Source organism: Symphalangus syndactylus, chromosome 7, assembly GCF_028878055.3.
Source record: "Symphalangus syndactylus isolate Jambi chromosome 7, NHGRI_mSymSyn1-v2.1_pri, whole genome shotgun sequence".
Classification (NCBI taxonomy): domain Eukaryota; kingdom Metazoa; phylum Chordata; class Mammalia; order Primates; family Hylobatidae; genus Symphalangus; species Symphalangus syndactylus.
In genome coordinates this window covers 32828163-32972341 of record NC_072429.2, presented here as the reverse complement: position 1 = coordinate 32972341, position 144179 = coordinate 32828163, and the positions used below count along the sequence as shown (strand labels likewise).

The following is a 144179-nucleotide window of genomic DNA, read 5'->3' as shown; positions in this document are numbered from 1 at the left end:
ATATCTAGTACAGTGAAATTTGAATGCAATCTTAAAATAAATATGCACACATTTAACATGTGTGCTCCACAATATTTTACTGAGACAAAAGCTGGTACAGAAAACTTGGCAGTCTCTGGTCTAAAGGCTCATAGCTAGGGGATTTGGAAACCCAGGGCCTAGAAGCACTCTTGGCCATGGTCATATTTGCCAGAGTCAGAACAGCTCGGCATCAGATGCCAAGTCCCTGCCATGGCAGCCAGCAGATAAGAACAACTAAGCCATGTGAGTACTCTGAATGCAAGGAAAACCCCAAGGGTCACTTTCCGGTCCTATCTCAATTCTAACAGGCTTCAAGCTTTTTGAAAAGCTTCACAAAGTTTAAAACTTTGTGTGGAGCTAGTGTCCAGCCATGTTAATCCTCTCCTTGAAAATCTCAAAATATTTCCCTTGCCCAAAGTTTACAATCCATGGATCCTTCCCATTTTCCACTGAATTTCTCTTACCAAAGAAGGAATAAATTTTACAATAAACTCACATTGACCTTACATTAAAGATTTTAGGGTACATCAATCCAATGGTAGAGTAAGTAGCTACTAAAATAATAAAATGGATATTTATTGATTGACATGATGTAGAATGATGTTTATGATAAATTGTAAAGCAAAAAGCATATGTACAGAATATGTACAAAATATATGTACAGAATAACTCTGCAACAAACATACACACACACACACACACATAAATATTTCTAACTGTAGTTATATCTGAGTGATGGGATTGGGGTGAATTTTTTTATTGCTCATGTGTATTTTTTTCCATTACAAACTTGTATCACTCTTATCAGGAGGAAAAAGGCTGTTTTTTTTGTTGTTTTGTTTTGTTTTGTTTTGTTTTTGGAGATGAAATCTTGCTCTGTCTCCTGGGTGGAGTGCAGTGGCACAATTTCAGCTCACTGCAACCTCCGCCTCCTGAGTTCAAGCGATTCTCCTGCCTCAGCCTCCAGAGTAGCTGGGACTACACGTGCACGCCACCATGCCCAGCTAATTTTTTGTATTTTTAGTAGAGATGGGGTTTCACCATATTGGCCAGGATGGTCTCGATCTCCTGACCCCATGATCTGCCCGCCTCAGCCTCCCAAAGTGCTGGGATTACAGGCATGAGCCACCATGCTCGGCCAAGGCTGTTTTTTAATTGAACTGATCCAAATAGGTATTCCCACTGAACAGCCCCTAAGAGGGGTTTTACTTGAAACAATGAGAATAACAATCACCCTTACTATAGAATGATAGTTTTGTTTTAAAAAGCCTTTTTAGTCCATTACCTCCTTCAACTCTGGCAACACAATATTCTTAAAGCATCAACAACCCGAAATTGTTTCTCCCCTGCTCAAACCCCCTTCTAAAGCAGTCTACTATTCCAGAATATAATCCAAGATCATTTGTATGGCATGTGGACCTCTTATAATCTAGCCTTATCCTACCACTTCAGCTTGATTTCCTTCTGCTTCCCACCTCCCCATATATTCTAGCTACCCTGTTCCTGAATCCATCATACACTCCCCTGCCTCTTTTTTATCTTTTCTCTCTAGAATGTCTTTTTTATATGTTCTACTTTATAAACTCCTATCAGTTCTTTAAAACTCAGATCAAATGTTTCTCTATTGAGAAATTATTACTCACACATTATATTCTTTCTATCCTCACAGCCCTTTCATTTTCCTTTGATAGCACACTTCCCTAGGGGACAGCAAATCCCTCAAGAGCAAGGGCTCTGTTTATTAAATTCTGAATTAACACTAAGAACAATTCCTGGCATACAGGTGACAGTCAATAACTAGTAGGTTCCTTAAAGAAAAGAAAGGTACCTTTGCACAAGACATAGAGAAGAAAAAGTTAGATTAAGATAGGGTTCTCAAAAGACATGGCTAGACTTAGTAAGGGAAATCTCAGTGTGGTTCAATGATAAGTGATAAGACAAGCCCAAGCAGGAAAATGATATAGCAGCTGCTATATTTGAATCATGCCACCCAACCAGCACACCCCAAGGTCTCACCTTCTCTTGACAAGACAGGAATTTGATACTTTTCATGTAAGTTTGGGATGCTAAAGACAAAACAAAACAAAACTTGGTGGGAGCTTCCCATGGTCCTGAAGCTGTTGAACTCTAGCCACCCATTTCCCTTCATTCATGAAGAAATTACTGATGCCCTTATGTGGTAATGGAACTGTTTTAGGCTCTAGATTAGAAATATAGTGGTCAAAAAGACAGATAACAGGCTGGGCGCAGTGGCTCACGCCTGTAATCCCAGCACTTTGGGAGGCCGAGGTGGGTAGATCACAAGGTCAAGAGATCGAGACCATCTTGGCCAACATGGTGAAACCCCATCTCTACTAAAAATACAAAAATTAGCTGGGTGTGGTGGCATGCACCTATAGTCCCAGCTACTCGGGAGGCTGAGGCAGGAGAATCACTTAAACCCGGGAGGCAGAGGTTGCAGTGAGCTAAGATCGTGCCACTACACTCCAACCTGGTGACAAAGCAAGACTCCATCTAAAAATAAAAATAAAAATAAAAAATAACAGCTCTGCTGTGTTTTTGGAACTTACATTCTAGTTGTGGACAAAGACACTAGACAATGAAAGAAAAACTATACCAGATTCTGATAAATTGCCAAGAATTAGAATAAGGTGACATGAAGATAAAAAGTGGTTACTTTATTGGATGGTCAGGAAAGGTCTCTCTGAGAAGGCAATATATAAGATGGAGTCTAGAAACAAGAATCTACCAGCCAAACCAAGAGCATTCCAGACAGATAAAACATTGTCCTTCTCCCTAAGGGGAGAATGAGCTTGGTATGTTCGGGAAAGAGACAAAGTCAAAGTTGTTGCAGCATGGCAAACAAAGGAAAAAAGATGATGGGGGTGCGGGGAGAGCAAGTGTATAATCAAATAAGGTTTTTTATGCCAGGGTAAGGAATTTCAATCCTTTCCAACTGTGATGAGAAAACTTGCTAACAAGGAATTTTCAGGCAGGACCAACGGATGGGTAGAGGGCTTTGACCCTCCTCTGGACTAATCCTGAACCTTAATCTTTAGGACTAGCTAACCATGTGATTTCTCTGATTATGGTCTTGATCCCTAAGACCAAACTATGTAAAATTAAGTGTGGAGAATATGGGGTAAGGAGTATACACAAACCAGAAAGTAGATCATTTATAATTCTATGAGAGACAAACATAAAACCCAGGGGAGTCAATTTGGAATGTTGCTAATCAGACCACTAGAATGTAAGCTTCGGGAACGCAGGTCCTTTTTCTGTCTTATTTATAACTAGATCTCCAGTGCTCATAATAGTGCCTGACACACATTAGGTGCTCAATATATACCAAATGAACAAACAAGTGAAAAAAATGAACAAAAGATGTGGTAGCCAAGCCAGTGCATCTTGCACATCTCCAACTACTGGGAACTTTGTTTACCAAAGGCCACTGATGAAATTCACCAAGTTTCCCTTGGACTTCCGCCAACCGCTGCCCGAATGTGACACAGATACTGTGGCAGGCCCATTATGGAGACACAAGACTCCCTGATAGCCTTGGTGAGCTTTCCTTCAACTGCTCATTGGTCTATGATGTTTCCACCAGGCCTTCTTTCCTTCTTCCTTTAGTAGAAGCCTGACTTGCCTGTTAGTCTGATAGATCTCCCAGCCTCTCCTGCTTCCCTCTCCAGTATTTCTCCCAGCACTTCTCCTAATTAAATCCCATCTTGGCTTTTGCTTCTTGGAGCACCCAGACTAATGCAAAAGATTTAGAATACTTTCAACTGAGATGCAAACTAACAGATTCTCTTGCTCATCCGGTATTACCTATTTATGTACTTCCTTCCGAGGCAGGAATTAAGCAACCCTGAAGCCAAAGAGAAGAACAGGTCTATAATTGCTCCTAAACAGTAAAAGAGAGATGTTGAAGAGATACTGAAAAAGCGTTCTTTTATTTCTTCCTATGTCCTGATGTATAGAAGCTACTTTATATCCTATTAAATTCTTACTTTAATGTCCTTAAAACTTAGGCTCTTTATAGCTGTAATTTCCATAACTCAAAGTCTTTGATCAGAAAGCAATTTTTTTATCTAGTCTCCTGAATTCGTTGATAAAAGAACCAGTGATTTCTGTGCTGTACTCAAAGATATACAAATCTCTCGCACATCCTTGATCAAAATTTATTCTCCCAACATCCATGTAAATTAAGTGGAGCACAGAATACTATCCCCATTCCACAAGTGAAGACACTGACATTAAAGAATACACAGTAGCTTCTTAGTAATTTACAGAATACAGAGAACCCACACATAGGTCTTGTGACTTGGAACACAGGGCTCTTTCTCCACATCATGCTACCTGTCATAGCTAGGGCCATGGAGTGAACATGTTATTTTTTTTCCATTCCCAGAATCTATTCTGCTTTTTTCTGATAACAACATCCCACCTCTATTCTAGATTATGTGTTAATTATGGGCTAATTCTACCAGAGCTCAGAAGGTGAATATATGATCCAAGATATGCAAATCATACATTAAATGCTCTATAGACAGACAAAATAACCCAAGCAGGGCCACTGAAAGGCACCTGGAATCTTGCTACACTGCCTGGGAATAAACCAATGCAGCAAAATGTATAAGGAGCTCAAACAATTCTATTAAAATATAAGAAAAATCTAATAGTCTAACTTAAAAATGGGCAAAACGTCTGCATAGACATTTCTCAAAAGAAGACATACAAATGGCAAACAGGCATATGAAAAGGTGCTCAACATAAGTGATCATCAGAGATATGCAAATCAAAACTACAATGAGATATCATCTCAAGCCAGTTAAAATGCCTTTTACCTTAAAGACAAGCAGTAACAAATGCTGGCAAGGATGTAGAGAAAAGGGAACACTTGTACACTGTTGGTGAGAATGTAAATTCATACAACCACTATGAAGAACAGTTTGGAGGTTTCCCCCAAAATATTAAAAGTAGAGCTGCCATACAACCCAGCAATCTCACTCCTACTATGCACCCAAAAGAAAAGAAATCAAAATATCGAAAAGATATCTGTACTCCCATGTTTATTGCAGTACTATTTACAATAGCCAAGATTTGGAAGCAACCTAAGTGTCCATCAACAGATTAATGGATAAAGAAAATATGATACATATATAGAATTAAGTACTATTCAGCCATAAAAAAAAGAATGAGATCATGTCATTTGCAACAACATGGATAGAACTGGAGGTCATTACATTAAGTGAAATAAGCCAGGCACAGAAAGACAAACACCACATGTTCTCACTTATTTGTGGGGGCTAAAAATAAAACAATTGAGATCTTGGAGACAGAGATTTATCAGAGGATAGAGAGTTAACTATGGTAACTCTCTATCTAGGATAGAATGCTTACCAGAGGTGGGGAAGGCTGATGGTGAGGTTAGGGGAAGCGGGGATGGTTAATGAGTACAAAAAGAAAATAGTTGGAAAAATGAATAAGACCTAGTATTTGCTAGCACAACAAGGTGACTGTAGTCACCTTTGACTATAGTAAAAAAAATTAACTGAATCACACATTTTAAAATAATTTACAAAGTATGATTGGATTGTTCGTAACACAAAGGATAAATGTTTGAAGGCATAGATATCCCATTAACCCTCATGTGATTATTACATGCCTGAATCAAAATATCTCATGTAACCCATAAATATATATACCTACTATGTACCACAACATTTTTAAATTAAAAATTAATTTTAAAATATGTTAAAAAGCTATATGGTGAAAATCAGGTCCTAGAGATGGAGAAACATGAATGCTCAGGCCAGGTGCAGTGTCTCACGCCTGTAATCCCAGCACTTTGGGAAGCCGAGGCAGATGGATCACCTGAGGTCAGGAATTCGAGACCAGCCTAGCCAACATGGTGAAACCCTGTATCTACTAAAAATATAACAATTAGCTGGGTGTGGTGGCATGCCCCTGTAATCCCAGATACTTGGGAGGCTGAGGCATGAGAATCTCTTGAACCTGGGAGGCAGAGTTTGCAGTGAGCCAAGATCACACCACTGCACTCCATCCTGGGAGACATCCTGGGAGACTTCATCTAAAAAAAAAAAAAAAAGGAAAGAAAAGAAAAGAAGAAACATGAATGCCCAGTGGATCCAGCTATGCCTAAAGCTGTGAATTCTAGATTTTACAATTGTGAGAGCTAATAAATGCCTTTTTAAAAAATTTAGATACCTTGAGTTGCATTTCAGTCAATTGTCAAAAGCATGAAAGAAAGGAATCAATATTATATAGATAGTGATAGTACCTCAGAAAGGAAAAAATAATCACAATAAGTAATTCTTATTATTTAGAGCTGGAATGTGGCTAGCATGTGGCTTTATGTAAACTAATTTTTTTCCTTTGTTTGTTTTTTTAAGTTATGGAGGACAGTTCCCAAAATCCAGTTTTATTTCCATTTCTACCAATGAGCAGAGGCAAGAACTGAAATCAAGAAACTTCAAAAGGATTTTTCCTTGAACTTCAAAAATTCAGTTGGATAATTTTCCCTAGACATGTTAATATCTGCACCAGAAAGAATAAAATACAGTTTCTGTAATTCCACAAGTTTTAGACTTTCAGAGGAAAGGTAGTTTGTCACTGAAGTAAAGAGATGACAAGTGGGGGTAAAGGTGTCTCAGAGGAAAGAGGAAAAACTTTAGATCAATACTGGAAAATATTAGAATATACAAGTAAAGTCTCACGCCAGCATCCTCTGTTCCCCTCATTTTATCTTTCTTCATTGCACTTAACACCTGACATGCAATATGTTTATTTGTTTACTTATTGTCTACCTCCCCACCAAGAACATGAGCACCATGTGACCAGTAGCTATGTCTGTTTTGTTCATTGCCCTATCCCCAGCTTCTAGAAAGGCAACGGCACATAGTGGCTACTAATAAATAATCATTGAATGTTTGTTGAGAAGATATTTGCATTTCTACAACCCTTTTTCTGAATTATGTTTTATGTAAGAACATTTAAGTATTATAGCAATATCAACTGATGACTATCTTCAACTACTTCAATGAAATTCGATATGCATGCAAAAAGAAGAAATCTATGCTATCAGCAACATCTCCACTTACCATGCAAACTGGTACCATGGTTAATTGAATCATAAATCATGGCAGCATCACTTTTGCAGCTAAAACACCTCAGAAGGAGCAAATAGGCTACAGAGCTGTGCTCTCTAATACATTAATCACTAGCCACAAATGCCCACTGAGCACTTGAAATATGGTGAGTCTGAATTGAAATATGTTGTAAGTATTAAAAAAAAAAGTAAGTGGGGAGCTGGTTGGCTTAACAGAAGGCTCCAACAATTGTCCCCTTCAAAGGAACATCAAATTTAACAACTATGTACATATAAACAACACCTTCATAAGAACCAAAAATCAGGTGAGCACTCACCTTACCTAGTTTTAACTTCCTATCACTGAAAGATGCACTGAAGAGGGAGGAAAGGCCGTCAAATTGCTGACACCATACCTCCCCAGTCCTCCCACAGTAGCTGTGTGGTGTAGAGAGAGAATCCATGCACTTGGGAGTGGGAAAGTGCAGTGACTGGGAGACTTTGCTTTGAATTCAGTGATGCCCCATCAGAGGAGAAAGCAAAACACGGCTGAACCCAGTCAACACTCACCCATGTAGGGAGCATTTAGACCAGCCCTAGCCAAAGAGGGATCACCCATTCCAGTGGTTGGAACTTAAGTTCCAGTAAGCCTCACCATTGAAGGCTAAAGGGCCCTATGGCCCTAAATAAACTCCAAAGGCAGTATAGGCCACAAAGACTGCAACTCCTAGGCAAGTCCTAGTTGTTGAGCTGAGCCCAGAGCTAGTGGACTTTGGGGGCACATGACCTACTGAGACACTGGCCAGGATAGCTAAAGGAGTACTTGTCCCACTCCTCTCCCAAGCCCAGGCAGCACAGCTTGCAGCTCCAAAAGAGACCCCTTCCTTCTGCTTGAAGAAAGGAGGGGGAAGAATAAGAGAACATTTTCTTGCATCTTTGATACCAGCTCAGCCACAGCAGAACAGGGCACCAGTCAGAGTTGAGAGGTCCACATTCCAAGCCCTAGGTCCCAGACAACATTTCTAGATGTACCCTGGAACAGAAGGAAACCTGCTGCCTTGAAGGGAAGGACCCATCACCTGCTGACTAAAGAGCCCTTGGCCCCTGAATAACCAGGAGCAATACCCAGGTAGTATACCATGGGCCTTGGGTGAGACTCTGAGTGGTGCTGGCTTTAGGTGAGACCCAGCACATTCCCAGCTGTGGCGGCTACAGAGAGAGACTTCTGCTTGAAAAAAGCAGAGGGAAAAGTAAAGGGGACTTTGCCTAGACACAAGCAACTTACTAAGCTTGAACCATGAAGAAATCCCAAACCTAAACAGACCAGTAATAACTAATGAGATTGAAGCAGTAATAGAAAGTCTCCCAGCAAAGCAAAGCCTGGGACCCAGTAGCTTCAATGCTGAATTCTATCAAACATATTCTTTAAAGAAGAATTAATACCAATCTTACTCAAAATATTCCAAAAATAGAGGAGGAGAGAATACACCCAAACTCATTTTCTGAGGTCAACATTATCCTGATACCAAAACCAGTCAAAGACACCTCAAAAAGGAGCTAGGCACAGTGGCTCATGCCTGTAATCCCAGCACTTTGGGAGGCCAAGGCGGGTGGATTGCTTGAGGTCAGGAGTTCAAGACAAGCCTGGCCAATATGGTGAAACCCCATCTCTACAAAAAATACAAAAAATTAGCCGGGCATGGTGGCCAGCACTTGTAATCCCAGCTACTCAGGAAGCTGAGGCATGAGAATTGTTTGAGCCATGGAGGTAGAGGTTGCAGTGAGCTGAGATCACACCACTGCACTCCAGCCTGGGTGACGGAGCAAGACTCTGTCTCAAAAACAAAAAAAATCTAGAAAAAAAAACTACAGGGCAATATCACTGATGAACATTAATAAAAAAATCTTCAACAAAATACTAGCAAACCAAATTCAACAACACATTAAAAAGATCATTCATTATAACCAAGCAGGACTTACCCCAGGGATGAAAGGATGGTTCAACATATGCAAGTCAATCAATGTGATACATCATATCAACAGAATGAAGAACAAAAACCATACAATCATTTCAATTGATCAATTGATTCTAAAAAAGTATTTGATAAAATTCAGCATCACTTGATGATAAAAACCCTTAACTGGTTATAGAAGGAACATACCTTGACATAGTAAAAGCCACATATGACAGACCCATAGTTAGTATCATACTTAATGGCAAAAAACCAAAAGCCTTTCCACTATGACTGGAAACACGACAAAGATGCCCGCTTTCACCACTGTTATTCAACATAGTACTGGAGGTCCTAGCTAGAGCAATCAGACAAGAGAAAGAAATAAAAGGTATTCAAGCTGAAAAGGAGTAAGTCAAATAATCCATGTTTCCAGATGATATGATCTTATATTTGGAAAAACCTAAAGACTCCACCAAAATACTATTTGAACTGATAAACAAATTCAGTAAATTTGCAGGATACAAAATCAACATACAAAAATCAGTAGCATGTCTACATGCCAACAGTGAATAATCTGAAAAAGAAATTAAGAAAGTAATCTCATTTACAATAGCTACAAATAAAATTAAATACCTAGGAAATAACTTAACCAAGAAGTGAAAGATCTCCAAAAAAAGGTATAAAGCACTGATGCAAGAAATTAAAAAGGACACAAAAAATGGAAAGATATTCTGTGTTTGTGGATTGGAAGAATCAATACTGTGAAAATATTCATTCTACCCAGAGCAATCTATAGATTTAATGCAATCCCTATCAAAATACCAGTGCCATTCTTCACAGGAATAAAAAAAAATCCTAAAATTAAGAAAAAAATTCTAAAAGTTATATGGAACCACAAAAGACCCATAATAGCAAAAGCTAAGTGAAAAGAACAAAACTGGAGGAATCACATTACCTGACTTCAAATTATACTACAGAGCTGTAGTACAGTATTGGCTGGCACAAAAACAAACATATAGGCCAGTGGAGCAGAATAAAGAACCCAGAATTAAATCCATACATGTACAGTGAACTCATTTTTGACAAAGATGCCAAGAGCATACATTGGAGAAAGGACAATCTCTTCAATAAATTGTGCTGAGTAACCTGGATATCCATACGCAGAAGAAAGAAACCAGATCCCTATCTCTCACCATATGCAAGAATCAAGTAAAAATGCATTAAAGGCTTAAATCTAAGACCTCAAACTGAAACTGCTCCAGGAAAACATTTTAGAAACTCTCCTCGAAATTGGATTGGGCAAAGATTTCTTGAGTAACACTCTATAAGCACAGGCAATCAAAGCAAAAATGGACAAATGGGACTACATCGAGTTGAAAAGCTTCTGCACAGCAAAGGAAACAATTAACAAAGTCAAGAGACAGCCCACAGGATGGGATAAAATATTTACAAACTACCCATCTGACAAGGGATTAATAATCAGAATATATAAGGAGCTCAAACAACTCTACAGGAAAAAAAAACTAAGAATCTGATTTTGAAATGGACAAATGATCTGAACAGGCATTTATCAAAAGAAGACATATAAATTGTAAACAGACATATGAAAAAATGCTCAACATCAGTGATCATCAGAGAAATACAAATCAAAACTACAACGAGATATCATCTTACCCCAGTTAAAATGGATTTTATCCAAATACAGGCAATAATGAATGCTGGCAAGGATGTGGAGAAAAGGGAACCCTTGAACACTGTCAGTGGGAATGCAAATTAGTACAACCACTATGGAAAACAGTTTGGAGGTTCCCCAAAATACTAAAAGTAAAACTACCATATCATCCAGCAATCTCACTTTTAGGTATAAACCCAAAAGAAGAGAAATTAGGATATCAAAGAGATATCTGCACTCCCATGTTTACTGCAGTTACTATTCACAATACCCAAGATTTGAAAGCAACCTAAGTGTCCATCAATAGATTAAAGGATAAAGAAAATGTGGTATTTATACACAATGGAGTACTATTCAGCCATAAAAAAGAATGAGATCATGTCATTTGCAACAACATGGATAGAACTGGAGGTCATTACGTTAAGCGAAACAAGCTAGCCACAGAAAGACAAACACCAAGAGGTTCCAAACATCTCTTATGTAAATCACACTTCAATAAAGAAAAATAAGCAAAAGGAGTGAAATGAGAGCAATGCTTCTGCCATAAGACCTGCAGTAAGACCTTGCATCTTGACAACTGTCAGGACATCCTCAATGCATGGACAGATGCCCAGCTGGAGAGTCAGAAGCCTCCAGCTGAGGAAGCAGTATGTTTGAAGTAACAGAGGTCTCCAAGACCATCCCAGGTTTGGTCAGAAGATTTAGTACTCAAAGCCATGATATATTATGCTGAAAAGATACAAATCAAAATCAGCAAAGGAAAAAGGCACATGGGCAAAGTCCAGAAGAAACCAGGAACATGCTTCCAAGAGTCCTCTCCCAGTGGAGCCACATCTCCTCTATGCTTAATTCCTCCAGTATCAGATTGTGACAATATATGTCAAAGGCTGTCTACTAGGGAAGCTCACTAGAGACTCATCACCCAGGGTTCTTATTAGGGGCTGCTCATGTAGGTACCCTCTACTTGGCACAGACCAAAATTCTAGGCTCCCAGAGGGAAAGCAAGTGTGCAGCATAAACCACATTGTTTGCACAAACAATTTAGGCACAGGGAAGGAATCAGTAAATGATGAGAACTACACTTATGCCTCTTCCTTTGCATTTTAGCTAAAGGGACATTCCCTTTAAACAAGTTCCCAGACACCAGAGGAGAGTCAACCTTGCAAGCAAGCTATTCTAAGAATAGCAGTCTCAAGCCTACTATATATTTTTTTTTAACACAAGCAGGAAAGAACACGTGCACACAGACACAGGATTTGGGATGAGTGTGAGAATGGAGGAAAGGTAACTGTTACAGAGAGGGAGGTGGGAAAAGTGAAATTCAGTAACAAAAAGTTGTGAAATGTAGAGTTCCCTGACCCCCTCATGGGACTTGCAAACAGGGGTGCTGCTCATTTGCTCAACGGTTGTAGGTTCAAACCACTTATGGGAGGAGGAACAGGGAGACGGGCAGGTGCAGGAGCCAGGGTGAGCACTTTTGGGCTCCAGCCACATGGTAGCATCCAGGGGTGTGTTACAATTAATGCTCTTTTAGAAATTGTCATCCTTAGATGGCTAAGTGTTACACCAGCTCAGTGGAGAGTCAGGGTAACAGCCTTTTACACGCTGCCCTATTGGTACCAAGGTCCTTGCCCAGCACCCAGGAAAAATCAGGTCGCACAAATGAAGGATGTAGGTATTTTATTGAGTGATGGGGTATCTTTCAGTGGGATGGATGGGGAGCTGGAAAGGGGATGGAGTGGGAAGATGATCTTCCCCTGGAGTTAGTCATCCCATGGCCAGTCTCCTCTCCAACTATCCCCAGCCAAACTCCTCTTGATGTTCAGACACTCCTTCTCTTCTCTTCTCTGCTGTGCTGCTCTGCAGTGGAGTTTGGGGTTTATATAGGCACAGGATAGGGTCATGTCGGGCCAGAGTGGTCTTGGAAAGGACAACATTTGGGCACATAAATAGGAATGCCTGTTCCCATTTACGGGTGGGGGTTTCCAGTCTTGAGTGGGGCCTTTGCCAGGGAACTCCTCTCTTCTACCCAGCATTTCCTTGCCTCCCATCTATATCAATTGGGCCAAGAACTGGACTTTTTTTCTGCCACTTTCTCCTGCAGGTCTCACTGCAGGAACTTGGAGATGTATTGTCCCTAGTTCAGAAGTCTGTGGAGGGTGAGAGTGGAAGCATTTACTTCAATGGTCACACAAGGAAGGCAACAGAATTTACCAACTCTCTAAGAATTTGGGTACTCAGCCAGAACACATGGACAGAGATCATAAGGCCGTCATTGAGTACCCCAATATATCCAGAAGTCCTATTTACAACAGAGATCAGCAGAAATGTGAAATTCTGAATGCTCACATGAACTGTCTGCAGTTGGTGGAGGAGAACTGAACCTCCTATACAAGTAAAAGAGGTAGACAAATGTTGCAGGGCTGTAGCAAGGAAACGAACACAACTAATGAACACTTGCAATTGAATGAACGTATCTTCAAGATGTTGCTATTTAATTATTCATTGCACACAAGTTCTAAAGATGCTAAATAAAGTAGAATTTGCTGTTACTAGAGTTTCTTCAGTCGCAATAGAATATTCTCTTTTTGTTACTCAGAAAATAAAAATTAACAACTCATCTTTGATTCAAGAAACATTTGCAGAAATATTTTTGCTTTTTTTGGTCATGAGGTTAGAGCCACAAATACGTATCATATGTTAAAAGAAAGCTGATCTTAAATCAACAAGATACAATGGCACTGTAAAGCAGAGATCTTATGGGAGAAAAGATCCCTGGTGGCAAACAATTGCTCTTGCCTTAGGATTAGAGTTGTGTGTATTTAAAAGGCGATTGTTTTTATTTTTAAAGTGTTTGCCTAAAAATTCTTGGCATCATCTGAGAAAACCTCAAGGACAAAGGCAGAATCTAAATGCAAAAATGCTTTGGATGGTCTTACCAACTCTTCCTCACAGACTGAGAGCTTTGCTACACTTATGCCCCTTCCATTGCATTTTAGCTAAAGGGACATTCCCTTTAAACATGTAACTATCTGTTATAACCATAAAAATTCTTCAGATACCAAACCCAGGGGAAGGCTGAAAAGCAAGATGAGCCCATCTGTTAGCTTAATAGGAAAGGCTCAGAGCCTGGGGAGGACATAAACAATGTCTCCCAAGGAGCATCTTTCTCCCTCTCTCTGATTCTATTATACTGATAGTGATCTACATAATAGTAACTTACTTTTTAACAGACTGAAAAGTTCAATGTCTGAAGTCAAGGAGACCCACCATCTTTGTTGGATTAGACAGGATCTAGGAAATTGCAAAGAAAAGGTGAAATTTCTGCCCCAGTCTATGGATGATAAAGGAGTCTGTCCACAGATGTAATCATCTAATACATAGTGCTATGTCCCACATTCATGGGAAAGATACTCTAAAAGCTTTCATCACTGCGAGCATCTTGAGTCTTCCTCCATCTTCCTTATCACTAACAAGTGATAGAAATACTTGTATTTGATTTGTACCTTTGGGGGAAAATCTTTTTATGTTAAAATGCACTTGATGATTCTATCTTTCATAAATCTAAGTGCAAAAACACAAAACACAAAACACGGAGGAAGAAAACTAGACTGTGCTCCTGCTGAAAAGCAGTGGGTGGGTGCAGAGACACTGATCGAGCTCTCTCCATCCTGCAGCTAGGCTGGGGGATGACAGTTTTTCCCATCACCCTCTTGGTTCCCAAACTGTATTAGACACCTTCCTGTCTGTAGTTTCTCCCCCGCACCAGATTTCTGAGTTGCTTTAGAGACAAAATGGAACAAGCCTGGTATACTCTCACATATTAGAATGATGATGGCCAGAAATCTATTAGATTTCTTGTGAAAAAAGTTACAGAGTCAGATTTAAGATACAATATGGGGTGATGAAGTTGTTATCTAATTGGGCCATACCCCATGATTCTGTGGAGAATTCCAAAGTGGGTGAAAGGAAAACCAAGGGTAGAGCTGGCCACTACCCCTACTTTGGTCAGAGCTGCTCCTTCCTTATTTATCTGCATATGTGTGCTCACATGTGTATACCCATGTGTCTATGCATAGGAATGTGCATATATGTATTGCTCATATGATTGATCTGAAAAGAAGGATTGTGTTACCCAGAAAAACAATTTAACAGTTTATGAACTATTGCTGGAGATGACAGTGTAGTGAACTAAGAATCAAATAATTAATTTCCTATGTGGCCTCAGGCAAGTAACTTCACTCCTCTAAACCCTTTTAACCTGATCAGCTAAATAAAAGGGGTAGCCTTTCTGTTGTCCAAAGTTCTCTCCAGCTCTGGAAGTTCTGATGCTTTGATGGAGAAGGGAGTATCTTGAGGGAAGGAGTCAAACTATCACAAGCGTGCAGAACTCTCCTTGGAAATCAGAGAGGCCATCAACACCTTCTGAAAGGGTGAAATGCCTTTTCCTGTGTTAAAGCAAATGCAATACTTGGCAAAATGCCACTCCAAGCCATGTCTCAGTCCCCAGATACTTTCTGAGATAGATAGCTTCTGGGCCATAGAAAACAGAAGTCCAAATCGTGCATTGAAAGTAATCGCCTTTTTCCCCCTAGAAACTCTTCACTTTGCTTCTATTGTAAACCAAAAATAAACCTCTAAGGCCCCACAACCATCTGAATGGACTCCTCTTTGGCCAGGGCACTCTTAAAATTTAACCTGAGAGACTGGTTCAGGTCATGACAGGAAGTAGGGGTCAGACAGGCTTCATCATACCTCTCCTACATTAAAATCAACACAGACCTTAAGTCTGGTAAGAAGAATTTACCATCTATTCTCTCTAAAGCCTGCTACCTGGAGGTTTCATGCGTGATAAAACTTTGCTCTCTACAATCTCTTATCACAACCCAGACAATTCCTTTCTACTGACACCAGGTCTTTAAATTCAACCAATTGTCAACCAGAAAATCTCAAATCTACCTATAACCTGAAAGTCCCCCTACCCCCGAGTTGTCCTGCCTTTCTGGACTGAACCAATGTACATCTTAAGTGTATTTGATTGAAGTCTCCTGTCTCCCTAAAATGCAACCAAGTTGTACCCCAACCACTTTGGTCACAGGACCTCCTGAGGGTGGTGTCATGAGCCATGCTCACTCGTATTTGGCTCAGAATAAATCTCTTCAAAGATTTTACAGAGTTTTACACTTTTCATTGACAGTGTACACCTCCCCCCACCCACATGCACATGCACACACACTTTATTGTCCCCAGCACTAGTACACTATAAGCAAGGAAATTCAGCATCTCCCTGAACACATAGAGGAACTTTGGGCTCAGATTTGGGATTGATTGGCAGCCAACTCCTGGAAAAGGTCAACCTGTCCGGAATTCATGAAGGGGACTCTCAGATATGGTAAGTTTCTCTTCAAAGGTTTAATTTCTGACTTCCTTGTTCTTTGTTTTGAGATTAACTTCGTTGTCCCTTCTCCTAAGCTACCTGCTTTGTAAACAACTTCTCCCACCAGTCCCAGTCTGTAACTCACATCTCTTCCTTATTTAGAAAGAGTCCTCTTTTACTCCTGGCTACCCATTCTGTAAACTGCCCCTCCTGCCAAAAGAGCTTTTCCCACCGAAACTACCCTTCTTGTCTTTGCCACACCCTGACATGCCCAAACATGCCTTGTACCATAAAGGACAGCCTCTCCCTTCCTGCCTAGTCAGCCATACTCAATTTTAAACAGTAGCCAATCAGGTCAGTTTAGATTGTGCAGTCCAACTCCAGCCAATGGGGACAGGACACAGAAGCAGGGACTAACTGCATTAGGCATAAAAACCCCTTCCCTCCTTTGTTTGGTGTGCCCTCGCAGTGACCAGAAGTGCGAGGAGCACCCTTCTGCAAAAGTAAATTTGCCTTGCTGAGAAATCCTTTGTGTGAGTGCTCCTTTTTCTTGTGACTCTGAGCTTTTGTTTCTAACAGGGCAAAAAAAAAAAAGGTATCTTCAGGCCATCCAGTTACACTTTCTGGAAACTCTGTTAAACTCTTCAAGCACCAGGTATCAATTTGGCAGTTGTATGAGATGCTATGCTAGAAGCCAAGGGTACAGAGGTGAGCAAAGCAGAGTCTCCAGTTTGAGAAGGCCTTGGCCTGTGGGCAGGCAAAAAATACCCACTATAATGTATAATACTGAGGACTCTGATACCTGAGGGCAGGAATGTCTTGGGCATTATTCTTTACTTAGTGCCTAGCAAAACTTCAGTAACATAGCACATGCTCAATATAGATTTGTAAAATGAATAAACTTATGGAAATGTAGGAGGGAAAGCAGTTAGTTTTGACTGGTTTGTGGGTGGGGGAGAAAGCAATTGAAACTGTGCCATTTGTTCATAGGAAGACTCTGATAAGCTGTGAAATGCCTGATGACACTTGTTACTCTTCTTTCTAGGAATTTGTTCATCTTACCAGGATACAGAAAACTTTCAATCAAGGGAATAAATCTCTGATGTTAAAATACTAGACATAACCAAGTGAGGTTTCTGAGGGTTGGTTTGTTTAGGTTTTAGGTAGAAATGGGTACACTGAAATGTTCAGTCTCAGTTCTGATTATTACTGCCTTTTTGGCATTACCATCACTCCTGCCTTCCAGCAATATGCACCAAGGCAATAAGTGATTTATAATTTAATGCCCCAAGCACACTAGTTTAATTGAGGGGTGCCAAAACACTAGAACCTCAAAAAGTATGATTAACACATTTCAATTTATTCAAACCTTCCTCTCCACTTGTAATTAATGGGGCTGGGGATAGAGTTACTAGATAAAATACTGGATACTAGTTAAATTGAAATTCCAGACAAACAATAAATAATTTTTTAGTGTAAGTGTGTCCTCAACATTGCGTGGAACATACATAACCCTAGACACATGTAAAATGTGGCAGCCCTAGCTGGAGGGAGAATAATTAAGGTAAACAGAGCAAAGAGGTATGTCCTTAATAAAAATTGCCACTACAAAAGCCAAAATAGACAAATGAGATCTAACTAAACTAAAGAGCTTCTGCACAGCAAAAGAAACTACCTTCAGAATGAACAGGCAACCTACAGAATGGGAGAACATTTTTGCAATCTACCCATCTGACAAAGGGCTAATATCCAGAATCTACAAAGAACCTAAACAAATTTACAAGAAAAAAAACAAACAACCCCATCAAAAAGTGGGCAAAGACACTTCTCAAAAGAAGACATTTATGCAGCCAACAGACATATGAAAAAATGCTCCTCATCACTGGTCATCAGAGAAACACAAATCAAAACCACAGTGAGATACCATCTCACACCAGTTAGAATGGTGATCATTAAAAAGTCAGGAAACAACAGATGCTGGAGAGAATGTGGAGAAATAGGAATGCTTTTACACTGTTGGTGGGAGTGTAAACTAGTTCAACCATTGTGGAAGACAGTGTGGCGATTCCTCAAGGATCTAGAACTAGAAATACCATTTGACCCAGTGATCCCATTACTGGGTATATACCCAAAGGATTATAAATCATGCTACTGTAAAGACACATGAATACATATGTTTATTGTGGCACTATTCACAGTAGCAAAAACTTGGAACCAACCCAAAAGTCCATAAATGATAGACTGGATTAAGAAAATGTGGCACATATACACCATGGAATACTATGCAGCCATAAAAAAGGATGAGTTCATGTCCTTTGCAGGGACATGGATGAAGCTGGAAACCATCATTCTGAGAAAACTATCACAAGGACAGAAAATCAAACACCACATGTCCTCACCCATAGGTGGGAATTGAATAATGAGAATACTTGTTCACAGGGCAGGGAACATCACACACAGGAGACGGTCATAGGGTGGGGCGCAGGGGGAGGGATAGCATTAGGAGAAATACCTAATGTAAATGACAAGTTAATGGGTGCAGCAAACCAACATGGCACATGTATACCTATGTAACAAACCTGCACGTTGTGCACACGTACCCTAGAACTTAAAGCATAATTAAAAAATAAAGAAAATAAGAAAAAATAAAAATAAAATAAAAATTGCCACTAAATCCAAAGTTCAGGTGTTAGAGTCAGTTTCAAACTTTCTCATATAGTCTATTTCCTTGGAATTCCATTAGTCCTGCAAACATTTGCTGTCTTCTAGGTATTCTTATAAAATCCTTGACCAAAATGAATTGAACCCAGATAGGATATTCTAAGGAAGAAAGTGCAATAGAGCTTACCTGATAAAGAGAGCCTGTTCCACCCACCCCAAGGTCAAGCTAATGATAATAACTGCAGATTCCTTCATGTGTCTGCAAAGCTACCCAAGGTCCTCTGAATTCCTCAGCCCACTAGTTCCACAAGCCACACTTATACAACATGACCCTGTCTGCCCCTAAGTCACAGTTGTCTGGACCTTTCTTTGGAGAATGTGGAAGTGAGGCTGAGAGATTCTTGTTCAGTCTAGGCTAATCTCTTCAATGGGGTAGATACAAATTCAAGAGCTGTAACATGGCTGTATTCTGGCATCCCTGTGATCTAAGAAGAGAAAAGTGGTGTTTAAGGTTAATAAAAAATAATAGACAAGAACAGTGTATTAGTCCATTTTCATGCTGCTGATGAAGACATACCCAAGACTGGGAAGAAAAAGCGGTTTATTTGGACTTACAGTTCCACGTGGCTAGGGAGGCCTCAGAATCATGGCAGGAGGTGAAAGGCACTTCTTACATCATGGCAACAAAAGAAAATGAGGAAGAGGCAAAAGCAGAAACCCCTGATAAACCCATCAGATCTCATGAGACTTACTCACTATCACGAGAATAGCATGGGAAAGACAAGCCCCAGTGATTCCATTACCTCCCCCAGGTCCCTCCCACAACACATGGGAATTCTGGGAGACATAATTCAAGTTGAGATTTGAATGGGGACACAGCAAAACTATATCATTCTGCCCCTGGCCCCTCTAAATTTCATGTCCTTATATTTCAAAACCAATCATGCCTTCCCAACAGTCCCCCAAAGTCTTAACTCATTTCAGCATTAACCCCAAAGTCCACGGTCCAAAGTCTCATCTGAGACAAGGCAAGTCCTTTCTGCCTATGGGCCTGTAAAATCAAAAGCAGCTAATTACTTCCTAAATACCATGAGGGTACAGGCATTGGGTAAATACAGCCATTACAAATGGGAGAAATTAGCCAAAACAAAGGGGCTACAGGACCCACCCAAGTCTGAAATCCAGCAGGGTAGTCAAATTTTAAAGCTCCAAAATGATCTTCTTTGACTCACATCCTGGGCAGCTCCGCCCCTGTGGCTGTGCAGAGTACCTCCCTCCCAGCTGTTTTCATGGGCTAGCATTGAGTGTCTGTGGCTTTTCCAGGTGTACAGTGCAAGCTGTTAGTGGATCTGCCATTCTGGGGCTTGAAGATGGTGGCCCTCTTCTCACAGCTCCACTTAGGCAGTGCCCTAGTAGGGACTCTGTGTGGAGGCTCCAACCCCACGTTTTCTTTCCACACTGCCCTAGCATAGGTTCTCCATGAGGGCTCCACCCCTGCAGCAAACTTTTGTCTGGGCATCCAGGCATTTCCATACACCTTCTGAAATCTAGGCAGAGGTTCCCACACCTCATTTCTTGACTTCTGTGCACTTGCAGGCTCAACACCACTGCTGCCAAGGTTTGGGGCTCACCCTCTGAAGCCACAGCCTAAGCTGTTTGTTGGCCCCTTTCTGCCATGGCTGGAGCGGCTGAGACACAGGGCACCAAATCCCTAGGCTGCACACAGCACAGGGACCCTGGGCCTGGCCCACGAAACCACTTTTTCCTCCTGGGCCTCTGTGCCTGTAATGGTAGGGACTTCTGCAAAGGTCTCTGACATGGCCTGGAGACATTTTCCCTGTGGCCTTGGGGATTAACATTAGGCTCCTTGCTACTTATGCAAATTTCTGCAGTGGCTTGAATTTCTCCTCAAAAAATGGGTTTTTCTTTTCTACTGCATCATCAGGCTGCAAATTTTCCAAACTTTATGCTCTGTTTTCCTTTTAAACTGAATGCCTTTAACAGTACCTAAGTCACCTCTTGAATGCTTTTCTGGTTAGAAATTTCTTTCACAAGATACCCTAAATAATCTCCCTCAAGTTCAAAGTTCCACAGATGTCTAGGGCAGGGGCAAAATGCCACCAGTCTCTTTGCTAAACCACAACAAAAGAGTTACCTTTGGTGCAATTCCCAACAAGTTCCTCATGTCCCTCTGAGACCACCTCATCCTGGACTTTATTGTTCATATCACTATCGGCATTTTTGTCAAAGCCATTCAACAAATCTCTAAGAGATTCCAAACTTTCCCACATTTTCCTTTCTTCTTCTGAGCCCTCCAAACTGTTCCAACCACTGCCTGTTACCCAGTTCCAAAGTTGCTTCCACAATTTTGGGTATCTTTTCAGCAACGCCCCACTCTACTGGTACCAATTTACTGTATTAGTCTGTTTTCTTGCTGCAAATAAAGACATATCCAAGACTGGGAAGAAAAAGAGGTTTAACTGGACTTACAATTCCACATGGCTGGGGAGGCCTCAGAATCATGGCAGGAGGTGAAAGGCACTTCTTACATCTCAGCAGAAAGAGAAAATGAGGAAGAAGCAAAAGCAGAAACCCCTGATAAACCCATCAGATCTCATGAGACTTATTCACTCTCACGAGAATAGCATGGGAAAGATCAGCCCCCATGATTCCATTACCTAGGTCCATCCCACAACAAGTGGGAATTCTGGGAGATACAATTCAAGTTGAGTTTTGAATGGGGACACAGCCAAACCACATCAAACAGATATTCAGAAAGGGAAAAAAGTAAGGAGAATGAAAAATCTCATCATCTTCATTTTAGCCCCTTCTGAGAGTCCAGCTGCATTTCTGCCTGGAGTCTCCATGAAAACAAGCTATATCCTTAATAAGTTCCCCCCTTTTACTTGATCCAATTCAAGTCAGTTTCTATAATATCAGCTATTACTACAAATAATTTATTTTTTTAAACTGCCTCTTTTCACAAGGGATTTCAGACACCCATGAATAAAAGATGGATAGCCAGATGGATAGAACACAGACAGATTGACTTCTTCCTGAGAGTGCAGTCACTGGCGGGCAAAGCAGCCAAATCACCCATCCTGTTCTACTAATCCATCAATTTATTCTGCAAGATGTCCACTGAGCACTTGCTCTGTTTCAGGATCTTTTTGGGGTGCTGGGATGCAGTAGTCAGTAAGGTGACCAAAGGTCTGCTTTCCCAGAACTATATGTACACACACACACACACACACACACATGCACACACAATGTGGCAGCAATCCAGAACCACATGATATTGGAAAAAATAGGAAAGAAAATTCAAATCCAAGATATGTTTCAACAGAAGACATTGAAGGAATTGTTGTCCCATTAAACATAAGCAATGTAGAAAATATTATATTTATATCTATTGCCCAGGAGAATGAAGGTGCCACTTAACAAAAAGAAAAACTAAAAGTCAGGAAAAACTTAAACTAATCTTCTGCTGGGCTCTGTTTACAGTATGATTGTTTTACCATTTTTTCCAAATTATCGGCCTTCCTCATTCTTTCAACTAATCTATGTTCTCCCTATATTTCAAAAAGGTAATTCAAAAATTATCACCACAGACCTGCTAATCATAAAATCAGAGTAAATATTAATAGAGATAAAAACTGATAGAATTGACTATTTAAAAAGAAAAATAGGCCAGGTGAGGTGGCTCATGCCTGTAATCCCGGCACTTTCGGGTCACTTGAGGTCAGGAGTTCGAGATCCGCCTGGCCAACATGGTGAAACCCCATCTCTACTAAAAATACAAAAATTGGCTGGCCATGTGGCAGGTGCCTGTAATTCCAGCTACTCAGGAGGCTGAGGCAGAAGAATCACATGAACTGGGGAGGTAGAGGTTGCCCTGAGCTGAGATCATGCCACTGCACTCCAGCCTAGGTGATAGAGCAACACTCTGTCTCAAAAAAAAAAAAAAAAAAGGAGAGAAAAGAAAAATATATGGAGGTCATATAAAAAGATAAATACCACTCTTTACAAAGCTGCTGTATAGGGGGAGGAGCCAAGACGGCCGAATAGGAACAGCTCCAGTCTACAGCTCCCAGTGTGAGTGACACAGAAGACAGGTGATTTCTGCATTTCCAACTGAGGTACCAGGCTCATCTCATGGGGGAGTGCTGGACAGTAGATGCAGGACAGTGGGTGCAGCACACTGTGCATGAGCCGAAGCAGCGCAAGGCATCGCCTCACCCAGGAAATGCAAGGGGTCAGGGAATTCCCTTTCCTAGTCAAAGAAGGGTGACTGATGGCATCTGGAAAATCGGGTCACTCCGACCCTAATACTGTGCTTTTCCAACAGGCTTATCAAACGGCACACCAGGAGATTATATCCCGCACCTGGCTCAGATGGTCCTACGCCCATGGAGCCTTGCTCATTGCTAGCACAGCAGTCTGAGATCAAACTGCAAGGCAGCAAGGCTGGGGGAGGGGCACCCGCCATTGCTCAGGCTTGAGTAGGTAAACAAAGCAGCCAGGAAGCTCCAACTGGGTGGAGCCCACCACAGCTCAAGGAGGCCTGCCTGCCTCTGTAGGCTACACCTCTGGGGACAGGGAACAAACAAACAAAAGACAGCAATAACCTCTGCAGACTTAAATGTCCCTGTATGACAGCTTTGAAGAGAGTAGTGGTTCTCCCAGCACGCAGCTTGAGATCTGAGAACGGGCACACTGCCTCTTCAAGTGGGTCCCAGACCCACAAGTAGCCTAACTGGGAGGAACGCCCCAGTAGGGATGGACTGACAACTCACACGGCCAGGTACTCCTCTGAGACAAAACTTCCAGAAGAATGATCAGGCAGCAGCATTTGTGGTTCACCAATATCTGCTGTTCCGCAGCCACCACTGCTAATACCCAGGCAAACAGGGTGTGGAGTGGACCTCTAGCAAACTCCAACAGACCTGCAACTGAGGGTCCTGACTGTTAGAAGGAAAACTAACAAACAGAAAGGACATCCACACCAAAAACCCATCTGTACATCACCATCATCGAATACCAAAGGTAGATAAAACCACAAAGATGGGGAAAAAACAGAGCAGAAAAACTGGAAACTCTAAAAATCAGAGCACCTCTCCTCCTCCAAAGGAACACAGCTCCTCACCAGCAATGGAACAAAGCTGGACGGAGAATGACTTTGACGAGTTGAGAGAGGAAGGCTTCAGAAGATCAAACTACCCCGAGCTAAAGGAGGAAGTTCAAACCAATGGCAAAGAAGTTAAAAACTTTGAAAAAAAAATGGACAAATGGATAACTAGAATAACAAATGCAGAGAAGTCCTTAAAGGACCTGATGGAGCTGAAAACCACAGCACGAGAACTACATGACGAATGCGCAAGCCTCAGTAACCGATGCGATCAACTGGAAGAAAGGGTATCAGCGATGGAAGAAGAAATGAATGAAATGAAGTGAGAAGAGAAGTTTAGAGAAAAAGGAACAAAAAGAAATGAACAAAGCCTCCAAGAAATATGGGACCATGTGAAAAGACCAAATCTACGTCTGATTGGTGTACCTGAAAGTGACGGGGAGAATGGAACCAAGTTGGAAAACACTCTGCAGGATATTATCCAAGAGAACTTCCCCAATCTAATAAGGCAGGCCAACATTCAAATTCAGGAAATACAGAGAACACCACAAAGATACTCCTCAAGAAGAGCAACTCCAAGACACATAATTGTCAGATGCACCAAAGTTGAAATGAAGGAAAAAATGTTAAGGGTGTCCAGAGAGAAAGGTCGGGTTACCCACAAAGGGAAGCCCATCAGACTAACTGCTGATCTCTTGGCAGAAACTCTACAAGCCAGAAGAGAGTGGGGGCCAATATTCAACATTCTTAAAGAAAAGAATTTTCAACCCAGAATTTCATATCCAGCCAAACTACGTTTCGTAAGTGAAGGAGAAATAAAATACTTCACAGACAAGCAAATGCTGAGAGATTTTGTCACCACCAGGCCTGCCCTAAAAGAGATCCTGAAGGAAGTACTAAAAATGGAAAGGAACAACCGGTACCAGCCACTGCAAAAACATGCCAAATTGTAAAGACCATCGAGGCTAGGAAGAAACTGCATCAACTAACGAGCAAAATAACCAGCTAACATCATAATGACAGGATCAAATTCACACATAACAATACTAACCTTAAATGTAAATGGGCTAAATGCTCCAATTAAAAGGCACAGACTGGCAAATTGGATAAAGAGTCAAGACCTATCAGTGTGCTGTATTCAGGAAACCCATCTCACATGCAGAGACACATATAGACTCAAAATAAAGGGATGGAGGAAGATCTGCCAAGCAAATGGAAAACACAAAAAAGCACAGGTTGCAATCCTACTCTTGGATAAAACAGACTTTAAACCAACAAAGATCAAAAGAGACAAAGAAGGCCATTACATAATGGTAAAGGGATCAATTCAACAAGAAGAGCTAACTATCCTAAATATATATGCACCCAATACAGGAGCACCCAGATTCATAAAGCAAGTCCTTAGTGACCTACAAAGTGACTTAGACTCCCACACAATAATAAGGGGGGACTTTAACACCCCACTGTCAACATTAGACAGATCAATGAGACAGAAAGTTAACAAGGATATCCAGGAATTGAAATCGGCTCTGCACAAAGTGGACCTACTAGACATCTACAGAACTCTCTACCCCAAATCAACAGAATATACATTCTTTTCAGAACCACACCACATCTATTCCAAAATTGACCACATAGTTGGAACTAAAGCACTCCTCAGCAAATGTAAAAGAACAGAAATTATAACAAACTGTCTCTCAGACCACAGTGCAATCAAACTAGAACTCAGGATTAAGAAACTCACTCAAAACCACTCAACTACATGGAAACTGAACAACCTGCTCCTGAATGACTACTGGGTACATAATGAAATGAAGGCAGAAATAAAGATATTCTTTGAAACAAGCAAGAACAAAGACACAACATACCAGAATCTCTGGGACACATTCAAAGCAGTGTGTAGAGGGAAATTTATATCACTAAATGCCCACAAGAGAAAGCAGGAAAGATCTAAAATTGACACCCTAATATCACAATTAAAAGAACTAGAGAAGCAAGGCAAACACACTCAAAAGCTAGCAGAAGGCAATAAATAACTAAGATCAGAGCAGAACTGAAGGAAATAGAGACACAAAAGACCCTTCAAAAAATCAATGAATCCAGGAGCTGGTTTTTTGAAAAGATCTATAAAATTGATAGACTGCTAGCAAGACTAATGAAGAAGAAAAGAGAGAAGAATCAAATAGATGCAATAAAAAATGAAAAAGGGGATATCACCACAGATCCCAAAGAAATACAAACTACCATCAGAGAATACTATAAACACCTCTATGCAAATAAACTAGAAAATCTAGAAGAAATGGATACATTCCTCAACACATACACTCTACCAAGACTAAACTAGGAAGAAGTTGAATCTCTGAATAGACCAATCACAGGCTCTGAAATTGAGGCAATAATCAATAGATTACCAACCAGAAAAAGTCCAGGACCAGATGGATTCACAGCCGAATTCTACCAGAGGTACAAGGAGGAGCTGGTACCATTCCTTCTGAAACTATTCCAATTGATAGAAAAAGAGGGAATCCTCCCTAACTCATTTTATGAGGCCAGCATCATCCTGATACCAAAGCCTGGCAGAGACACAACAAAAAAAGAGAATTTTAGACAAATATCCTTGATGAACATTGATGCAATAAAATACTGGCAAACCAAATCCAGCAATAAATCAAAAAGCTTATCCACCATGATCAAGCGGGCTTCATCCCTGGGATGCAAGGCTGGTTCAACATATGAAAACCAATAAACATAGTCCAGCATATAAACAGAACCAAAGACAAAAACCACATGATTATCTCAATAGATGCAGAAAAGGCCTTTGACAAAATTCAACAACCCTTCATGCTAAAAACTCTCAATAAATTAGGTATCGATGGGACGTATCTCAAAATAATAAGAGCTATCTATGACAAACCCACAGCCAATATCTTACTGAATGGGCAAAAACTGGAAGCATTCCCTTTGAAAACTGGCACAAGACAGGGATGCCCTCTCTCACCACTCCTATTCAACATAGTGTTGGAAGTTCTGGCCAGGGCAATCACGCAGGAGAAGGAAATAAAGGGTATTCAATTAGGAAAAGAGGAAGTCAAATTGTCCCTGTTTGCAGATGACATGATTGTATATCTAGAAAAGCCCATCATCTCAGCCCAAAATCTCCTTAAGCTGATAAGCAACTTCAGCAAAGTCTCAGGATACAAAATCAACGTGCAAAAATAATCACAAGTATTCTTATACACAAATAACAGACAAACAAAGAGCCAAATCATGAGTGAACTCCCATTCACAATTGCTTCAAAGAGAATAAAATACCTAGGAATCCAACTTACAGGGGATGTGAAGGACCTCTTCAAGGAGAACTACAAACCACTGCTCAACGAAATAAAAGAGGATACAAACAAATGGAAGAACATTCCATGCTCATGGGTAGGAAGAATCAATATCATGAAAATGGCTATACTGCCCAAGATAATTTATAGATTCAATGCCATCCCCATCAAGCTACCAATGGCTTTCTTCACAGAATTGGAAAAAACTACTTTAAAGTTCATATGGAACCAAAAAAGAGCCTGCATTGCCAAGTCAATCCTAAGCCAAAAGAACAAAGCTAGAGGCATCATGCGACCTGACTTCAAACTATACTACAAGGCCACAGTAACATAAACAGCATGGTATTGGTACCAAAACAGAGATATAGACCAATGGAACAGAACAGAGCCCTCAGAAATAATGCCACATATCTACAACTATCTGATCTTCAATAAACCTGACAAAAAAAAGCAATGGGGAAAGGATTCCCTATTTAATAAATGGTGCTGGGAAAACTGGCTAGCCATATGGAGAAAGCTGAAACCGGATCCCTTCCTTACACCTTATACAAAAATTAATTCAAGATGGATTAAAGACTTAAATGTTAGACCTAAAACCATAAAAACCCTGGAAGAAAACCTAGGCATTACCATTCAGGACATAGGCATGGGCAAGGACTTCATGTCTAAAACTCCAAAAGCAATGGCAACAAAAGCCAAAATTGACAAATGGGATCTAGTTAAACTAAAGAGCTTCTGCACAGCAAAAGAAACCACCATCAGAGTGAACAGGCAACCTACAGAATGGGATAAAATTTGTGCAACCTACTCATCTGACAAAGGGCTAATATCCAGAATCTACAATGAACTCAAACAAATTTACAAGAAAAAAACAACTCCATCAAAAAGTAGGCGAAGGATATGAACAGACACTTCTCAAAAGAAGACATTTATGCAGCCAAAAAACACATGAAAAAATGCTCATCATCACTGGTCATCAGAGAAATGCAAATCAAAACCACAGTGAGATACCACCTCACACCAGTTAGAATGGCGATCATTAAAAAGTCAGGAAACAACAGGTAATGGAGAGGATGTGGAGAAATAGGAACACTTTTACACTGTTGGTGGGACTGTAAACTAGTTCAACCATTGTGGAAGTCAGTGTGGCGATTCCTCAGGGATCTAGAACTAGAAATACCATTTGACCCAGCCATCCCATTACTCGGTATATACCCAAAGGATTATAAATCATGTTGCTATAAAGACACATGCACACGTATGTTTATTGCGGCACTATTCACAATAGCAAAGACTTGGAACCAACCCAAATGTCCAGCAATAATAGACTGGATTAAGAAAATGTGGCACATATACACCATGGAATACTATGCAGCCATAAAAAATGATGAGTTCATGTCCTTTGTAGGGACATGGATGAAGCTGGAAACCATCATTCTCAGCAAACTATCGCAAGGACCAAAAACCAAGCACCGCATGTTCTCACTCATAGGTGGGAACTGAACAATGAGAACACATGGACACAGGAAGGGGAACATCACACACTGGGGACTGTTGTGGGTTGGGGGGAGGGGGAAGGGATAGCATTAGGAGATATATCTAATGCTAAATGACGAGTTAATGGGTGCAGCACACCAACATGGCACATGTATACATATGTAACAAACCTGCACGTTGTGCACATGTACCCTAAAACTTAAAGTATAATAATAATAAAAAAGCTGCTGTATAATTAAGATGATATATAGAAAATCCATCTGTAACTTGAACTCTGCTATACAAAGTTCAGTCATTACTGCTATATTTGAAAATAAAAACATACAAACAAACAAAAAAGATAAATATCTCAGTATAAACATCCCCGAGGGAAAATTGGATCATACAGGGACAAGGAAATACAAAATAAGTACAGGTAATTGGTAAGTTAAAAGCCTATCAATCTCTCCAATAATGAAATAAATGTAAATCAAAATATAAAACTTATTTTTCACTTATCACATTGACAAACTTGCAAAAAAAAAAGCATATATAACGCAGGCAAAAAAAATGTGGTGGACAGAAGTGAGGATTCTTCACACTTCACAGAGAACAGTTTGGTGATACATGCCAAAACATTAAATGTGTTCACTCCAAGGCCCAGCATTTCTACTTCTCAGAAGTTTTCTTTAGGAAATAGAAAGACAATGGAATGTAGTTACAACAACAATATATTCACTGTAGATATGCTTACAATGGAAAAAATGGAAACATTTCAACACATCAGTTAATATGTGAATTGATAAATAAACTAGGTATATCTACCTATACAATGAAATACTAGCCACATAGTAAAGATGATAATATAGGTTTATATAACATTCATTGGTATGGAAAAGATGTTCACAATCTACTACATGAAACAAAGCAGTTACAAAATAGTTTGAAAATAGGGTCCCCATTTTTCTCATTTTTGACGTATGTCCCTATTTACATGCATGTATTTGAAGAAAATTCACCACCTGGCCAGGCATGGTGGCTCACACCTGTAATTCCAACACTTTGGGAGGCCACAGCAGGAGGATAGCTTGCACTCAGGAGTTTGAGACCAGCCTGGGAAACATAGTGAGACCCCAGCTCTTGACAAGAAAAAAGAATATTCACCACCATATTAACAAGGGTTGTGGGTGATTGGATAATGGCTGATACTGACTTTCTCTTTTAAAATGCATCTTCATTTTCTGATTTTTTCCAAAGAGAAATTTTACAATCAGAAAAATATAGCTATTAAAAATACTATTATAAAAAGATTTCATTCAATAATAAGAAAATTTCATAATTATAATATAAATAATTGGCCAAAATATATTAGCAATTCATTAAAGAAGTTTAAATCACATACAAACATGGAAAAATGTTCAACTTTACAAGAGATGAAAACTAAACTATGCCTTTAATTTTAGTGAATAGTTTTTAAAATTTAAAATACACAGTGCAGGTAAGGAGTAGTTAAACAAGCATGATCAAACATTATTAATAGACATATAAAACAGTACCACCCTTTTGGGAAGCAATTTTTCAATATTTTTAGAAATCTTTAATTCCTTAATTTATTCATACGCTTTGATGCAATATTTCTACTTTATAGTATTTCAAAACAAATAAAATTAAATGCAGATACACACACATGCAATGTTTAGCAAATCATGTTTATTATAAACAGAAATTTTTAAACAAAATAAAATCTATCAACCAGGGAATGATTTAGTGTATCTTACAATAGAATATCATGGCCCGGCACAGTGGCTTATGCCTGTAATCCCAGCACTTTCGTAGACCAAGGCAGGTGGATACTTGAGGCCAGGAATTTGAGACCAGCCTGGCCAACATGGTGAAACCCCATCTCTACTAAAAATACAAAAATTAGCTGGGCATGGTGGCGCATACTTGTAATCCCAGCTACTTGGGAGGCTGAAGCAAGAGAATCTCTTGAACCAGGGAAGCGGAGGTTGCAGTGAGCCAGGATGGTACCACTACACTCCAGCCTGGGCGACACAGCGAGACTCTGTCTCGAAAAGAAAAATAATATATATATATGTAATATATCATGTGACATTGGATATTATATTTATAAAGAGTTCATGATAATGCAAAAGCACTTATATTTTTTAAATATATAAAGTTAAATATAATTTACATAGGCATATTACATATGTATATGTAAAAACTAAGTAAAAGAAAATAAATAAGAAAAAGAAAAACTATACCAAGTTCTTAAAAATATCTATGAGTAGTAGGACTAAGGGTAATTTTTTTCTTCTTATACTTTCCTGTATTTTCTAAATGTTAAATCATGAATATAGATTATTTTTATAATTGAATTTTTCTCCCAATTTTCTTCTCTAGGCTTGGTAGATTTTCTACTCCATGAAGCTACAGCACTTAAATATTCAGTTTGCCATATATAGTCTTGCCCAATAGCTCATTTTTATCATATCATGCCCTTCTCAAAACTCCTGTAGTTCCCCATTGCCTAAGATACCAAGTTCAAATGCCATGTTGACATGACTTTCAAAAACTCAATAAGCTTCCCTCAACTTAGCCTTATTTCTCACTCCTCTCCTAAATGGCACCTGCATGCTCATTTCTGACCATTTTCTTTCATTCCTAGTTTTGAACCTTGATCCAGGCTGTCTCCCCACCCGAATGGCCCTTCGCCATCACCTCTGCCTCTCCAAGCGCTCTCTCTCCTTATGAGACTCAGACCAACCCCACTCCTTTGGGAAGCTTCCCATGATTACTCTGGCTGTCCTGATCTCATCTCACCCTTCTCTGAGTCTCTACCACTTAACAGCTCACTTTAAGCTTCGCCTTACACTACCCTCTGTAGCTAATTGGAACAGTATTTTTCAGGTGGATTGTGTATTGGCAGGAAGAGACACTACACACGAGCACCTACTAACATTTTCTATCTACTTGCTAAAATAAATCAGAAACATAAGGCAGAGCAAAGTGGCCTTTGCAGAGCAAAAACCAAGGCAGCACCTTTCAAATGTTCCCCATGTCTCCTAGTAGGGAACCAGTAGCTGCCCATGACTTCCTTCACCACAGGTATGATCTCCCCTATCTCCAAGGTTCAGTGTTAGCTGTGCAGTGGTCCTCCCTTACCTGCAACGTATATATTTTTATCACTTGCCATAACCATCAGGATCACCATCATAATATCATATTAAGCACCATCAGTTTTGAGCTGCTCGTGTGGGCCAGGAATGTGACATGAATTATCCAATCCATGTGACAATGCTGTGAGGTGAGTATATCATCTCCACTTTTTCAGATAGAGACACAGGGTCTCAAGGTCAGTATCTCGCTCAAGGTTGCATACCTTCAAAGTAGCAGGGCCAGATGTAGAGCCTCTGCCTGCAAAGCACCACCCCATGGGCCTTTCTGTAAATCCTTCACAGTGACCATCTCAGTCAAGAACTCTGTCCTGACATCTAACCTAATTCCTGCATGTTGCAGCTTCACACTCTTTCTTCCTGTTCTCTTCTTGGAGGAACTGGTCCCCAGGCTTGGAAGCAATCACTCTTTTGCCAGAATTGTTAAATCACTCTTTGGCCATCTTTCAGGATGAATCATTCTAGATCTTCCTAGGCCTCATATTTTGAGCCATTAATCGCTTCCATTCTCCTCTCCTGAACACTCTTCTCATTCTCTGCAGCCCTCTGACATGCACTCTCCATTTTGAAAGGTCCTTAAGAATTTCCAGAGTTGTTCTGGGCTTTTTATTTTTTTTTCCAAGGGACTTGGGAGAGGCATGGTGGTCAGGGAGAGGAAACCTTTCCATCTATCCAAATAAAATGGCTTGTTTCTGAGGGAAGAGAGATTAGAGGAAAGCTCAGAGGGCTGGGGCCAGGAAAATAACTTTGAGACTTAAAATAGATGAATTCAAATAAAGATGAATCAGAAACACAGGATTAAATTTTTCTGAGGCCTCCAATTTAGCAGGAAATGTGCTGGATAAAATAGATTTGGATTTGATTTATCAAATGCAAAACATTTTTTTCTTTTTAAAAAAGTGGGTAAGATTCTGAGTATACTCCAAGCCCTCTCACTATCAAAATCAAGCACCACCAGGGAGCCATTGCCCGTGAGTCAGAGTCAGGTTAAAGCTGGATGCCTGGCTGAGTCCCTCCAGAGCTAGCATTTTCCAGTGGATTGCCATGTTAATCAGCATAAGAAACAGTAGGGGTGTAGAAGCAAGAATTCCAGGCTGGAAATCAAGAGACCTGGGTTCTAGCCCCAGTTCAACCAGATGACCTTGGCAAGTCCTGGGCCCTGGACCTTCCTGGCCCTCCATTTCCCTGAGTTTAAACCTAAGGGCTTGAGACTACACGATCTCAATGGTCCTTTCTAGGTCTTATATTTCATAGTTCTCCAGTGAATATCAGCAGTTTCTAAAATGGCTTCCACCAAGCACTGATCCTACAAGACGCTCAGTGGAAAAGCAGTTCAGTGGTCCCACATGTTGGTAAAGGCTGCATATGTGAGCTTCCCCTTGAGATTTAAAAAGCTTAACTTAATTCAACCGATGAGTTCCCAAATCTTATACCACGACACTCTTTTTTTTAATGTACTATTACTCTGTGAAATGTATTTTGGGAAACACTGACAGTAAAAGTCCATCCTTCCTTCCTTCTCACCTCTGGGGTTTTGTCATCAATGGTGTCTCTTCTCCCCACTCACATCAGAACTTGGAGAGCTCCATCTGGCACGGGAGACCCTGAGGACTCTGCCCTTAAAGGAGCATAAAGGAGCAAGTTAGACAGTGGGCAGGCAGAGGCAGATGTGGGCTATCTGTGTTTGCAAACAGAACCAGGGCTAAGATGGCAGAATGATGAACTCACTGTGTATTGATGTTTTGCCCTTCATGCTATGGAGAGGCTGCAGGTGCATCCCTCTCCCTGAACATCACCATAGAGGCCCTTGCAGCATGCTCCCCTTCCTCAGGGGCTCAGGTGTTTCTGGACAAATCGAAAGAGCAGCAAGACCATCAGAAGAGCAACTCCCCACTGGGCTGCTGTTTTGGAAAAACCTAACCTCACTGAGGGGCTGTCGTAGTCTTCTCAGGCTGCCATGATAAAATACCACAGACTGGGTGCCTTAAACAACAGAAATTCATTTTCTCAGTTTTGGAGGCTAGAAGTTCAAGATCAAGGTGCCACCAGGGCTTGTTTTTGGTGAGGCCTCTCTTCCTGGCTTGTAGAGAGGCTTCTTCTCACATGAACTTTCCTCTGTGCATGGGTGAGAGAGAGAAACCTTTGCTTTTCCTATTCTACAAGGGCACTAATCCTATTAGATTAGGGTCTCACCATAACCTCATTTACCCTTAATGATCTCCTTAAACGCCCTGTCTTCAAATATAGTCACCTTGGGGGATGAGGGCTTCAATGTAGAAATGTGGAGGAGACACAATTCAGTCCATAACAGGGAGATTCCTCTGGATTGCTACAGAGAGGCAAGGAGAGATGTGAGTTTGGGAGTTTAAGAAGCAGAAAGAGTCAGAGGAAGAAGCAACAGAAATGTCTTCAAGGGCTAAGTGGATGAATGACTGTAGTCTGTGGGTATATCCTGCTCCTTGCAGAGCCCTGCGAAGTGCTAGGACATCAAAGGGGAGGTTGTGGCACATCTGGAGAGGCTGTGCCCTGATACCATGCATGACTCCATGGGCCAGCTTGGCACAGAAGGTGCAAAGCCACATGCAACGAGGTCACGTAGATTTAGGCAAGGAATGACTTGTGTGGACACAAAGTCCAGGCTGCCCACCAAATGCACAAGACCTCGGGACATTTTCCCATGCTATGGAATAAGAAAGAGCCCAGGAATGACAGAAATTTATTTTCCCACCATCCATAACGATGAAATCTTGCAGCAGATTAAGTTTGTTTTAGAGCAATAAAATAAACATGGCCCACACTTTGCATTTCGGAGGAAATTTTACAGCTGACATTCTGATGTCACTAGTTGTAAGCAGGATGGGTGGGAGGCCAAGCCACTAAGATCCAGTCCAGATATTGGTGAAAAAGATTTAGCAGATTCCAAGCAAGGGAGGGCCAGCTAAAAGTTATTAGACAGGATTTGTATTGATAAGCAATGCAGTCCAACCTGATCCCTTCAAGACAACCAGGCCCCAATAATTCACCCTGTTTTGCCCCTCTTGTTGACTTGACGAGAGGTATGTTAGTTTCTTGTGGTGGCTATAACAAAATATAACAAAATTGATGGCTGAAAACAACAGAAATTTATTTTCTCACAGTTTTGGAGGCCAGAAGTCCAAGATCAAGGTATTAGCAGGCATGTACTCCTGCCAAAGACTCTTGTAGGGGGCTCTGTTCTTTGCCTCTTCCAGATTCTGGTGGCTGCCAGCATTCCTTGGCTTAGGGCTGCATCCCTGTCTCTGTTTTCATAGTCTCTGTTTTCACAACACCTTCTCCTCTTCCGTGTGTCTGTCTCAAAATTTCCTCTGCTGCTCTCTTATAAGGACACCTGTGATTGCATTTAGAGTCCATCCAGACAATCCAAGATAAGTTGCTTCTCTTGGGATCCTTAACTTAATCACACCTTTTGCAAAATAAGGTAACATTCACAGGTTCCAGGGAGTTGGCACGCATATCTTGGTGAGGGGCTGGTATTTTCAGCAGACCACAAAAAAGTCAAGGCCATGAGTAGCTTAGCCAAGTGGGGCTCATTCCACCACCAGACAAGCCCACCACCACAGCCCCTAGTATGAGGCCTGCCACACAGTGGGCTCTTAATGTTTGTGAAATGAAGACTTTGTTGGATAAGGGCCAATATGATGAGAACTAGAGCTATCAGCTGGGCTTACCCTTGAAATGACTTCACCCAGTAGAACCCAAATTTTTAGATTCTCTTTGACTAGATGAACTTACACAAAAACACAACGCAGAGAGTGGGGGTGGGATATGCATATTCAGTATCCACATAAAACTTCCAGCTTTTTCAATTGCCAAGTGAGGAGAGTAAAAGAAAATGCCATTTATTTTAATAATCATTTCATAAAAGAAAGAGCATTTTAGCACCAAAAGGAAGGGCGTTCCTTTAGAATAAAGGACAGTGTTTAAAATTAAATAAATCAAGTCTCATTAAAAATTCACTTTGTAGTCCTTTTTTTTCTGTTTGCCACAAATGAAATTCCATCACAGACCTACACCAGTTTGCAAATGGGCATGTGAAAGCAGCTGCAGGGAAAAAATGTTGGAAGGGAAAAAGCCACTTGATTCTAGGAATGAGGAAGAGAGCATCTGTCGTTGGGAGAGTCTCCCCCTCCCCCAAATGCCCCAAAGGCCATCAGAACTCCAAGGCTTTATCCTATGACCCTTTCTCTGCCCATAACACAGCCACTGCAGCCTTCTGCCAGGACCCACTGAGAGTGAACACAAGGGAGCCTCTTGAGAGATGTCCGCTGTGGCATGAGACTTGCTGATAATAAACAACCTGAACCCCTCCCTCTTGTCTCTGCCTTCCGGACTTCTTCTCTCCCTCTGACCAACTCAATCTCTGCCCACTTCTGCCTCTTGCAAGACCTTTCCTCCTGTGGCACTGATACAAAGTCCGAGAAGCCTTTGCCATTTCAGTGCCTGTCACTCCCCACCTGCCAGCCTCACCAGATGGCCTGTGGTGTGTGTGGTCCTGTGCATATGCCCACATTCTTCAAGACCCTCTCGCCCAACAAGAGAGCTACCCCAGGGCTGTGCAAGCAGCATCACTTCCTAAGACCTAAAGTGTCTCTGTGCCTCATCTGTAGGGCCAGGTAAGGTGATCTCCACGTTTACTCCCCTATTGCTGGGGAAGCCAGCCAAGGAAGGATGCATGTTCTGCCTGGTGCAAAGTAACCATGGGAGCTTCCCCACTGGATTCCACAAAGTTATCAGAACATGTTGCAAATAGAAGGCCACTCGTGCCACAAAGCCAAGTCTGACAAAGTCCCTCATGCCTGATAAGAAGTTCTCTCCTATTCATGAGAAGAACTTAGGACCTTGTAGATTGCTGATTGACTCGGTGTTTGCACAGCAGTCTGGAGGACAAAAAAGACCAAACGCCTTAAACGCAAGCCAGAGCCTGACTCAGTGAGGTCAATTCTAAAAATTCTAAGAAAACATCACGGATCCATCCACAATTTAGGTATCAGGATGTTCATTACAGTTATATATATAGTTTTGGGAAAATGGGAAATATTGACACACTGGAATCTCTTGCAGCTAATAAAGGTTGCCCAGTAAAAGATTTCTTAATGGCATTTAAATATAGTCACTGTGTAATGTCACTATATAATAATAAGTTGAGATATTAGTTGGTGTTTATTTTTACTATATAGAAGAATCGGGGAAAATGGGAGCTGTTGTATTTTGTTCTCCCTGAGTTTTCTTCTCTCCTATATGAGACTGTGCTCACTGGTCTCAGGGGAGATACGTGTTGCAGGGAAACCTGCCCTCTGGGTTTTTGTTCCAAATTCTAAATTCACTGGGGCAATTTGCAGAGGATAGGGAGAAGCTGTTGATGGGAAGAGACTGAGGTGAGAGAAGAGAGGACAGGAGAAAGACTTGCGGGACTGTGCCTTTGCCTCTCTTACCACCCAATCCCCTCTGCGCCACAGCCAGATAATGATCCTCAGGGGAATGGTGGCAGTGTGTCACAGGGCATTCCACCCTAAGTCCCAGCCCCCTCTCCCCATCTTGGCAAAGATTCTCTTGGCAAGCCTGGCACAGAACCTGCAGCATGCCCAACTTCAAAGGACTTTGCACATATGGCAATGACTCCACATCATGACACACACCAAGGGGCCAAGACAAGACTTGCACTATTTCCAGGCCAGTTCTAGGGAAACTCAAAGGGTGAACATGGAGAGCCCACCAGTGAGACAGAGTAGGTACACACAGTCAGAAAATATTTGGTATAAAGAACTAACCTGAAAGAAAATGTGGTAGATCGGTGGAGCCAAGATGGCCAAATAGGAACAGCTCTGGTCTACAGCTCCCAGCCTGAGTGACACAAAAGATGGGTGATTTCTGCATTTCTGTTTGAGGTACCGGGTTCATCTCACTAGGGAGTGCCAAATAGTGGGTGCAAGACAGTCGGTGCAGCGCATTGTGCACAAGCCGAAGCAGGGCGAGGCATTGCCTCACTCGGGAAGCGCAAGGGGTCGGGGAGTTCCCTTTCCTAGTCAAAGAAAGGGGTAACAGACGGCACCTGGAAAATCGGGTCAGTCCCACCCTAATACTGCTCTTTTCCAACGGGCCTGGAAAACGGCACACCAGGAGATTGTGTCCCACACCTGGCTCGGAGGGTCCTATGCCCACAGAGTCTCGCTGATTGCTAGCACGGCAGTCTGAGATCAAACTGCAAGGCAGCAGCGAGGCTGGGGGAGGGGCGCCCGCCATTGCCCAGGCTTGCTTAGGTAAATAAAGCAGCCAGGAAGATCGAACTGGTGGAGCCCACCACAGCTCAAGGAGGCCTGCCTGCCTCTGTAGGCTCCACCTCTGGGGGCAGGGCACAGACAAACAAAAATTCAGCAGGAACCTCCACAGACTTAAATGTCCCTGTCTGACTGACACCTTTGAAGAGAGGAGTGGTTCTCCCAGCATGCAGCTGGACATCTGAGAATGGACAGACTGCCTCCTAAAGTGGGTCCCTGACCCCCGAGCAGCCTAACTGGGAGGCACCCACCAGTAGGGACAGACTGACACCTCACTTGGCCGGGTACTCCTCTGAGACAAAACTTCCAGAGGAATTATCAGACAGCTGAATTTGTGGTCTCACGAAAATCCGCTGTTCTGCAGCCACCGCTGCTGACACCCAGCCAAACAGGGTCTGGAGTGGACCTCTAGCAAACTCCAACAGACCTGCAGCTAAGGGTCCTGTCTGGTAGAAGGAAAACTAACAAACAGAAAGGACATCAACACAAAAACCCATCTATACATCACCATCATCAAAGACCAAAAGTAGATAAAACCACAAAGATGGGGAAAAAACAGAGCAGAAAAACTGGAAACTCTAAAAAGCAGAGTACCTCTCCTCCTCCAAAGGAACGCAGTTCCTCACCAGCAACGGAACAAAGCTGGACGGAGAATGACTTTGATGAGTTGAGAGAAGAAGGCTTCAGACGATCAAACTACTCCAAGCTACGGGAGAAAATTCAAAACAATAGCAAAGAAGTTAAAAACTTTGAAAAAAAATTAGATGAATGGATAACTAGAATAACCAATGGAGAGAAGGGCTTAAAGGAGCTGATGGAGCTGAAAGCCAAGTATTGAGAACTACGCGAAGATTGCAGAAGCCTTGGTAGCCGATGAGATCAACTGGAAGAAAGGGTATCGCTGATGGAAGATGAAATGAATGAAATGAAGCAAGAAGGGAAGTTTAGAGAAAAAAGAATAAAAAGAAATGAACAAAGCCTCCAAGAATTTTGGGACTATGTGAAAAGACCAAACCTGCGCCTGATTGGTGTGCCTGAAAATGATGGGGAGAATGGAACCAAGTTGGAAAACACTCTGCAATATATAATCCAGGAGAACTTCCCCAATCTAGCAAGGCAGGCCAACATTCAGATTCAGGAAATACAGAGAATGCCACAAAGATACTCCTCGAGAAGAGCTACTCCAAGACACATAATTGTCAGATTCACCAAAGTTGAAATGAAGGAAAAAATGTTAAGGGCAGCCAGAGAGAAAGATCGGGTTGCCCACAAAAGGAAGCCCATCAGACTAACAGCTGTCTCTCGGCAGAAATTCTACAAGCCAGAAGAGAGTGGGGGCCAATATTCAACATTCTTAAAGAAAAGAATTTTCAACCCAGAATTTCATATCCAGCCAAACTAAGCTTCATAAGTGAAGGAGAAATAAAATACTTTACAGACAAGCAAATGCTGAGTGATTTTGTCACCACCAGGCCTGCTCTAAAAGAGCTCCTGAAGGAAGCACTAAACATGGAAAGGAACAACCGGTACCAGCCACTGCAAAAACATGCCAAATTGTAAAGACCATCGAGGCTAGGAAGATACTGCATCAACTAACGAGCAAAACAACCAACTAACATCATAATGACAGGATCAAATTCACACATAACAATATTAACTTTAAATGTAAATGGGCTAAAGGCTCCAATTAAAAGACACAGACTGGCAAACTGGATAAGGAGTCAGGACCTATCAGTGTGCTGTATTCAGGAAACCCATCTCACGTGCAGAGACACACATAGACTCAAAATAAAGGGATGGAGGAAGATCTGCCAAGCAAATGGAAAACAAAAAAAGGCAGGGGTTGCAATCCTAGTCTCTGATAAAATAGACTTTAAACCAACAAAGATCAAAAGAGACAAAGAAGGCCATTACATAACAGTAAAGGGATCAATTCAACAAGAAGAGCTAACTATCCTAAATATATATGCACCCAACACAGCAGCACCCAGATTCATAAAGCAAGTCCTCAGTGACCTACAAAGGGACTTAAACTCCCACACAATAATAATGGGAGATTTTAACACCCCACTGTCAACATTAGACAGATCAATGAGACAGAAAGTTAACAAGGATATCCAGGAATTGAACTTGATTCTGCACAAAGTGGACCTAATAGACATCTACAGAACTCTCCACCCCAAATCAACAGAATATACATTTTTTCAGCACCACAGCATGCCTATTCCAAAATTGACCACATAATTGGAAGTAAAGCTCTCCTCAGCAAATGTAAAAGAATAGAAATTATAACAAACTGTCTCTCAGACCATAGTGCAATCAAACTAGAACTCAGGATTAAGAAACTCACTCAAAACCACTCAACTACATGGAAACTGAACAACCTGTTCCTGAATGACTACTGGGTACATAATGAAATGAAGGCAGAAATAAAGATGTTCTTTGAAACCAATGAGAACAAAGACACAACATACCAGAATCTCTGGGACACATTCAAAGCAGTGTGTAGAGGGAAATTTATAGCACTAAATGCCCACAAGAGAAAGCAGGAAGGATCCAAAATTGACACCCTAACATCACAATTAAAAGAACTAGAAAAGCAAGAGCAAACACATTCAAAAGCTAGCAGAAGGCTAGAAATAACTAAAATCAGAACAGAACTGAAGGAAATAGAGACACAAAAAACCCTTCAAAAAATTAATGAATCCAGGAGCTGGTTTTTTGAAAAGACCAACAAAATTGATAGAACACTAGCAAAACTAATAAAGAAGAAAAGAGAGAAGAATCAAATAGATGCAATAAAAAATGAAAAAGGGGATATCACCACAGATCCCACAGAAATACAATCTACCATCAGAGAATACTATAAACACCTCTATGCAAATAAACTAGAAAATCTAGAAGAAATGGATAAATTCCTCGACAAATACACCCTCCCAAGACTAAACCAGGAAGTTGAATCTCTGAATAGACCAATAACAGACTCTGAAATTGTGGCAATAATCAATAGCTTACCAACCAAAAAGAGTCCAGGACCTGATGGATTCACAGCCAAATTCTACCAGAGGTACAAGGAGGAACTGATACCATTCCTTCTGAAACTATTCCAAGTGATAGAAAAAGAGGGAATCCTCCCTAACACATTTTATGAGGCCAGCATTGTCCTGATACCAAAGCCTGGCAGAGACATAACCAAAAAAGAGAATTTCAGACCAATATCCTTGATGAACATTGATGCAAAAATCCTCAATAAAATACTGGCAAACTGAATCCAGCAGCACATCAAAAAGCTTATACACCATGATCAAGTGGGCTTCATCCCTGGGATGCAAGGCTGGTTCAACATACGCAAATCAATAAATGTAATCCAGCATATAAACAGAACCAAAGACAAAAACCACATGACTATCTCAATAGATGCAGAAAAGGCCTTTGACAAAATTCAACAACCCTTCAGGCTAAAAACTCTCAATAAAGTAGGTACTGATGGGACATATCTCAAAATAATAAGAGCTATCTATGACAAACCCACAGCCAATATCATACTGAATGGGCAAAAACTGGAAGCATTCCCTTTGAAAACTGGCACAAGACAGGGATGCCCTCTCTCACCACTCCTATTCAACATAGTGCTGGAAGTTCTGGCCAGGGCAGTCAGGCAGGAGAAGGAAATAAAGGGTATTCAATTAGGAAAAGAGGAAGTCAAATTGTCCCTGTTTGCAGATAACATGATTGTATGTCTAGAAAACCCCATTGTCTCAGCCCAAAATCTCCTTAAGCTGATTAGCAACTTCAGCAATTTCTCAGGATACAAAATCAATGTACAAAAATCACAAGAATTCTTGTACACCAATCACAGACAAGCAGAGAGCCAAATCATGAGTGAACTCCCATTCACAATTGCTTCAAAGAGAATAAAATACCTAGGAATCCAACTTACAAGAGATGTGAAGGACCTCTTCAAGGAGAACTACAAACCACTGCTCAGTGAAATAAATGAGGATACAAACAAATGGAAGAACATTCCATGCTCATGGATAGGTGGAATCAATATCATGAAAATGGCCATACTGCCCAAGGTAATTTTTAGATTCAATGCCATCCCCATCAAGCTACCAATGACTTTCTTCACAGAATTGGAAAAAACTACTTTAAAGTTCATATGGAACCAAAAAAGAGCCTGCATTGCCAAGTCAATCCTAAGCCAAAAGAACAAAGCTGGAGGCATCACGCTACCTGACTTCAAACTATACTACAAGGCTACAGTAACCAAAACAGCATGGTACTGGTACCAAAACAGAGACATAGATCAATGGAACAGAACAGAGCCCTCAGAAATAATGCTGCATATCTACAACTATCTGATCTTTGACAAATCTGACAAAAACAAGAAATGGGGAAAGGATTCCCTATTTAATAAATGGTGCTGGGAAAACTGGCTAGCCATATGTAGAAAGCTGAAACTGGATCCCTTCCTTACACCTTATACCAAAATTAATTCAAGATGGATTAAAGACTTACATGTTAGACCTAAAACCATAAAAACCCTAGAAGAAAACCTAGGCAATACCATTCAGGACATAGGCGTGGGCAAGGACTTCATGTCTAAAACACCAAAAGCAATGGCAACAAAAGCCAAAATTGACAAATGGGATCTCATTAAACTAAAGAGCTTCTGCACAGCAAAAGAAACCACCATCAGAGTGAACAGGCAACCTACAGAACTGGAGAAAATTTTTGCAACCTACTCATCTGACAAAGGGCTTATATCCAGAGTCTACAATGAACTCAAACAAATTTACAAGAAAAAAACAAACAACCCCATCAAAAAGTGGGCGAAGGACATGAACAGACACTTCTCAAAAGAAGACATTTATGCAGCCAAAAAACACATGAAGAAATGCTCATCATCACTGGCCATCAGAGAAATGCAAATCAAAACCACAGTGAGATACCATCTCACACCAGTTAGAATGGCCATCATTCAAAAGTCAGGAAATAACAGGTGCGGGAGAGGATGTGGAGAAATAGGAACACTTTTACACTGTTGGTGGGACTGTAAACTAGTTCAACCATTGTGGAAGTCAGTGTGGTGATTCCTCAGGGATCTAGAACTAGCAATACCATTTGACCCAGCCATCCCATTACTGGGTATATACCCAAAGGACTATAAATCATGCTGCTATAAAGACACATGCACATGTATGTTTATTGCGGCACTATTCACAATAGCAAAGAGTTGGAACCAACCCAAATGTCCAACAACGATAGACTGGATTAAGAAAATGTGGCACATATACACCATGGAATACTATGCAGCCATAAAAAAGGATGAGTTCATGTCCTTTGTAGGGACATGGATGAAACTGGAAACCATCATTCTCAGTAAACTATAGCAAGGACAAAAAACCAAACACCGCATGTTCTCACTCATAGGTGGGAATTGAACAATGAGATCTCATGGACACAGGAAGGGGAACATCACACTCTGGGGACTGTTGTGGGGTGGGGGGAGGGGGGAGGGACAGCATTAGGAGATATTCCTAATGCTAAATGACGAGTTAATGGGTGCAGCAAAACATGGCACATGGATACATATGTAACAAACCTGCACATTGTGCACATGTACCCTAAAACCTAAAGTATAATAATAAAAAAAAGAAAAAAAAAGAACTAACCTGCCTCTTCTTACATGTGGCATAAAATTCATACCAAGGATAAAAGCTAAGTGCGAAAACAAGTGTAGTCAGTATCTTCCTCATCTTGTATTTTTTAAATGGATGTATATGTATGGATGTATATTTGTATAGACATCCACATACTGGCTAAGATGTATTGACTGTTTACGAGGTGCTGAGCAGAATCCACTCGCTGCCCTAACTCTCTAGACAGCCCTGTGAGGGACAATGCCATTATCCTCATTTTGCAGATCAGGAAACTGAGACACAAGGAAAGCAAGTCATTCACTTAAGGCTGTGAAACCAACGAGTATCAGAAAGAGGTTTTGAACTCAGGTCTTCTGACTCTAGGGTACCCCTCACCTCCTATAGCCCCCACTGTCAGTGTCACCCCGGTGTGAGTGCCCCTCTGCAGATTCAACTCCCAGAAATATAGACAGTAAAAGGTTCCTAGTATAACCTTGGTGGTGAAATTACAGAAAGTATTAATTTCTCTCTGTGTTCTTGTCTACATTTTCTATTAAATAAATATGCATTATTTTGACAATTAGAGAAAAATCCATTGTATTTAAAACAGAACAGAAAGGCCTTTGTGTTCTCTGAGACCTCAAGATGCTCCCAAAGCTCAGTATGGCCCCACGTGGGGAGTTAGTCCTCCTGCAGCTCAGCCCCAGCCCGCTCAGGATTCTGCTCCCTTGCTGGGCTCCTGCCCCTTGAGTCCAGTTGCCTCTTTGGGGCCTGAGAGAGGGAGCCACACAGAGAGCTTAACTGAGTAGCCTTCTCTCTCTCTTTGGAGAGCCTAAAAGAGAATTCAAAAAGCAGCTCCTCACAGGCATTTGGTCTCCTCCATCACCACTCACAACCCTAAATCTGCTCTCTCATGGTGTGGGCAGGCTCCTGGGGGCTGTCAGGCTGCAGAACAGTCAGCTGTGCAGGAACATCCCTCTGAGACCCAAGGCTGAGGGTCAGCGGGCCCTGACCCTAATATCAGGTCCCAGCCAAGGAGACAGACCCCTGCCTGGACTAGAACTGGGAAAAGAGCCTCAGACTCTGCTGAGTGAGGACAGTCTACTGAAATCTCCCTCAGAAGGGGAGCACATAAATTTCCTGATGATCAGAAACATGTGTGGACATTCCCGAGAATCCAGATCAGCCTCTGTAGATTGTAGATTCTCTGGGCAGAAAAGCCTTGGGAAGCTTAGCCCCCCACCATCCCATTTACCCTGGAGAGCCCTCCCCTCTGTTGCACTGTCCAGAAGCCTCTTCCCTCTCCTGGCTGGGATATCTTTCTAACTTGTAATGAAAGTTGCTCTCTCCACTTCTCAATGTGTAGTCTGTCTTGAGTGCTCCATTCCAGGAATTCCAAGAGCCCAGGGGGCTCCATTCCAGGAATTCCTGCCTCGGGAGCTTTGCACTTGCTATACCCTCTGCCTGACACACTCTTCATAGGATGAGCTGGGCATCCCTGTGTCAGCTTGAAGTCACTCCTCCAGAGCCTCCTGACCACCCTGAGTAGACAGCCAGGTCCTGAGCACAGCATATCCCTGCCAAAGGTCACAAACTCAAAAGAAGGAAACTGGCCCAGTATAGGTGGACAAGTAGTCACTGGCACTGGTCATGGGCTGGATGATGAAGGGGAATAGTGGAGACTGTAACAAAACGGAAAGCAGGTGCCCCATCCAAAGAGGGAAGCCACTGCACAGCCCAGCTTGGATGCTGCCTTGTAGAAATATAAACTGCATGGCTGAACCTTCAGTTCAGACAGGGAAGAGAAGTCAGAAACCTGGATCTCTATGAGAACTCTTTAGGTTGTTTTTATCTGTTGAATACTTCCATGCATGCATGCATACCATAGGCACCTACAAAGATTGCTTCCCTGGGGTGAGCTCCGGCACCCCAGCCTGAGCTTCCCCTCACCATGGCAGCTCCTGGTCCCTCACCACACACCCACGGCCAGGTCTTACTCCTCTCATGCCTATCCTCAGCCCTGCACAGCCAGGCCTTGCCCCTCTCACCCCTGTCCTCAGCCCTGCACAGCCAGGCCTTTCTCCTCTCACTCCTGCCGTCAGCCCTGCACAGCCAGGCCTTGCCCCTCTCACCCCTGTCCTCAGCCCTGCACAGCCAGGCCTTTCTCCTCTCACTCCTGCCTTCAGCCCTGCACAGCCAGACCTTGCCCCTCTCACCCCTGTCCTCAGCCCTGCACAGCCAGACCTTGCCCCTCTCACCCCTGTCCTCAGCCCTGCACAGCCAGGCCTTTCTCCTCTCACTCCTGCCTTCAGCCCTGCACAGCCAGACCTTGCCCCTCTCACCCCTGTCCTCAGCCCTGCACAGCCAGGCCTTTCTCCTCTCACACCTGTCCTTAGCCCTGTGCCCCATGCCCAGCATGCAACTGATTGTCCTGGCTCTGGCCTTACCAACATAAAGGCCTAATGTCCCCACCTGTAACCCGAAAGAAGGAAAGAGCCCAAAGCCCCAAGAGGGTTGCAAAGGCTGCCAACCCCATGTGAGTGCCCGGCAGCCTCTATTGCCAAATCACCAGGGAACAGACAAATGCCACCCCCGCCCCTTGAGTTGGTGAGAGCTATTTCCCACCACATCCTGTCCTCCCACCCACAATCTGCAAACCAGCATGTGTGCCTCCATTTCACTAATTGCAGGCTGACTGATGGGGCTGTAACAGCATTCTGGCTTCTGGGTATGGGCAATCAGAAGCCAGGCTGGAGCCTCGGCAAGGTACTGCCTGGACCCGAATGGGAGCTGACACCTCCCCAGTTCCAAGAGCCCTGGGGCCCTTTACCACATAAACTAGAACTGATCCTAACATCTTCCCCAGCTTTGGAGCTCAGCTCCTAAATTCCCCAGGAAGGGACTTCTGTTAGAACAAGGCTATCAATCTTCCGACCTCACCAGGCCTCCTCTGACAATCCAGAGACAGCTGAGATTCCAGCTGTGGGGGAGGTGGAAGGGAGATCCTATGACCTTCTTCATTGATTAGTCAGATAAAGTGGTGCCCCCGCCTCCATGCCTGCTTCCAGGCAGAAATTGATGTGCAAATTCTGGGGTTTGTTCATGAGTTCAACAGTTGCAACAAACACTGCTGACATGGGTTGAGTGGTTCTGGGGCACTAGGTGCTCTCTATATATTAGTTCATTTAATTATCATAGCAGCCTTATGAGATTGGCATTATATCTGCTTTTTATAGATAAGGAAACTGAGGCACAGATCAGTTAAGTAACTGTCTTAAAGTCACATGGTCTCCTAGTCCATTTGGGCTGCTATAACAAAACACTGAGTTGCTTATCAAAAACAGAGATTTCTTTTTTATTTTTTTATTATACTTTTAGGGTACATGTGCACAACGTGCAGGTTTGTTATATATATATACATGTGCCATGTTGGTGTGCTGCACTCATTAACTCGTCATTTAACATTAGGTATATCTCCTAATGCTATCCCTCCCCCCTCCCCCCACCCCACAACAGGCACCAGTGTGTGATGTTCCCCTTCCTGTGTCCATGTGTTCTCATTGTTCAATTCCCACCTGTGAGTGAGAACAATGTGGCATTTGGTTTTTTGTCCTTGCGATAGTTTGCTGAGAGAATAATGGTTTCCAGCTTCATCCATGTCCCTACAAAGGACATGAACTCATCATTTTTTATGGCTGCATAGTATTTCGTGGTGTATATGTGCCACATTTTCTTAATCCAGTCTATCATTATTGGACATTTGGGTTGGTTCCAAGTCTTTGCTATTGTGAATAGTGCCGCAATAAACATACTTGTGCATGTGTCTTTATAGCAGCAGGATTTATAATTTTACTTTTGAGTTCTGGGATACATGTGCTGAACATGCAGATTTGTTACATAGGTATACATGTGCCATGGTGGTTTGCTGCACCTATCAACCCATCATCTAGGTTTTAAGCCCCACATGCATTAGGTATTTGTCCTGGTGCTCTCCCTCCCCTTTCCCCCAACCCCCTAACAGGCCTGGTGTGTGATGTTCCCCTCCCTGTGTCCATGTGTTCTCATTGTTCAACTCCCACTTATGAATGAGAACATGCGGTGTTTGGTTTTCTGTTCCTGTGTTGGTTTGCTGAGAATGATGGCTTCCAGCTTCATCCATGTCCCTGCAAAGGACATGAACTCATTTTTTTTATGGCTTCATAGCATTCCATGGTGTATATATGCCACATTTTCTTTACCCAGTCTGTCATTGATGGGCATTTGGGTTGGTTCCAAGTCTTTGCTATTGTAAATAGTGCTGCAATAAACATACATGTGTCTTTATAGCAGAATGATTTATAATCCTTTGAGTATATACCCAGTAATGGGATTGCTGTGTCAAATGATATTTCTGGTTCTAGATCCTGGATGAATTGCCACACTGTCTTCCACAATGGTTGAACTAATATACACTCCCACCAACAATGTAAAAGCATTCCTATTTCTCCATATCCTCACCAGCATCAACAACAGAGATTTCTTTCTCACAGTTCTAATGGCTGAGAAGTCCAAGACCAAGACATCAGTAAATTCAGTGTGTGGTGAAGGCCAGCTTCCTGATTCATAGACACTGACTTCTTGCTGTGTCTTCACATGAGGAAGAGAAGACAAGAGGGATCTCTCTGGAGCCTCTTTTATAAGAGTTTTCATCCCATCCGTGAGGGCTCAGCTCTCGTAAACCAATTACATACCCAAAACCCCACAAGTACTCTCACATTGGGGATTAAGTATTAATATGTGGATTTTGGGGGGACACAACATTCTATCTACAGCATATGGCTGATAAGTGACAGAATTCGTATCTAAATCCAGTCAGTCTGGTTCCAAAGCCTATACCCTTAACTGCCACCTTGTACTTATTGAAAATCTACTCTAGGTATTGCAGGCATATATTAATTCACATGGAGACATCCTACTCATTGTTATTATTATTGATCTATTATTGAATGAAAAAGAAGTGGCAAAAGAATGTATAAATTTGATCCCTTTGGGAGAAAAATATATATATGAATATATCATTGCAACAGCTAGAACATAAACAGTAATGTAATGTGACAAAGTGGTGGAGGAGGGTGGCTACAAGTGTACACTTGAGAGTCAGACAGACCTCAGCTGAATCCAGGAAGCCCCACTCTCTCCCTGTGTAACTATGTCCAGCAATCACTTGCCCTCACTAAGCCTCAGTTTCCTCATCTGTAAATGACAGGCTGAACCTAAAATCATCAGCGTACAGATCAAACACAAAAGACCATCTAGTATGTTATTCCATTTATATGAAATGTCCAGAAAAGGAAAACTGCAGAGACAGAAAGTAGATTAGTGGCCACCTGGGGCTGAGGGTAGGAACTAGGATTAACTGTAAATGAGCCTAAGGGGTTTTACTGGGATGATAGAAATATTCTAAAACCGGACTATGCTGATGGTTGCACAACTTTTTAAACTCCACTAAAAAAAACTCTGAATTGAAATGATTAAGGGACTAAAATGGATGGACTTTATATATGGAAATTACACCTCAATAAACTTCTAAAAAAACTATGTAAAACTGCTATTACATAGTAGGCCCTCAACAAATAGAGATGGTTATTACCATTACAATTGTTAATGGAATTATTAACAGGTTTAGAAAGTGGTATTCCCAATAAATTAAAAAATTTTTGCTTATGCTTATCTGTAATTTTTACACTTGTACAAGAAATGTATTTCTCATACAATAAAAAGAGAAAGGGAAAAAATCAATTCCATTAAAATATCATGGAAGGAAAGTATCCTATTATCATGGGAATGATTTTAATTTTCCTCCCTTGGCTTATTTTCCATTTTGCAACAATGAATGTGTACTGCTTGGATAAAATAGTGGATTATAGTTTTTCATAAATAGCTTATTTTATATTCCATATTTTCTAGACACCAGGCAGCATATAAGGTGATCTGAGAGGTTGTCCCCTAGGCTCTTGCCGTCTAGAGTGGAGGCAGGACAGATAAATGGCCAATCTGGAAAGTTGGAGAATAAGTAGTTCATGCTAAGGAACCAAATGAGTTGCCCCCAGAACGGCTAGAGGACCCCAAAGAGGAGGAATGCGCTGGCTCAGGGCCAGCGATGCTCTCCCGCGGCAAGCCTGGAGCAGGGCCTGGGGAGAAAGCCAAAGAGAAGGAATGTCTACATACTCATAAATATGAATTGAGCACTACCTCCATGCCAGATCCTGCGAGGAGCTGGCGATGCATGGTGACAGGATCGACAAGGTCCCTGCTCTGCGATGCCACACCCCCCGGGGTCATGGAAAGGTGTCGAGATCCTGCCGCCTTCAGCTTGGCTCTGAGCACACAGCATGCACCAATTATCCTTTGTCTGGTCGATGTGCTGGTGCCTGGGGAGGGTGGGGAGGTGGGGAGCCTCCCCGGGGATTCCCTGCTGCTCAAGCCCTCATCCACAGCTGGGCAAGGGCAAGAATTAGAGAAGGCCCAGAATTACAACAAGGCCTGGGTTCTCATCCTGGCACTTGGTTCCACAGGAGTAAGTCCCTTCCTTGCCCAGACGTCAGTTTCCTCATCTGCATAAACAAGAGTGTAATGGTCATGCTCCTCCGCAGATCTGTAGCCAGAGCTTCTAGGTTCAAGCCTGGCTCTGCCACATACCCAGCAACTTGACCTCAGCCAACTTTCTTAGCCTCTGAGAGCTCCAGTTTCCTCTTCTGAGAAAATGGGTGAATTGCTAGCACCTAACCCAGGGAGGTTTGTGGGGATGGGGAGGACTGAACAAGGTAAAGCATAGAAAGCTCGGAACAGGGTGCCAAGCATATACTTGGCAAATGTAAACTACAGCTGCAGCTTACTTCCAAATCTACCACTGGATGGCTCTAAGGGATTCGGAATTCCTGGGGCATCCCAACCTGGAACATTGTGAGGTAACGGCACCAGCTCAGCAAAAGCATATCTAACAGGATAGCTAGAATTTGGGAGGGAGGGAGGGGCTATAAAACCGGGAGAGGAGGCCGGGCGCGGTGGCTCACGCTTGTAATCCCAGCACTTTGGGAGGCCGAGGCGGGCGGATCACGAGGTCAGGAGATCGAGACCACGGTGAAACCCCGTTTCTACTAAAAAAAATACAAAACAAGTCAGCCGAGCGTGGTGGCGGGCGCCTGTAGTCCCAGCTACTCAGAGAGGCTGAGGCAGGAGAATGGCGTGAACCCGGGGGGCGGAGCTTGCAGTGAGCCGAGATTGCGCCACTGCACTCCAGCCTGGGCGACAGAGCGAGACTCCGTCTCAAAAAACAAAAAAAAACCGGGAGAGGAAAACAAAAGATTACATTCCTCCTATTCGCTTTTCACGCCCCTTACCCACATACTCAGTCCAGGGCTGACACCTGCTGGCTGAAGAGGAGCATTGCAAAGAAAAGAGACCTTTCCCACTGGCTGGGGGATCTGAAAGCAATGTTTAACCCCAGAGAGAAAAGACAGGTAGGAGTCTTAGATATGAGGATGAAGGGGCCTGGGATGTTTTGCATTGGAAAGGCTTAGGTAGAAGGAATTTAGGCTGCCCTGGAGCTATGAGACCAAAGTTCAAATCCCAGCTTTTCTACTTACCAGCTGTGAGACTGGATAAACCACTTAACCTCCCCAGGCCTCAGTTTGCTTATATATGAAACGGGAATAGTAGTGTCTCATTCTACAGTGAAAAGGCACGTAAAGTGCCTGACAGAGTTGGTGACTCCGTAAAAGTTACTTTTCCCTCTGGATGTCTCCACCTCACTCCTGGGATCTCAAAGGTGAAGTACCTTGCAGGGGTCCTCAAACTTATTTATGTCACCATCCCCAAGTGCCTATCAAAAACACAAATGCTCAGGCTCCCCTGATGTTGCTGTGGATCAGCTCTCTAGGGATGACAGCCTAGGTGTCTGCGTTGTAGTAAACTCCCAATCCTTATGCCCTTCCAAGTTTAAGAGCCTCCAGAATCGTGTGAAAGCACCAGGCTAGGAGTCTAGCTTTGGCTCTCCCAGGGGCATTCCCTTGGCTTCTCTGTCTCCATTTTCCCACCCACTAAATGTGGCCAGGAGTCCTGCCTGGCATGCTTCTCAACAGGGAGGGTGCTTTGGAAACTGTGATGCTAATGCTGACATGAAAAAGCAGGAGTGTCCAGAATAGTAAGGTACTTGCCCTCATGGGCTCTCTCCTTGAGAATGAGCTTAGGAGAGATGAAGCCACTAGAGTCAGGGTGGAGATGGAGGGAGATGATGGAGAGAAGAGGGGAAGCTGGCATAGCTCCTTCAGGGCATCCAGGGGCTGGCTGTGCAGGGATGGATGATCAGGAGCTGGTCACCCATGAGCTGTGTGACCCATCCCAGCAAGAAGAAGAGGCAGGCAGCAAGGAGAGAATTCCAGCTGTGGACCCACAGGAGCCCCCACAGTAGAAGCCAGTGGGGAGAGTGGGAAAGAATCCTGGCTGTGCCTAGAGCGACAGCCCCTCCACTCCCCTAGGCCCCTCCCAGGTTGCCTTCCTCTCCCCTACTGGGTGCCTATAACCTGGCTAGACTCACAACCTCTACACCCTGGGGGCAGATGGTGTCTTTGTTTTGTGTGTGTGTGTGTGTGTGTGTGTGTGTGTGTGTGTGTGTGTGTGTGTGTACAGTAAAATCAAGGCTCGGAGAAGAGAAAGGAGTCCCTTGCCCAACTTCTTAATGAATCCTCAGCCCAAACCTCCCTAAATTTTCATGACAATAACAGATGAGGCTGGTCAAGGATTATTATTTCTGTCACACAGAGGAGAAATCCAGATCAGAGATGACATGTAATTTATCCAAGAACACACAGCAGAGTTGAGCCTCAGACTAGGCTATCATTACCATCATGCCGCACATGTTCATTCCTGCTGCAGATAAAGATTGGGCCAGTGACCCCCTGGGTCACTTCCAAGTCTATATTTTCTAATTCCAGAACTGCAATCTATTCTTTCAAATTTATGTCTTTCTGGTTCCCCCACTGAACCAACAGTTCGAACCAAAATGGCCTCTTCTTGATTCCCTAAACAAACCTGAAACTTCTTACTTATTTTTCTATTCCAAACCTCCCCTCACCATACCCATTCACACCCCCATTCTTCCATATTTGTGAACATTCTCCAGTCCTTCAAAGCCCCGCTCAATTCTCATCTGCTCCAGGAAACCTTCTCTAATCCCCCCAGTGAAAAATAATATCGACTTGTATGAACAGGGAAATGGAATCAGAAATACAAGCTATTTAATGAGCATCCCTACCTGGCGCTGTGCTATGAAACACATATATGTGTATTATATGCCTTCTATACATGTACATTATTTGCAGTACAGTTAACCCTTGAACAACGTGGGGGTTAGGGAGCCAACCCCAGGAACAGTCAAAAATCTCTAACTTTTGACTTTCCCCAAAACTTAACTACTAATACCCTACTGTTCACTAGAAGCCGTACGGATAACATAAACAGTCAATTAATACATTTTTTTTTTAGATGGAGTCTCTCTCTGTCACCCAAGCTAGAGTGCATTGGCATGATCTCGGCTCTCTGCAACCTCTGTCTGCCAGGTTCAAGCGATTCCCCTGCCTCAACCTCCTGAGTAGCTGGAACTACAGGCGTGTGCCACCATGCCCAGCTAATTTTTGTATTTTTAGCAGAGACAAGGTTTCACCATGTTGGTCAGGCTGGTCTCGAACTCCTGACCTCATGATCCAACTGTCTCAGCCTCCCAAAGTGCTGAGATTACAGGCATGAGCCACCATGCCTGGCCAATTAATACACATTATTATGTGTTACATGTATTATATACTGTACACTTACCCTAAAGTGAGCTAAGAAAAAATATATTTACTATTTCTTATGTGGAAGTGGATCATCATAAAAGTCTTCATCCTCATCTTCACATTGGGTAGGAGGAGAAGGAGGAGGAGGAGGAAGAGGGAATGGTCTTGCTGTCTAAGAGGTGGCGGAAGTGAAAGAACATCTGAGTGTAAGTGGACCTGCACAGTTCCAACCCGGGGTAGTGAAGGGTCACCAGTGCATGATGTACATGTGTATATATTATCTCATTTCATCTGCAAAATCTCACCAAATAGTTGAGAACAAAGAGTAAGCCTGTCTTACAGATGTGGAAACCAGATCTCAGAGAGCTTATGTGGCTCACTTAAGGTTATCTGGAAGTCTATGATATCAGAGAGAAAGGCTCAGGAGGAAAATATTAAAACACAGTGTAGGAGAGGGTTGGGGTGTGACAAGGAGGCAGGTTTCAGAGCAACATGAGAAAGAATGTGGAGCAAGCAAGAAACTAAAAATCTTTGAGAACCTGTGGTCAGAAGGCTCCAGGTCTAAAACACCAGGTGGGAGAGCCGTTTCCCTCACGCAACAGCAGCGTGTTAATTCACACAGCACCTTCATCTGCTTTATCTCATTTAAAACAATCATCTTTTTAGATAGACAACATCATCATCTACAGAGAAAGAATCAAAGGCTTGAGAAAATCCTAACCAAGCTCACACAGTCCATAAGTGAGACTGGAACATGAAGCAAGCTGGATTTCAGAATCTGTGTTCTTTCTGATACACAATTGTATTATTTACAATATCGCCTAGAAATGTTTGCATAGAAGGCTGCCTCTGCTCCTGGTTCACCCTCTGTTTGTCACGGGGCCTCAGGAGCCACCATTCTGCATGTCAGTGCACCCTCTTAATGCTCATTCAACTCTGACATTCCAGGACTCTTTCGATTTTGTTAAAAGTGGCTTGTGGATCTTCAAAATTTTTGATCTTCAAGAGCTTCATGTGAAAATAAAATGATGTCTAGAGTATCTCACCTTTCAGTATATCCATGGATAGGTGCCAAAACCAGGCGCTGGATAAAAAGAAAGCAGAGCAGGGAGAAAAGGGCTCAGAGCCGGAGTGAACACCCATTCATTCAGCAGAGGGCTGTGAGTCCCTCCGCAGATTGAGGGTACTGTGAGGACGGACTGATCCACCCTGCCCTCCCAGATTCCCAGACGCAAATGCCTCCTCCTCCCTCACCAATTTGCAGAGTGTTGGCCATGGAGGAGGAGAGCACAGAAGGGCACTTCCTCCCTTGGGTCCTGATGGTCAAATGAGTGGGCACGTCCAAGCTCTGACAATCTCAGAAGCTGCTGTGGGCTCTACCACTCGCAACCACTGGAGAGGGGCCAAGGGGGTCAAGGTACCTGCCAAGGGCTCACCTGCTGCCACTGCCCTGGAGAGTCCTGCCCACTCTTAACCACAAGCTCTACCTGTTACTACTTGTCACCCTCCGAAACCCAGCTGTGAGTGGACCTTTCCCGGGTGACCACCCCTGCCAGCATCCAACCTTTCCCCCCCATCCCCACAGCTGGAAATGAGCTTTCCCTTCGCCGTGGTTGCATCCTCCCTTTGTCCTCTCCCCCTTCGCTGTGTCTTCATCTGATCCACCCAAACAGATCCCAGTCCAAGAGTAGGTTCTGATTTCCTTGGGGATCCCTCTGGGGTCTAGCACCTTGTAGGTGCTAATAACAGTTTCTAAAACAATGAGTGAGTCATTGAGTGAGTGAGGGAAGTCAAGCAAGGACAAGCTCCATGGTCCTGATGCTGTAAAAGCAGCTGGTTGGTGACAGGCCATCCAAGCCACAGCATGTGGGTAGTTTGGGTCAGTCAGACTTGTCTACCTGAGACCCACCAGCAGGCAAGCCCACCAAATGCCAGTGAAGGGGAGCCAGGTATCCATCCTCAGGGAGCCCTAAAAACGCTGAGCAATTGTGGGCAATGGTGACTTGGTTATCTAATGGGTTCAGACAGTGCTTTCTCAAAGAAACTTTCATGAAAAAGGAACTAATTTTGAGAGGTGATCTGCAAGAACAGGGCCTGTGGTGAAATTTGTGTGGTGAATACAATTCTCTCCTTCTTATAGGCCCAGTGCCCCCAGCATCTTAAGGCTCTGTGAGGTCATGCTGCAAGGCAACTGTTTAATTTCGAGTTTCTCACACTTACTTGACAGCTTCATTTTTCTTTAATAAAACCTATTTAACATCTCGAGAAACTAGTGTTCCAGTGGTCACAATTAGAAAATGGGAGGGAACTGGCTTTTCAGACATTTTAGCTCTAAAGGAGGTAATTTACGATGATCTGGGAAGCCTTCCCTTCCTTCTTTTCCTCAGCTATTCTTCTGCCAGAAAAAATAAATAAATAAATAAATAAAAATAAACCTATACTTTATAGGAATTACAGCCTTAAAGTAAAAGGACAAAATTACAATGGCAGATTCTGAGGCTCTGGCCAGCGACATGGGAAGGCGGGAGAACAGGGCCATGAAATCTTTGTCATCTGTCATTTACTGAAGATCTAACCTTCAGCAAGTTTCTTAACTTTTCTGGGCCCTAGGTCCCTGTTCTGTGAACGGATCAAATGAGTTACTACGTAACAAGTGCTTAGACCAGCACCTGAAAGATTTGCAGCATCCAAATAACCTTCCATATTGTTAATGGCCTTTATTATCTGAAAAGATATGAATTTAGTGATTTTCCCATGCACATCGTAACTTGAGGATCTCACGACTTAGTAATACAGTCCTTTATGTGCATAATTGTGGAGAAAAATGGACAAAGGACAGAAGAGAGACAGTAGGCACTAGGAAAGTTTGCAAAGGGAAGGACTCATGTGTGCCTCAGGGTCACTGGGAGTGGGAAGGTTAGCTGGGCCAAGCATGAGCAGAGAGGAAAGTGAGTGCAGTCCTGGGGCAGGAAAAGCATCAGTCAGCAAAGGCCTGCAGGTGCCAATGAGCACAGCCCAAGCCTAATTAACTCTGCTCCATGTGAGCAGAGAGTTTGTTCCAAGAAGATTGCTGTTGACAAGACACCAAACCAACCACTGGGAGTTGGCGGCTTTGTTGATGTTTGGCCGAGGAATAGAGTCATCTCCAGGTCCTGGAGATAATGAGAAGTGACAGACGATCTGTTGAGCAGAATGGAGCGTTTGCTTCCCCACCTTGCAACGTTTGCTTCCCTGGTGTATCTGTGAGGGCCCCTCCTCAAAGTCCCTCCAAGGCTGGGTTGGTTGAGAACCATGTCTTTGCAAGAAAAAGAAGCCTGCTGAGGCCCGCTCAAGAGTCAAAGAGTTTCTTGGGAAGATTTGGGGGTATCTTGGAGAAGGCAAAAGCAGGAAGGTCAGCTGGGCCTTGGGAAAAACTGGAAAAACACCTAGTGCCAGGGCAGGCGCTCTGTCTCTGTCTCTCTGACTTTTTCTCTTTCATTATCTCTTTCTCTCTGAATCAATCTGGATTCTCTATTCCAGTCTGTCTCTCCCTGTGTGTCTGTGTTTATATTTCTTTGTCTCTCTCCATCTCTTTGTGAATGTGTTTTCCCTTTTTGCCTCCTTCCCCCATCTTTACTCAGTCTCTTGCTTCCTCTGTGTCTCTCTCTTCCACCTCTCTTGTGTGTGTGTGTCTGTGTTTCTCTGTGTCTCTCTCTGTGTCTTTCTGTTTCCCTGTCTGTGTGTGTGTATGTCTGTCTTTCTCCCTGTTGAATGTGTGTGATGTTCTCCCTGTCTCTCCCCATCTCCTCTCTCCATCTTCACCCTTTCTGTCACCACCTCAACCCTCGAGGTGGTGAGAGAAAGAAAATTACCACCTCAACCCTGGAGTCTTCTTGACCTCTTAGTTCCAACGCCCAGTGATCACTCCCTTTCAAGATGACCATTCCTGGTCTAACAGTTTCAGCCAAGGAGAGTCATGTGACACCAAGATAGCTTCAGAGGTTTATTCCTTCATCTAAGAAGGGGTCTGGGATGGACACTCACCCTAACATGTGGCTCCTACAGCACAACAGAACTGCATGGTGAAAAGAGTACTCAATTCGAAGTCAGGTATTAGGTCTCCTATTAGCACTGTTTGGTCTGAGGCCAGGGACTACCCTGCTGTGTCTAAAATATTCCAGCTAGAAAATGAGGAATTGGATAAGGTGCCCTGTTACAAACACTTCTAGCCCCACAAATTCTATGATATTCTACTTACAAAACAGGTATAGAAGCCAGCGCAGTGGCTCACGCCTGTAATCCCAGCACTTTGGGAGGCCAAGGAAGGAGGGCGAATCACCTGAGGTCAAGAGTTCAAGACCAGCCTGGCCAACATGGCAAAACCCTATCTCTACTAAAAATACAAAAATTAGCCAGGCGTGGTGGCAGGCGCCTGTAATCCCAGCTACTTGGGAGGCTGAGGCAAGAGAATTGCTTGAACGCGGGAGTTGGAGGTTGCAGTGAACCGAGATTGCACCATTGCACTCCAGCCTGGGTGACAGAGCTAGACTCTGTCTCAAAAAAAAAAAAAAGGCATAGAGACTAGGCAAAACAGAACGTGGAAAATGGCAAGGGAGTAGAACGTTTAAAAAAGGAGAAAATCATGTCCTGTAAGCAAGAATTGGTAAGAACTGTCTCTAGAGCAGGGGGCTGTTATTCCTGGGATGCCAGAGAAGGGGATCTGTGGTTCCTGAAGTTCAATGTGCCTCATCTGCAGAGGCTGTTTTAGGTGCAGATTCCCAGGTCCATCCCAGATGGTCTGATTCAGTAAGTCACCCCCAGTGACTCTGGTGCAAGGGGTCTCAGAACCACCCTTGAGAAATGCTGAGTAGGACTTTTCAAAGGATTAGAGCTGCCTTACTAGGAACTGGGCTTTCTGTGGAGGGCAGTCTTCTCCCTGCCTTTGAGGGCACACAAGAAAGGCAGGGCTACCCTTCTCGTTCTCTATTTCTCCAGCACTCTGAAGTTCTAACAGAAACAAGACTGCACTGGGAGCTCAAGATCCAAGTGGGGAAAGGCTTCAATGTCTACCTCTTTCTCTGGGCCTCACTTTTTAAACTAGAGGCCATACACATCAGAGAAATGCAAATCAAAACCACAATGAGATACCATCTCACACCAGTTAGAATGGCGATCATTAAAAAGTCAGGAAATAACAGGTGCGGGAGAGGATGTGGAGAAATAGGAACACTTTTACACTCTTGGTGGGACTGTAATACTAGTTCAACCATTGTGGAAGTCAGTGTGGTGATTCCTCAGGGATCTAGAACTAGAAATACCATTTGACCCAGACATCCCATTACTGGGTATATACCCAAAGGATTATAAATCATGCTGCTATAAAGACACATGCACACGTATGTTTATTGCGGCACTATTCACAATAGCAAAGACTTGGAACCAACCCAAATGTCTAACAATGATAGACTGGATTAAGAAAATGTGGCACATATACACCACGGAATACTAGGCAGCCATAAAAAATGATGAGTTCATGTCCTTTGTAGGGACATGGATGGAGCTGGAAACCATCATTCTCGGCAAACTATCACAAGAACAAAAAACCAAACACCGCATGTTCTCACTCATAGGTGGGATCTGAACGATGAGAACACATGGACACAGGAAGGGGAACATCACACACTGGGGCCTGTTGTGGGGTGGAGGGAGGGGGAAGGGATAGCATTAGGAGATATACCTAATGTTAAATGACGAGTTAATGGGTGCAGCACACCAACATGGCACATGTATATATGTAACAAACCTGCAAGTTGTGCACATGTACCCTAAAACTTAAAGTATAATAAAATATATATATATATATATTTAAAAATAAATAAATAAACTAGAGGCCATACATCTTATCTCCAGAGAAGAGAATGGAGGATACAAGAGTCAATTAATCCTCCTCTGCCTCTTCCATTACAGCTGAGCTTTTAAAGACTGGGCTCTGGGTCAATGGGAATGCCTCCGAGATACTTTCTGGGCTGAAAGATAAAGTACTACCCTCTCGTTGAAGCCTTCAAATTCCTCCGTGCATCTCCCTCCTCTGAGTATCCATAGCACCTGGGCTAAGTTGGTACCAATCAGCACCTGGGGTTTTATGTGGCTGGAGAAGAACCCAGACATATCTGAATTTCTATTTTAACAGGGGGCTCAAGAATTCACAAAGCACCTTCACACCAGCCATCAATTTAATCTCAGTAATCTTATGCAGCTGATTGTGTATCTGATGGAAAGACTGAGGATCCAAGAGGCTGGGCTGGAAAAAGGGCAGAGCTGGAGGAGAATGCAGGCCTCTGCCTCCCTCTCCCTTCCATGTCCTCATTCCCCCCAGAAAGCTTTGGCTTGGAGAGATGGGCAGGTGGGAGGGGAGCACTCCACCTCATCAGGGCTGGAGCTGGGACCAGGAGGCAGTGGGTTGTTGTGGTAGCAAGTGGACGGAGCAGTGTGCTTGTTAGGCACCTGTCTCAGAAGCAAGGGGAAGAGGTAATCAGCTGGGATAGAAAGCTGGGAGAAAGAGGAGGCAGCAAGACAGAGTGGGGGACAGTATGGATTTGGGTGTCAGGAAACCTGGAACCTACATGTGTGACCTGGAGCAAGACTCCACTTCTCCACAGGTCAAGATTGCCTCAGTTTCCCCATCTGTACATTGGGAAGGTTACATTCACTGTTCTCCAATGTACCTTCCTCCTCTAACACTTGGGCTTGTCCATCACTGGCTGCCTCCCTGACTCTCTACCGAGCCACTGTCAGCAGAAGGCTGAATAACATGCACCAATATGACCCAAAGACCACAGAAATTCCCTAGACTTTTAGGATAACTCTGTTGCTGTCCTATTCCACTTCCCACCCACCAGAGCCAGAAAGTTTCCTAGAAGCCTCAAAATTCTCAGGTCACAGTGGATGGCAGGCAATGCTGCAAAAAGCTACAGTGACAAAAACTGACCAGAAGATGGAGCCAAATGCCCTGGAATCCGAAACAGTTTTATTTGTAGAATTTTTAATTCTAGTGCAGAAACTAAAGCCACAAAGGCAGTAAGAGATGTACTCAAGGTACCCCATCTGCTCAGGGGCAGGGCTGGGAACCAGAACTCATCTCCCACCCCTTGGACCAGACAGTATCTTTCTACCCCTACTCTACTCTGCTTATGCTACAGGATTGTGGTCAAGCTGAGTACATTCCAAAATGCTTGGATCTAGTTTTAACTCATTTATATTAGGTTGGTGGGGACTGGGGAAGGGAGCCACCAGTCAGAAGAGCCAGGTTAGTCAATCAGAACACCTGGGTTCCTGTAAATGGCTTCACACACCCCAAGTCCTTCCCCGGCTTTTCAGAAAACAGCAGCTCTGAGATAATGGCTCAAAATCACCTGCCTTTGTAGAGGACCCTGGGCAAGACACACTGGGCCTGGAAGTGAACCAGGTGGGAGTGTGGATGTGCAACATGGTCAAACAGCCAGATCTGAAGCTCTCCTCTCCCCTCACCCACCCCACAGCTGTGTTGACTTCAGGTAAGTCTCTTAAGCTCTCCAAACCTATTGGCTCATCTGTAATGTAGAATGATGATACTACAGACTTGTTGTTTTCAGGGTGACATTAAATAATTGAGATTAAAGCTCTGAGCATCATGACTGTTATATAGTAGTTTCTCAATAAACATTGGTGTTTTGTTGTTACTGTGATATGTGTCAAAATGACCTAAATGAAGTGATAAAGCAAAAATGAACACGAAAGGCATGGCTAGTATAAGTGGACAGTTTTGTTGTGTAACCATTCCTCTTTCACTCCCTCTCCCCTTCACTGCCCCTTCTCCAATCCCTCCTGAGTTCCAACCACCCTGTCAACTGGTTCCAGCAGTGAATTGAAGCATTCCTTCTTTTTCTTGGTGATCACTTTCTATTTTTGTGTGACAAGCAGAAAAAAAAATCAACTTTACCAAGATGAGGCAGGAGGGAACTGGTGGAGGTTACATGGCCAAGGCATATGGGGGTTCCCAGGGAGGTCATGGGAGTCCCAGGCCCTGGCCTTCAATTCTACTTCTTCACACCCTGAATGGCTCCAGAATTTAGTTTCCATTCCCATGCCATTTCCGTTCCCCTTGTCCCCTTAATGCCTCTGGCCCTCTCCTGCAGACTTCTCAGGACCCAGCTTCAGTTCCCGGCCAGGGAGTTTTCCACCTCCCTGTAGACCACGCCAATCCCTGCAGTCCCACACGTAATTCTACAGTGTCTGTTTTAAAGGTATAGGTGGTTCTCTAGAGAGACCCAAAGCTTCCTTCTAGACAGAGGTTCCAGACTCAAGGTCAGAAAACTCAGGCTGCTTAGGGCAGTGGAAGGAGCACTGTGCTGGGAGTCAAGGGACCCTGGTCTGAGTCTGACCCTGCTCTGATTCCCTGTGTGACACCGAGCACTCTCTCCACCCACCCTGGGGTGACATTAGCCCTTTGGCCAGAGCTTGTCCTATGCCTCACCACTCAGTTCACTTCTGCCCTGGGATTTAGCAGCTCTGGGGCCCAACCCAGCTCTCCTATGACCCTGACATGACCTCTGGCAAGTTCCTTCACCCTTCAGGACTCAGTTTCCCTGTGTGCTCTCAGAGTACTGGGTCCAAGACCACAGTCTGATGCCTTTTACCAGCACTCTTACCAGCTCCTTGTCACTGCTGCTGCTGTCCCTCTCACTGCCTTTGTCCTCCTGCCAGGGAGACACCATGTCCACATGAGGGTCCTGGGGCTAGGCTAGGTCCTCCCACCATATCTGGAGCCCCCACTGCATTCAAAGGACCTCCCCCTTCTCCAGAACCAGCTAGGTATGGAACATGCACAGGGCACTAAACAGGAAAACAAGTCATTATGGGGAGCTACACTGAGAAGCAATGACAGAGAAGTGTGACCTGGGGCAGTGAAGGAAACATGGCACTGGGGAAATAGATACTTTAGTCCAAATTCCGACAGTAGCTTTTAGAAGCCTATGGCCTTAACCTAATCCACCCTAAAATATAAACAGCTGCTATCAGATACTTTCCAGAGAGCGTGATAAAGGTAGAAGGAGGGAGAGGGCCCCAGGCACTGAGGAGCTGAAAGGAGAGGATAGAGGAGAAAGAAGCAACCAGAGAAAATCTGGGGGTGGAGGGGGCAAACTAACTTTTCCTACCTTAGGACAGCTCCAAAGCTGCTCCAACCAGAAGGCAATGACACAAGTTAAAGAGATGTTTCCTTGGAAGATACGTGTCCAGAGGAAAAGCAGAATGTTTTCTGGGAATACCACTTCTTAGACACCGGACTTAGACAAACGACTCTTTGATGGAGCGGGGACTCTTTCCCCCAACTCTGCTCGGAATCAGCAGCCGAGTCCCATAGCTCTGGAGAAAGGAACAGTGGCCATAAAGTCACCACTGCCCTGTGAAGCCACAGTCCCTTTTCCCAGGCCTGTCAGCCCAACTTGTTAATTTCTATAGGTGGGTTTTGAATCCATCCATATAGCTATTTAATGTTGATTGGTTTATTCATGAAGCACCAAAGTCACTTCGCAGATGGCCAACAGCACCGTTCCTGGGTCCTCTTATCCCTGAGCAAAGCCAGCTTCTCCTCTTCCTAGGACACCTACTTACTAGGATCAGCCCAACCTGGGCAGTGCAGTCACTCCAGCAAGACATACATATGGGCTGGTGGCTAGGACCAATAAGCCTCACCTCCTGACTGTTCTGACCCAGTGGGGGTCCAGGAGACTCACCACGTTCTCCACCTCTGCTGCTCCTCACGGAGGTTACTCTTCAGCTTCCCCTTCTCTTTCTGCGGCGCCTTCTTGTAATCATCTTTGCCAAACCCTGGAGGGGATCGTGGAGAGAAAATAGGCTCAGGTGAGATCCTGGCTTAACAACACCACCTGCAGTGATCAGGATCTGCTTCCTCTTTATCCACCTCCCATCCTCTCTCTCCTCACTCTTACACGTGCGTAGGGTTTTTTCAGCTTTCTCAAAGCACTTTCACGTCTATTTTATTATTCAATTAGAGCCTCACTGCCACTTTCCAAGGTGGGCAGGGAAGGGATTAGGAACCCATTTTACAGAAGAAGAAACTGAGGTCCACAGAAGGAGGGAGACATTTCTAAAATGATACAAGAAAATTGTTGCCATGGGACTAGAACCTCAGACTCCTTCCACCCAGTCCTGCCAAGTAGGGCAGGACTATGAATGGGGGAAACATCCCAGCTCACACATCAACACTGACTGGTGGTGCTATAGTTAAGAACGCCCCAAGAAAAACCTGGAGCCCCTGCTAAGCACTGCACAGCCTGGGGTCAGCCTTTGGGGCTCCTGTGGGCTATTGGAATGGAAGTGTGGCCACCTGATATAATGTAATGACACAAGCGTAACCAGATGATGCATGTACCTATGACATGCGTGAGCTAGTGCATCTGAAATTCAACAATTTACAGATGTAAGTTCCCCAGTGACCATTTACTTCTGCTCATAGCTCGCAAGGCCTCTGACCCCAGTATTGTTTATCTGTAGTTCCAGACTACCTGACAGACAACATCTTCTGTAGATCCTAATCCAGATTTCTGGCAACTATGGAGATAGTTTCCTGCTGATAAGCCCCCTTCTCCCACTGCACCCCAAGTCACACAGCCCCCTGAAGGACATGCCTAGGATACAGAGAAAAAAATCTCATGTAAGCAGGAACAGAGGAACTCACACCTTAGGACAGAATCCGTCTCAACTGAGATGTATTGCTTCTGTGTACATCAACCTGAGAACAAAGAGTAACAGCAGCTGACATCTTCCTGGGACATTCTTATATAGAGAGCTGGTTTATGAACATTATCTTACCTGAGGAGCACATCAGCCCTACGAGATAAACATTGTTAGCCCATTTGATAAATGAAGAAACGGAGGCTCATAGGGGTTAGAGGAATTTCCCAAGTACTCACAGGGAGTCAGCGGCCACACAGAGTTCTTCAGCTATCTCCCGACAAAAGACAGAGTTGGGTCAGGCCCAGAATGGGGTACAGAATCAGGAACCTTTGAAGCTGCATATACCTCCTCATTCTCCTATCCTATGTCTCCCTCATCAAGGCCTTGGCCTCAAAGAGCCCACAAGCCTGAAGGGCTCCCCTCCATAGGGAAGGCTTCACCATGGTGCTCTGCAGACAGACCCCCCCACAGGGAGGGTCTCTCCAGCCTGGGGAGCACAGGCTCCTGGGACCCACAGCCCTGATACCTTGTTACCTTGTTTCAGAGGAGGGATGACAGCCATCTAGAGTCTACACCTCTATTCTTCATAAATCCACCCAGCCCTGAACTCCACAAGCACAGCTCTGCTGGATGGGCAAGTGGGTTCCTTCTCAGCCTGGATTGTTTTATTCTTTCCTAAGAATGCCGACACCTCCCCCCTGCCACCTTCAACAGAAAACTTGCCCAGAGCAGAGAGCACAGGGCATTAAAAATGGGACTGCAGATGGTGAGGACTGGAAGAACAGTTATATAAGGGAAAACTGAGGCCCAAGGAGGCAGGGAGGTGCTCAAAATCTGTTAGGGAGTTGGAGAACTCAGGGAAGAACCCAGGTCCCACACTTGGCTATGCATCTGCTCAGCCCCCCGACATCCCTGGATCACAGGAATCAGTTCACAGCCCCCTTGACTTTCCCAATTACTCCTTTTCTCCTCCACAGGGAGTCTGCCCTCTGATTTGAAGACCACTCAGCCTGAGTTTGGAAGGAGACATCCATGCCTAGTGAGAAGGTGACATAAGGCCCTGTGCAGTGGCTCACGCCTGTAATCCCAAAACTGGGAGGCCAACATGGGTGGATTACTTGAATCCAGGAGTTTGAGACCAGCCTGGGTGACATGGTAAAACCCGTCTCTCCAAAAAATACAAAAATTAGCCAGGCTCAGTAGTACATGCCTATAGTCCCAGCTTCTCAGGAGGCTGAGGTGGGAGGACGGCTTGAGCCCAGGAAGTTCAGGCTGCAGTGAGCCAAGATGGTGCCAAAGCACTCCAGCCTGGGCGGCAGAGTGAGACCTCATCTCAAAAAAAAAGAAAAGGGAGATGAGTTTCTCACAGCACAGCCAACTCAGAGGTATAGGTGCTCTCTTCCAACTTGCCTTTGACTCACAAACTCTCATGGTGTATAAATATCAAGTCTCACTGCCCATCCAAGGGTAGAGGAATTGGACCTTCTCCATGTGACCCTAGTAAGTAGAATTAGGACCAGTGGGTGGAATTTATATAGAGGCAGATTCTAGCTCCATATAAAGTATAACTTTATTATAGTCAGACCTATTCTAAAATGGGATAGGCTGTCTCCCAAAGTAGTGAGCCCCCCAACACCAGAAGTAACCAACTGCTGGAGATGTTATAAAACAAAGTTCCTCAAAGTGTAACCCACTTGCATTAGTATGTCCTGGGTGGATTCTTAAAGAGGCAGATTCCTGGGACCCTAAATCAGACTAAGTGTGGGCCTAAGAACCTACGTTTTTAAGCCCTTAGGTGATTGTCATGTAGGGTTCTGACCCACAAAGGAATGTTTGAGAATGTCTGCTGTAAAAGAATTATTGGATGGAATTTGTTCCCTTCCATCTCTCAAATTCTACAACTCTCTCATTCTGTGAAATATATATCTTCCCTGGGTATTTGAATTGTACAAAGGACATCATAAAAACAAATTGCTTTTTAAGCCATAAATCCATCATGGATGGCTGTTGACAAAGGAGATATTAGGGGGCAGGCAAACCACAAAAGCAGCCATTAATCCTCCCTGTTCCTATACCCAAAGTGGCAGCCCTATCACAGATCCCTGGCTGCCTATGACTCAATGGTCCCATCCAATATCATCTCAACTCCCATGGTTCCAAGGCCCAAATTCTTTAGTCATGGCAGGAACCAAGGAAGAGAACAGAGACAAATACCCACTTAACTATTCTGAAGCTGGAGAGCAAACTGCTTTCTCTGCTGGCCTACTAGATGCTTTCTGGGGGGCTCTGGAAGGATTTTATACTCTCTATCCTTCCTGTTTTCAGCCCTGAAGTGGAAAAACTGGATGTAAAAATGTCCCCATGCATCACACTCACATCATGACAAATGTTTCCAGCCAAAGCTTGGGGCTTAATCTTAAACCCCACCCCAACCTCAGCCCCTTTGATCTCCCTGTCAGCTTCAGGGAGCTTCCATAAATTGTGGAGATATTTTATGCCAACCTTTAGAACACTCATTCCTCAGATCCCGTAATGCAACTTCTGGGAAATAATCACTTATATGTTCAAAGATGTATGTAAATGGTATCAACTAGAGCATTATCAAAGTAATAGAGATAACAGAATAATATTAGCTAACACATGCATGACACTCATTTCATTTCCTAAATGCTATTTATATGTTAATTTATTTAATCCTCACTAATATTCTGAGTGTATAGGCAAAGACATTGAGGCTCCAAGAGGTGAACTACTTGCTGAAGTTCACACATCTAACCTAGATTTACACCCAGTTTGCCTCTAGAGCACATGCTCTTAAGAACTTGGTACATTTCCCTTTAGTAACTGAAAAATAATTAGAAACCACCTGAGTGTCCTACAAAAGGATTGGTCAAATAAATTAGAGCTTCTCTAATATGAAATATAAAGCTATTAAAAATAAAGTTAAAAATATTATTGTCAGGCCGGGCGCGGTGGCTCACGCTTGTAATCCCAGCACTTTGGGAGGCCGAGGCGGGCGGATCACAAGGTCAGGAGATCGAGACCACGGTGAAACCCCGTCTCTACTTAAAAATACAAAAAATTAGCCGGGCGTGGTGGCGGGCGCCTGTAGTCCCAGCTACTCGGAGAGGCTGAGGCAGGAGAATGGCGTGAACCCGGGACGCGGAGCTTGCAGTGAGCCGAGATTGCGCCACTGCACTCCAGCCTGGGCGAAAGAGCAAGACTCCGTCTCAAAAAAAAAATAAATAAATAAATAAAATAAAAAATAAAAAATAAAAAAAATAAAAAAAAATATTATTGTCTTATTAGGCAAATATGCTCATAATGTTTGATAATGTAAGAAACAGGGAATAAAACTACATTCCATATGAATAAATTTTGGATAAATGTACATATGAAGGAAAAAATACTCTGGGGAGGTTCTTGGCAGGGAAGGCTTTCTGACAGAGGCTGGTATTGAGCCAGGGTTTGGAAAGCTATGTTAGGGGCTTGGGCAGGGGCTGCAGTCCCTGACAGATACTGTGGAGACTCAGAATTACCCAGTATTGAAGTCCAGAATAGGTCCTCAGGTTGAGATGCTTAGCACCAACTGAGAGTCTAGAAATCACCATTGAGTTCTGGCTCTGTTACTAACTACAGATTGAATGTAGCCAAAGGCCCATTCCCTCTCTGGGTCTCAGTTTTCCCATTTGTACAAAGGCAACAATGATATCTTCCCTGCCTCTTCCTTGAGCCAGGCTGGAGGTGCAAAGCTCAAGTGAAGGCTTGAGCTATGAGATTCCTAAGGTGACCAGTGAGTGAGCAAAATTGACTCTTTCTACCGACCACTTACTGAGTCCTTACTATGGGACAGAAACTGCGAAAGGTTTTGCAGGAATATTCAGGTCTGCCTTCATGGATATGCAACCAGTACAGGCACTCAAGACCACACTTAGAAAGGCCAACATTTGGGGGTTTAATCTCTTTGGTCCCATCTTGAAGTGTTTAATAATTTCATCTTTGAATTCCGACTTATTAAGGGAAGTCCAATGGGACAATGAAACATGTGCTGAGACATGGAGCCTCAGTTCCCCCGTGGCCCAGTGCACTTAGGTAGCGCCCAGGTACCTATAAGAGCCTGCACTTACCTGGCAACTATCCCCATGCCTGAGGGAGCAAAACATTAAATAGCAAATAAAAACAGCATGGCAGGCCAATGACACTGTGGACAAAAGGAAAAAGCTGCTTCTTTTTTTTTTTAGACAAGGTCTCATTCTGTCGCCCAGAATGGAGTGCAGTGGTGCCATCGTGGCTTACTGCAGCCTAGACCTCCCTGGGCTCAAAGGATCCTTCCACCTCAGCATCCCCACCACCCGACCCAGTAGCTGGGACTATAGGCATGCACCACCACACCCAGGTAATTTCTGTATTTTTTGTAGACACAGGGTTTCACCATGTTGCCCAGGCTGATCTAGAACTCCTGAGCTCAAGTAATCTGCCTGTCTCAGCTTCCCAAAGTGCTGGGATTATAGGCATGAGTCACCAGACCCTGCCTTCTTCTGAGTTAAAAACTCCATATTTTCGGTTTGCCCTGGAGCCTACAAATTGAGTAGCCAGCCATAACATTCCTGTAAGATATGGGTTCATTTTATTCCATTTTATAAGCGAAGAAGTACAGCTTTGAGAATATATTGCCCAAGTTAACACGGCTGGCAGTAGCTTACCCAGAATCTGAACCCAGGTCAATTCGATCCCAGAGTTCATGATGTTAACACTGCACTATATATAGAAAGTCAGGCAACTGCATGTGTGAGGAGCCCCTCCAGAGCCCTGTAACCACAATCAAGGTCATCGCTATTCACACTAGGGTCAGCTTCTCATCTGGGTGAGGAAGGAAAAGCCCTCACACCAGGAAATATCTTTTCTGCCTGCTGAGAAGTTATTGCCTGTCCACTAAAACGAGGGTTTCATCCACTGTGTGAGATTCCACTCTCTGAAGGAAGCTGGGTGGGCCTCATAAAAAAAAAAAAAAAAAAAAAAAACCCAGAAGGTGCACATTTCAGCACCGTCGCCTACTTGCTGAGTGACTTTGGTCCCTATCTTGACTCCTGGGACCTCAGTTGCCTCATGTTAAAATAGGAGTGGAAATCCTTATGTGAAAGTTCTTTACAAATCTGGTACAAATCAAAGGTGGTACCATGGCTATTAGACACCATCTGACCTTGCCTGCATCAGCAGGAACTGGCCAGAAGCTGGCTGTTTTCACTGTATTCGTCATTTGTCTATGCATGAGTGAATGCACTGGGTACTGGAAATATGAGCGACTGCATCTTCCTAGAGGAGGTGGCAAGAAAGAGACTTGAGAGAAGCCTAGTGATCACAGGAATATCATTTGGCCTCCAAATGCTTTATTCAGGATCCGATTCCTTCCTGCCATTCTCTAAATCAAATATGTAAGCAAAACTCACTATTCACAAAGTGTGGGAGGTGGGGGACAAAGGAGGATAGGATCCAACCAGTAGCTCTGACTCTAGGATGAAGGAAATAACCATAATACTGCAGGTTCAAACTGGCTGAGGTGGCTAGAATGAGGCTTTGTCATGGGCTTACTTCACCCGACAACCACACTCCCCTCTCACACTGCCAACCCAGAAATCCAAACGAGGATTCCTCAACTAGGAAACATGATGACAGGTAGGGGACCGCAAAGGCTGGGAGAAGCAGATTCTGTACTGGTACCATGTTCCAAGGGCTTTATCATCTTAATCCTCATTCTTGGAAGTAGGTATTATTATTTACATTTTAAAGTGGAGAACACAGCCTCAGAGTGGTCATCATTTACTCAAGAATCTCTCTTAAAATTTTAGTCCTCACCACCAGGCCTTATTCTCCATAAAGTATTTCCATATACAATATGTTAAGAGATGCCCAAGATGTCACAAGGCAAACAGAGGTGGATGTTATTATTCTTATTTATGGATTAGGAAACTGAGGCTCAGAAAGAAAAGCTAAAAAACTAAGGCAAGAAGCCCAATTTCTCCTCTCATCCTTCAGGAGGCCCCAGAGCCATATAATTAAGACAGACGCTAATTTGCCTGGCAAAATATGAGGAAGTCTTTGGGGTCTCCGAATATCCTCTGCCATCTTATAGTCATAATCAATTATAGCTAACATTGTTGGGGTGGAGTGCATCTCCTTACCCAACCCCGTGAAGTGGGTACCATCCCATTTTACAGATTGTCAAACTGAAGTGCAAAGAGGTTGGAAGAGCAGGGCACATAGGCAATAAAAGGTGGAACTGGGACTTGAACTGAGGCTCTCTGGCTCCGGAGCTCACTCTTGCTCTTAAACATATTGCTGTTCTGCTTCCTAAGGGAAAATGAGCAGGAAAAAGCTTACAAGCCGATGTGGATTTTAAATGATCACTGACAGCTGATGGAGCTGCCTATGCTAGGTGGCAATGGTCCCTTACCCAATTCCATTTGAGTGGCCACGCAACCCTGAAGATATAGACGCAGCAAGAACCACCCAGTCTCCTCCTTAAATCCCAAGGAACTACAAAATGCAGGAAAACAGAAAACCTTTGGCAATATTTGTTTTTATTTGTTGTTGTGTTTGTTGATTCTCTATCATTTTAATTTGGGTCTTGGCATCTCTTTTCCACCTTCCACCTTTGGTGCATCCTGTCCTGGTTTCCTTCCTGTGACTTCTTAACAGGACTAGCTGCCTTTCCAGGTGGGCTGTTTGTGAACTTGACTGAGCAAGTTCACAGATAAAATTGTCTTCCCATTTCCTGTATTTTAGGTAATGAAGAGACAGGCACGCATTCAACCAATGGGACTCTTTAGAGACCCTGAACTCTACAGGAGAGAGCGGGCTTATTTTTCACATCTAATCAGGATATAACAGGATATCCTCAGTAAGTCACATCTCTTCAAAGGTGACAATCATTCCATTACCCTGTCTGTGCTAGCTGCCTCTATCCTTCAACCTGCCCAGGTTTGTCTTCTTCCCCATAGGGCAAGATTGGGAGTTCTTAAAGTATTTCTTTACTATCTCCTGTTAAGTTCAGGTCAGAATTAGCTAACTGGCTCAACATCACTCTAACCATGAAGAATCCAAACCCTTTAGCTCAGTCTCTTCCTTTTATGGCTGAGAACTGAGAAGCAGTTAGTGCAGTGGTTATGTGCACAGGCAGAACAGGGGTTGAATCCACTCGAACACCCTCACACCACATTACCTCAGGCTGATGTCTTAACTTCTGCAGGCCACAGTGTCTTCATCTGTTGACAGAGATAAGAACAGTTCCATCTTTGTGGGACTATTGTGAAGATAAATAGGATAATTTATTTAAAACCTTCAGCACAGTGGCCTGGCATGTAGTAACTACTCAGTTGATATTAGCTGTTATCATGATTAATAGATAGAAAATATCTCAGTATAAATCCTGTGAGGTAGGGGTGGAGCCAGAATTAGTATCCAACTGCCTTGGGGCAGCTTTCATTTAATTTGTAGAGCTTCATTCATCTGTTTAATGCAGCATATGGCATTAATGATGCTGGAAACAGAATTCCATAGCCATCTTTTCTACTAAATTGGTGCATTCCAATGAAGAATGATAGAATCCCTCAGGAAAACTTCTCAAACTCCTGCACTCTTCTCATCCCACTTTGGCTACCAATGTACGTGCTTTTTGAGAGAAGCCAGTCTGAGCCACACTTGCTACAATTCCTGCTTCCGGGTGCTCATGATAGGGACACTCACAAGGGCCAGAAGACCCACTAGGTCTTTGTTTCCACTCCTAGGGAGTAGGCCACATTGCTTGACTTTTTGGCTCCCTGGCACAAAAGCCCTCCTCTTCCTTTAAAAATAATTGAAATATTTATTGAGATAATTGCAGATTCATGTGCAGTTATTAGAAACAAAGAAATCCTGTGTACCTTTTATCCAGTTTCCCCCAGCGATAACAGCTTGCAAATAAGTGTCCTTTCACAATCAGGATATTGACATTGATACAATCCATCTATCTTACTCCGATTCCTCAGGAAGTAGGAGCCAGCAATTGGCAGTCAGTTGGATAGTAGGACGGCAAAATGGAGAAATGGTCATCAACACTACAGTGTCATTAAATGAATATAAATAGTACTTATTTATATGGTGTGTGTGTACGTGCGTGTGCATGCATATAAGACATTATTTATATAAATAGTACTTATTTATATGGTGTGTATGTGTGCATGGCACACACGCATTTAGTTCTATACATTTATCACATGCGTAGGCTCACGTGTCCACTTACCAACCACCACCAGTCAAGATACTGCATCACAAGGATCCCTCCTGTTGCCCTTTTAAAAACACACCTACCCAACCTCCTCTCCCATCCCTAACACCCGGCAATTATTCATCTGTTCTCCATTTCTAAGCTTTTGTCATTTTAATGCCATATAAATAGAATTATACTGCATGTAATCTTTTAGAATTAGATCTTTTCACTCGGCATAATTCCCTTGAGATTCACCCAAGTTTTTGCATGTATTGATGGTTTATTCCTTTTCGTTGCTGAGAGCAATCTACGGTATGGATGTACTACAGTTTGTTTAATTCACCAGCTGAAAGATATCTGTGTTGGTTGGGGCTCTTACAAATAAAGCATCTTTTACTAAAGTATCTTCTATTACAAATAAAGCTGCTAAGAACATTCGTGTACTCTTTTGTTTCTGATCACGAATTGATATAGACGCTCCTACCTGACTGAAGCCCTTGTTCCTGCTGTGGCAAGTATGACTTGTCACCACACTGTCCTTTCTATGCCAACTCCTAGTGGCTGTAGATACTCTGTCCAGATGCTCCCCCATGGACATTTATCTCTAAGTAGGCACCTCCCAAGAAATACAACAGAACAAGCATGAGTTAGGGAACCAGACAACCTAAACTCACACTGCAAGGGCTCTGCCATGTATAGTTGTGAAATCTTGAGCAAGTCACTTAACCCTCTAAATCTCTATCATACTCATCATAATAAAATAACTAATAGTTGTTGAGGTTTCTTTACCAACAGCTTATAGTGACAGTGCAATGAAATGGTGAAAAGCAGGAACTCTGGTACCAAGCTGCCTGACTTCAAATCCTGGTTCTACCACTTGTTAGCTCTGTGACCCCAGGTAAGTTACTTAACCTCTCTATGCCTCAGTTTTTCCATCTATAAATAGGCATGTCAACAGTACCTGTCTCATGGGGTTGTTGTGAGGATTGAATTAATACATATAACTAATACATGTAATGCATGTTCAGAACAATGCCTGGCATAGTGCTTATGAGTTCATGAGCATAAGCTCATCTTGTTACGTGGCAGGCACTGTTCTAAGCACTTTATGTAGATTATTTTGTTTAATCCTATCAATAACTATAAAACAAGTGTTGTTATGAGATTGATTTTACAGATAACAAAATTGAATTAAGGGAGTAAGTCACTTGCTCATAGTCACAGGCCTGGAAGATGAGGGAGCTGAGATTCCTTTTTGAGCCTGTCTTTGCTCTTAACTTCTACATCCTCCTGGCAGCTCATAAACTGGGAGTGCCATTGCCTGGCCTCACAGAACAGTTGTGAGGATTACAAAGAAAAATGTACCCCATGATGCTTGGTATTCAAACTGCTCTATACATGTTAGTTTCCTCTTTTAACAACCGGTGGCTGATGTACAGTAGATGATTCTGTAGTTCCATACACAGCAGAAATTGGCCCCTTAAGACATAAATCACCAAAACAAAGGTAGCAATTTGAAAGTATTGACAGATGCATCTACAAACATTTGCAATGCTTACCTGACTCAACAATCACAACCAGATTTGGGACACGTCCATCCAACTCAACAATTCATTACAACAAAGCAGCTGTCTCACTTCTTTTTGTTGCAGGACAAGCAAGCCCCAAAATTGCCCAGGAGCATTTTTGGCTTTTCCCAGGAAAGACGGCTCTTAAAAGAGCCCTTGGCTCTGCAGCTTTGATCACCATAGTGCTGATGACCATTTCTCCATTTTGCCGTCCTACTATCCAACTGACCGCTGATTGCTGGCTCCCACTTCCCTGTCAGTCACCATCTCTCACCATCTCTCGTCATCTTGCCTCTCCACCAATCTCTATTGCCACTGTCTCTACCGTCTTATTGCTGAATTGGTCACTGCCTCCTGATTGCTGTATTCATCCCTTTGTGGTTGCTACATGTTGCAGGACAGGCAAGCCCCATAATTGGGGCTTAGCCCAGGAGGGTTTTTTGCTTCACCCAGGAAAGAACTCAAGGGTGAGCCAGTGGTGTTAGACAGTGATCATTTATTGAATGGTACTGCTCCTTGCAGGGCAGAGTTCATGGGCAATGTGCCCAGAGTTGGTACTTGTGGGCTGCTGGCTAGCTGTATTTATATCCATTTTTAATTACCTGCAAATTAAGGGGCAGGTTATTCAGAAATTTCTAGAAAGGGGGTGGTAATTTCTGAGTTGTTACCATGGCATTTGTAAACTGTCATGGCATTGGTGGGAGTGTCTTATGCCAATGAGCAATGAGGACAACTAGGGATCACCTTTGTCACCATCTGCTGGTTTCTGCTGGTTTTTTAAACTTTACCCTATCTGGACCAGTTCCTGTCCAGAATAGGACAGCAGGGTGGTGACCAGAAAACAAGTCCTGCTGGTCTCTTACCTCACTTTCTCAGAGGGCTTTGCAGCTACAATGCAGAGACTGCTCAGCCATTGGCACGAGTGTGAGCTCCTCTGGGACAGGAATCACATATTCTGCATTTTGTTCTCCCAGCCCTTAACCCAGTTGTCTGGGAAGGAGTAACCTCTCAGTATATGTGCAGAACCCCAGTAAGATTCTGGTATAACATAGAGAACCCCACACCAGGGATCAGAAGACCTGGGTTCAGGTCCAACTGAGCCTCCTACCAACAGTGTGACTTTGGGAGAGTCACTTCCTCCTACGAGGCATCAACATCCCTAGCTGTGAAATGAGAAGTTTCAACTATGTACACTCTAGAGTGCCTTCCTGCTCTATATTCTCTGCTGGTAGCAAAACAGTAGGCCACTCTTTGTTTTTTGCTTTTTGCTTTAGTTCCTTTTCCCCTGCCTCCTCCTTCCTTTTCTTCCTTTATTTTTTCCTTTTCTTTCAGTCAACAAACATTTCCTACTACATGCCAGACCCTATGTCAGAAGCTGGGAACTCAATGGTAAGCAATATAAATGCAGAAAAAAAAGTACTTATGTGTTTGTTGATTTACTGAACACTATAACTGCATACTATTCAATTCTTATTTTGAATGTTTGCTTGAACATACAAGCTAATTTTGCAGTTTCTATTGCTCTCAATGATACGCCAGTGAGAAGTAAAGGAAGACCCAATTGTACTGAACACTTAAGAGAAGTCCTACAATTCCGACATAAGCAGCTACAGAAATTATGTAGACACTTCAGGTTTAAACAGGTTTGGCTGAAACTGCCAAGGTCACTGCAACAGTTACCCAGGTGAGGATGGCTGGTAGAAACTCTGTAGCAAACTACCTCCATTCCAACTTACAAATGCGCTTTAAAAAATTAAACATATTGGTACATTCACAGTCAAGTTGGAAAAATGATTTCTTTTGTAATATAGCTTTTTACACCATTTGATGCTTTGGAGTGAAATCCCCCCTCCCTTCAAGAGTATGATGCTTTATCAGATTCCATATGTGAGAACTTGGTGTGAGCCCCTCTCCCCTTGGGACTGTTACATTAAACCTTATCAGACTCCCCATATGCGAATTACCAAGTTACCGACCTCAACTACTGGACTTCAAAAATACATACACACTCAAGAGTTTAATAGGCACCAGGAGAGCTTAGGCAGGGCTACACTCTTGTCAGCCACTTCTCCAAACACAGAGAGCTCAGACTCTGTGCTCTGTCATCCTGTGACAGGATGACACCCTGTAGCCTTTGTGCTAATCTCTGAAAACTGGCCCTAGAGGGACCTCACCTGTCACATGTGTCTCCACTGTGGTCAAGCCAGCTTCCCCCTAAAACCACTTGTAGAAAGGTGTATCTCAAACATTAACTAGACTTACTCTCCACAGAGGTCTGCTCCTATCCTAATTGAGCAACTGGACTTTTAATAATTTTGGAACTCACTATATGGTTAACATACCTCTTTTATACAGTATATTCCGTGAGATTTGTTCTCATTATTCTTCCCCTTTAAGCATTGTGAAGCTACAACATTCTCTATAGAAATAACCTATGTGATCTGTGAAATCATACTTTGATCACCTATTTCCACTATACAGAACAGCTTTATAACTAGCTTGAGAGCACAGAATGGCTAATGTACACAGAAAGAGACAAATGTGGGACTGACACAAGTAGAAATAGATGATGGTTTCACTCAATTTGCAGTTTCTGTATCTGTTCTTATAAGGGTAGGCCAGACACTTAAATGTCTGGTAAGTTCAACATTGACTTGTGAGGGTGAAGTGACAGCTATAATGAATCTTTGCTTTTAGCTCAAAGGACAAATGAGTTGAGAGAATATTAGATTTTTTAAAAAACTGTCTTTAGAACTTGACTGGGGAAATGATAATTAAACATGAAGGGCCTTTGGGATTTGGCTGGATGATACAGTAACAGGGAAGAATGGGCTTCAAGTTAAGTAGGGAGGACCGAATGAACTAGTGTTTGAGGAACATCAAGGATATAGTCAGAAAGTCAGACCAGTGGGCAAGTTTTCAAAATTCTCTTCATACAGTTGCCAGAGGCCTTTATGACATGTTAACTAAGAGGCTTATTATTTTTATAACTTCCTCATTTCTCAAACGCTTTTTAAGTCTTTTATGAAAAGAGATACCATGTTGTGTTGTTAAGAAATAATAAAAGGGCCAGGCACAGTGGCTCACGCCTGTAATCACGCCTCAGCACTTTTGGGAGGCTGAGGCAGGTGGATCATCTGAGGTTGGGAGTTCGAGACCAGCCTGACCAACGTGGAAAAACCCTGTCTCTACTAAAAATACAAAATTAGCCAGGCGTGGTGGCACACACCTGTAATCCCAGCTACTCGGGAGGCTGAGGCAGGACAATCACTTGAACCCGGGAGGCAGAGGTTGCGGTGAGCCGAGATCATGCCACTGCACTCCAGCCTGGGCAACAAGAGTGAAACTCCGTCACACACACACACATACACACAAAGAGATAATATAACATCTCAGTCTCTGACATTTGTGAAATATCACACTTGTTGAGTGCCCACTGTGGGTATAATTTTATTCTGGGTTTTCTCAACTGAAGAATTCAGGTTTAAAATTCAGAACACCTCTAGAAATACAGAAAAATGTCTATTTCTCAAATGGAGATATCAATAGCAACTACCTATAAAATAGCTCTCCCTCAAAAAGGTCGTTCATTAAAAACAAGTACAAAAGACAGCATCCTTTTTCAGCAGTAGGAACCCAAAAGATCTTGTTCTTTGATTACAGGATTGAAAAATTCACATTTGTACACCTAGCACTGATTTCAGATTCGTAGTAATGCCATCTATAAAAATTACAATTTCACATTTCAGAGGCCTGCCAACCTGGATATCTATGCTTTAAAAAAAAAACTATCAAAAGCAAGTAAGGAAAATATAGCTTGTCTTTAACACATTTCTAAGGTATTATGTAAAGGAAAATAAAAATTGTTTCATAGAGGTTTCTACTTCTTCCAGATCAAATTAATAAAGTCTCTCTTAATCTCAGCCTTTTAAAATCTCAATAGTAGGAAAAGACGCATTTACCCTAGCAATACCTGAACATTTCACTTATTAAGGTTTTAAGTGAATTGGAAAGGCATATATTAGTAATTAGTGGTAAATCTTAGACACCAAAAATTTAAAGGGAAAATAGTACCAAAAGTGTAGCTGTTACCAAAAAACTACAACACTGTAACTACCCCAAATAAAATAATGAAGCACATACTACCCAAAAACCATCACCATAATCCAGCAAGTTCCAAAGTGATCCCTGAATTTACCTACTCATCTGTCATGAATGTTTATGTTTCTCTATGTCTACTGGATCAAGGAACCTTAATTCTTTTTCAGTATATTTTATGTGAAGAGTAGACAATTATTACTCAGAATTGGGCCTTTCATCATTTCACTAGTGGTCCCTAACTCCATTAAAATAAATAAATATATATGGGGGGGTGGGGAAGCTAATGGGAAAGACGATGAGAAAAAAAGAGTTAGTTGAGTCATATTTACCTTATGTGAGACCTAAAGTTTGCCAAATTCAATGCTGAAATCTGAATAGGTGTATAAAAAGAGTTGTTACTCTCTCCTTCATATGTACACCCCATTTCTTGAAAGAAAAACCTTAAATACATTTCTAGGTTAAGGATTTAAAGCTGCCAAACTACCACTGTACAAGAGGCTGAACAGACAGTAGGCAGAGTGACCAGTTTCTAAACTTTGCCCTCAAGGGATACAGGTTCAGACACATCAACCAAGCTTGAGGCAACAATTCAGAACTGGTGATACCAGCCTTTGTAACCAGAAGGCAACTGTTTTTCTGAAACTTCAGAAATATTCAAGCTGGGAAGGGTGAAATTTGTCTTTAAAAAGGAATATTCAAAAACTTCTGATCATATTAAGACGGAATACAGGCAGAGTAACATTGTAGTGTTGTTGGTATACCTTTTTAAACCAAATTTATTTCTCTTCCTTGCTTACTAACTGACTCCTGCCCCACAGAAGGAGATTACATAGAAACAGTCTTTATACTAATCTATGTTATGGTTTTGCCGTGCTATTTTTTTTTTTTCTTGGTCTAAGTAAGGTAGTAGGGCTCGTGTTTACAAAAGTAAATGAAAGGATCAAATAACATGATTAATACATTTTATTACAAAGGTTTTAGAAGATGAAGGGCAGAGCTAACAAATTATCTTAATTGTTAAAAACCACAAAGTTGGAGAATGGATACCAAAATAGCTTTTAGGAAGAAGACAGCTTAATAGTCTCTTAAATTGCTGAAGAGAGAAAAAGAAAGCTTAAGATCTGGAGGATAAAAGTTATATCAAAAACATGCTAAAGAATACATTAAAACAAACAAAAAGGAATGAGGAAAAAATAAACTTTGCCTTAGAAGTTAAATCCTATCACAAATGAACATCATTTCTAAAGGACTATGGCCCACTTCAACACTCAAACAAAAAAAACCTCATTGCTAAAACAGCTTCAACATTCCTTTGGAGTTTGCTGTTAAAGAATTTATCCTGCAAATACGGTAGACACGAAACACATCCTGAAGAGACTCAGAATATCTGCAAACATAAAACTGCTTCTCTAAATTGCATTTACTGGCCTTCAATCCAGTAGAGTAGGGTTCAGCTATGACATGAAGTGTGTCATCCTGGGGAGGGGGAGCAATTTGAAGAAAAAGGGCACTTTGCTATAGTTAATTCATGTGGCTATAATAGTCTACAAGTTTCTCCTCAATGCCAAATATCTACTAAGAATTTTAAAAAGCATATGAAACTTTCTATTTCCAAGAATTCATGTGATAAAGGGTAATCATCACAGAGTTTACATATGCTCAGTTTTCTTAAAGCCATAGATTTTATTCCAGAAAGGAGAAAGTACATGGCATTAATAAACCACACATGCCATGAATTTTAGAACACTAAATTATTTTTCTCTGGCTTATCGACCAGTTATATCCATGGGCTGCAAATTATATCCATGACAAAATTGATAACATTTTGCAACATGTCAAAGAAAGACCAACATTTTTGCCTGAGTGTCCCACTAATCTTTATCTAGAGTTATTATTCTTGGACTTTCTACAAAAGTTTCTTTTCAAATAATTTATGAATTACAACAACTGGAAAGAATACTGTGAGGACCTGAATACTTCAATCAAACACTGAAGGCAACAATCTTCCTCTTTAAACCATCTCTTCTGCCTGAATTTTTATATACTAAAATAACCCCACTCCTTCATTTCTGCAGGAGTAGCCAGAATAAGGTGGCATTCCTTGGCCGTCACAAGTCCCAGGTCAAAACGTCTCCATTCTTCAATGTTCTAACAAAGGCTTCTGGCCCTGCAGCTCATGCCTGTGTGATTCAATCTTGTTCTCAATGAGAGAGATCTCTAGTACAGGTAAGAGTAGCTGAAAGGCGTCCTGGATGTAGGAGGCACTGTTTGATGCCTGCCAGGATTGAAAAAACAAGAAAAAGAAAATATTAGTTATTTAAAAGAGAAGACATACTGTAAGACAACAAGGGAACAGATTAATTTTTGTAATCTAACTGTATTCATAGCCTGGCAAATAAGAGCAGTGACTTGGCCATTTTGGTAAACTCTATTATAGGGAGAAGAATCTAGCTCTTAAGATGATATGAGCACCAAAAGAGAACGTCAGCATTTTGTCCAACTTGCCCATCAGAAATGGTAGCTGTTTTTTGGCAACCTGCTCAGACTTGGCATTCAAAGCTTATGTATTCCTTTATTCAGTGGGGTAGATTCTGTCATGATGTTGTGGTCAATTACTGAAAGAGGCTTTCAGAAGGCTATAAATCCTACACCTATAGAATTTCTGCCCCATTATGATAGCTCTTTTTCCATGGACTCAATGCGATCAGTGAGCACAATAACTGCTCACACACATAAACAAAGAATACTGCTTTCAAAGATGACAGTATAGACATATTTCTATCTTGAACAACATTTTTCAGAAGTGCTAGAGAATCATTACCCTCAGTTTGCTGGACTTCATTTATACTGAAAAGCCCTCACCTTTCAAAACAATATCAACAGAGAGCTCATTACATTAAGATAAAAATGTATAATTTCAAAGACAAGAGTGTTTCAAATCTGTATGCAAAAAAAAATCCACTAAAAATAATCTCCTATCAAGTGAGATTACCTTTTTAAAATTTATCAATGGCAAGTACTCCTATTTAAAATTCAGTGTGACATTTAATACTCAATTTCCCACACAAAAGGGACCTCGGATATCGTCCAGTTAAATCGCGTATGTTGCATATGAAAATAACGAAGTTTGTCAGAGTCACACAACAAATCAAGGAAGATCCAGGGCAACATGGGGCTCCTGGTTTACAAAGTCCTTTCTACTGCACCACTCTGCCATTTACTAAATCACAAACTTATATTTTTAAAAATTATTAAAATGATCAAAATAGTTTCCCTGACTACTCGATTAAAACTGTGTAATTAAAGAATTAAAATCATTTCCTTGATGGTAATGTGAAAAGAATTTAAAACTAGAGAAGAGTTTGGCAGTTAAAACATTTCTTCAATTAACATCTAAAACTTAACTATCAAATACATTTTCTCCCCCCAGACTTACATAAACATGTTTTAAACAAATCATCAAAAAGTCTATGTTGTTTGCACAGTTAGTTTACAAGGTAGAGTTCTTAAAACATGGAATCCAGAAAACATCACATAAGGAGGTAATGTAATCAGTCACAGGATCCTCTTTTCCATTGACTTAAACCATCTACCTTCTCAAATCTAATGGAATGATGAGGATAATGTAAACACTACCTTTCTGATAAAACAAAGCATGATTTCCTGGCAAGGAAATGACAAAATGTTTTGTTTTGTAACAAACCTCTGCATAAACTTTAGTCCTTTAGGAAGCAGTGCTTACCTGTTTCTAATTTTCAGCCCTTCATGTTTACCAACTGGTATTCAGAAGGTGTTTCATTACTGTGAACCGTCCATTAAGCTGTCAAGGATTAGTACTAAGGAATGACAGTCTATTGCTTCTTCCAGTACCCTGCAGTTTCAACTGTATGCTTTGTAATTAATAAGGAAGGAATACACATCAAATATACACTATTTTGGTCATGTCTACATCAATATGGCTAAACTACCAATATGGTAAAAAAAATAAAAAAGCCAAAAACAAAAGGCTTCAGAAGAGTTAATTAGTACATAATACCTTTGGAGTCAGAGACTTAAAAACAATTACTACTAACCTCTAAAAATACTGCAGTGATTAATGGGTTAATGACGTCTGCCATTTCTTCGACCTGTAATAAAGAATACATTTTTAAGTGAGCAGAGTAGGTTAAATAACAGTAAGTGGAGTACGATCACACTTTAAAACACACACACACACCCGTACATAAATAGTAAATATAAGCATAGAAGTCTGGACTGAGAGCAAAATGTCATCTTTAGAAAGTGAAATTGTAAGTGTTTTAAACTTCCTTCTTAATATCTTTCTGTGCTATCCATATTGACAGTGTATTGCTTTATACCTTTTTATTGACTTTAAAAAGTATCTTCATTTGACCACAAAACCTTAGAACCATTTTAAAACAAAATATGTAGATATGGAACATGTGCTCAAAAAATTCAAGGGTCTTTAACACAGGCCGTTTAGAAAAGTCTTATAAATAAATAATGTAAATTTAATACTTGTATGTGTCAGCATCTTATAGTTGATATGCTGGCTTAAAGTATCTTTATGGAACACACAGAAAGATTTGGCCTTATAAGATTAACTTCAGGAAACCCAGATCCTCTTGTCAAGAAAATATTACAGGGAAAAGTGAAGCTGTACCCAAAGATTATCCTTTACAGGAATAATCTAAACTCAAATTTTAAAAAATTAACTTAGGTCATGGTCTTAATTAAAACAAATGTAATGTTCATGACTAGGGCTTTAAAATAAACAAATACATAAAATTTAAGAACCCACAGTAATTTTGCTGCTACACTGAGACTGATATACTTACTATAAAGTAATTTTCATTTGCTTGTTTAAAATGTCCTTGATTTTATCCTAACTCATTATTACTGGTTTTTCAATCATCTTCCATAGCTCATACATCTTCATAAATTTTTACAATTCCAATTTTTAAAATCCCCAAAAGACTTTAGCTTTAACTACATCTCTCCAACCAGCTGGCAACTGCATACTGTGAGCACTGCCATAGTCTAAGTACAGAGTTGCTCTTTAAAACCAGAGTCAAAATCTGAAGTTTGAATTTTATCAAGGTCTATATTTCCATTATAGGTCTCAGAAGATAGCATAAAAAATACTGAAAACTTCATAAACAGAAGAGAACAAAAATTAATTAGAATTAGACATAGACAAGCTGATCCTAAAAGTCATATGAAAATGCACAAGGCCCAAAGCAGTCAAAAAATCTTGAAAATAAGAACAAAGTTGGAGGACTTACACTTCTTGATTCCAAACCTACTACAAAACTACAATATCACAACGATATGATACTGGCATTCGGATAAACATACAAATTAATGGACTAAAAATCAGAGTCCAGAAATAAACCCATATATCTATGGCCAACTGATTCTCAACAAAGGAGCCAAGACAATTTAATGGAGGAAAGAACAGTCTTTTCAACACATAGAACTGGAACAAATGGATATCCATATGCAAAAGCATGAAGTAGGGCCCCCTACCTTACTTACACCATACACAAAAATTAACTCAAAATGGATCACAGACATAAATGTAAGGGCTACAACCAAACTTTTAGAAGAAAACAGAGGAGTAAAACTTCACTGCAAAGGACACGATCAAAAAAGCGAAATGACAACTCATGGACTTGGAGAAATACGTTCCCATCAAAAATCTGATAAGAAACTTGTACTAGGAAAATTAAAAAAAAAAAAAAACCTCCTACAATAACAAAAACACAAACAACCCAAGTTTTAAAACAAGCAAACTGCTGAAATAGATATTTCTCCAGAGAAGCCAAACAAATAGCCAACCAGCACCTTAAAAGATGTTCAACATTGGCTGGGCACAGTGGCTCACACCTGTAATCCCATCACTTTAGGAGGCCAACGCAGGTGGATCACCTGAGGTCGGGAGTTCGAGACCAGCTTGGCCAACATGGTGAAACCCTGTCTCTACTAAAAATATAAAAATTGGCTGGGCATGGTGGCAGGTGCCTGTAATCCCAGCTACTTGGGAGGCAGAGGCAGAAGAATCACTTGGACCCAGGAGGCGGAGGTTGCAGTGAGCTGAGATCGTGCCACTGCACTCCAGTGTGAGTGACAAGAGCAAAACTCTGCCTCAAAAAAAAAAAAAGAAAGAAAGAAAGAAAGAAAGAAAAAAGATGTACATTAGGGAAATGTAAATCAAAACCACAATGAGATACTATTTCATACCCACTAGGATGGCTAAAATAAAAACAAACAATAATAAGTATTAGCAAGGATATGGAGAAACTGGAACCCTTACACACTGCTGGTGAGAATGTAAAACTGTGCAGCCAATTTGGAAAACAGTTTGGTAATTTCTTAATGACCCATATCACCCATATGACCCAGCAATTCCACTCCTAGCTATCTACCCAAGAGAAATGGAAACATATTCACATAAAAACATACATGCATGTTCACAGCAACATTATTCATTATAGCCAAAAAGCAGACATAATCCAAATGTCTATTAACTGATGAACAAATAAAATGTGATATATATCCATAAGACAGATTTTTTGGTAATAAAAAGTATTAATACATGCTGCAATGTGGATAAGCCTCAAAAACACTATGCTAAGTGAGTGAAACCAAACACAAAATACCACATATTGTTTAATCCCATTTATGTGAAAGATGCAAAGCAGCCAAATCTATAGAGAGAGAAAGCAGATTCATGGTGCTTAGGGCTGGGGAAATGTGGAGTGAAAGGGAATGGGGATTGTACGAGTTTTGGGGAAGGCTCATGAAAATGTTTTAAAATTAGACTATGGAAATGGCTGCGCAACTCTGTAAATATACTAAAAACTAAAAACTATTGAATTGTACACTTAAAGTGAGCAAATTTTATGATATTTAAACTGCTAAAGAAACCAGACAAACATTATTGCAATAAGAGGCATGAATTCTTACCCCAGCAGTTGTTAGGCAGGTGGTGAACTCTTTAGACAGAGAGGACAACTCTTTACACAACACAATTGCCATCCTAGGAAAGAAAGGAAAAGTCAGAAACCTTTTTTCTCTTCTTTTTCCTTTTTTTTTAAAAAATAAGTTATACTTAACAATTATCAGAAGAGAACAAATCACTCCTGGTACTAAGTGTGAAAGAAGAAAGCTTTTCAAGGGAGTAAATACAGTATCCCCCCTTATCTGTGGTTTCGCTTTCTGCAGTTTCAGTTACTCATGGTCAATAATGATCTGAAAATAATAAATAAAAAATTCCAGAAATAAATAAGTTTTTAATTGCACATCATCTTGAGTAGTGTGATGAAATCTCTCATTGTTTTCTCCATCCCACCCAGGACATGAATCATCCCTTTGTCCAGCATATCCACAGAACCCACTCATTAGTCAGCTATTAATATTAGCCATCTCAGTTATCAGACTGACTGTTGTGTTATCACAGTGCTTATGTTCAAGTAACCCTTATTTTACCTAATAATGGACCCTGCTATGGTTTTGATATGTCCCCTCCAAAATTCATGTTGAAATTTGATTCCCGATATGGCAGTATTAGGAGGTGGGACCAAGTGGTAGGTGCCCTCATGAACAGATTAATGCAATATCGCAGTAGTCAGTGAGTTCTCACTCTGGGGGAAATAAATTAGGTCCCAGAGAACACGTAGTTATAAAGCAAGTCCAGTCTTTCACGCAGGTCTCTTTGCACACACCCATTTGTCTTTCTGCTTCTTTACCATGTTGTGGAGCAGTACATGGCCCTCACCAGAAGTCAAGCAGATGCCACTGCTACGCTCTTGGACTTTCTAGCCACCAGAATCATGAGCCAAATAAGCCTATTTTCTTTGTAAATTACCCAGCCTCAGATATTCTGTTACAGTAACATTAAATGGGCTAAGGAAGCCCCCTAAGCCCAAGAGTTGTGATGCTGGCAATTCAGATATACCAAAGAGAAGCCATAAAGTGCTTCCTCGAAGTGAAAAGGTGAAAGATCTTCACTTAGTAAGAAAAACAAAAATATATGCTGAGGGAGCTAAATCTACAACAAGAACGAATTTTCTATCCATAAAACTGTGAGGAGAAAGAAATCATGCTAGTTTTGCTGTTGCACCACTAACTGCAAAAGTTATAGTTACAGTGTGTGATATGTACTGAGTAAGATGAAAAAAGCAAACTACTCATCTGACAGGAGACTAATATCCAAAATATACAAGGAACTCAACAATAAAAGAAAATCTCATTAAAAAATGAGCAAAGGACATGAATAGACATTTCTCAAAAGAAGACATACAAATGACTAACAGATACACGAAAAAATGCTCAACATTACTGATGTATCAATCATCAGGAAAATGCAAATCAAGACCACAGTGAGCTATCATCTCACCCCAGTTAGAATGGCTATCATTATTAAAAAGACAAAAAACGGTTGGGCATGGTGGCTCATGCCTATAATCCCAGCACTTTGGGAGGTCAAGGCAGGTGGATCACTTGAGGTCAGGAGTTTGAGACCAGCCTGGCCAACATGGTGAAACCCTGTCTCTACTAAAATACAGAAATTAGCTGGGCGCAGTGTGCATGCTTGTAATTCCAGCTACTCAGGAGGCTGAGGCAGAAGAATCACTTGAACATAGGAGGCAGAGTTTGCAGTGAACGAGATTGCGCCACTGCACTCCAGCCTGAGTGACACAGCAAGGCTCCATCTCAAAAAAAAAAAAAAAATATTGATGCTAGCAACAATTCCAAGAAAAGAGAATTCTTATACATTGTTAGAATGTAAATTAGAACAACCATTACGAAAAACAGTATGAAGATTTTTCAAAAAATAAAACGGAACCACCAAACTACTGGGTATTTAGCCAAAGGAAAATAAATAAATAAATTATATCAAAGGGATACCTGCACCTGCATGTTTATTGCAGCACTATTCACAATAGCAAAGATACGGAATTAACCTAAGTCAGTTGACAAATGGATAAAGAAAATGTGGTGTGTGTGCATGTGTGTCTATATATGTATATGTGTATATATATGGGTGTGTGTATATATGTATATGTGTATATACACACACACACACACAATATAATGGAATATTATTCAGCTATTTAAAAAAAGATGTCATTTGCAGCAGCACGGATAGAACTGCAGGTCATGAGGTTAAGTGAAACAAGCCAAGCACAGAAAGACAAACACCTCATGTTCTCACTCATATGTGGGAGCTAAAAAAACATGATCTTACGGAAATAGAAAACAGAACAATTGTGATACCAGAAATGGGGAAAGGTGGGTGGGTGAGTGGGCGGGGATGAAGAGAAGTTGGTTAATGAGTACAAACATACAGTTAGATAGAAAAAAATAAATTCTAATGTTTGATAGCAGAATAGGGTGACTATATTTAGCAATAATATTTTGTATATTTCAAAGTAATGTAGAACACTTGAAATGATACCAACATATAGACATAATAAATACTCAAGGTGATGAATACCCCAAATACTCTGACTTCATCATTATACATTCTATGCATGTAACACTCACATGTATCCCATATATATATTATGTATCAGTAAAATATTTTTTAAAAAGACGGAAAAGGCATTAAATTTGTGGGTGGAAGACATGAATGGAAATGTGTTCCAAATAACGGCAATCAAGTTTGGTACTATCCACAGTTTCAGGAATCCACTAGTGGTTTAAAACATAACCCATATAGATAAGGGGGTACTACTGTATGCCTAAATCAGCCACCTGATGTATAAGAAGACCCATCTGAGCAGGCACTCATGCTACATAAAAAGGAAGTTCAGTCCTTAGAAAAACATTTCTCTACAAAATCCTCTAGAAAGCAGTATATGTTCAAGTTAAATCAAATAGAAAATAATTAAAATACGTTTTAAGGAGACAACGTCATACTCAAAAGACCCTACACTCCATTTAGAAAAGTTAAAATATGTATTAATTCTAAGAATCTCAGTTCTTAATAATAGTTACTAGTTACTGGGTGCTAATTATATGCCAGGCACCATGCTAAGGGATTTACATGTATCATTTCTAATTTTTACAACAACTCCAAAAGTAAGTGATTAGTCCAGCTTTAATAATAGTTACCTAAAGTCTTGTGTTGCCAGATTTTATTTACTTAAAGTCTTTCAGGCAATGGGAACATATCAGTGAACTAGAAAAGTCCCAGTTTTCATGGATTTCAACTTACTTGCTAAATTAAGGGTGAGACTATATACATATACATATATACACACACACGTATACATATACACACATATATATTCATATACATAAAAGTACTTCGTGGTGATATAAGCTAAGAAAATAAAGCAGAGTAAAAGGACAGAGAATGGTGGAAGTTGCTATTTTAGACTTTGTGGTGAGGGAAGGCTTTTCTAAAAAGGTGGCATTTGAGTAGACTTGAATTCAGAGAGGGAGTGAACCCCATTTCAAAGAACATTCCAAGTAGCAGAAATAGCCTCTTTTGTACAGAACAGGCTCCTTTTAGGGTTGTGAGTTTCTCATCCTTAAGGATGTTCAAAAAGACAAATGAGCCCCCTATTATGGGATGCTGTAGTGGGATGGTGATGGTGCAAGTAAAGAGGAAGTCTGCAGAAGACTGACAGCCCCTCCTAGTTCTAACAATGGGCACTCTCATACATTTGTTTCCAATGAAAACTCTCATTATTTTAATGAGGACATTTGCTTAGAAACTACTGGGCCTTTTCTTCCCTACCTATGATTATCTATACTATTTTTGAAAATTTTTTGTACAAATCAGCAATATAATGAGAAAAAAAGAATGGGTTCAGGACACTCGGTCAGAACTGAGTCTAAATCCCAGGACATACAACACAGACAGATTACTTAACTCCTCTAGTTTGCATTTCCTCATGATTAAAACTGGACTAATCACTTACTTTCGGAGTTATAAAAATTAGAAATTATACATGCAAATCCCTTAGCACGGCACTTGGCATGGTATAAAATTAGCACTCAATAATAACTATTATTAAGAACTGAGGTTCTTAGAACTCTTCTCTGTTTTCACTTATACCAAATTCCGTTCCTATTAAAACTAATCTGTAAAGAAATAGTTTTCAGAGCATGAGTTGGTTAATAAAAAGGGCAGATTTATAATGTTGATTTATCATGGTTCAATGAAAAGAAAAAAACAACTAAAATGAACAAACCATCTAATATGTGGATGGGTGTGACGTGAATGGTTTCTTGAGAGAGACGTTTATAAAACTTCGGAAACAGGCCAAGAAAACTCCTGCAATTTGCGTCATTTAGAGGAATTCTCATTACACTTACTGGGAAAGAGTCTGGCTCCTTTCTATGGCTGTCACTTCCTGCTTCCTGCCATGCAGAACCAATGCAGCTGTTTTGTGGAATAGTTCAATTGAGTAGGCAGTCAGTTCAGCTAGGCTCCGGATTGCAAACGAATGGATATCCTGGATGGAAAAACAAAACAAAGCATAGCAAAACAAAACATCTGGTGGAAAGATACCACCTTACTTCTCTCATACTACAGGATTTGTAGCAGAGACTAATAGTTGCCTTCCAATAAAGAATGTCTTCTTCTTCCACAGTAGTGATGTAATTTTACAGCTGGGCTCCCCTGAAGTCAGGTGTGACCAAGTAACTAAGTTTTGGCCAAATGATTTAGATAACAAGTGTCAGGTGGCAGTTTCTGGGAACCTTCCTCATGACAAAACACATGTGCATCCTTTCTCTTTTTTTTTCTTCACTCCTCCTTTAATCTTGTAGTCTGGATCTAAGCTGCTACAATCCTAGATCACAAGGTTGAAATTATGGATAGCAGTGTAAAAATAGGAGCCTGGGTCCCTGATTGTGATACGTTTCAAATCTACTAAAACAAACAAAAAAGCCTTAGTTGCTTTGGCTACCTCTATTGAATTTTTGTTGACTTGCTCAGTATTTTCTGCTTCTGACTGTTTTTCTCCTTCTTCATTCTCTGCTAATGGCTTGGTCAGAGACTTCCTGATCCATTCGTGGGCGGTATTTCTTGCCTAAATAAGAAAAATATTGGCCATCAACAATTCAATTCAGTTTACCAAAATTACTGTGCACCTACCAGGAACACAATAGCATCCTAGAAGTAAGGGCTCCTGTTCTTACCTGAACATACCATCTAGCTTTTCAGTCCTTATCCTACTAGTCTCAGCAATACTTGTCACTGTGGTCCATAATTCCTTTTTGAAATTCTCTAATTGGTAGTTTTTTTTGTTTTTTGTTTTTTTTTTTTTGAGATGGAGTTTCGCTCGTCACCCAGGCTGGAGTGCAATGGCACAATCTTGGCTCACTGCAACCTCTGCCTCCTGGGTCCAAGTGATTCTCCTGCCTCAGCCTCCCGAGTAGCTGGGATTACAGGCGCTCACCACCACGCCCGGCTAATTTTTGTATTTTTAGTAGAGACGGGATTTCACTAGGTTGACCAAGCTGGTCTCGAACTCCTGACCTCAGGTGATCCCCTGCCTCAGCCTCCCAAAGTGCTCGGATTACAGGCATGAGCCACTGCACCCGGCCTTTAATCAGCTTTTTAAAAAACCAAGGTATAATTTACATACAGTAAAGTGCACAAATCTTCAGAGTATGGCTTAAGAAATGTTTATATGTGTATATGCCTGTGAAACTGTGATCAAGATATAGAATATTTCCTCATCCCTAGAAGGTCCCTTCATGTCCCTCCCTTCCTAGCCAATACTATTCAAACCATGTCCCCCTCCTCCCGCCCAAAGACAACCCCTCTTCTGCTCACTATAAATAATTTTTCCTAATCTTAAAATGCATAAAAACAGAAATATAAGTTCATTCTAATTTGTGTCTGGCTTAAGCACAACATAATGTCTGATTTATCCGTGTTGTTGCATGTATTAGTTCATTCATATTAACTGCTGTGTAGTATTTCATTTTATATACGGTCATGCACCACATAATGATGTTTGGGTCAACAACAGACCACATATATAATGGTGGTCCTGTAAGACTGTAATACCATATTTTTACTGTACCTTTTCTATACCATTGTGTTGCAACTGCCTACAGTATTCAGTACTGTAACATGCTGTACAGTTTTGTACAAGAGCAATAGGTTAAACAATATAGCCTAGGTGCGTAACAGGCTACATCAGCTAGGTTTGTGTAAGTACACTCTTTGACTCTGATATTCGCCCAATGACAAAACGGCCTAATGATGCAGTTCTCATAACATATCCTCATCATTAAGCAATGCATGATTGTATATATCACAATTTATCCATTCTCCTGATAATGAATCTAGTTTTCTTTGGTTTTTGTAACCTCAACTTTCTTCTGTTCTCCTCTGACCTTTATGATCATTTCTCCTCAGTATCTTTTATATATTGATCCTAATTGGCCAGTCTCTTAAACGCCAATATTATTCGGAGGTCTAGACTTCACTCTTTGTCTCACCCTATTCCCTCTCCATCCATCCTATGCCAGTGGTTTTAACTATCCTCAGCCTGCTGTTGACTCTTAGATCCTTGTTTCTAGCCCTGACCTCTCCTGAAAACTTATTCCAAATGCCTGCTAGACAAAATACTCGGCAGGCATCACACATACAACAAGTTAAAAACTTTGAACTCATTGTCTTTCTCTTCTTACCCCCACATTTTTCAATCTCTTTTATTTCCCAAAGTTTTAGAGGTGCCACCAGGTACCAGTCACCTGAGCCAAAATATAGGGGCCATCTTAGATTTTTTTCCGCTCCAACCCACCACCAAGATGGTCTGATTTTATCCAAGCCCCTCATCATCCTCTTCCCGTCTTCCTCCTCCCTATTATCACTAGAGTTTAGATACAGTTCATGACTGGTCTCTCTGCTTCTGATCTGTTTATCTTAAATCTATCTTCCATAATGCTACTAGTGATCTGTCTTAAGCCCAGGGCTGACCATTCCTCTTTCCTTCAATGGCTCCTCATCAACTAGATCATGTTCTTTATATGATGTAACAGGTCTCCATGACCTAGACCCTACCTACTTTTCCAGCCTCATCTCTTATCATTTTCCACTTTATCTTCTGGTAAGAATGACCTCTACTGTACTTGTTCTTTCAATCCTCTACCCAGACATGATCTCTTTCAGGTAACTTAAATTCAGAACTTAACCAAATATAGTAGAATTATCTGTTTCCTAACTAAACTTTGTATTATAGGATAGCTAGAGAGTGTTTTATTTGGCTTTGCATACCCAGTGTCCAGCACACTGTGAAAAACACCTACTGTTTTGGATATGGATATGACCAGTATCCACATCTCCTTTCTTTTGGTGGCAGGTTCTAGATTCTCCTTAGTTCATGTGACCTGGGTGCAGCTGCTTCCATCTTTTGGCTCCAAAAGTTGGCAAATCATTCAGATTTAGCTACTGAGAATACTAATACCCCTGTCCACACAGTAAGCGGTTCATAGATTAAAACGTAACCCAGTCAGATCAATGGACATCAGTAAAATTATCAGCAAAAAGAAGTGTTCTTTCAGTAGGAGTTACTGAAATGGAAAAAAGTCACCCACCCTGAAGCTGCCAATGGTCATTTTACCACCATATGGAAAAGCTTCCCTAAGAATGCAGCCAGAACAAAAGGAAGCAAGCCGAAAGACACAGATAGGGATAGAGATAGGTTCCTGAATAGAGCCATGCCTGAAACCAGTTCTGCTCCTTGATTTTCTATTTTCTTGAGCTACTGAATTCCCCTCTTTTAAATTAGTTTCTGTTATTTTTTAAGTTTCTTAACTTGAGTTTCTGTCATTTGCAAGTGAAAGAGTCCTGGTTTCTCAGAAACTGTTTATTACCATCTACTTTATTAACTTTACATACATAGAATGTGTTCACAGCTGTCATGAGGTAATAGGAATCCAGAAAAGACTTTGAGAGTCATTCTAACTGAGAAACACAGGTTTTATTACATATACAGTACTGGAGTTAGGCCTTGAAGGATCAGTAAGTGGGGCTACACCCAAGGCTACCTGAATGAGCTAAAGCAGACCTGTGTTCCCAGAATTTCACTGTAGGGTTCTTTCCCTATATCCTCCCACAAAAACATTCAGCAACAATCTAGCTCTGATCTACACCTTCCCATTACTTAAGCATTAACCTCTCAAATTCAAAACACCAAACAGCATGAACTATATAAAGGTTTGGAAACAGAAAAACGCAAAGTGTGTAGGCAAACAGTGAGATATCTAGCAAGACCAAAATATAGGATACAGGCATTTTACTCATTCACTCATTTATTGCAAATATGTACTAACACTGTGCCAGTGCTGGGGATTCAATGGTGAATAATACAAACTAGGAGCCTGCTCTTCTCTCTCCTAATGAGGCAATTAGCAAGCAAACAAACAAAAACATACATAAAGAAAATAAAATGGAGTAATGGTGAGTATGGGTAGAAGGTGGCTTGAGTTTGGGTGGTCAGGAAGGGTCTCTGAAAAGTTGTTTCAGCTGAAATCTGAAGGAATTGGCCATACAAATAGTCAGGCAAAGAGAGTTGTAAGCACAGGGAAATCAGCTTGGTACACCTGAGAAACAGAACAAAGGCCAGTAGGAAGAATATAGAGGATGGGGAGTGTGACAGAAAATTAGGTTGGAGTAGTGAGATTTACAGAAGAGAACACTGAGAGATGAGGCTGGAAAGAATCATAACAGTTGACTAATAATACAAACAGTATGTTAAATTCTTTGCAATATCTTTGAAGAGACAAAATGAGTAAAAAAATGGATTAATTTATCTGAGATTAAAAAAGAAAAATGGAGAGTGATAGACCATATAAAAGAAAAAACTGATATCATAAATTTAATATAGCCAAAGGAGATTTTTTTTTTTTTTTTTTTGATATGGAGTCTCTGTCGCCCAGGCTGGAGTGCAGTGGCATGATCTCAGCTCACTGCAACCTCTGCCGCACTGGTTCAAGCTATTCTCCTGCCTCAGCCTCCCGAGTAGCTGGGATTACAGGCACCTGCCACTGTGCCTGACTAATTTTTGTAGTTTTAATAGAGACAGAGTTTCACCATCTTGGCCAGGTTGGTCTTGAACTCCTGACTTCGTGATCTACCCATCTCAGCCTCCCAAAGTGCTGGGATTATAGGTGTGAGCCACCACGCCTGGCCAGGAGATATTTTTGTAGGCACAGAGCATACCCAAAGTGACCTCTCTTGTAATAAATATATTAAGTGAAATCATCATGAACTATTGTGCCAACTCAAGGTAATTTATTATCCTTTTCCAAAATTATTAATGTCATCCACGCCCACAATTCAGTCTGGAACTTCCCACTTGTTGAGATCTGCAGATCTCAAAAGGTACCTGTGAACTTGGCTTCTCCAAAAGCTTATTTATTTCCAACAGAAAAATAATGAGGCCCAGAGAAGAAAATGAATTTGTCCCAGGCCACACCACATGTGAGTATTAGAACAAGAATCAGAATCATAGAATCATATTCCCGGACTCCTAATTCAGTGCTCTTTCCCCTACATCACAGCCTGCCATATAAATCTTTTGAGGGCCAATGGTTAAGGCCTTGATCCTTAATCAATCTACATCTTAAGTCTCAATGCCTAAAATTTAAACAATCTGAAGATTGCTTTCAGAGAATGGCGAGAACTGCCAGACAGATAAGGAGTTACTGGTCTTACAAAAATATGTATTAATGTGATCTCTCATTAAGCATGTAAACTATGTCTTTTTCATGATTATTTCCCTAGCACCTAGCAAATTACTAAGCATAATAAAGGTTTATTGAACATACATATATATTTATTGAACAGCTACATGTAGAGGACATTGGGCTGTCTTCTGTGGAGCCACCAACAGTGAGCACTTATTTACTACGAGCCAGGCCCTTTGTAAGAGCTTTGTGTGTGTGAACACATTTAAACCTCACAGGAACCCTACATTATTACAACTCACCTCACAGATAGAGAAAAATGAGGCTCACAGAGGTCAAGCAATTTGCTAAAGGTCACACAGAAAGTAATACGTAGTAGAGCTGGAATTTTAAGGAATAGGTATGTACATATCCTGCCTTCAAGAAATTTAAGCTTCAGGATAGGAGGTAAGATACACATATTTTTTAAAAACTATGATAAATTTATAAAAATACCTATGCACAAGGCTAAGTGAAAAAAGCAGAGCGCTAAAGAACAAATACAGTATGCTGACTTTTCCATCAGAGGAGATAAGAAAATATATCTGTTTATCTTTACAAAAAGAAACTCAGGAAGGATAAGCCAGAAACAAGAAAGATGAATACCTATAAAAACAGGAGAATGAAGTGGAAGGGAAGTGGGACAGAGAGACCTGAGTATATTTTTTGTGCAGTTTGATTTTTGGAAGCGTATTAATACTCTACATATTCAAAAATAAAATTAACATACAGGGCAGCAAATAAAACAATTTTTTGTAGGTTACTTTTACAGTACAGGTCAAGTATCCCTTATATAAAAATCCAAAATTCTCCAAAATTTGAAATTTTTTGAGTGCCAATATGATGCCACAAGTGAAAAATTCCACACCTGACCTCATGTGATGGGCTGTAGTCAAAATGAATTGAAAATTTTGTTTCATACACAAATTTTTTTAAAATATTGTATAAAATTATCTTCAGACTATGTGTATAAGGTATACATGAATATAAATTCTGTGATTAGACTTGGATTGCATCCTCAAGATATAGCACTATACGCGTGTGTGTGTGTGTGTGTGTATTTGTGTGTGTATGCAAATACTCCAAAATCCAAACAAAAATCTGAAATCTGAAACACTTCTCTGTTCCAAGCATTTTGGATAAGGGATACTCAATCTACAGTATAGGCAAGGCAATAAAACCATTTCAGATACATCTCATAATTAAGGAAATGTGCTAATATTGTTGGGAGACAAGGTTCCTACTGTAGAAGGGAGATACAAATGTGTAATGGGGAAAGGCAAGGAAAAACCCCGTAGGGATGGATTAAAATTGGAGTTATACTGTGTGTGAAGTCATGATTTCTAAAATACATATAGGTGTACATGTGCACATATGTATCTACATGCATAACACATATAGGTGTATATGTACCTGAGTATATTTTCTAGCTCTGCTGACAGCCTAGGATCAAAGCCATGCCAGTGGCAATGAGTACACTTAGTACCCAGGTCTTGGTCTATAAAACCAAAAAGGAATGAATCATGCTTTCTCAAAGAAATGTCTGGTTGCGGGGCTGGGACACAGAAGGCATAAGATGAGTCTAGAATATCTTGTTATGCCAGAAAATAAGGAAGCGCCCAAAAATGATAGAGGCATGCCACCTAGGAGCCAGCTTGAAAAGACAAATTTGAACATCAAAATAATTAAGGACAGTGATGAATTACAAGCCAATGGGGAGAAAGCAGAACTCCATGAAAGCATACTGATAACAAATAAAAAAAGAACAAAATGGAGGAGAAAGGAGAGGTCATGACTATTCTAGAATGCTGAAAGCCAACTGGTAAATCTTCACATTAAATATTGGTGCCAGAATCATAAATAAATGCTAGATTTAGGAGAGAAATTATGATGAGTAGCAGAATATTTGTATGGTCTTACAGTATCTCCTCACAGAAAGTTTATTAGCAAGATAGGAAAATAAATTGTAACTCTACAGAAAGAAATCAGACAACACATCACCAATAAGGGGCAGATGGATATCATGTACCTTTAGATGTGATACCTGGGGCAGGACACACCATCACTTACGGAGTATTTTGGCCAGGAATGTATAAACTGACATTAATCATGAGAAAGCATTAGAGAAACTCCAAAGCTCGTTTTTCAAAAACGCCAACGTCATAAAAGACAAAAAGACAAAAAAAGGCTGAAGAACTATTTTAGATTAAAGGAAACTAAAAGTACACGGCAACTAAATACAATTCGTGATCATGTACTGGCTCCAGTGGTAGAGGAAAAAGTCCGATATTATTGGACATTATTGGGTCAACTGATGTAACTGAAATATGGAAAACAGATTACAACAAATTAGTACAACAAAAGTACTTACGTTAAATTTACTGAAGTTGATAGCTATACTGTGGTTATGTAAGGGAATATCCCTATCCTTAGCAGACACATACTGAAACATTTAGAAGAGCAATAATGTTTACAATTTACTCTCAAGTAGTTACAAAAATAATCTGTGTTTATCTACATGTGTATACATGTATTTACACAGAGAAAGAACATATGTGAAAGCACAAATGTTTGAGCAAATGAGGTAAATATTAACAGTATAGGATTTGCATAAAAGGTATACAAATATTGTTTGTGCTACTCTTGTAACTTTTCTCTAAATTTGATATTATTTCCAAAATAAAAAGCACTATAAGATCAAAAGTGCTTTAGTAAAGTGTTACAGTAGAGGTGAGGGAGATGAGCTGCCTGGGGATGATCTAAAAAAGCTTTCTCAGAGAATGCAGCATTTTCCATGGGCATAGGAGAGTGGGATAACACACTAAACATCATATTCCTTGCCCTGGGGGATGGAGACAAGGTGACTGGGTTGACTATGCAATAGCTCTCACCTCTCCCTGGCCAGGAAACAATGTGCACCTGCAGCTGACTGGTCCTGAAATGCTTCTCAAGATTGGTAGAGGTGGGTAAAGAGGTAGCAAGCAATCCATGACCCAGTGAACAGTGTCCCAAGAGCAGGCACTGGCTTATACTTGCCACAGAACCTCCCTACCCACTCTGAGCTTTGATTAAGTCTCTCCACATTCCAGATATAAGAAAATAGTTCTGGAATCAGCACCAAAAATAAGGGCCTTGGTCATAATACTCTCTTATTTCCACATGCCAAATAGTCATTATCTGAGTCACTGGGCTCTGGGTAATGACAACCTCTAATCCCTATGGGCAAGGCCACATATCATCTCTAAATCATTCAGACCCCTGAGAACAGTGAGTCCTCAACAGAGGCTCACCCATTGGAATCATGAGGCTGGTGGTCAGCACTGCCAACTTTTAATGACCAACACTGTAGACTAAATTAAGCTTTCAGATAAGCAAAGCATCCCAAATGAAAACAGGTGAGGATGGGACATGTGTTGTGGGGCAGATGTGGGTTCAACACACTAACCTGGAGGAGCAGAAGGCAAGTAGATGCAGAACCCAATTCTGGGTATAATAAGAATATACCCTCGATTTTGGTGACACCTCTGCCAGGAATTTATAATCTTACGCTCTTTATCCACTACATTCTTACAAGTAAAATAATGAAAACCACCAAGAAGCAATAACTTACCCTGGCAAGTTTCTCTGGTTTGGAGGAAACGTGCAGCTGGGAAAACAGCTCTGTTATGTCCTTGGTAAAATCTTCATCCCCTAAAAAACCAAGTCCCATATAAAACACTCCAGAAAGACTGCTGAGGATCATGAGGTGGCAGGCAAGGAGGAAGAGGAGAGGAGTGGTAATAGCAGCAGCAGTAGTAGTAATAACAACAGTAGCAGCAGTAATGTACATGAGCATGGTGCTTTAGTGCTTATAGAATCCTTTTATGTATATTATATCAATAAATCCTTCAATGGACTTGAGAGAAAAGTGCCATTATTCCATGTTAGAGATGAAGTGATTAAGGCTTGAAGACATTAAGTGACTTCCCCAAGACTGCATAGCAAAGATTAGTAGTCAAACCTTAGTCTTCCTACTCCCAGTCCAAATCCTGTGCTGTGCTTTTTGCATTACATCCAGAGCATGAATATAGAAATGGTGACAGCATAGACTAAGCAAGTACTGTACATGCGCTTCCAAGAAAGTGGAATTTAAGTTGGGACATCAAACTTGAGTACAAGTTAGCCAGGAGAATAGGAAGAGTTTCAGGCAGAGAAACAAATGTAAAAGGCCAAAGGTGAAAGAAAGTATGGCAAGAAGTTTAATATGATTGAGAGTATCTAATGTAAGGGGGAGAAGTGTTAAGCTAGAAAGTTAAGATCCAGATAATAAAAGCCATATAATCGATGGTGAAGAATTCAAACTTTATAATGAGGAAGTGAGGAACCACTGAATGGTTTTAAGCAGAAACAGAATCATATTTAAATTTTAGAAAGATCACTTTGGTGGCTGGGTGGAGAATGGATTAGAAGGCGGAAAAGAAGGGAGGCAGGCTGAGGTAATAATCCAGGATCCAGGTAAGAGAAAATGGTGGATAAGAAGAAAAGAGGATCAATCATTATGCATCCATAATAATTAAAAATAAAAAGAAGAGAAGCAAAGGGGATTCCAGAATGTTGCAAGGATGGTAAGGAAGCTGTTGGAGTTAGTCTTGTGAAAGATGATGGAGAATCAGGAACACTTACAAAGAAACAAACAAGCAAATGGGTGACTCAAGATCAAAAAGCAATTAGCAAATCAAATCAGTGCGAAATGCTCTCTTTCCCTCTCCACTCATCTGAATCCTATACACTCCCCACTTTGTGGTCCAGCCCAAGGCTTCTCTGCAACATGGAATGCAGAAGAGAACTCTTGTACATAGAAATCTTCTAGCAATCTACTTACAGGCCATATAGTATTTCCTAATTCACTATAGTTTGCCAGGGCAAATCATTACTGCTTCATACTCAGCATCTTCCCTAATATTCTCAGGAGTAAAACAGTGTATCTTGGCTCTTCTCTCTCCATCCACTATCCTTTTGTCCCTCTCTCTTGGTGTTTAAGGCAGAGAATTAAATGATTTAGCGATCTCAGGTATAATAAGGTTTGGGAAAAGCTGATCTCACTAACTGATACAACTCTTCCTACATAACTCATCTAAACAACTGCTAATAATATCCTACTATTTAGGCAGACATTTTGTTTTCTCAAGTAATTTATAATTTGGATACAAGGGATGAATCTGAATCCATAGTGGGATGCATATACCCAAAGAAGTTCGCAAAATAATTCAATGGAGGGCAGGAAAAAAAATGGACTTTTTATTTATAGAGATTTATCTCATTCTATTAAAAATTCTATTTTAGGGTATATTTTAGAATGTAAATTATACATTATTATGGTAGTACATATAATTTATATAATTTACATACAAATTATTTATATTCACATATAATTTATATGAATTTACAGATTATATAATTTATAAACATCCAAATACCCAAATATTATGTCTGAATGTGAAACACTGCTTAGAGTTGTGATAAAAAAATTTTGAAGATTACTGTCGTCTACTCTTTAGAATTGAGTAGAAAAAGTAGTTATTGCATTAGAATAAAAATGTATAAGGATGGAAAAGAGACTGGTTTAGTGCTTTGGAGGGACTCTGGAGAAGGGCTGGAGTCTTTCAAGCAGGAAGACTCCTGAAAAAAGGAATCAGGTACCTATGGTAGGGGGCAAGAGCCCAGGATGCTCATGGAAAATGAAGATAACCAACATCATCACCAGAACCAGGTTCTATGGTATTCTCTCCCCTCTGATACCACCACTTTTTTAAAAAACAGCTTCATAGAGACATAATTAAATACTAAGGTCACTATTGCATTCTCAACCAAAATCACTGAGGAAGGCTGGGGCACAGTGAGTGGTGGGGGGAATCCAGTGCTATCTTTTCAGAGCTCTGATCTCTGGTGAACAAGTAGGAGAAAAAAATAGCATAGACACAAATCCATCTGTTTAGAAAACTACTTGGAGTTCTCTGAATGGTATTTAAAGACTGAGATTTCTGATTACTATGCAAAGCCAGATGTTGAGTAAATTGAACAAATACTGTTAATGGCACTACAAACAAATAACAAGTTTATAAATAACTGAGGACTGCCATGTCAAGGCTTGATTAGGAAATTAGGAACAATGGAGCAACTTAAGAGAATCAAAATTAATTTCTTGGTTTCCTGCTAAGACTTTTAAAATGCATATTTTTACCTATTTATTTATGCCCTCCTAATAATAAAAGTAATAACAGCTACATTTGTTGAGCGCTTACTATATGCCACATATTAAATATAGTATTTCATTTAATCCTTATAACTTGAGAGGAATTAGCATACTCTCCTTACAGGTGAGGAAACAGAAGCTCAATGTTAAGTAACTTCCCAAAGTCACATGGCTTAGTAAATCGCAGATCTTGATTTTGAATCCAAGTCTAATTCCAAAACCCATCCTTTTATTCACCATGCTATACTGCCTTCTCAATATCTCAAGGCAGCTTTAGAAACTTGTATTCAAGAACTGTTTTCCAATCAGGACAAGTACCTTTACATAGAATAAGGTATCATTTAACAAGATGCTATATAGCCAGCCAGTTTGACTTCTTAGGACACAATGCAGAACACAAATGGAAACAAAAAAGAAAAAGTCCTGAAAGTAGGAGAGATCATGGCGGACAGGAGGCAGGAAGAGATTTCAGCTCCCACTTGGATGGACAGAGCAGTGCGTGGAGGCTCGCATCGTAAACTTCTGCTCCAGAATGACTACAGGAATATGTTAGGAAAGCCAAGAGAACCCATATACCCTCTGAAGGAAGTGGATTGCTCCTGCAGGACCCGGGAGACATCTCAAATACTGTGAGTGCCCAAATAGTGTGGAAGTGGGAAGGGAGATCATCTGCCCCAGAACACACACCCCACTGGGGAACCTGAGAGTCTAGATTATGGGAGACAAATCTGACCTTACTGGAGCTGAGTCAATTTAGAGAGCCAAGTGAAATACAGGGGTAGAGGAAGCAGTAAAAAAACCCCTGTGGGCTCGCTGGGTCCCCTAGCAAGCAATTTCCACCTTGCCTCACAGGGGTCCTTCGGGAGGATGGCCAGAGGCCCTGGGAAAAGGCCACAGGGAGAAGGAAACCTCCAGTTGAACTTTGTAACAACTGGAACTGATGGAGAAGTCTCCTGACCAGAACTTAGGAGAGGGCATGAATCCAGTGTGTGGACTCCACAGGCAGGGGGGAAATGAAAGTCCTACTTGCTTTCACAGCTGGGAGGTGGGTAGTCTGGGGCAAGTTCTCAGCCCTGCTTGCCCACTGCCTGGAAACAGACTCAGTGTGGTTGGGGAGCAGGCACAGTGAGAGTGAGACTGGCCCTTTGGGTTGCATGGAAAAGCCTGTGACTGCTGGCTTTCCCCCACTACCCTGACAACCTGCATGACACAGCAGAGGCAGCCATAATCCTCCTAGGAACATAACTCCATTGACGTGGACCTCATCCCCATTCCCCACAGCAGCCACAGCAAGACCCGCCGAAGGAGAGTCTGAGCTCACACACCTAACCCTGCCCTTCCCACCCTGATAACTGAAGAAAAAGAATATATACTCTTGGGAGTTCTAGGACCCTGCTCACTGCCTGTTCCTCCCCATACTACCACAGCTGATACTTTCTTGAAAGTGCCACCTCCTGGCAGGAGGCCAACCAGCATAAAAATAGTACATTAAGCAACCAAAGCCAAGGATGCTCAGAGTCCACTTCACCCCACTGCCACCTCCAGCAAAACAGGTGCTGGTATCCACAGCTGAGAGACCCACACAGACAGTTCACAGGACTCTGTGGAGAAAACCCCCAGTACCAAACTGGAGCCTGGGAGACTTGCTGGGTGAGTAGATCCAAAAGAGACAACAATCACTACAGCTTGGCTCTCAGGAAGTCACATCCCTAGGAAAAGGGGGAAGAATGCTATGTCAAGGAAATACCCCGTGGGACAAAAGAATCTGAACAACACCCTTGAGCCCTAGACCTTTCCTCTGACAGAACCTACCCAAATGAGAAGGAGCCAGAAAACCAACTCTGGTAATATGACAAAACAAGGTTCTTTAACACCCCCAAAAATCACACTAGCTCACCAGCAATGAATACAAACCAAGAAGAAATCCCTGATTCAACTGAAAAGGAATTCAGAAGGTTAGTTATTAAGCTAATCAAGGAGGCACCAGAGAAAGGCAAAGCCCAATTTAAGGAAATAAAAAAAATGATATGAGAAGTGATGGGAAAAATATTCAATGAAATAGATAGCATAAATAAAAAAACAATCAAAACTTCAGGAAACAATGGACGCACTTACAGAAATGCAAAATGCTGTAGAAAGTCTCAGCAATAGAATTGAACAAGCAGAAGAAAGAACTTCAGAGCTCATAGACAAGGTCTTCAAATTAACCCATTCCAACAAGGACAAAAGAAAAAGAAAATATGAACAAAGCATCCAAGAAGTCTGGGATTATGTTAAACGACCAAACCTAAGAATAATTAGCATTCCTGAAGAAGATCAATGTAAAAGTTTGGAAAACACATTTGGGGGAATAATCGAGGAAAACTTCCCCAGCCTTGTTAGAGACTTAGGCATCCAAATACAAGAAGCTCAAAGAACATCTGGAAAATTCATTGCAAAAAGACCATCCCCTAGGCACACTGTAATCCAGTTATCTAAAGTTAAGACAAGGGAAAGAATCTCGAGCTGTGAGACAGAAGCACCAGGTAACCTATAAAGGAAAAACCTATCAGATTAACAGCAGATTTCTCAGCAGAAACCCTACAAGCTAGAAGGGATTGGGGCCCTATCTTCGGCCTCCTCAAACAAAACAATTATCAGCCAAGAATTTTGTATCCAGTGAAACTAAGCTTCATAAATGAAGGAAAGATACAGTCTTTTTCAAACAAACAGATGCTGAGAGAATTCGCCACTACCAAGCCAGCAGTACAAGAACTGCACTGCAAGAACTGCTAAAAGGAGCTCTAAATCTTGAAACAAATCCTGGAAACACATCAAAACAGAACTTACTTAAAGCATAAATCTCATGACCTATAAAACAAAAATACAGTTAAAAAAAAAAAAACAAGGTGTACAGGCAACACAGCACAATGAATGGAATGGTGCCTCACATCTCAAAACTATATTCTTCTCAGCACCACATTGCACTTATTCCAAAATTGACCACATAGTTGGAAGCACTCCTCAGCAAATGTAAAAGAACAGAAATCACAACAAACTGTCTCTCAGACCACAGTGTAATCAAATTAGAACTCAGGATTAAGAAACTCACTAAAAACCGCACAACTACATGGAAACTGAACAACCTGCTCCTGAATGACTACTGGGTACATAACAAAATGAAGGCAGAAATAAAGATGTTCTTTGATACCAATTAGAACAAAGACACAATGTACCAGAATCTCTGGGACACATTTAAAGCCGTGTGTAGAACGGGGAAATTTATAGCACTAAATGCCCACAAGAGAAAGCAGGAAAGATCTAAAATCGACACACTAACATCACAATTAAAAGAACTAGAGAAGCAAGAGCAAACAAATTCAAAAGCTAGCAGAAGGCAAGAAATAACTAAGATCAGAGCAGAACTGAAGGAGATAGAGACACAAAAAACCCTTCAAAAAAATCAATGAATCCAGGAGCTGATTTTTTGCAAAGATCAACAAAATTGATAGACTGCCAGCAAGACTAATAAAGAAGAGAGAAGAATTAAATAGATGCAATAAAAAAAGATAAAGAGGATATCACCACTGATCCCACAGAAATACAAACTACCATCAGAGAATACTATAAACACCTCTACACAAACTAGAAAATCAAGAAGAAATGGATACATTCCTGGACACATACGCCCTCCCAAGACTAAACCAGGAAGAAGCTGAATCCCTGAATAGACCAGTAACAGCCTCTGAAATTGAGGCAATAATTAATAGCTTACCAACCAAAAAAAGTCCAGGACCACATGGATTCACAGCCGAATTCTACCAGAGGTACAAAGAGGAGCTGGTACCATTCCTTCTAAAACTATTCCAATCAATAAAAAAAGAGGGAATCCTCCCTAACTCATTTTATGAGGACAGCATCATCCGTATACCAAAGCCTGGCAGAGACACAACAAAAAAAGAGAACTTTAGACCAATATCCCTGATGAACATTGATGCAAAAATCCTCAATAAAATACTGGCAAACCGAATCCAGCAGCACATCAAAAAGCTTATCCACCAAGATCAAGTTGGCTTCATCCCTGGGATGCAAAGCTGGTTCAACATATGCAAATCAATAAATGTAATCCATCACATAAACAGAACCAATGATAAAAGCCACATAATTATCTCAACAGATGCAGAAAAGCCCTTTGACAAAATTCAACAGCCCTTCATGCTAAAAACTCTCAATAAACTAGGTATTGATGGAACGTATCTCAAAATAATAAGAGCTATTTATGACAAACCCACAGCCAGTATCATACTGAATGGGCAAAAACTGGAAGCATTCCCTTTGAAAACTGGCACAAGACAGGGATGCCCTCTCTCACCACTCCTATTCAACACAGTGTTGGAAGTTCTGGCCAGGGCACTCAGGCAAGAGAAAGAAATAAACAGTATTCGATTAGGAAAAGAGGAAGTCAGATTGTCCCTGTTTGCAGGTGACATGATTGTATATTTAGAAAACCCCATTGTCTCAGCCCAAAATCTCCTTAAGCTGATTAGCAACTTCAGCAATTTCTCAGGATACAAAATCAATGTACAAAAATCACAAGCATTCTTGTACACCAATAACAGACAAACAGAGAGCCAAATCATGAGTGAATTCCCATTCACAATTGCTTCAAAGAGAATAAAATACCTAGGAATCCAACTTACAAGGGATGTGAAGGACCTCTTCAAGGAGAACTACAAACCACTGCTCAATGAAATAAAAGAGGATACAAACAAATGGAAGAACATGCCATGCTCATGGGTTGGAAGAATCAATATCGTGAAAATGGCCATACTGCCCAAGGTAATTTATAGATTCAATGCCATCCCCATCAAGCTACCAATGACTTTCTTCACAGAATTGGAAAAAACTACTTTAAAGTTCATATGGAACCAAAAAAGAGCCCGCATTGCCAAGTCAATCATAAGCAAAAAGAACAAAGCTGGAGGCATCACGCTACCTGACTTCAAACTATACTACAAGGCTACAGTAACCAAAACAGCATGGTACTGGTACCAAAAGGGAAATATAGACCAATGGAACAGAACAGAGGCCCCAGAAATAACATCACACATCTATAACCATCTGATCTTTGACAAACCTGACAAAAATAAGAAATGGGGAAAGGATTCCCTATTTAATAAATGGTGCTGGGAAAACTGGCTAGCCATATGGAGAAAGCTGAAACTGGATCCCTTCCTTACACCTTATACAAAAATTAATTCAAGATGGATTAGACTTAAATACTAGACCTAAACCCATAAAAACCCCAGAAGAAAACCTAGGTGATACCATTCAGGACATAGGCATGGGCAAGGACTTCATGACTAAAATACCAAAAGCAATGGCAACAAAAGCCAAAACAGACAAATGGGATCTAATTAAACTAAAGAGCTTCTGCACAGCAAAAGAAACTACCATGAGTGAACAGGCAACCTACAGAAAGGGAGAAAATGTTTGCAATCTACCCATCTGACAAAGGGCTAATATCCAGAATTTACAAAGAACTTAAACAAATTTACAAGAAAAAATCAAAAAACCCATCAAAAAGTGAGCAAAGGATATGAACAGACACTTCTCAAAAGAAGACATTTATGCAGCCAATAGACACATGAAAAAATGCTCATCATCACTGGTTATCAGAGAAATGCAAATCAAAACCACAATGAGATATCATCTCACACCAGTTAGAACGGCAATCATTAAAAAGTCAGGAAACAACAGGTGCTGGAGAGGATGTGAAGGAACAGGAATGCTTTTACATTGTTGGTGGGAGTGTAAACTAGTTCAACCATTGTGGAAGACAGTGTGGTGATTCCTCAAGGATCTAAAACTAGAAATACCATTTGACCCAGTGATCCCATTACTGGATATATACCCAAAGGATTATAAATCGTGCTACTATAAAGACACATGCACACATATGTTTATTGCAGCACTATTCACAATAGCAAAGACTTGGAACCAACCCAAATGTCCATCAATGATAGACTGGATTAAGAAAATGTGGCACATATACACCATGCAATACTATGCAGCCATAAAAAAGGATGAGTTCACGTCCTTTGTAGCGACACGGATGAAGCTGGAAACCATCATTCTGAGCAAGCTATCGCTAGGACAGAAAACCAAACACCACTTGTTCTCACCCACAGGTGGGAACTGAACAATGGTAACACTTGGACACAGGGCGGGGAACATCACACACCGGGGCCTGTCGTGGGGTGGGGGGATGGGGGAGGGATAGCATTGAGAGAAGTGCCTAACGTAAATGACGAGTTGATGGGTGCAGCAAGCCAACACGGCACATGTATATATATGTAACAGGCCTGTACATTGTGCACATGTACCCTAAAACTTAAAGTATACTAATAAAATAATAAAAAAAGAAAAAATAAAAGAAAAAGATACTTGCACACTCATGTTTATAGCAGCACAATTCAAAATTGCAAAAATGTGGAACCAACTCAAATGCCCATCAATCAACAAGTAGATAAAGAAACTGTGGTGTATATATATATATATATATATATATATATATATATATATATGATGGAATACTACTCAGCCATAAAAAGGAATGAATTAATGCATTCGCAGCGACCTGGATGAGACTGGATGCTATTACTCTAAGTGAAGTAACTCACGAATGGAAAACCAAACACCATATGTTCTCATTCATAAGTAGGAGCTAAGCTATGAGGATGCAAATGCTTAAGAATGACACAGTGGGCTTTGGGGACTCAGGGGGAAAGGATGGGAAAGGTGTGTGGTGTATACTGCTCAGGTGCACAAATTGGGTGCAGTGTATACTGCTCAGGTGATGGGTGCACCAAATTCTCACAAATCACCAGTAAAGAACTTACTCGTAATCAACCACCACCTGTTCCCTGATAACCTATGGAAATAAAAAAATTGAAAAAAATAAACAAAAGACAAAGAGCACTGGTAAAGATAACTGTAATTATAAATGATATACATGTGTATTTCTTCTCAACTGATTTAAAAAGAAAAAGAAAAAAAAGTCCCTGTTTGTAGAGAATCCACACAGTTAACTTTATGTTTCCTGTCACAAGAAAGACTCTAAGACCCTCACTCAGAGCTCTTTGCTTTTAATAGACATCTCAAATAAAATTAGTTACCTGGTTTCTCACCCACAGATTAAAAATAGAAAACCAAATGAGATGCAGGGGATATCAGAAGCCAGCTAACAGTGAGGTAAAAGATGAACAGATAAATGAACAGAAAGAAATAAAGACGTACAATTCTAAAAAGCAATCAGAGACATTTTTAAAAAGCATTGCAGTTTAGGTCATTTAATCTGGTAATTCTCAAACTTGTTGGTCTCAGGGCCTTGCTGTTCTTGTAAAACTTTCTGAGAACATTAAAGAGCTTTTTTAGTGTAAGTTTTATACATATACATATAAAAAGTTATAAATATATAAAGCTAAAACAAAGTGTTTATTAATTCATTCAAGACAGTAAACCCACACTACTTATTAACATAAACATACTTTTTATTTTAAAAAACTGTATTTTTCAAAAAAGAAAAAGTTTAGTGAGAACAGTTCCATCAGGGTTGAATCTCTTTAATATCTAGTTTAACAGATGATAAATTCTCTTATCTACTTTTATATTGTCTGTTATGTTGCTTTGTTTAAGTATATGAACCAACTTTACAAAGATACATAGTTGGAAAGGAAAGAAGTATTTTAATAGCCTTTTCAGATAATTATTAACATTCTTTAATACCACATTAAAACTCAACAAGTGGTCGTTTCTTAAAAATTAACAATAGCAAAGAGTTGGAACCAACCCAAATGTCCAACAACGATAGACTGGATTAAGAAAATGTGGCACATATACACCATGGAATACTATGCAGCCATAAAAAATGATGAGTTCGTGTCCTTTGTAGGGACATGGATGAAACTGGAAAACATCATTCTCAGTAAACTATCGCAAGGACAAAAAACCAAACACCACATGTTCTCACTCATAGGTGGGAATTGAACAATGAGAACTCATGGACACAGGAAGGGGAACATCACGCTCCGGGGACTGTTGTGGGGTGGGGGGAGGGGGGAGGGACAGCATTAGAAGATACACCTAATGCTAAATGACGAGTTAATGGGTGCAGGAAATCAACATGGCACATGGATACATATGTAACAAACCTGCACATTGTGCACATGTACCCTAAAACCCTAAAGTATAATAAAAAAAAAAAAATTAGTTGCAATGAACTATATTGCAATATACCTGAAACCGTATCATAAAATTTTGTACACTAAATTAAAATCCATTAGGTCTTTTACCCATGGTGATTTGACATTTAGAAAATATTGGTTCTCTGAGTTATGCAGATTTTCCAAATGCTGACACATTTCCTTGTTAAAATATCAAAAAGTGATATTTTAACAAATATGATCACCACCAATTTCATCAGAAGAGTCTATAAGCACTGGGAAGCTGTCAAGCTCACCACAGCAGCAAATGTGTTTTACAAAGTTTCAACCTTCACTTAGATTTTTATCATGACTCACAAATAAATTAGTTGCTTTCCTTGAAGAAAAGGTTCACTTCATTCATTTTCAGGAAAATGTGTACCAATTATCCTATTCTGAATAGTCTCTGTGACTGTTATCCTTTCTAGTAAAAATGGTATTCCACGAAAAAAGCATGTAGTTCAGCTCACAACTCAAACAATGTAAGTGCTTCTCCTGAGACAACCATCATACTTCAGTAGGCATCACACAGAATATTTGTAAGACGCAAACTTAAAGGTAAAGATTTAATAAAATTAATTTTTACTGCTTCATCAAGGACAAGATTAAATAAAACTGGCACTTTTTTTTTTTAACTGCCAATGCATGGCAATGAAAATGCAATGAATGACACTAGTACAGTTTGCTAACATCTTGATCCATGTTATGGCACCAGCAATTTTATGCATCATTGTTATTCACCATCAGCACAAATGCCAAAGCAGAAAAAAAAATTATAATTTTTTAAAAATTCCTAAGTAGACAACATCTTAGTATTATGATGCAGAGTTTTGATTTATAGACTCCCTGAAAGGGTTCTGGGAATTCAAGGTCTACAGACCACACTTTGTTCATCATTGATTTAACCTACTACATGGGTGATTGGCCCTACGTCTTAATGAAACCTGAGAGAATTTTTCCATTCACTTTTAATGTTTATAACTGATTATTTCATCAAGAAAAGGCAACACTGTATTCATTAGATTCCACTTTTTTAAAAAAAAAGGTCAGTTAGTGTATATCTTAGAAATATTTCCAGCTAAAATGTTAATAAAACAACCCTTAGAACTTAATATTCTGTTGACTGGCAATTATACTTTATGTCAGCCATCTCATTTCCTGACCCATCTCATTTCCTGATAATTTTGCAAATACATATAGTACCTACATTTACATTTTCTGAGAAATGCAGATATTAAAATATGGTATAAGAGTTTTCAAAATAAAAAAAGACAAACTATCACCCACATTTTAGATAACTGCCATCCTGCATGCTTCAATTCAAGACAGAATCAGGGGTTACAAGAGTCAGAGAGGCAAAGGTAAAGTACCTAGGAATATAAAAGCTCATATGAATGACCAGTCAAACTGAGGCAAGAATCTGACAAGAACAGCTTTCTAACTGCAAAAATAGGCAAAGATGTGAGGTGCAAGATTAGATCTTGAGAAGCCACAAAGAGTTTGGTTGGAAGGAGGTAGGGAGACATGGGCATAAGGCCAACTGTCCCCATCAATGCCTAGTCAGGTGCAAGGCTGCAGAGAATTTTACACAGAGAATTTGCATAAAAATTTTCACTGAAAAAGTAAAATCAAGCCAGTGTAAAAAGAGAGTAAATAATTTATTTCAAGGGCAATGCACTGCATGCAAACACACTGCATCCTCTCCACTCAGATACTAAATTTTCATATTACCTTTTTTCTCTTCTTCCTCTTCTTCACAAAATTCTGCTAGAGAAAATGCTTCTTTGAGTTGCTCTAATTCAACTTTTAGAGTCTCTAATTCTTCTCCACTCAGAGAATTAAGGATAGATTTCACCTGAATGGATACAAGAATAAAATGTTGTAGGAGTATGAAAGAAAAGAAAAACATTCACAAATAGGGAAGAGACTATAAAAAGATCATATTGAAGTCAAAATTATGAGCTCATCAGCCAGCACAAGTTATTCCTTAAGAACATTAACACAAGAGGCTGGTTATGACAGAAAGGTAGGGAGACTCTGTACTTCTAAAAGTAATACCAGCCAGAAATTCCTGGAAATTATCAGTGTTTGACAACAGCTTAGAAATCACAGAAAAATGAGATAATCTTAAATCAATTAAAAGCTAACAGGTAACTGTACACAAATTGGCAGCTCAAGTCAACAGGTTTCTTGGCAGCCTAGGCCAAAGAAACTAAAAAAAAAAAAAAAAAAAAAAAAAGACCAAAAAGAACGAAAAATAACACATGTCCTATTAAGACCTCTTTGTTAATCTGTCTTTTTTGTTTACATTTAAAGAAATAATACTTGACTAATTCTACTTTTAGCAATTAGTTCAATCAAACATTAGTTTTTTAATTTATTGCGTGGTAGTATTTCCAAGGCATCTCAAGCCTCTAACAAAAAATACATTTCATCTTCCAAATGTACAAAGAGAAAAGAAACTATGCAGCATTCTTTTACTTGAAGACTTTTTCCAGTTGAGATTTTGGCTTGGAATTACCTTTATTTCACTTTCTCGGGAAAGCATCTCCAGAGCTTCTAGATGTGAAAGGCCTTGAAATTCATCAAAGAGTAGCCCATAATGAGTTTTCTTGTCTGTTTCCATGGTAACCTCATTGGAGGTCCGTATCTCTTCTTTCTCCTTCGCCTCTCGTAAAACCTAAAAAGAGATGGAGGAGGCATTATACTGTAGCAAACAATGAGAGCTCAAGGGTGAGTTCTGAGAATTGAAAGAAGCAAAGCTTAGACAGGTTACAGTACAGAGGATTGCCCTTTCATTCTTGGCACTGCGGTTCAAATCTGGTAGGCTCAGGAGCTGCAGAAAGAAAAACGATCACACATAATTTGAGACGGAGTTTCACTCTGTCACCCAGGCTGGAGTGCAGTGGCACGATCTCTGCTCACCGCAACCTCTGCCTCTCGGGTTTAAGCCATTCTCGTGTTTCAGCCTCCCAAGTAGCTGGGATTATAGGCATACACCACCACATCCAGCTAATTTTTGTATTTTTAGAAGAGACAGGGTTTCATCATGTTGGTCAGGTTGATCTTGAACTCCTGACCTCAACTGATCCACCTGCCTCGGCCTCCCAAAGTGCTGGGATTATAGCCGTGAGCCACCGCGCCTGGCCACATAATTTGATCCTAGACAGTGCAAATCACACCCAAGGAACCAGGTGTTTCTCTGAAAGTGATTTAAACATTAAAACAAACAAACAAAAAACCCTGACAGGGTTTAGCATTTTGCACTGCACTGATGGGAGGCTCCTGCAGAAAGGAAAGAGGAGGAAAAAAGAGCTGGGTATTTTTGTAAGCAGTAGAGCTCTCACCAATCCCTGATCCCCCCCAAAAAAGCCTGAATAAACATTATTGAAAATTCTTGAAAACACTAACAAGGTTCCAAGTAAACAAAGGCAAAAATACAGATCAAAACAGAAACAGGAAGTAAACAGGTAAGGATAATCAGTACCTGAGATAGTGTAGCATTTCGGTTCATCAGACCCTTGGTTCTTTTAAATCCAGGATCCCCTTCTGCTATCACATCCATTGTCTTTTTTCCAATGAATTCTAAGGCATCCAAACCCCCACTTATAACACTCTTTCCCTAGAAAATACATGCAACCTCATTACAACAATATTGAGAAAACATATTTTTATGCATTTTTATTATGTATTTATTATATAAAAATAGTGGCTAACAATACCAAGCACTGGCAAGAATGTAAGGCAAATGAAACAATCACACACTGCTTGTGGGAATGTAAATAGGTATAACCACGTTAGAAAACTGTTTGTCAATATCTATTACAGCTGCATGACCCAGCAATTCCACTCATGGTTACATCCTAACAGAAATAAGTACAGAGGTTCATCAGAAGACATGTACAAAAATGTTCATAACAGCTCTGTTTGTAATAGCTACAAACTGAAAACTACCCCAATGCTCACCAACTGTGGAATGAATAAACAAAATGTGACAAAGCTTCACAATGAAATACAACAAAGAAAATCAAATCTACCACACAAACTGCAGCATAGATAAATTATACAAATATAATGTTTATGAAACAAGTTAGATACTATATATGATTCCACTTATGTAAAGCTGAAATGCAGGCAAAATTAACCTATGATGGTGGAAGTCAGGATTATGGTTATCTTGGTGCAGGAGAGGGGGAGAGGGGAAGACACAGAAAACTGGGAGAGGACACAAGATGGTGGGGAGATTTGATGTACAGTAATACTGTTTCTTACTCTGGGTGTTTCACACTGAAAATTCAAACAACACTTATTGTTTCATTCTTCTGTATGTATATTTCAATAAAGTTAAAATTTAAAAAAACTAGCTATCTATCCTCATGTAGCAAAGATATTTAGCTTCCTAGATAATCTTCTTACAAACGTTTTTAATCATATATAGTTTCGCAAATATCTGTCATAAAGATCACATTTCCCCTTTGCCTAAAAGATGCAACTATGAGAAAAATATTTTTGTAAAGTAGACATTTTTTAGGGCCACCAAATTAAGAATTCCTAATCCATAAAATAATATGTATATTGTCTCTCTGTAACTCCTACTCCCTTATTTATTGCTACTCCTTTATTTCCTACTTTCTTCCTTATTGCTTTAATGAAAGTTTTCAAGTAGCATTCACTCCACCCATAAGACCAAAGTGACTGATCTTCAGTGGCTTGGACTCCTTTAAAAGTAATCAGTCCACATGGCTGTTCAAAGAAAAGAGAGAGAAAGATATGTAAACCCATTGTAATAACAGAAAGGAACAGGCCACCTTGCACTTTTTTACTTACTGTGCTCTGAACAGCAGTAGAGATGGTCGAGAATACACCAAATGCCCCAGCCACTGGGGAGGAGTTTTCATTCTCTTTGGCATTTGTCTCTCCTACAAGAGGGAGGGGATGTGTAAACATGAAGGGAAGGTCCCTTAACTCTTATGCTTTATTAGCATCTATGTGAATTTTTTAAAACTAGACCCTGGTTACTACACACTAGGCCTTAGCCCTTTTTATCATTTTAAACCATTTGCTTATTTTAAAATGAAAGCTAAGATAGGCAGTTCTCATTTTCTTTTCATTTCAAAAATAAAATCCAGTTTTGTAAACAAACTGCTGATATATACAACAGACTATATGTTGTATGATTCCAATTATATAATCTTCTGGACAAGGCCAAACTACAAGGTCAAAAACAGATCAGTAATTGCTAAGAACTGAGAGGAGAACAGAGTGACTACAAAAGGACATGAGAGAACCTTTTTGGGGTAATAAAAATATTCTTATGTCTCAATTATCAATACAGATATAGGAAACATTCTATATATCTGTATTGATCATTCTATATAGAGTGGTTTCTACATCTGTATAATCACAGTGTACTATGATTACACAGTATAAACAGAAGTATATATACTGGTCAAAACATGTAAAACTGTACACCTAAAAAGAATAAATTTTACTGTGTGTAAATTATAATTTGATAAACCTGATTTTTAAAAATCCAGTCTATTTTAAATTTTATCCTAGAAAATTATGATTAGTAGAAATCAAACAGACATACATTACAAAGATGGGTATGTTTCAAAAAAAAAACTCTATTAACTTAAAAATTTCACATAGGAGAACAACCATTATACCAAATAATTTCAGTATTATCAAATACTCTATTATAGAGAGGACTTCCACTTCTAGCCATGACGAATTAACTGGTATTAGATATGCCCTCCTGCCACAACAACTGAAAAACTGGACAATATATAAGAAGCAACTGTCTTCAGACATAGGACAATAGGCAGTACAAGACTTTGGTTCACACAAGAAGAAAAACAAAGTAAACCTTACAATTGGCTTGGCTTTCTGTATAGAGGAGCTTTCCAGGCCATGACAGAGGGAGGAGAAACCCAAGCAGGGCATGGCAATCAGTTTGAGTGGAAGAAACGGAGACTGGAATCTGGGAATGCTGAAGCAACTGGAATTTGCAGGTCAGAAAACCACAGAGGAGGAAGCTACACAGCTAAAGAGTTCTAAGAATCTGCATAGGCATGCCCAAAGACACCTTTAGGTGTTTTTGCTTAAATACTGCACTGCTGAGGCACTGGGAGACTCCCAAGTCTGTACAAAGAACTACCACGGAGCTCTAAGCTAAGCAATCCCCAGAGCTCATGCTAGGCTGAGAGACATTTGACCTCCAACCAAACACCTGGAAATTAAGGTGGAGACTTCAGAAGAGTCAAGCCTTAGCAGTAGAGATAAACAGTACTTAGTTAGAGTAAAGGCCACTCTAGACTCACCCTAAAACAAGCTTTACAAAAAGCCTTGGCCAGACACGGTGGCTTATGCCTGAGCACTTTGGCAGGCCGAGGCAGGAGGATCACTCGAGGTCAGGAGTTTGAGACCAGCCTGGCCAACACGGCAAAAACCTCACCTCTACTGAAAATATAAAAATTAGCCAGGCATGGTGGCACATGCTTGCAATCCCAGCCACTTGGGAGGCTAAGGCAGGAGAAGAGCTTGAATCCAGGAGGCAGAGGTTGCAGTGAGCTGAGATCGCACCACTGCACTTCAGCCTGGGCGACAGAGTGAGACTCCGTCTCAAAAAAAAAAAAAAAAAAAGCCTTAAAAGCATCAATTTAAGGTATGCAAATACCTTAATTGCCCACCGACAAAAAGAAAGCAGAAGATAGCACCCTTTAAAGGAAGACAACAAAATCCCTAATAGATGATCAATGATTTCCATCAGTGGCCTATGCTTATCTCAAAATTCTGAAAAGATACATGGTGACTACAAGACACATCCTTGGCAGAGGAATTAACCTCCTTCCTCAGGAACTTTAGAAGATAGAAGGGGTTTAGTATCAAAAGGCAGTCCATTGTATTTTTGGAAAGTTCTCCCTGTTAAACTCTTTATTAAACTAAAACTTAACTCTATATAACTTCCACTGAGTAGTATCAGTTACTAGTTCTCTCCCCATAAACCATGAATAATAAACCTATCCTGTTCTCCATGCTAGTCTTCAGAAAAAGACCAGAATATTCTCCCAATCTCCCTTCTCCAGATTACCAGATTCAATATCTCTTATAAGACTTTCTCTTATAAGACTTTAATTCTAGATATTTCACTATTGTGAAAGAAAATAAAATCTCAGGACCCCAAATTTACTATGCCAAAGGGAACAGTTAAGCTGAAAGCTAAGTTACACAAAAACTGCCTTTCCTTTTGTTCCTAAGCAGAAAGGCCAGACAGAAGGCCAGACGTTTCCACAGGTAGCTACTCTACGTTTACTTTATCTCATGTAAACTGCCAATTTACTGAGCATAAGACAAATACATAATTGACTCTACCTGTGCTCTTTCCTTTTACACATAAAATGTGGATTCAGTGAACACTGATCAAAGATTCAAAAGAAGGCAACCACTTGCCCCTCTTATCTACCCTCCCCTTTCTTTTCTTCCTCTTTTCCCTACAGCCCACTCTTCCTCCTTTAAATATTGAAGTCACCAGACCCTCTTCAAAAAAAGTATGGAAGGTAGATTGTTTCTGTGGTTTGCATTCCTTTTTCCCAGGGGCATCCTCAAACTTAGCAAAACAAACCTCTAACTTGATTGAGACCTGTCTCAGATACTTTTTGATTTACACTATCTAGCTCACTCTTTTCTGGATTCACCCAGTTTTTCAAAGCCCTTCTTAAAACATGGCCCTCTGTGGTAGATATCTTTCAGTGTCATGAAGATGCTGCTGTTAACATACACAAAGCCACTTCTAACCCCCTTTTTCCTTGGCTGCTAAACCCATATCCTGATCTTGAGGTTTCTGATAATGCCCAAAACACTCTCTCAGCATCTCTTGCTGCTACATTAAGAACATGAGATCCTGTTCTAGGCAATGGCATTGGAGAAGAAACATGCTCGGGACTGCTGGAAAACATTTCCCCTCTTTAAAGAAAGAGGGATGCATGAGGAGAAATGACACTTCCCATCTACTTCATTTCTGACTTTGAGCATGGTTATTTTAGAACACTATACTTGGAGTTGCAGTATTATCAGGCAACCATAAAGAAACTATAAAGAAATCAACAAAGAATACTGTAGAGAAGCCAGCCCAGAACCTTGACATCACTGAGCCACTAAACTAACTCTGGAACAGCCTACTTCTAGAGTCCTTAAGAAAAATACATTGACTTTCATTCACACATGCTGTTACTTGCAGCTAAAATAGTTTAACTGATGCAGGCATCACTAAGAACAGTGCCTCCAATTCACATACATAGTCCTTTGCAGCCATGTTTATACATGTGACTTGTCTCCTGGCCATAAGTGATCCATGGACATATGACCCAAGTTTAGACTGATCTAATTCTTTTACCTAGGAATTCAGAAGTGGAAATAACTGATGCCAGGATTCAATATAAAGCTGGAGCTGAGGAAAATAAGCAGCGAAAGTCAGTCTGCTTCAAGAAAAAAACTGAGACAGATCAGCAAAAAGAAACAAGAGTGAGAGACAATAAAGCCCATGAGAGATGAAGAATGCAAGCCAGGCCTTAAAAAGATTCCTATTTTCTGGTCCCAGGCCCTCTCGATTTCTGGTTATAATTCTAGCCTTCATAGTTTGAGAGTAGGTTTCTGTCTGATCAAGGCCAGCCTCTAGAATTAAACGTAGTCTTCATGAAAATCTGAACGCAAAAAGAATACACCCCCAAAACAATACATTATTTTTCTCGTGTCACAACAGACTCAGATTCAGCTAACTCTTATTAGTCTCTTATTCAATTATGCCAAGCAAAATGCTAAGCAATTTTTATATTGTATATTCATGGCCTTATTTGTTTAAATGTTTATAACAGTCACTTGAGATATAAAATATCATTCTATTTCAGATGTGTAAAGTGAAGTAAAGGGACAAACAAGCAGTTAAAGGACATAGATGTCTAACTGGGAGCTAAAGATTCTAAATCCTCTTTCTCACTACAGTCCCATGATGCCCTGAGTATCAGATGTCCAATAAATACCTACTGAAAAATTAGTTCAGCTGTTCCATTTCAATTCATAATTCTAGGTCTTTATGTTTCCATATACTGACCTGCTACATACTTGACTTCAGTTGAAATTTCACTGGGACTAGGGATTCCAAGGGAAGTCTCTGCCTTCTCGATGACATTTGAAATACCTTGTCCTAGTGGGAAAAATAACTTTTTTTTTTTTTTGCTATTTGTCACCAAAACTGAAGAAACAAACCAAAAGTCAAACTTGAAGATTTTTAAAATCATTTAGGACCACAAGACATGTTATTTTGACAATATAATCTTGGCACTATTTCCTTAAAAAAATTGATTCATCATCACCAAAGAATAACTTCACAGTAATAATTCCTAGGCTTCAATATTCTAATGAGGAAATGCTACAAACTCTAGTGGCAGTATATATCAGCCCATCATTACTAATGCATCCTCAAATTATAAAGCCTTTGAGCAAACATGGAAGGAAGAAGAATTTTAACCAAGTCATATGCAATGCAGATCTGTATAAAATACACACAAAAATAACTAAATGACTGATGATCTTACCTACTGTGGCTACTGTAGCCGAGGCTGAGGAGAGTATGGACTTGCCCCAGCTCCCCCAATAACCCCATCTGGTCTGGGGTACATCTTTGGAAACATTATCCTAATTTCCCAGTAGGCAGAAAAACAAAAGGCAAAGAAAAATGAAAAAATTAGAGGAAAATCAGAATGTACAGACAAGGTATCTAATTATTAGCCAAAAGCATGGGTGAACAAATACATATTATTTAGCTAAAGAAATGTATTGCTTGACTGGCAGATATATGCTATCAGCATGTAAGTACCATGTAGCAAAAGCAATTATTCATAAAGGCATTTACAGAACTGAAAAGACTATATTTTAGGGTTGTAAAGAGAAAGAAATAAGAGCAATTCTAAATTGGTATTTATGCCAAATTTCTTTTAGCCCCAACATTTTTTAATCCTAATATTTTAATAGATACCCTACTTTGTCTGTGGTCTGTGATACCTGAATAGGGAGAACTTTTGAAGTCTCAAGGTCACTGGAAGGTTTGGTCTCTGGTCTTTTCCGAGTGGAAACTACAGGTTCTGATTTACTCTCTGGTTTGGCACCTTGGTCAACAGACTCAGAATTCTTGGCTGGCTCACAGTTTCCATCTTCAAGGATGGGGGCTGCTTCAGTTAGCAGTGGAGTCTCAATATCATCTTTATCTGACATGATTAGAACATCAGCTGGTAAAATGAAAGCCAAAAAAAAAACATTTACATAGGCTTCTTTGGTATAAAGTATTTGTTTAAATTTTTTAGTTTGAGATTATCATAGATTCACATACAAGTATAAGGAATAATACAGAGATCCCATACACCTTCATCCAGTTTCCCCCAATGGTAAAACTTCCACAAATATCACAACCAGGAAACTGTTATCAATGCAATCCACTGATCTCATTCAGACTTTATCAGTTTTACACACACTCATTTGTATTTAGTTCTATAAAATTTTATCACATGTATAGCTTCGTGTGACTATCACCACAATCAAGATACAGAACAGTTCAATCACAAGGATCCCTTGTGCTATCCTTTTTTTAGCCATAACCACTTCCCACACTCCTTCCAACCCAAAGCAATTACTGATCTCTCTGATGGACAGGTGTCCATCTCTGTAATTCTGTCATTTCGAGATGTTATATAAATGAAATCATACAGCATGTTACCTATTGACTTTTTTCACTCAGCATAAGCCCCTCAAGATCAATTTAATTTGTATCAATATTCCTTTTTATTTCTGAGTAGTATTCCATAGTATACATGTATCACAATTTACCCATTTATCCATTGAAGGATATCTGTATTGTTTCCAGTTTGGGGCTATTATAAATAAAACAGCTATGAAAGTTCATGTATAGGTTTTTTTGGGGAACATAAGCTTTCATTTCTCTGGGGTAAATGACCAAGGGTGCAATTGCTGGGTCATATGGTTAAGTTCACGTTTAGTTTTATGAGAAACTGCCATACTCTTTTCCAGACTAGCTACACCGTTTTACATTCCCACCAGCAATGTATGAGTGATCAAGTTTTTCTGCATTCTTGCCAGCATTTGACATTGTCACTACTTTTTTATTTGAGCCATTCTGACAGTTGTGTGGTGATATCTCACTGTGGATTTAAGTTGCATTTCTCTAAGACATAATAAGGTTGAACATCTTTTCATGTGCCTGTATGCCATCTGTATATCCTTGTCAGTGAAATATCTTTGTGTCTTTTGCCCATTTTCTAATGAGTTTTTTTTTTTACTGTTGAGTTTTGAGAGCTCTTCATATATTCTGTAGAATATGTGGTTTGCAAATATTTTTTTCCAGTCTGTGGCTTATCTTTTAATTGTCTCTGTTGGGCCTTTCAGAGCAAGTCTTTAATTTTAATGAGGTATAATTTATCAATTTTTCCTTTTGTTTATTGTCCTTAAAAATCTTTTAGTTATTAATCATTCCTACCTCAATTTTTCCAGGACATTATGAAATTTAAGCCATCAGATAGGATTTATGTCAGATCAACTTTTGAATACCAATGTTACTCAATTCAATTCCTTCCAGATGTAGCTCTTTGGCAATTAAAGCCAAGATACTATTGGTGTCTCTACAAAGAACAGACACTAGTTTCCAGGATAATCAAGGATTATCAGAGTAGAAATCAATACATCTCACACATATGTACACACATGCTGTAGGTATGTACTGATATGTACTAAGTGCAGAATTAGACCCAACGCATGCTATCCAAATGTTTCTAATGTATTAGAAAAGAAAGGCATATTAAAACTAAGGGAGACTGGATGCAGCACTATAAAAGATGCTGCATTCAGTCCAACACACAAAATGCTGAAACATCCCTGCCAGACCATCCAACACACAACATGCTGGAAAATAAAAACAGAACTCCGTTAGAATCAGACAATGTAATTCACGAACAAAGTACCTGAAATAAGCCTAGAGCAAACTGGGAATCTGAGTGCCAAATCCAGCCTACAGATGTTTTTATTTGGCCTGCACAGGATTTAAACTTTGCAAAAACTAGTTGCCAACATTTAAAAATCAGACTTCATATAAAAATACAGGCTTCCAACTTCTCACTTGTAAAATTGAAAGATCTAGCAACACTGGGCCCACATTCAACTCTGTAATAACCAGCTTGTGCCAAGTAGCTGCTGGGCCCTTTTAGCTGGGGCAGTTGCTCTCCAGCTCCCTACAATCCCCCACACAAATCCACTTCCCTCAAATTATGCTACCTGATTAACCTCTGTAGGCATCTGAGTTGGCAACACCTACCTTAAAAGCAGCTTATGATTTTGACAGATGATGATGCCAATGACAGGATTCAAGGATATGGAAACAACATGTGGGTACAGCCAAAGGCCTGAGGTCTGACAGTATGGAATATGAATAGTTACAGTAGGGAGTAGTTACCATGGCAGAGAGAAGAACAATGGGAAGGCATGAAGCTAGAAAGGCAGATTAAGACAACACTATAGAGTTCAGAATATATGGGTATATAATATAAACACATTATACATTTCCAAAACACATAGAGAAAAAATCCAGATACAACTACTCACTGACATACAAACCAACTTAGAAGTAGCCATTCACTCACTCACAAACATTTTTTGAGTACCTACTACGTACCAAGTAGTACCACAGTACCTGTGGAGATAGAGAACTAATGTAAGCCATTCACTCCAAGAGCCTATCTAATAGGAAAGACGAGACAGTTTTTGCACAAAGTTCAATTAATGTTTTGTGTATATGAATAAATGTTTCCTATCTTTTCCTTATGCTCTCTCCAGGTTGCAACACATCATTATCATCATCATAAATATATACAGTATACTATACGTAGAATATATAATATACACATTACATAAATTCATATAATTCCATGAAAGACTGGAAGGACATACTCCAAAATATATTTTTAAAGACAGGGTCTCGCTATGTTGGCCAGGTTGGTCTTGAACCTAGGCCTGGCCTCAAGCAATCTTCCCCTGCCTCAGCCTTCCAAAGTGCTAAAATTACACAAGTGAGCCACCATGCCCGGCCAAAACAGTCCCTTTACTAAAATATTAAACACTGGTTATCTCTATTCTTTCATTTATGCCAGATATTTGAGCTAAGCCAGAAGAGAATTTTTATGATGATGGTTGTTTATATTATCATTACTATCGTTATTAGAATGACTGTACCATCTCTTTACTCAACTCATTCATAATCTAGGAGAAAGGTTAAAAAAAAAGGGAATAAACACCAAGTACGTGGAACTGCACTATTTAGCGTTTTTGTAAGTCTTCCAGGCATTGTGTAGTAAGCGTGTAGAAATAATTGTAGTTTCTTCTCCAGTTATTTTCCCAATTGGAGGAGAAAGATTCCAATAACTGGAAATAAATACGGCTGAGCCATATTTTTAATAAAAACGCATACGCTTACACACACACATATATATTACGTATATATACACTCCCCCCACCCCATTTACCGAGCAGTACAGCTTAGAGCTAAGAGCACGGGCTCCGGAGTTGACTTTCTTCCTGTCCTGCAGCGATTGTGGGTTAGTCAGGTCACCTGTCTGCCTCTCCGTTTCCTCATCTGTCAAATGGGGTTCTGGGTCCCTATAAAGATTCAATGACGCGGTATGTGAGGGGCTTGGAACAGTGACCGACACGTAACCGCCCACAGGTTAACAGCTGCTATCAGTTGGTGTGGTGATGGTTTGTAACCTATCGTTATTAATACGGCTGTCTCTAGATGAGCAAACATGCGCTCTCACTTCTTCCCACATCCAAGAATGTGTCCCAAACGAGAGATCCTGTGTAAACGTCCGCTCCCAACTAAGTTCTCAGGCGCTGACAACAAGAATTCCTCACACAAACGTAGCGCTTCGATCACTAAAGCGCTTTCACAGCCCTCAACCCTGCCGCGAGATGTCCGCCGCCCACCGTCAGGTCACCGCCTCCCTAACGACTTCGGCTGCCCGGGCCCTGCCACTGAACCTCGCACCCCTCCTGCCTCTTCCAGGAAGCTCCGCACCTATCCGGCCGCCATCCTCAGCACAGTCACCGCAGCCGACTCCGCGTTCCTACTGCCCCGGAAGTGCTCCTTCAGCGCAGAGGCGGGCCGGTGTGTCGGAGAAAACTTCCGGGTTAAGCCGCCGCTGAGGCCGGAAGGAGCTAGACGGCGGTCGGGTAGGTGACGGTTTGGTTGGGGTCGCTGCAAGGGGGCTACTAGGAGCGCCGAGGCGTGAGTCGTAGCCTGTGGCTTGGGGTCGGGAGTGCAGGAGGCGAAAATGTTTGCCATCCTTTTGAAAGTCTGGCCTGGGTGCGGGAGTTCGGTCATCGAACACTTACTGAGAGCCAAATACCTGCCAGGCACTGCCCTGGGCTCCAGGCACACATCAGTCAACGAACGGAAGGGCCCTGCTCTCAAGCAGTGCGAGAAGCAGATTATAAACAAGTCAACAAACAGGATTATCTAAGGTGGTAGTAAGTGCTGTAAAGAAATTTAGACTGGATAAAGTGATGGAACGAAGTGGGAGAGTAACAAGCCGTATGAAAATCTGGAATAGAGCATTCCAGGCAGAATAGCGCGTGCAAAGGCCATATAGTGGGAACAAACTTAGCAAAGTCAAGGAAAAGACAAAGGCCACTGGCTAGAGCAAAAGGAGCAAGGTGAGAATGGAGAGAGATGAGGCAAGGGACTTGAGCCCAAATCTTGTAAGGCTTGTGGGCAAGGATGAAGAGTTTGATTTTTATTTGGAACCCAGTGGAAAACCATTGAAGGTTTCTAAGCAGATGAGTGACATGATCTGATTTATGACTTTAAGATTACTCCTGGGCCCTCATCAGAAAGATGCAGCTCTTCTGTTGCCGTTGAGCAGTGAAAATGCATGAAATCCAGACTGACAGAGCTAGGAAGATATTAAAATCAATCTTATTGTACAGATAGGAAAAATTGAATCCCAGAGAGGTGAAGGGACTTAGCCTTTAAGAACTCATGTTTTCCAACTCCATTTAATGCCCTCGGAATTATCATCTTAATTCCCAGATAAGAGTAATTGTCACTTCTAAAACTCTTCAGATATTTTCCTTTGCTTTTGACAATGATTCTCTAAATTTAGGTTCATCAATATCACCTGGAAGCTTGTTAAAATTCCAAAAAAAACAACAAAAAAAACCCGCTTAAATATAAAATGGATCATTTCCTCTGATTTTCTGTTGTAATGGAAAATGCATAGAATTTGGGGCTAAAGTATGGAATCCTGGGAAGCCACTTATTTTTTAAATGCTGCTGCTAATTGTGGCAGCAGTTCTCAAACTTTTTGATCTTAGAATTTCTTTATACTTTTAAAATTTATTGAGAACTTCAAAGCGATTTGTTTATAATAGCTATCAATATTTACTATTTTAGAAAACAACTTTCAAAAAAGGTTATTCATTTTAAAATAAACTCATTATATGTTAACATAAATAGCATTTCTATAAAGGATATTTTCCAAAACGAAAAATTATTGAGAATGGCATTGTTTCACATTGTTACAAATCTCTTTAATGTCTGGTTGAATAAAAGACAGCTAGATTTTTGTAACTTCTACCTTCATTCTCTTACAATGTCAATCATCATGTACCTCTAGAAAATTGCACCATATTGTTTGAGAATGTGAGTGAAAAAGGGATATGTCCTAATATTATGTAAATTGTTTTGAAACAGTGTCAGGGACACCCAGGAGTTCCTGCACCACACTTTTGAGAATTACACTGAATTACAGTGATTGTCATGCCAGTAAAAGAAATATGAGTTTGATTTGTAAATCAATAAACCTATATGCACATTAAAAATGCAGATGCCCAGGCATCCCCTAGAGATCCCAATTCAATAAGTCTGTGGGGTCAAGAAATCTGCATCTTTAACAAGCACCACAGATTAATTTGATATAAATGGTCTAAAAATTACAGAGTGAGAAAACCAGTCAAATGATTCTCTAGAGTGTTCTGCCTACTAAAACTCAAGATAGGTTTCTTTCCTTATCTTCACCTCTCTCCATCAATAGTTTCCAGAGCCTGAAGCTCTGGAAAGTTAATAAGTTTGTAGCAGACACCTTTCACACTACCAAGTCGATGAGTGTCTGAACTCAAAATTTTGAGCACTTGCCACAGGCAGTGGCCCTGTGCTAAGGACAGAAGGTTTTTAGACTCTGATTCATGAGCTTATAGTCTTTTGAACGGATAACTAACTGCTAAGAGGAAAACTGGTAAGTCTTACAATAGCATACTCTTAATGTGCTAGGGGACTGACAGAGCAAAAAAAAAAAACTCATCTGACAAGAGGGTGGGCGTGAGAGGGCTTCCTGAATAAGATGAAATTAAGAGTTGAATATTATAGAGAGGGTACAGTTTCCCCCAGAAAGATATTGATGGGAAGGGGCAGAAAGATTTTTAAGAAAAAGGAACAACTAGTAAGGTGAAAAGTTATTTAGAGAGAATAGAGTAAAACAAGCTTAGTTTAGGCTTTCAGCCATGGCAGGAAAGCTGAGTAGATTATAGGATTTAAGCAAAGAAATGAATGATAGTGATAATCAGCCTCTAGGTGAGGAAACTAAGACCACTGGAGCACATCATAGCTAATTTGTGATAGAGGTAAAGCTAAAGACCAGACTTAATGTTTAAATCCATTCATTCCTCCTGCAAGCAATTATCATACATAGAGGCACCTCTGGGCTTCTCATGACTTCTGTTCTGCTGCCTGAATCTATTCTTGGAGAATTACAATACCAGATTGGAATTTTAAGCTTATCTCATGGGCAGTGAGAAATCACCAGTAGATTGTAAAATTACCCTGAATTGCTCAGATTTGTGTTTAGGACCAATTCTGAGTGTCACAGTGTTTGGATAGATCATAGAGGTAAAAATGGAGTTAAGGAGATCCATTCTGAAATTAAAGGGATAGTGTGGTATACCCAGGTGAGATAAAAGGATATGACATAGGAGAAGGACAGTAGGACTTATCTGAAAAACGTGTAGGAGGTGGAATAATAACAATAGCATATATTTATAATTTACCCACATTAGTTCATCTTATCCTCAAAACTACCTTATGAGGCAGTTACTGTTAATATTATTTTATTTAATAAATGTGAAAACTAAGGCCTTGCAAGCCTATGGCTTCACCCAGGGGTAGGATCAGGCACCTTAACTCTAGAGCCCATTCTCCTAACCACTGAGCCATGATTGTCTTACAATTTTGATACTGCAAAACTGGAAGAATTGTCTGGCTATTATCTAAGCTGTTCATAAGCTGAACAAGTAGATCTGAGGGTAAGAGGAGTTCTGTTTTAACTAGACTGAGTTTCAAATAGAGATGTTTCAGGCTATAGAGGGGGAAAAATGGCCTGGGAAGATCATAAATCTAAGCCTGTTTCATTAATGTTTTTGTCATTTGCATCCAGTAGCTATTCAGCAAATAACTATGGCAAAAAGGATATAAGTTTCGGGTATAACTGAAATAATCCTGGGTTTCAAGCAAAGCTCTGATAAATACAGAAGATGTTTTTCCGGGTGCCAGAAGATTATGTTGAAGTTTGAGCTCAAACTGACCAAATGCTAGTTATGAGGTACGTGATAGCTCCAAGATAGGAATATAAAGGCTATTTTAATTAGAAACTTTTGAGTAAATGGCCCTCAAGATAGTGATATTCAAACAGAAATCACTAATTTTAATTAGAAACTTTTGAGTAAATGGCCCTCAAGGTAGTGATTTCTGTTTGAATATCACTAACCTTTTTTAGTTACAGATCACTATAATAATGCTTGAGTCTAGGCAGAACAACTTTGTGTTTATTCTTTGCAAAGGATAGGGTAGTGCTAACAATCTGCTCTTCGTTTGCTTTTTCTCCCCTTTGCCAATTCAGAATGCTGCTTTGTCAATTTGTGTGCCTGCTGTAGGAACTGGTCCGTTTTCCAAGTGTGACAGTGCAGGCAGAGAAGAGTGCATGAGCTGTAAATGCAGCCTAGAACACATTTGATTATAGAGAATGAAGCACTAATATCCCAATATAATTGGAGTTTAAAAAAAAAAATACCACCTGGGCATCAGTGTGTTTCCCTGCTTTGCATTTTCCCAGAACTATTTCTGCAAACATCAGTGTCCTCAGCCAACTTAATATTGAGTCACCAGAACGGAAATCAGCCATATTACTTCCTTATTTGTGTTGAAAATTGGAACAGAATGGAAATATTTCTTCCCTCAGAAGTTGGCAGGAGCAACAAGACAATCTGTTAGGGGTGACAGCTATAGACTCTTCTCCTTTTTTAAAATAATATAGTCAATATTCAACATGGTTTTCTGGGGTAAAATCATCTACATTTCTGATTCTTTATGATCCTAGCAAAGCTTACATTCTGTATACCTAAAAGATGAAAAAGGAGTTGGATTGAACTTGAGTCTTACACTTATCTATTACATTTTTATTTATTAATGCTGAAGAAAGGTAATATAGGCTGGGCACAGTGGCTCACGCCTGTAATCCCAGCACTTTGGGAGGCCGAGGTGGGCAGATCACCTGAGGTCGGGAGTTCAAGACCAGCCTGCCCAACATGAAGAAACCCCGTCTCTACTAAAAATACAAAAAATTAGCCAGGCGTGGTGGCGCGTGCCTGTAATCCCAGCTACTTGTGAGGCTGAGGCAGGAGAATCGCTTGAACCCGGGGGGACGGAGGTTGTAGTGAGCCGAGATCTCACCATTGCACTCCAGCCTGGGCAACAAGAGCGAAACTCCATCACACACACACACAAAAAAAAGGAAAAAAAGGTAATAAAAAATTTTACCAAGTAACTTCATCCACAAACATAGTATAGCCCTTTTTAACTGATAACAAGAAGGTGACACTTTGGTTTTCCTTTTTGAAATCTGTTCTTCGGTTTCAAATGTCAGCTGCTACATTAAAAACAGCAGGCATCAGATATATATATATTTTTTTTTTCCGAATACAAATGCATGTACTCTTGTGTCTCACGTGGCACCTAATATACCTGCCTTAATGACCTCAGCCCACTTAACTGATTTGGTGAACAATTCTACATCTGAGGATCTATATGTGAGGAAAAATTAAAGGATTGGAAATGAAAGTAAAATAACTATAGTATAAAGGATCATATGTTCAAAGCATGCAGGCCAAATATTATTATAGGAAGTCCCAAACATAAGTGAATTGCATTCCTAAAACTTACACATTTGTCTTTTCTCTGTTGCATTCACGGCATAATTACATTTCAATCACATTGTCTTAGATATAGTTAACTGTTTCTGGGCTGTCTTTCAAGCTGGTTTGTAAATTCTTGAGCATCTAGGACAGTGTCCTAATTCTCCTTAGCAACTCTTGCACCACCTACTGTACTTCATCTTCCACGATGGATCCTTGACCTAGCTGAGCTGTAGTTGTAAAGTCATTAGTCTAGAATGAGCAGAATGGTCACAGTGCAGTTTGTATTGCAAGTAGCAGAAACCCATTCAAGCTGACTTAGCAAAAAGGAGACTTAGTGTGAGGAAATAATAGTACCCTGATGCCAAGGATGATTTGTTCTTCCCTCACTATTTTTTTCTGCTTTGTCACCTTCTTGGGCACGTATCTTTGCCAGTGTTTTCTCTCACAGCTGCTGAACAGCCTGTTACCTGCAAATGGGTTATATCTGTTAGTCTCTCAAATCAGAAATCCTCTGTGTTCAAGATGTACATGGTATGAGTGAAGTGCCCAGTATTAACTGGATGTGTAAGACTATTGTGCAGCCTCTTTCTCTTGTGGCTCAAAATCAGTGTGCCAGGTTACTTCTGCCATGTTTGGCCTGAGAGCAGTTTAAGGGAGTTTATAGTGTTTTCCTAAATCCTGTCCGGTAGGTTTCTGTAAACTTCTAGTAGAGGCAAATGGCTGTGTCTGTACAACACAAGAACCACAAATCTTGGCCACATGGGCAGTTTGCTTGCCACACTCCACTATGTAAGGAAGAGAATAGAGATCTATGATGAAGATTGCCTGGCAGCCACAGACACAGTTCAATCACTTTTCGTGAACTTAATCTTTTTTCTCCCGCCTAACCATTTCCCCATTTATTATGTTGTTTGCACATTCATCTTCACTTTTGTGGTTTTAATTTTGAGTAAAATTTAATAAAGTTGTTTCTTTAAAAAAAAAAAAAAAAAAAAAAAAAGAGCTACAGGAATGCCAGGAAGTAGAATTCTATCAGGCACCACAGCAGCATGTATGAGTCTCTCTCTTTCTCCTGCTTCTCTTCCTGTCTCCCCACTCTCTCCCTTCCCCATCCTTCTTGTCCTTTCTTACAGCTTCTCCTCGTATGTGGCCCAAACCTGACTGCCTCAGCCCCCACATGCCTCCTTTTCCTCAAATGACCCTGACCCACAAGGGTCTCAATTCCAAGTTCCAAGAACAAAGATTCTATTAGCTTACTTTGCCAATAGGTAGTCTTCTTCCTAGGCCCAAGAAGATAGGGATAGGGCTCAAAGAGGGGAGCCGTTGGATAAGTAGATCACAAAAAGCTTCTCTACCACAAACTGAGGACACATACAATGTCATATCATGGTTGGGATCCAAGCTCAGTTTGCAATGCCTATATGCTCCATAATATCGCAAAATATTTGCAATGAGAAAAAGAAAAATGTGAAGTTTTAAATTTAAGATTAAAATTGCATAATGGTATCCCCTTCCCCCCAACCCCCAAGATTTTTAAATGGTTGCATCGTATTCTGAGTGTTTTATAATGATGTAACTATCAAATATAAATTTTAGTACAATATCTGAAAGAACCATGAACAATAATAATAGAGCTTATTCAGTGATTACCATTGCCAGACTCTGTGTTTTATGTATACTACCTCATTCAGACTTTGCAATAATCTTGTGAGAATAGATTCTGTTATTTTGCCCATTTTAAAGATGAGGGGCTGAGACAGGGAGATTAAGTCATTTATAAAAGTTGCAAGACTGGTTAGAGTCAGAGATTGTATTCGAATCCTATACTCTGAACCTCTCTGCTACCCTGCTTTTATTAGAAACCTTCAATTTTGCTGGTCTAGAGTAATCTAAATCTAGAATGGAATGTGAGTGATTATATCTCTCATTGGAAATATTCAAATAGCCTGGAGTACCATTCTGCAGGTCAGTTGTAGAGGAAATTGAGGAACTGTATTAGTGGCCCTTAGATGCAATACATGAATCCAGTGCCTCAGAAACACCCGGGGAGCCAATTAAAAGTCATAAATTCCAAGGTGCAAACACAGCGTTTCTTACTCACTTGTTCTGGGTTGGGACCTGGGAATCCATGTTTTTAAAAAGCTCTCCTGACAATTGTGATATTCAACCTGGTTTGGAAACCGCACTTGGTGATCTTTTATTCCTACCATTATCCTCTAGGACAAGATGGTAAATGAAGATATCAGGTTGGGAGTCAGAAGAATGCCTTTAATTAGGTACTTTTAAGGTCTTCCAAGATTGTTAGCATTGACTGTTTTTGTTTCAGAGAGTTTATAATAGGTAACTGTATGTCAGTTTGAACAATTATAATCCCTGTTGCATAACATTATTCAATTTATAAAGATCTGTCCCATACTGAATCAAATTTAAACTAATCTCCTCAATATTTATTGAGCATGTGCTAGTTATGACATACAGCAATAAAAAATATAGGCCTTTTCCTTAAGGGGTAGGTGAGATGGGATAAACTGCCTAGCAGTACAGAGCAGCATATACCAGCGCCAGATGAGTACGGTAGGTGGGGAGGGCTCTGGGGTGAAGGAGAAGCCATCCTTTATACAGCTATACTCTGAATTTATGTAGGAGGAATAGCTAAGGCCTTGATAGGAGGTTCAGGAAGTTTGTGGGAAGGCAGAATTCCATGTGGCAGTTATGCTTTGCCAAGCCTTGTGTTGGTGAGGACACTGATTGCCCTGCAGCCCTCGCCTGTAATAGCTGTTCATTCTGCTGAAGTTCCTGAATCTCAGAGCAGGAAGACCAAGTCCATTTCCTTTCCAGTTTCTTCTACACTAGCTACTTTGATCCTGGGGAGATGTGACCATACCCCCAGGTGATCTGCCCACGTTTGAGCCTCTCAGTTGTTTGACCTCTTCATCATGGACGAATATCTCCCTCACTCACTTCAGCCACTGTAGCTTCCGGAGTCCATCTCCAGTTTCACCGTTGGCCCAGTTAGTTCCTCTCCAGAATCAGGAATCAGACGTAGCATTTTTGGCCACTGCCTGTCTTTACCACAATTTTTTAGCTGTTTTTTGTGAACAACTCCTGACCAGTGACCCGTCTCCTTTTTCCCTGTCCCCTGGCCCTCTACCTTGAGTGCTTTCCTCTCAATTTTTATTCCTCTTTATTCTATAGGTCCTGCACCTGAATAATAGGTGCTGCACACCTCACTTTCTCAGAGGCTTTCCATGATGAGATTAACTCCCCGTGTTGGGTCCTCCTGTAGCATCTGTATTTTCCCTTGGGTAACATTGAGTGTATTTTGTATATATGTAGTTAGTGTCCATCGTCTGCCAGACTGAGCTTCGTGGAGGCTGAGACAGTGTCTATGGGGCAGTAGATAGGCACATGGTAGGTGCTCAATAGATACTCTTCAATATATGAAAATGTATCCTTCCGATCTAAAACTCAGTGGTGGGGAAGAGTAGAAAGGAAGGAGATGGCAGGATAAGAAATGAGGTGGCATTAAAATAAACTGGAGTTGTGGGGGGCTTTTTGTTTTGGTTTTGGTTTTACTACGGAGAGAGCAAGCCTCCAGCTCAGAGCCTTAAGCAGGCAGTAGTATCTCTGGAAGCTAATAACACTTCTTTGTTTTCATTATGTTTATGTGTACGGTTACTTTTGTCCACAGAACTGATGTAGAGTTTCCTTTTTAAATAAATGTGAAAGTAAAAATAAAATGAGTTGATTTAAAAGAAAAGCAGAAATGACGATAATTTGGTTCATGGATATAGTAAAAACAAACAAACAAAAATGACAGGAGAAGGAATGAATGAAGTTTGGAAAATGCTGCCATGGATGAAGCTATAGGAACTCCTAATCAAAGTTTTGGGGAAAGCCTGGAGCATTTTTTCAGCACACTCATAGCCTATCACTATTGAGAACCACTAATCTAGAATAAAGTACAAAATTATGTCCCAATTGCTATATATTTTGTAGTGAAAAAGAACTTGGAAACTTACATGTCAAGCCCCTAGCACAGTGCTTGGCTTATGGCAGTCATTCAATAAATGTTATTTCCATTGTTTCTACCCATCACTCCCTCTTAAAAAAGAGACCGTGTTCTAAGCTAGATTCTCCTACTAACATAGCATATCGTAAGAAGCAAATCACTGTGCACTGAATCAATTAGATTGTATTACTTGCAAAATCCCCTCTCTGCCTAAGTCTTTGTTTCCTTTAGTGTCCTTATTTAGTGGAGTTTTAGGAGGAAATGGAAATAAACACGTTTAGTGTGTCACGTATAGCCAAAGTCTGAAGGTTTTTTATTTTACTCTGTATACTCCATCCTTAAATTTTAAAGATTTAGAAAAGTATTTGTCACCATTCAATCATCCTTTCAAGGGCTAATGAAAATTAAATGACATTTGCACCATATTGTAATTTAGACTTTGAGATATTTAACGGCAAAATACAGTGATTCATTGCTTTTTATGTTCTGTGATCAAGCAGCCTTCATATAAATATAAAGGAGAGTAAATGTCATTTCCAAAACTAATTATCTTGGGGCTTTATAAGACATAAAGCTATTTCATCCCATATTTTATAGAAATAAAAGCTGAATTTTTTATTTGAGAGTTGGTGGCTTAAAGGGAGTCAAATTACCAGGAAGGTGATCATAAATACATAGACTTTTGGACTAGGATGTTATTTTGCCTTTTATTCATGATATTTTGCTCTTCTTTTAAATTTGTCTAACAATCTGTCGCTGTAGTTTTACATTGACATTTCTACTAACTAGACACTTAAGATGTCAGTTCCTCCCTTAGTTAGTTTACAGAGTTTGAGCTAGAAATTTGGTATCCTTACAAACTATTAAATACACTATACTTTGTCTCTTGGTATTGGAGAAACTATTAAAAGAAAATTCTGTTGTCTAACATTCTTGCCCATAAAGGAGGTTCCATAGCTTTAGAAGTCAATAACTCTATTTATATGTATGCAGTAAGTGCAGTTTTCTTTCCAGTGTTAAAACAACCCACCTCAAGTGTCCCTGCATTATTTATATGTAACATATCTTTGTACTTGAATTACTCAAATTTTGAGCTCCATGGTTATGATTATGATATGCCAGTTGATTTACATTATTGATATAACAACAGATGGTAATGGTGCAGGTTGAAATCAAAGATCATTAAGATAAATATTTTAGCCTTCATTGGCTCCCTGTTGCATAAAATTTGTCAGAATGAAATAGAATCATGGCATTTCAGAACTGGAAGAGTCCTTAGAGATTATCTCATCCAGTCCCTTATTTGACAGATGAGAAAACAGAAACCCAGAGAGAATGCTGCTTGCCAAGGTCGTACAGCTAGTTAGTAGCAAAGCTAGCACCAAAATCTAGGTCTGCTATTTCCCAATTCATTGCTTTTTCTGCTGTCTCTGTGTGAGATTTTTAGGTACTGTTCTCTCTAATTACTCCCCAGTGTCAGCACCAATTATTCTAATTCACATCTATTCATTTCTGGAACATACACACTTTCACTCCATTATGAATCTCGGTTGATTAAACTTTGTATCTGGCTTTCTTTTAGGTTCTCTCCTCACATCTTTTAAACTTGAAGACTAGAAAATATAACTGGATCTACCACTTGTTTGGAAAATTTCTCTACCATGCAATAAATTACCCGCTGTGCTCTTGTTGTAGTATAGAAGTTTTTGAGTTCTCCAAATCAAAACAAGATTTTCTTCCATTTTCCCATGAAGCTACATTGTTGCTTATTCACTTTAGTGGCAAGTATTATTGTGCCAGCTGCTTTTGTTTTGGAAGATGTGGACTTCAACCAAATGGTTTCACTGGAAGCAAATCGTAGTTCTTACAATGCATCCTTTCCCTCAAGCTTTGAACTCTCAGCAAGTTCCCACTCGGATGATGATGTCATCATAGCTAAAGAGGGAACTAGCGTTTCAATTGAGTGTCTTCTCACGGCCAGTCACTATGAAGATGTCCATTGGCACAATTCAAAAGGACAGCAACTGGATGGCAGAGGCAGAGGTAACTGGTCAGGGTATAATTAATCAAGGTTACTCATTTCCTGTTCTGTCTTCTTATTTTTTTAACACATTAAATAAGAAGTCTCAAAGATAAGGTGCCAAGGTGAATAGTTTAAAACATTTGAAAGGTCTGGAGTGTTGTACCTATCAGAAAAATCAAATTAATTATAATTGTTTAACCAGAAGAAGAAAAAAACAAATCATTGTAAATTTAAAAGATGTTCACATGATGACATTGAGCTATTTTCTCTCCTTCTGATCAGTTGGTTTTCTTCTTCATTGAAGGTAGAGTAAATCAGGGCTGCTGCATACAGCTGTACAGGTGGTATACAACACAACTCTAGGAGCACCCTTCGGCTAGACTACTATGTCAATAGTACAGTGTGGTGGCCCTGTGTGAATACATCCAGAAGGGTTTTGGCTAGACTTAAGAAATTTGTTATAAATAAAAAAGTTTTGCTCTGAAATTAGTTACTATAAACTTTAGAGGAAATCCAAGACATTTTTGAAAATGAGTATCAATCTGTGTGTAAAACTTTGACGTCAGGTCTCAGAGAATTAAAAGGGCACTATGGAACTTGTAAGCCCTTCCAGCTCATTTCTTTTTTTTTTTTTTTTTTGTATTCTATACCTTAATTTACTGGAAAAGAGAATTTTTTTTTTTTTTTTGCATTTTTTGTTTCTGTCTTAAAAATCACATAAACATAGTGATAATGTGTTCAAGGTCTACTTTTTGACAGATTTTTGTTTAGTTTTCCTATTCATGGATCTGTGAATATATCTTAATCCAGACTACTCCTAACCAGTGTTCTGTTATAAAGATCTTTTTGATGAGTACTTGAGTTATAATGGACCTCAAAAAGAAATCACCATGAAAAGCCAAAGGGATGAAGATTAAATTCTAAGATCCCCACAAGCTACACTTTCAGAAATTTTTTTGTTAGAAAGATAATGTAGCCTTTTGAAATATAAAAGGATATTGGTTATTCATATTAGGCTGGAAAATACAAAAGGAGACAGGTGATACTTCCTTCAGACATATGCACTAAATATTTTAATCTATAGACTGAGTGACTAGTCACCAAGGGATTGAAGAGTTTGAATTGTTAGAGTATTTTTAATCAGCGTGTTTAAAATACATAACTATTGAATTAGAGTGATACCTGGAATGTGTACTTTGAACATGATTTGGGGTTCCATATTTGGACCCACTGAACCAGACTCCTATCTTCTCTGGGCTCTATGATATCCTGACCAAACACCTCTGAGATTTGAATTATTCATTCAGTGTCATCACTGTAGACTGACTGCATAAACGAAGATTTAGGTTAAAACAAGACCAGCCAAGTGGAATGGCAGTTTTATTTTTCTATTTTGCCTTTACTTTGAAAACCACTAACATCTATCATTGATGCTTTCAGCAGCAGCTCTGGAAAATTGTATTAAATTTTATGAATCTCAAGTGAGAGGAGTTTAAAGAGCATGTCAGTCTAGTATAAGGTTCATAAATCTTGAGCTATTATCAGCAAGTGAGCTAGAGTTTATTAGATTGTGGTTGTAGTGCAATGGTTGATGAATGGAGTCTTCGTAGTTCATCATACCTTGGATTCAAATGGTGTCGTTTTCATAGCTGTAAGTTCATAGAACAGAAGCTTATGGAAAATGGCTATATTCATAACTACATGTTTTCCTCTTTTTGTATTAGTGAAATGATGGCTTTTAAATATATTAATACCTGTAGGATTGAGATAAGTTTGGATGATGATGAAAATGGACAAAATCCAGAGTGCTTACTAATTTATGTGCCACTAAAATAATCCAGAACCATAGAATCTTGGGGATGAAAGAGATTTTGAAGATTGGGCACTCAAGTAGTGCTTAACAAGCAGTCTGCTAACCTCCCCTGGGACACCACCTCTAGTCATTGGAATGCATCCCCACACTGCAGGTTAGCCCATCCTTCCCATCTTTGAATGGCTTTCATAGTTAAAGCACAGAGTGCTTTGGGAATGTATCACAAAAGTAGGAATTATGCAGGCAGAGCCAAGTTATTGAAGGATGTTTAATCAAGATGGGTAGTCAATATGCTTTGCTTTGCTTACACTTGTATACTTCTATATACATGTTCCCTGAATGAAAATACCTTCACGTGTGGAAGAGAGGCAGTATGTTTTAGGTTGGTTGAAAATAGAAGGAAGCATAGGCATCTTAAGGGCAACTTTATTCTTTTTGCCAAGCTTTTCATTTACCATGACTTGTGAGATGCATTTTTTGGCCTGTGCTTCAGTTACTCTTGCCAGAAAATCAAGATATCACCATCAACAAAAGTTTCTTAACAACAAAAAAAATTGATATGTGCAAGGCATACCAGATTAGGCAGTTAATTGAACAAATGCATTAAATTGCTAGGATTTTTTTTAATAATTTCTTCTTGTTAAATAAGTTCACTATGGAAAGTGCGCAAACACAGAAGAAAATAAAAATTACTCATAAAAATTTAAAATATCGTTATTTTAAACCATTGTTTTATATTTCTGAGACATACCCTCATAGTATATGAAAATATATTGGTTGCAATGTGATGTAGACAGACACGTATGTATAAACTATAAGCTTTTTTTATGATTAGTCATTTAGCATTTTGTAGACATACCTGTTTCACAGAAAGGCTTTTGAAGTCTAGCAGTGAAAAGGAAGCTATGTTAATTATTAGTGTCATGAAGGAAGATCTTGATTTCCTTTTAAGATCCAAGCTAATTAATTCTGACTCTGGACATCACAATCTGCCCTTTTTTTACGTGATTTAAACAAACAGTAGAATCTAACAAATCAGTTGAGTTAAAGTACTTTGATGAAGAGGTGGAATATTGATAAGGCAGCGGGCATATTTAGTAATCTTCTTTTTGCTATAATTTTTTTTTTCATTTCTGTTCGATTATCAGGTGGAAAGTGGTTGGTTTCTGATAACTTCCTAAACATCACCAATGTAGCTTTTGATGACCGTGGGCTCTATACCTGTTACGTCACCTCTCCAATTCGTGCCTCCTACTCTGTCACCCTACGTGTTATCTTCACCTCGGGAGACATGAGTGTCTATTACATGATTGTTTGCCTGATTGCCTTTACAATCACCCTCATCTTGAATGTCACACGGCTGTGCATGATGAGCAGCCATCTTCGCAAGACTGAGAAGGCCATCAATGAGTTCTTTAGAACTGAAGGGGCTGAGAAACTTCAGAAGGCCTTTGAGATTGCAAAACGTATCCCCATCATTACCTCAGCCAAAACTCTGGAGCTCGCCAAAGTCACACAATTTAAGACCATGGAGTTTGCTCGTTATATTGAAGAACTGGCAAGAAGTGTCCCTCTTCCACCTCTTATTCTAAACTGTCGAGCCTTTGTTGAGGAGATGTTTGAGGCTGTGCGAGTGGATGACCCTGATGACCTGAGTGAAAGAATTAAAGAGAGACCTGCCTTGAATGCTCAAGGTGGCATCTATGTCATTAACCCAGAAATGGGACGGAGTAATTCACCAGGAGGAGATTCAGATGATGGCTCTCTGAATGAACAAGGCCAGGAAATAGCGGTTCAGGTTTCTGTCCACCTTCAGTCAGAAACCAAAAGTATTGATACAGAGTCTCAAGGCAGCAGTCATTTCAGTCCACCTGATGATATAGGATCTGCAGAATCTAACTCTAACTACAAAGATGGGGCATATGAAAACTGTCAGCTGTAACCTACAGTGCTGTAACCCAGTACCTACAAAATCAGCTCTCAGAAAAGGAATCTGTTTCTTAGAAGAAATAACATTTTTGCCAAAAGATGACTGGGGTTTTTCCCTTTGTTAATATTAAGCACATCAGAACGTGAATTGCCAAAGTCTTCATTAGAAGGCAGCATTTTTCCTATCTGATACTTTTCAGTCATTTTCCTTAGAGCTTGATTAAATTATGCATGCTAAGATTTAAAGGAGCCCCAGATAAACATGATGGGAAAAGCACTGAACTAAGAGTCCCATGGTTTCTCTTCTGGTCACAGTTCTTCCATTGGTTGGATCTGATACTTGGGACTTCAGTTTTTCCGTCAATAAGATGAGGGATTAGGTGAGATCTGAAGTTGTTTCTAGCTCTATAGCTTGTTAACCCATCACGTTTAAATTACCAGAATCTTCACTCATCTCTAAGTAAACCTTTCCCTGGACTTTTACTCGCTTCTTTTGGAAAGTATTAAGCTGAGATCTAAATTTCCACACCAATGTCATAATGCACAGAGGTTTTTGAAAAACATCTGAGTGTTTTTCAGATGTTTTGCCATGTGGAGCATATAATGATATGTGCAAGGTTGAATCTTTTCAATGTGGCACATGTCTCTATGGTTATACAGATGTCAGGGAGCTAACTGCTCATTTGTAAACTACTTTCCATGATTAAATTGGTCCTTGGTGGGGGTGTATCATCTTTTTAACTTACTGAGACATCATTTTAGTTCATTGAGGTTGGCAGGGATTTCCCAACTGATCTTCCAAAGTGAGCAGTTTAGTTCTAAGGAATAACGTCTTTGATGCTTTTAAAATAAGAACAGTGTCAAATCATCTGTCTTCTGGAAAATCATGGATTTTCATATTTCTGTTAATAGAATTTCTCAGGCTTTCCCTTTTTAAAAGTATTAGACTCTACAAATAGGTTCTATATTTGGGATCTCATCCTAGGAGAAAACCCAGAACTGGATTCCTCTTAAGACCTCTGTCAACCCTCCTGCCCTTTGTGGTCTTAAGTATGGTGCTATAGGTTGCATGCCTCTTTATCTTGTTTATTTGGTTAATATTTTGTTGTTGAGGTTTTTATTTTTGTTTACTTCAGATACATAATTCTGAGCTATAGCTGCTTTTGTAGCCTTTCCGAGAAGCACTAACCTGAAATAAGATTGGATAATTGTGAGGATGTGTTACCATATTAAAATACACACACAACTGATCTAGACATCAAGAGGAAGAAAAATGATGGATGATGCCACCTGGTTCAACTGTATACAATAAACACTTAAGATGACATTTCTTGCCTGGCTGAGATCTGATATAATGGAACTGTAAATACTCTTCAGAACAATTTCTTCAGCTACAGGAAGCGTGGTGCCATATAATTTTAAGAACTTGGCAGTGGAGCTCCATTTGGGGCTTCACGTTTCTTCATTTGACTTCTGATTATTGAAGCATTGCTTCAGCTAGAGGCTCCTGAGGGAAATGTTCAGAGGAGGTTTTATCAGGATTTTAATTTAAGGTTTCCAACAGAGGAAGACAGGAAATTCAAAGTGTGACCGGATAAAAATCATGCCTCCCTTTGTCCAGGCTTATCAGAAGTAATACATCTGCTCTGAATAGCATGAATGAATCAATGTGCAGTTTTATCAGATGGCATCATGGATAAAGATGATAATGCTGCCTTTTCTGTCTCTCAGGCTGTTTCCATGGAAACCTCTAGAGCCAAATAAAAGCTAACCAATCATTTAGCCAAAGCTTGCCTTGGCTCATAGACTGGTATTTCTTTAAGGAAAATTGTTTTTATATATTTGGCTATGAGAGCAAAGGCTCTTGAACATATCCTGGATTATGGAACACTTTTTCCCTTCCCTTTTCTCTGGAAAAATTAAATTTTTTTTCTCTCCACCCAGACTGGAGTGCATTGGCGAAATCATAGCTCACTGCAGCCTCCAACTCCTGGGGTCAAGCGATCCTCCTGCTTCAGCCTCCCTAGCAGCTAGGACTACAGGTGTGCACCACCTTTCCTGGCTAATTTTTTTTATTTTTTGTAGAGATGGGGGTCTCACTTTGTTGCCCAGGCTGACCTTGAACTTATGGCTTCAAATGATCCTCCTGCCTCACCTCCCAAAGTGTTGAGATTACAGGCATGAGCCACTGTGCCTGGCCAAAAAAAAATTTTAAATCCGTTGTCCGGGGGTCTGTCCTCTAAACATCCCTCAGATTTCAGATAGTACTTTCAACCCTGTCCTAACAGCAGGTTTGCAGTAATCTCTTAGAATATAGCTTGTCAAATTAGAGAATGGTTTTACCCCACATATTCTCATAGGAGACATTATTATTTGGAACCCTAAGGTAGACATGTTTAAAATCAAAGTCCTAAGAAACAACTTTGGAAAAATGGAGGAAATGTTTTTTAAATCTGTAAGTTTGCACAATACTGTATAGTAACTAAATGCACACTACTCCATTGTATCCTGGTTATTTTAGAAACATAGAAGGGGCCTAATTTGGTGGCCAAAGTAACTGGTTTACTTTGAGTATACCAGCTTATGGTGCCATTGATGAGGAATTAAAGTAGGTCAAAGTTTAATTGGAGTTGGTATTACTTCGTAAAGCTATTTTTCAAGAGGAAGAAAACCACACTTACTAATATTTTCTGTATCTAATCAAATACTCTTCATATATAATTAAGCCTCATGTTATCTTTTTTTAAAATCCTTAACCTTTTGAACTTCAACTATGGTCTAAAAGTCTTGATGGTAACTATAGTGTAATTATCTTTTTGTCTCACTGGATTTTATAGTTAGTGGAAAATGCCCTTACAAAATGTATTTAAAATAGCTCTGTCATCTCATTTGTAAATTTTGTCATGTATTGTGATATAGTGAACCTTATTGTCCTTATGAAGTGGTAGCTTTGTGAAATACATTCACCAAAAATCACATTTGAACATCTTTATGATTCCTTACCAGCTGAAGCCAGATAGACAGGTATCAATTGAGCTGATGCCCCACTTGAGTTTATAGGCTGTTTGATAACTGCCTGTCCTCCAAATTGTGTATGTATATGTTATGATGGTTTAATTCTTGAGTCAGGGCCAGCACGCATTTATATTTTCTACTAATTACCTTGATAGAAATATCTCGGAAATTGCTGATCTGGAACGGTTGTGAGAAGACTCCTGGCTTCTTTTTTGCCTCACTTAACAAATATTTTAAGGTCAAAGCAATATCTGTGCACGGCTTTCCTTTTGCTCCTCCAGACACGTGAGGCTGTTGGTATAGTCCTCTTCACCCTCTGCATGTAGCTTCACCCTAGATCAGACTTTTGTCTCTTGGGTCCCAGATGGCACAGGAGCACTACATGCTTGTTTTCTAGAGCCCAGCCAGTCATGGGTGCTAGCCTAGTCTCCACACACCAGCAAGTAGAACCCAAGTGTATTGTATAAATATTTCCTGAGTACCAGTAAGAGAATGCATTCTTTTCTCATCTAGGCCAGGAATGTTGAAAATGCTCAGCCTTACATAGAAACTCCTAGATTTTCATTAACGCATTTCACAAAAGTAAATAAGTATTTCATATGATTCAGAGGATGTTTAAATTGTCAGCATTTTAATAAATACTTGCATTATAATTTTGTCTCTTTTTAAAAAAAAGTCATACTTGAATATAATTTATTAAACGTTCAATGGAGTATATAGTCTATTTGATATTTTCTATAGTGTATGTTTCATTTGTATGTTTGACGAAATTTGTATGTTTGATGAAACTTGATGTTAATGATTTTAAATGGGTAATTTTTTGGGGAAAGGGTAGTCTCACTCTGTCGCCCAGGCCAGTGTATGATGGCATGATCATGGCTCACTGCAGTCTCATCCTGGGCTCAGCAATTCTGCCTCAGCCTCCTGAGTAGCTAGGATTATAGGTGCACGCTAATGCGCGTGGCTAATTTTATGTGTGTGTGTGTGTGTGTGTGTGTAGAGATGGGTCTCGTTATGTTGCCCAGACTGGTTTCTATCTCCTGATCTCAAGTAACCCTCCTGCCTGGACCTCCCAAAATGCTGGGATTACAATCATGAGCCACAGCCCCCAGCATAGGAGTAAATTTGAGTTCAACTTGGATTCCAGTATGGCTGGAATCCACTTTAACCTTACAAATATTTACACCTAAGCACTGTGTATGTTTTCAGTGCTATAAGCTACACTGAGATGGGTATCCTGCCCACAATGGGCCTGCAGATACCAGACTATCCTCCCTGGGCCCAAATACAGTAATTTACTCTTCTGAAGTAAAGCATTTTTGGCAAAGGCAAGAGCTTGAGAAAAAAAGATGAGAAGATTTGGTACATTTTTGAAGAGCTTGTGATTATAGTGTGTAGTTTATGGTGAGATTTGGCGGGCAGGAGGGTTAGCTCTGGTAGAAGCAAAAGTCTGCAGTCCCATCAGGGTGAAGAGTGGTGATGGTTAACAGGCATGGAAAAGCACAAGGTGTTAGGAGAACGCAAAGGCAACAGATGGGAGGTGTGACTCATTACTTAAATGCCACAGACTCCTTAGAATGAAAATCTAGCCTTTATATCCCTATGGCAAAAGATTGCTGGACTTTAAATCCTGATTTCACCCCTAGCCTTGTAAGCATGGACAAGGGCTTCAGCCTTTCTCGGGTTCAGTAAAATGGAATTGATAATGTCTACCTCACAGAATTAACACAAGGATTAAATACAGCAACTGATAAGCAAACACTGTGTTAGCTCTGATCTACCACACTGTAAGGGGCTAGTCATGCAGCCAGTGTCAGCTTTGTTAGTAGCCTTGTCCAACTGATGACTATATTTGCATTTGTGGTCAACTAAAAATTCCTCCACACCTCTGAGAATTGCATTTGGCTGCATGCCACAGAAACCTGATTGTGGTGGCTTATCATCATAGCTAAGAGATTTATTTTCTCAAATCCAGAGATAGGCAGTCCAAGGCTGGTGCAGGTGCTTAAGAACTGGCATCAGGGACTCAGCTCTTTCTAGACCCCTCTCTATCCTTAGCATGTGGCTTTCATCCTCAAGGTCACAAGATGTCTTAGTTTGGGTTCCCCCAGAAGGATTTACTGAGAAAAGGATTCACATGCAAGTAGTTTATTTGGGAAGTGATCCCAGGAAGGTAGGGAAATGGGGAAGTGAGACAGGCAAAGTAAGAAAGCCCACACAGGATGTGTTAATGAGTGGGTTACTGCTGTGGGCAACCAGTGTTCAGTCCCGCTGGGGACCTCAGGGAGCTCTCTCTGCCCCAGGTGTATGTAGCTCATGCCTCAGTTGTCCCAATTCAAGGCCAAGGAGCCGGGATATTTATCCACCAACTACCATCTGTCATTAGTTAAAGGCTGCTCCCAGGGTCTGCTATGTAGCGGCCAGAACTAGGAGACATGGCTACCTGCTGTAACTGTAAGAAAGCTTGCAGAGAGGAGCATGTTAATTTTTAACTGGACACATTGTCCCAAAGTTTGGGCTTCTGTAATTAAGAAAGGAGGAAAAATGGAGGTTGTGGGTAACGAGCAGTGTGTGACAAGAGCAGCTTCACATGAAT

At 40.6% G+C, this 144179-nt stretch overlaps 2 protein-coding genes across 13 annotated transcripts; one reads left to right on the top strand and one right to left on the bottom strand.

Moving 5' to 3' along the window:
- Positions 1 to 79255: 79255 nt before the first annotated feature.
- Positions 79256 to 123754, bottom strand: FAM114A2 (family with sequence similarity 114 member A2). 6 transcript variants are annotated; one of them, XM_063642661.1, is made up of 15 exons: positions 123624 to 123754; positions 123064 to 123205; positions 119552 to 119775; positions 119086 to 119185; positions 118602 to 118694; positions 114320 to 114411; positions 112980 to 113114; positions 112014 to 112172; positions 111224 to 111347; positions 98628 to 98707; positions 90241 to 90363; positions 89645 to 89784; positions 85280 to 85352; positions 82384 to 82437; positions 79256 to 80585 (listed from the first exon to the last, which is right to left on the bottom strand). In XM_063642661.1, exons 3-15 carry the CDS (start codon positions 119759 to 119761, stop codon positions 80451 to 80453), a joined length of 1518 nt encoding a protein of 505 aa, XP_063498731.1. In that variant the 5' UTR covers positions 119762 to 119775; positions 123064 to 123205; positions 123624 to 123754; the 3' UTR covers positions 79256 to 80450. The 6 variants fall into 6 exon arrangements, with proteins under 6 accessions (XP_063498731.1, XP_055141508.1, XP_063498733.1 ...); XM_055285533.1 differs by having other exon boundaries at positions 123073 to 123205; XM_063642663.1 differs by lacking the exon at positions 90241 to 90363 and having other exon boundaries at positions 123073 to 123205.
- MFAP3 (microfibril associated protein 3) lies at positions 123661 to 142298 on the top strand. Of its 7 annotated transcripts, none has more exons than XM_063642668.1 (4): positions 123766 to 124261; positions 127039 to 127200; positions 134386 to 134846; positions 137788 to 142298. In XM_063642668.1, the coding sequence occupies exons 3-4, from the start codon at positions 134552 to 134554 to the stop codon at positions 138579 to 138581; spliced, it is 1089 nt and encodes a 362-aa protein (XP_063498738.1). In that variant the 5' UTR covers positions 123766 to 124261; positions 127039 to 127200; positions 134386 to 134551; the 3' UTR covers positions 138582 to 142298. The 7 variants fall into 7 exon arrangements, with proteins under 7 accessions (XP_055141511.1, XP_063498738.1, XP_063498736.1 ...); XM_063642666.1 differs by having other exon boundaries at positions 123766 to 125841; positions 127036 to 127200; XM_055285538.2 differs by lacking the exon at positions 123766 to 124261 and adding an exon at positions 131012 to 131067.
- Positions 142299 to 144179: the final 1881 nt, after the last annotated feature.

Excerpts from the sequence above, each read along its gene's own strand:
- FAM114A2 (XM_063642661.1), bottom strand. The coding sequence starts at position 119,761 with ATGTCAGATAAAGATGATATTGAGACTCCACTGCTAACTGAAGCAGCC. Across the intron at positions 90,364-98,627 it reads AACCAGAGAAACTTGCCAGG|GCAAGAAATACCGCCCACGA; the intron begins GTAAGTTATTGC and ends TTTCTTATTTAG. Across the intron at positions 80,586-82,383 it reads TCACTGCAGTATTTTTAGAG|GCATCAAACAGTGCCTCCTA; the intron begins GTTAGTAGTAAT and ends CAATCCTGGCAG.
- MFAP3 (XM_055285536.2), top strand. The coding sequence starts at position 134,552 with ATGAAGCTACATTGTTGCTTATTCACTTTAGTGGCAAGTATTATTGTG. Across the intron at positions 134,847-137,787 it reads ACTGGATGGCAGAGGCAGAG|GTGGAAAGTGGTTGGTTTCT; the intron begins GTAACTGGTCAG and ends TTCGATTATCAG.